Below are 142292 nucleotides of genomic sequence, written 5' to 3' on the forward strand. Positions count from 1 at the left end.
TTATATACACTACATCTTATATATTCTCAACACTATTTTTTTAGGCCCTAACCTGGCCACCTTCACCCCCTACAGCTAAACTTGGGCCCCTGGCTCTCCCTGCCACTAATTCATGAACAATGTTTTAATAATATTGGTTCATGCAGATATCTTTTAAATCAGTTTTGAGAAGGAAATAAAAACATATTTGTATTTTGTTTTCCTATGTAATTAACATTGAAGTGAAAGTTGATCAGTTGTGTCCGACTCTTTGTGACCCCATGGACTATTCAGTCCATGGAGTTCTCCAAGCAGGAATACTGGAGTGAGTAGCCTTTCCCTTCTCCAGGGGATCTTCCTAACCCAGGGATCGAACCCAGGTCTCCCGCTTTGCAGGTGGATTCTTTACCAGCTGAGCCACAAGGGAAACCCTAATTAACATTGCTTATGCTTAGTCACTTCAGTCGTGTCTGACTCTCTGAGACCCCATGGACCATGGCCCACCAGGCTCCTCTGTCCATGGGATTCTCCAGGCAAGAATCCTAGAGTGGGTTGCCATTTGTCGCTCTATTTCTTTGTGGGGACTCCAGTTACAATTCCTCTTCAGCCTGATCAAGCAAGTCTGATAGCAATTTGTTTTCTTAGGCTTTTTTTCCCCTCTGTCTTTGTTTGTGGGGCTTTTTGATTTTTAAAGGTTATTTTTCTGCATATAGAATTATTTTTTAAATAACAGAATTATTGAGACATCAATCATATTCCATATGATTAACCCATTTAAATTGTACAGTTCAATGGTTTTTAGCAGTATATTCACAGAGTTGTGCAGTCATCACCACAATCAATTTTAGAAATTTTCATCATTTGAGAGAGAAACCCTGTACCCTTTGCAGTCACTCTTCATCCTCTCAGTGATTCTACCAGCCCCAGGCAACAGCTCATCTCCTTTCTGTCTTTATGGATTTGCCTCTTCTGGACATTTTATGTAAATGGAATTATGCAATGTGTGGTATTTTTTGTGACTGGCTTCTTTCACTTAAGATATTGCTTTCAAGGTTTGTCCATGTCATAGCATATACCAGTACTTCATTTCTTTATACTGTTGAATGATATTCCATTGTTTGACTATACTACATTTTGTTTATCCAATCATTAATTAGTAGACATTTGAGATGTTTCCACTTTTTGGCTATTATAAATAATACTGCTATAAACATTTGTGGACAAGTTTTTATGTGGTCATATTTTTTTCTCTTGGCTGTATACATAGGAGTGGAATTGCCTGGTCATGTGTTAACTCTATGTTTAACCTTGTGAAGAATTGCCAGACTGTTTTCCAAAGTGGCTGTACCATTTTCCATCTCCACCAGCAATGTATAAGGGCTCCCATTTCTCCATATCCTCACCAAGACAATTATTACCTATCTTTTTGATTATAGCAATATTTGTTTTATAAATGGTATTTCTTCATATTCTGTGATACATATAGATATTTTAGATTTTGAAATATATTAAATATTCTTTTACTGATTTTTTTGCTTAATGAATTCTGAGCTTAAATACTGATATTAATACACATTTCAGTGTTAAGCCAAAAGGGACCCCAAATTTTCATTTTTTCTCTGATTATTATTGCTATTTTTAATTGAAATATAGTTGACTTACCACATTATATTAGTTTCAGGTGTAGAACACCATGATTCAATATTTTCATAGATTATACTCCCTTTTGTATTTATTACAAAATAATGGCTTTAATTCCCAGTACTGTACAGTATATCCTTGTTGCCTATCTATTTTATGCATAGCAGTTTGTATTTCTTAATCCCATTCCCCTATATTGGCCCCTGCTCTGATTATTGCAGTAAATAACTGCATTTTCTCATAAAACCTCACATGGAAAATTATCTTCAGAAATAGAACTAGATCAAACTTTTCATTTGCTTGTATATTCCTTCTACAGAAAAGAGAGAGAGCTGTTTAACTTGTTCCTTCTTTGTACTGGCTGCTAGAAACCTTAAAACGAGAGTTTTTCTCAATCTTGAATTCTTGCAAAACTTTTATTTTCATCTTTTGTCTTACGAGTGTTGTTTTTATACCTCTAAATTTAGTAAAAACTAACTCACTTTTTTTAAAGTGGTAAAGAAGTTACAAAGAAGTAAATAAATAATTATTTACTAAATATCCTTGACCTGCACAGCAATTACAAGGCAGTAGTTAGAATAAATATTCCCTCCCCATTCTATAAATGATGAAAGTGACTCAATGAAAAGTGATCTACTCAAAGTAAAAGCTTAGAAGTGGCAAAACTTCTAACTTCTGATACCAGAACACAGATCTGAGAGAGTCTCCCATTTCAGTTCTTTATATTATCCCACGAACATCTCATCACTCTGGTTAAGACAGAGACTTAAAAAAAAGATAATTTGTCACATATGAAAGTATTTCAACATAGCTCTTGCAGAGCTAACACTTAAATGTGATAGAGTCCCCATGATAATATGTTCAACTAATACAACCATCACAATGATTGAGATAATTTTAAATGTTCCTCAATCTAATCCCTATAATAGCCTACCTTCCTCTGCATGATATTAATAGAAACAAGCTTGTTAATTCTTCAGTGATGATCTGTAATATTCAGAGTATTAATTTGCTGCTAATGATATGAAAGATAATATAAAACATAAAAATCTAGTATTTGTTTACTAATATAGGTCATAGTGGGCTTCCCAGGTGGCTCAGATGGTAAAGAATCTGTCTGCAATGCAGGAGACCCTGGTTCAATCCCTGGGTTGGGAAGATCCCCTGGAGAAGGAAATGGCAACCCACTCCAGTATTCTTGCCTGGGAAATCCCATGGACAGAGGAGCCTGGCAGGCTATAGTCCATGGGGTCACAAAGAATTGGGCACGACTGAGTGACTAACACATCAGTTCAGTTTCAGTTCAGTTGCTCAGTCATGACCCCATGAAACGCAGCATGCCAGGCCTCTCTGTCCATCACAAACTCCCAGAGTTTACTCAAACTCATGTCCATTGAGTCGGTGATGCCATCCAACCATCTCATCCTCTGTTGTCCCCTTCTCCTCCAGCCTTTAATCTTTCCCAGAATTGGAAATGAGTCAGTTCTTGGCATCGGGTGGCCAAAGTATAGGAGTTTCAGCTTCAGCATCAGTCCTTCCAATGAATATTCAGGACTGATTTCCTCTAGGATGAACTGGTTGGATCTCCTTGCTGTCAATATATAATATTTGTAGTTAGCTTAAGAACGGGGAAATATTTCCAAAAACTCCAATGTGGAATAATTAATAGGAAGTTGCTTTATATTTCACTGCATTGCATTTTAAAGTCATATAAAAGAATTATTTGGCTGTATGAAATTTATGCATTCTTCCTTAAAAAAAAGAAAGTGAACGTCTATAGAGATCGTTATAGAAATGTATTTGGTATTCAATACTGGCAATTCTGAATAGAAAGAATTTAGGTTTTAGGATATCAGGTGAGAACAACATAAGCTAGAAACTATAATTGCCATTGGATGATTTCTGGAAATTTAAAGGCTAACAGTTTCGTTTATTATTAAGTTGGGAGAATAAATTATATTTATGTTGCAGACCTATGTGACAGTTGCAAAAATAGTCTAAACATGAATAAGAGAATTCAATATATTTTCTAAATGCCTTAAAAGAACCTTTTTTCCTATCTTTATTCAATCTCCACTGCTTGAATATTGTGGACAATTGCAAAGTTTGCTCCAAAAAACTAGGCCATCACTATGAATTAATAAACATCCCAAAATGACATATATCACCCACCATATACTAAGTGGCAAGTCCTTGCAGTAGTTGAATAAGCATTCATTTTCTAGAATGGTAAGAAGCCTTTGAAGTTGCATAGTTTGCCTCATTTAATTTACAGGTGTGGAAAATAAAGACTAGGTGAGGAGACTTTCTCAAGTTCTCATAATTTTACAGCAGAAGGGGACTGTGGCTTCCCTGGTGGCTCAGTTGGTAGAGTCTGCCTGCAGTGCAGGAGACCTGGGTTGGATCCCTGGGTCGGGAAGATCCCCTGGAGAAGGAAATGGCAACCCACTCTATTCTTGCCTGGAGAATTCCAGGGACAGAAGAGCCTGGTGGGCTACAGTCCGTAGGGTCACAAAGAAAATAAAGATGAGGTGAAGAGACTTTCCCAAGTTCTCATAAATTTACAGCAGAAGGGGACTATAGCCAAGCTGACTCCTGATTGGAGACTATTTCCACAATACCATGATGCTTCAAGTCAAAGTTGAAAATGCTTTGGGTTTGTAGCTTTACTTAAACCTTGGGTTTTAAAAAATGAGCATGATATAGCCTAAAATAGCACACAGTTTTGATGAACTCACATATTTAAGCTAACAGCCAACTATAAACCAATTATAATAACAATATTAGTATCAGAGTAGATAAAGGATATATTATTAAAATCAAGTGTAAGATAACAGCATTCAGGTTTCCTAGGATATTTTATGAATCACAAACACTGCTACTACATATTTTAGGGTCACTAAAATTACTTTCTAAAATATTTTTTGTAACTAGACTAAATTACTAAGAAAATTTCTTTTAGGCAGACAAAAGAACACACTACTGGAAGAGGAGCTTAAAGAGGTTTAATAGCTCTTTCTCATCTACCTCATTTCTTGAAAAATGTGTTGAACAGTAACTTCACAGTTTGAATATTACAAATGAAAAAAGGGAAGACATAGAGAACTCCATCCAGTTTTGGAATCATGGATTGAGTTTTGGAAGATGATTTGATCTTGTAATCTTTTTTTCTGGGCCTCTCTTGGCATTTACCATCTTCTGATTAGCAGGATTAGATCTCCCTATTTTCACTGGATCCTCTTTCATTCTATGCAGATTCACTGGTTGTCCTTTAGAAGACTGGGGTGAGTCAGAGAGCTGAGACATTTTAGCTAGGTACATACGATGTTCATCCTTCACCTTGCGGTAAGCCTTTGATTCTCGTTCCAGTCTAAGTGCACACTCTCTCACTTGACTTTCAAGCCTCCTTTTTTCTTTTTCTAGCTGTTTAAGTAATGTACTTAATGATTCCACTGACATCCGTTCATAGACACGAATAGAAGATAGTCTATCTGAAGGATTTCCACGGATTTTTTCCACTTTCTCTCTGAGACTAGCAATTTGCTTTTGTAGGTGATCATTCAGTTCAAGTTGTGCCTCATAACGGGCTTTCCATTCACTGCCTTCATAGTTAGAATTGAGTTTGTCTTCCAGTTCCACTATCTTTTGTCTTAATTCAAGTATTGAGATTTGCACTAAGTCTTTCATATGGATTTCTTCCAGTAACTCCAGTTTAAGGCAGTCAGTGCTCATACCTTCGAATCTGTCACCTCCTCTGTCCCCCATAGTGTCAGCTCAAGAGCTCTCCCACACGGTTCCCTTCAGCAGAGCTTACAGCAGAAGACTTGAAGGGACACTTGGAAGTTGGGGAGGACAAAGTGTTGTCATGAGCTGTTGCTATGGTGAAATGATTCTTAGAATCCTAGGTTGAATTTCTTTCCCTCAGCACTTTGAATATGTCATAAGATTGCCTTCTTGTCTCCACTGTTTCTGATTAGAAATCAGCTATTAATTTTATTGTGGTTTCTTTATATAAGGAATATAATTTTCTTCTCGCTGTTTTTGGGCTTCTCTCTTTGGCTTTGGCTTTCAGTAGTTTTTCTATGACCTCTCTAGCTGTAAATATCTTTGACTTTGTGCTACTTGGAATTCATTGAGCTTCTTGAATGTGTAATCTTTGAAATCTGAGAAGTTTTCATCCAATGTTTCTTCAAATACTTTTTATGTTCCTTTTTTTCTCCACTCCTCTTCTGGAACTTCCATTATGCATGAGTGGTGTTCGATGGTATCTCAGTGGCCTTTGAGGTTCTTCAATTTTCTTCATTCTTTTTACTTTCTGTTCGTTAGATTGCTGTTGTTGTTTAGTTACTAAGTTGTGTCCGACTCTTTTGCGAATCTTTTGTGACCCCATGGAGACACAGGTTTGATCCCTGGGTCAGGAAGATCCCCTGGAGGAGGACATAACAACCCACTCCACTCTTCTTGCCTGGGAAATCCCATGGACAGAGGAGCATGGCAGGGTACAGTCCATGGGGTCCCAAAGAGTTGGACATGACTGAACAACTAAACAACAACAGTGACAGCAATTTGAAGTCTTTATGTACTAAATCTATCACCTAGGCCCTCTTAGAGACAATTTATATAAGCTTCCTTTTTTTTTTTTTTTCCGTGTAAGGGCTGCCCCTTGTTTAATTGTTTTTTAATTTTAATTTTTTGTTTTTGTTTAGTGATGTGCTTGGACTAATTATGTAGTGTCTATTTCCCCTGTAGTGTGTGAGAACTGCCATCTGTGCTCAGTTGTTTTTTAGAAATTCTTGTTCTTATTTTTAATTTCTTCTTTCCCTTGTTCTCATTTTTAAGCCTAGATACCTAGAGTTAACCCTTAGGTTACCATAGTTTAGTGGTCAGCCAACTATTGGTCCAAGATCTTGTTTAAACACTTTGAGCCAGTAAGATTGTATATTTGTCAGGTCATGTTGATTGAGCATGTTGTCCAATCTTCTATATGCTTAACTGTTTTTTATTTGCCTTTATGCCAATTACTGGGGGAGATGTGTATGAATCTCCCAATCTGATTGTGAATTTTTAAAATTTCTTCTTTTAGTTCTGTTACTTTTTATATATTTTCTGACTCTGTTATTTAGGGTACATATAAATTTAAGATTGCTATCATCTCCTATTGAATCAAATCTTCTGTCATTATGGAAAGTCCCTGTTTATAATGCCAGCTCCCTTAAACTCTATTCTGTCTGATATTCACATAGTTATCCTGATTTGTTGTTTGGATGATATTGTTTTGTTATTTATTTTTGACCATTTTGAATCATGTCATTTAAAATGTGTTTCTTACAAATAAAATGAAATGTGTTTCTTGCAAGCAGCGTGTGGCTGACTCTTTCATAAATTGAACTATATTTTTAATTGGAATATTAATCCAATTACTATAATTATTGACACATTAAAGTTTATATCTGCCATCCTTCTGTTTCTTTCCTGTCTGTCATATCTATTGTTTCCTTTTTTTCCTTTTCTTATCTACTTTTGGATTTATTAAGTTTCTTTTAAATAAGCTTTTAATTTCGGAATAATTTTAGATTCACAGAAAAGTGGCAAAGTAATACAGAAAGTTTCCATACACCCTTCACTCAGTTTCAAATTCCTGTAATGCTATCATTTATTGAAATTTTTAAAATAACATTGTTAACTAAACTTCAGATGTTGTTCTTATTTCACTAGTTTTTCCATTCATGTTCTTTATCTGCTTCAGGATCCTATCATCACTACCACATTGCATTTAGTTATCCTGTCTTCTTAATCTCCTCTAATTGGTGACAGTTTCTCAGTCTTTGTTTTTCATAACCTTAACAATTTTGAGCAGAATTTGTCATATACTAAGTAAAATATCCTTCAGTTTGGGTTTCTTTAATGTTTTTCTCATGATTAGATTGGGATATTGGGCTTTGGGAAAGAATACCTCAGAGATGAAATGCCTTTCTAATCACATCATATCAAAGGGTACATGTTATCAACATGACTTATCATTGGTCACATTAACCTTGACTAAGGTGGCGCCTGTCAGGTTACTCCACAGTAAAGTTACTATTTTTTCCCCTTCCCATGCTCTATTATTTTAAAGTGAGTCACTAAGCATGATGTGTTTTTTATTATTCTAGTTTCCATCTTTTCAAAGAAGGCAATGGCACCCCACTCCAGTACTCTTGCCTGGAAAATCCCATGGACGGAGGAGCCTGGTGGGCCACAGTCCATGGGGTCGCTAGGAGTCGGACACGACTGAGCGACTTCACTTTCACTTTTCACTTTCATGCATTGGAGAAGGAAATGGCAACCCACTCCAGTGTTCTTGCCTGGAGAATCCCAGGGACGGGGGAGCCTGGTGGGCTGCCGTCTATGGGGTTGCACAGAGTCAGACACGACTGATGTGACGCAGCAGCAGCAGCAGTAATACATTCTTTTTCTTTCTTTTTTTTCTTTTTTCTTTTATTTTTTAACTTTACAATATTGTATTGGTTTTGCCATATATCAACATGAATCCGCCACAGGATGGGGAACACATGTATACATTCTTTTTCTTAACCATTAAATATTTTTCTTCCAGTTTTATTGAGATATAATGAATACATAGCACTGTATAAGTTTAAAGTGCACAGCATAATGATTTGACATACGTACATCATGAAATGATTATCACAATAAATTTATTGAACATCAATTATCTCATATAGATACAAAATTACAGAATTAGAAAAACACTTTTTTGTGTGTATGATAAGAACTCTGAGGATTCACTGTTAACTAACTTTTGTACATACAGCAATGCTAATTATATTTACCATGTTGACATTACATCCCTAGTGCTTATTTATCTTACAGCTGACAGCTTGTACTTTTTGACTGCCTTTATCCAATTCCTTCTTTCCCCACCCCTTGCCTCTGGTAACCACAAATTTGACTTCTTTTTTCTATGAGTTTGTTTTTGAAGCATAATCGGCCTACTACACTATGTTACTGCCTGTTACACAACATAGTGATTCGCTATTTTGGTACATTTCAAAATGATCACCAAGATAAGTCTAGTTATTGATATGATATGTCACCATACAAGATATTAGTTATTGACTGTATTCCTCACACTGTACATTTCATACCATGACGTTTATTTTGCAGATGGAAGTTTGTACCTCTTAATTTCCATCACCTATTTCTTTTCTCCTCCCATCCCTCTCCCCTCTGGTAACAACTTGTTTGTTCTCTGCATCTATTACTGTTTCTGTTTTGGTATGTTTGTTTATGTATTTTGTTTTTTTAATATTTGACAGATAAGTGAAATTATACAATATTTGTCTTTGTCTGACATTTCCCTTAGCATAATACTCTCTTGTTGTTGTTTAGTTGCTACATCGTGTACAACTCTTTTGCAACCCCATGGATTGCAGCCCACCAGGATCCTCTGTCCATGGGGTTTCCCAGGCCAGAATACTGAAACGGGCTGCCATTTCCGCCTCCAGGGGATCTTGCTGACACAGGGATTGAACCTGCGACTCTTGCATTGGCAGGCAGGTTCTTTACCACTGAGCCAGCAAGGAAGCCCATGATACCCTCTAGGTCCATCCATACTGTTGTAAATGGCAAGGTTTAATTCTTTTCTTGGCTGAGTTACACTCCATTGTGTGTATATACACCCCACATCTTCTGTATCCATTCATCTATCAATGCACAATTAGGCTGCTTCTGTGTCTTGGCTATTTTAAATAATGCCACAATAAACATAAGGTGCGTACATCTTTCCTAATTAATGTTTTGTCTTCATCAGATAAATACCCAGAAGTGGAATTACTGGATTGTATGATAGTTCTACTTTTAATTTTTTGAGGAATCTCCATACTACTTTCTATAATGGCTTCACCAATTTACATTTCCATCAACAGTGCAAAAGGGTTCCCTTTTCTCCATGACCTTGTCAACACTTGTTACTTGTTGTCTTTTTTGATAAAAGCCATTCTGACAGGTGTGAGGTGTAATTTCTTTGTGATTTTGATTAGCATTTCCCCAATGATTAGTGACGACTTCCCAGGTGGCTCAGTGGTAAAGACTCTGCCTGCCAATGCAGGAGACACAGGTTCGATCCCTAGGTCAGGAAATGGCAACCCATTCCAGTATTCTTGCCTCGGAAATCCCACGGACAGAGGAGCCTGGCGGGCTATAGTCCACGGGGTCACAAAGAGTTGGACATGACTGAAGTGACTGAGTACCCATACACACATGGTGACTGGTGATATTGAGTGTCTTTTCATGTGCTTGCTGGCCATGTGTATGTCTTCTTTGGAAAAATGTTTACTCAGATCCTCTACCTATTTTTCAATCAGGTTGTTTGTTTTTTTTGATGTTGAGTTAGTACATTAACTCTTTGTATGTTTTGGATATTAACCCCTTATCTGATGTATCGTTTGAAAATATCTTCTTCCATTCAGTAGGTGGCCTTTGCTGCTTGATAGTTTCCTTCACTCTGCAAAGATCTTTTAGTTTGATGTAGTCCCATTTGTTTATTTTTGCTTTTGTTTCCCTTGCCTGAGGAAATATATACACACAAAAAAATTACTAAGACTGATGTCAAAGAGCTTACTGCTTTTTTTAAAAGAAGTTTTATGGTTTCAGGTCTTACATTTAAGTGTTAAACTGTTTTGAATTTATTTTTTCATATGATGTGAGAAAGTAGTCCAGTTTGATTCCTTACCACGTAGCTGTCCAGTTTTCCCAATACCAGTTACTGAAGAGGTTGTTTTTTTCCCTATTGTATATTCTTGCCTCCAGTATTGTAGATTAATTGCCCATGTAAGTGTGGGTTCATTTCTGGGCACTGTATTCTATTCCACTGATATTCATGTCTGATTTGTACTAGTATCATACTGCTTTGATGGCTGTAACTGTTGTATAGTTTGAAATCAGGGACCGTCATACCGCCAGTTTTGTTATTCTTTCTTGAAGTTGTTTTGTCTATCCAGGGTAATTTTTGTTTCCATAAACATTTTAGAATTATTTGTTCTGCTTCTGTGAAAAATGTCATTGGTATTTGATAGGGATTACATTGAATCTGTAGGTTGCCTTGGGTAATATGATCATTTTGACAATATTAATTCTTCCAATCTATGAGCACAGTACATCTTTCCATTCATTTGAGTCCTCTTCAGTTTCTTTCATCAGTACCTTATACTTTTCCAAGTACAGTTCTTTTACCTCTTTAGGTAGGTAAAAGATATCGCAGATATCTTCTTCTTTTTGATGTAACTGTAAATGGAATTGTTTTATTAATTTCTCTTTCTGATTATTTGTTGTTAGTGTATAGAAATGTCTCAGATTTCTGTGCATTAATTTTGTATCTTGCAACTTTATTAAGTTCATCATGAATTCTAGTAGTTTATTGGTAGCATCTTTAGGATTTCTATGTATAGTATCATGTCATCTGAAGATAGTGACAGTTTTAGTTCTTCTTTCCCAATTTAGGCTCCTTTTATTTCTTTTTCTTGTTTGCTATGGCTAGGCCTTCCAATATTATGTTGAATAAAAGTGATGAAAATGGACATCCTTGTCTTGTTCCTGATCTTAGAGGAAATGCTTTCAGCTTTTCACTGTTGAGTATAATGTTAGCTGTGGGTTGGTCATATATAGCCTTTATTATGCTGAGGTATGTTCTCTCTTCTTTGTTGAGCGTTTTTTTTGTTTGTTTTTAAACTGATTATATTTTATTTTTTTCTGTGCTGGGTCTTTGTTGCTGCACACGCTTTTCTCTAATTCTGGACAGCAGGGCCTACTCTCTAGCTGAAGTGTGCAAATTTCTCAGCGCAGTAGTTTCTCTTATTGTGGAGCAGGGCCTGTAGAGCACTCAGGCTTCAGCAGTTACAGCACATGGGCTCAGTAGTTGTGGCTCCCAAGCTGTAGAGCACAGCTTCAATAGTTGTGGGACACAGCCTTAGTTGCTCACGGCATGTAGGATTGTCCCAGATCAGGGATCGAACCTGTGTCTCCTGCACTGGCAGGTGGATTCTTTACCACTGAGCCACCAGGGAGCCCAAGAGAGCTGTTTATTTTTTATTTTTATTTTTTTAAATCATAAATTGATGTTTAATTTTGTTGAAAGCTTTTTCTATATCAAGATGATCATATGATTTTTTTCTTTTAATTTGTTAATACGGTGTATCACATTAATTGATTTATGGATATTAAACCATCCTTGCAGTCCTGGAATAAATTTCAGAATATTTGCATCTATGTTCATCAGTTATATTGGCTTGCAATTTTGTTTTTGTGACACCTTTGGTTTTGGTGTCATATATACATATGAAAAATTTAAATTACTGATTTCTTAAGTTCAAATGCATTTTAACTCCTGCATTTTTACTCCCTCCTCCTGCACCATTTAACATTTTTAATGTCATATCTTACATGTTTGTTGTTTTGTGTATTCCTCAATTATTTGCTGTAGATATAGATGATTTTATTACCTTTGTTTAATACCTTCCTAATACCTTTATACACGGTTGATTTTCTACCTTTAACTATATATTTGCCTTTACCAATGAAATTTTTCCATTCATAATTTTCATGTTTCTAGTGTGGTCTTTTCTTTTTCCTGTAGAAGTCCCTTTAACTTTTCTTATAAAGCTGGTTTGATGATTCTGAACTCTTACATTTGCTTCTCTGACAAATTTTTGATCTCTCCAGCAAGTCTGAATGAAAGCCTTGCCAGGTAGGGTATTCTTGGTTGTAGGCTTTTCCCCTCCATCACTTTAAATATAACATGCCACTCCCTTCTTGCCTGCAGAGTTTCTACTGAAAAGTCAGTCGATAGCCTTGTGAGAGTTCCCTTGTATATAATTTGTGCTTTTTCCTTGCTGTTTTTAATATTCCTTATCTTTAATTTTTTGCCATTTTAATTATACTCTAATTATACTATAGTCTTCTTTGGTTTGATCCTGTTTGGGACTCTCTATGCTTACTGTATTGGGATGTCTCTTTTCTTTCCCAAGTTAAGGAAATTTTTAGTTTATTATGCCTTCGAATATGTTTTCTGCCCCTTTCTTTCTCTCTTCTCTTTTTGGGACCCTTATAATGCAAATAGTAGTATGCTTGATGTTGTCCCAGAAGTCTCTTAAACTGCCCTCATTTCTTTTTATTCTTTATTCTTTTTTCTGTTCAGCATCCATGATTTCCACTACTCTGTCTTCCAGTTTAGTGATCCATACCTCTGTATCATCTAATCTACCATGGATTCCTCCTCCTAGTGTATATTTTATTTCAGTTATTGTATTCTTCATCTCTGTCTCTTCTTTATATTTTATAACACATTGTCAAAATTTCTAACTTCTCATTCTGTTCATCCAATCTTTTCTTGAATTTTTTAACATCTTTACAATAATTGCTTGAACTCTTTATTGGGTAGATTGCTTATTCCACCACTTAGTTCTTCTGGGGTTTTATCTTGTTCTTTCATTTGGAAAATATTCCCCTGTTGCCTCATTTTGCCTAAGTTGCTGTTTTTATTTCTGTGTATTTGGTAGTTTGTTTATGCTTCCAGACCTTGGATAAGTGACCTTTTGTAGAAGGCGTCCTATGTGTTCTAACAGCACAATCCTCTCTGTTCACCAGAGCTATATGCTCTAGGAATGCCTCTTATATGGGCTGCATGGGTCCTTCTGTTGGGCTGAGCTATACTATTATGCATGGTCTGGTAGATGTGTCTGCCCCCACTCTGGTTAGTTACTGCTGTGCCTGGTGCAAAGGCTTGCTAGCCTTGGGTGGGTGGCATCAGGTCATGAGGTGGCTTTCTGCAGGGCCGCAAGTGTCCTGGATCTAGTGTCAGCCCACTTGTGTGTGGGACCAGATTCCAGAGCAACTGTCTGAGAGGCCCAAGTTGTCCCAGAGCTGGTGTTCAGGCCTTCTGTGGTGGGGCTAGTTCCTGACATGGCAGGCTGCATGGTTGTGGTAGTCTTGAGGCTGATGGCTGATCCTTGGTGGGTGAGATCAGGTCTTAGGTCGAGTGTTGGCCTACTGGTGGGCAAAGCTGGTCCTGGGGTCTCTGGCTGCAAGGCCCAGGTGCCCTGGAGCTGGCATCAGTACAATGGTGGGCAAGACTGAAGCCAGTGTCCTAGGACTAGTGTTAGCTCACTGGAGGGTAGAGTTGGTCCCAGGGTTTCTGGCTGCAGGGTCCTAATGGTCCCAGAGTTGTTTGACCTGCTGGTGGGTGGGGCTAGGCCCAGGAGGTCCTGGAGCTGATGCCTGCCCACTAGTGGGTGAGGCTTGTCCCAAGGCTAGTGCTGGCCCAGTGGTAGGCTGAACTGAATCACAAGTTCTCTGGTTGCAGGGCCCTGGATGTCTCAGGGCTTAGGCTGGTGCACTGGTGTGCAGGGCTGTGTCTGGGTCCTCTGGTGGATGGGACCCTGTCCTGTGGCAGCTGTGGGTTCAGGAGGTCTTAAGCCAGCAGGCCTGCTTGTGGGTGTGGCTATGTCCCTGCCAAGCTAGTTGCTTGGCCTGAGTTGTCCTAGCACTGGGTGCTGACAGGCTGGTAACAAGCTGGAGCGAGGATCCCCAAATGGGTCTTGCCTGCACTAGAGTCCTTATGATAGAATGAGCTCCCCTAAATAGCTTCCATCAATGTCTGTGTCCCCAGGGTGAGCTGCAGCTGCCCCCTGCCTTTTCAGGAGGTGCTCCAAGATCAGCAGGTAGGTCCCACTCAGGCTTCTTTCAAATTACTTCTGCCCTGGGTCCCAGAATCGATGAAATATTGTTTGTGCCCTTTATGAATGAATAGAATCTCTTACTTCCCACAGCCCTCTGGCTCTACTGAAATTAAATTCTGCTTTTCTTCAAAGCAAGATGTTCTGGGGATTGCCTTCTCAGTGCAGGACCCTTGGACTGGGGAGTCCGATGTGGGGCTCAGATCCTTCACTCCTTTAGGAGAACCTCTGCAATTCTTATTATCCTCTATGCTGCATCTCTGCCCCTCCTACCCATCTCATTGTGGTTTCTTTATAGCTTTAGTTTTAGAAGATCTTTTCTGTGAGTCTCCAGGTCTTTCTCATCAATAGTTGCTCTGTGAATAGTTGTCATTTTTGTGTGGGAGGAGGTGAACTTGGGGTTTTCCTACTCTGTCATCTTGGCCACTCTCCTAACAACACTTTCTTTTATTACTCTTTTAGTTGTTAACCTAGAAAATTACAACATGCATTCTTGACTAAAGCCTGCCTGCAATTAGTACTTTTACCACTGCTTAGTGTAAGCACCTTTCAACATTTTAAGTCACTTCATTCCCTTTTAAGTTGAGTTATTGTCATGTGCAGTTAATGTCATAAATTTTAATTCACTTAAATTCACTTTAATTTTTTTAAAACCTAGACATTTTTTAAAAAATTTGAAACAATCTCAAACATACAGAACAGTTTCAACTACACTACAAAAACTTTTTTCCCTGAACCTTTTATGTGTAAGTCACTGATATGATTTCAAAATATTTCCATGTGTATTTCAAAGAAAGCAAAGACCATTCTCTTACAAAACTAAATATAACAATCAAATCAGAAAATTAACATTGATATATCATTAATATCCAGTATTCAAATCCCATTGAAGTTGCTGATTTTGCCAATAATATCCTTTATAGCCAAAGAATACAATTCAGAACAAAACATGGCAGTTTTTGGTCATGTCTATTTAGTGTTCGTCAACCTGAAATGGTTCCTCTCTTTCCTTGACTTTCATGACCTTGACATTTGAGGATTATTATTTTGTAAATGTCCTGGTTATTTCATAAAATGTCCCACAACCTGGGTTTATCTCATATTTCCTCATGATCATATTAATTTATAATTTTTTGGCAGGAATATCACTGAAGTGATGCTTTGATCTTTCATTACATTAAGGTGTATCTTCTGGGCTATACACATCTATTTAGCCCCAGTTGCTAATCAAACTACTTATTCATTCATTCAGATCAATATGGACTCACAATTTCTCACTTTATTCAGTGGGTTTTAATCTAATACTATCATTATTTACTGTAATTTTTAAGTTTAGCCAGTGGGAGCCCTTTTAGGGAACTTCTGTGTCCTACTGATGTTTCCCCATCTTTCTTTGAGCAATTCTTTACTTTTAGGGACAAAAACACATTTCGAGCTGCTTATTCTCAGTCCATAGTTTACACCGGGCTTCACTGTTGATGTTGTAAACAAGGGATTTATTTTTTGCTCTGGCAAGCGCTCAAGGTAGGGATGGATCATCTTAATTAGATTAGAGATTGAGACTGACCTTCAGTCTTTATTAGGGTTGATCGGTTTCCCATTCCCTTTTACCCCTGCTAACTGCTAAGTCACTTCATTCGTGTCCGACTCTGTGCGACCCCATAGACAGCAGCCCACCAGGCTCCCCCGTCCCTGGGATTCTCCAGGCAAGAACACTGGAGTGGGTTGCCATTTCCTTCTCCAATGCATGAAAGTGAAAAGTGAAAGTGAAGTCGCTCAGTCGTGTCTGACTCCTAGCGACCCCATGGACTGCAGCCCACCAGGCTCCTCCGTCCATGGGATTTTCCAGGCAAGAGTACTGGAGTGGGTTGCCATTGCCTTCTCGGCTTTTACCCCTAGGTAATGGCTATTTGGGGGAATCAGCTGAAATTCTGTGGTGTTTATCAGGGCTCCTCCTCCTTCATGGGCACTCAACTCCAGTCTTAGCCCTCCCCTCTCCACTCCCCTCTTTTACCCCTCTCTTGTCCACGATGTCTCTGAAATCTCTGCTCGGCTTCTCAGACTCCCAACCACTATTTTCTGCACTGTTTTCTGCTTGGCTTATTAGCTTCTCAGTTGACAGCTTTCACACTGGCAAATGTCCTAAAAGCAAAAATGCAGCCAGATGTCTGGCTCATTTCTCTCTATCTAGATTCTCCAGAATCTCGCACTCTCAATTCCTTGCTGCCTTGCTGGCCCTTCGAAATGACCAAAAAATGTTTTTTCCCGTGTTGATCAGCTTTTGTAGTTGTTCTCAGTTAGATGGTTAGTCTGAAGCAAGTTGTTTCACCACTGACAGAAGCAGAAATTGCATTAAACTTATAAGAGATCACTCTGGCTATTGTTAAGGGGGGCAAGAATGGAAATAAGGACACTAGTTAGGAGGCTTGATAAGATGATGGCTTGGACACGTGTGAAAATAGAGGTGTAAGAGAATGGACGTAGATTGAGAGATAAGAGTGAAAAGAAGTAGAGAGAACTATGGGAGACTAGTGTCTTTATCTTGCAAAGTGCAGGGAGGGAGGGAAATACCTCTGGTTTGGTCAAATAAGAAATACATGTTTAAACATATTATTTAAAGTAAAAAAGATAATCATTAGCAGAAATAATAATAATGTGAAAATTATATTGCAAAGATGGATGGGAAGTGGGAGCGGTGGAAGTGAACTTAATCTTCGTCTTTCATTGCGTTATGTAATAGGTAATGTCAAAAAAGAAATATAGAGAAGGGGCCAAATGTGAAGAATTTTTAGGAGATAAGATGTGCAGGGCTTGGTGCTTGATTTAATTTAGTGAATAAGGGAGGAGGGGAGGCAAAGGTGATCTGTAGATTTCTTGTCTTGAGTGATTGGATGCATGTGGCATTACAACTGAGGTAAGGAAAATGGAGGAGTATCTAGTTTCAGAGATGATAAACTCAGTTTTAGTTGTATGTGGTACATTGTGGTTGAGAATGTATAGTTAGGTACACACACACACACACACACACGTGGTCGAAGTTCCTTACCACAGTAAAGTTAAAAAGAGAATTAACTGTAAAACTATAGCAAAAAAAAAAAAAAAAAAATCTGACCACTTGGAAATTTAAAATGACTTGTCTAAGAACACTTGGATTAAAGTGGAAATGAAACAAATTGCAAAATGTTTATAAATACATGATATTTAAAGCAAACAAAGAAAAGAACCCATGCTACTATTAAAGATAAGCATCTTTGCTTTGTAGACTGCTTTATATCTCTGCTATAGACTGAATGTTTGTGTCCCCCACAAATGCATATGTTGGAACCTAACCCCCAAGGTGATGATGTTAGGAGATGGGGTCTTTGGGAGGTGCTTAAGTCATTGGGTGGTGCCATCATGAATAAGATTAGTGCCCTAGAGAATTCCTTGGTGGTCCACTGGTTAGGACTGCTTTCACTGCTGTGGCTGGGGTTCAATCCCTGTTCCATCCCTGGTTGGGGAACTAAGATTCTGAAAGCCATGTGGCACAAACAAACAAACACAAGTATTGGTACCCTTATGAAAGACACTCCAGAGAGCTCCCTTGCCCCTTCCACCATGTGAGAATGCAGTGAAAAGATGTTAACTGTCTAGGAGGCAGGTTCCCACCAGACACTGGATATACTGCCTCCCTGTCTTGGATTTCCCAACCTCCAGAACTGTCAGAAATAAGTGTTGGTTGTTTAAAAGTCCCTCAGTTAAAAAAAAAAAAAAAAGTCCCTCAGTTTATGATATTTTGTTATAGCAACACCGATGGACCTAGACAACCTCATTGATAACTACAGCTGGATTTCTGTACACAGAATGGGCCAAGGAGATGAGCCTTACCCCTTCTGTGATGCTAAGTGAGGACCGCGTTTGTCTGATAGTGCCACACATTTCATTCTGTCTTGCATTCATTTATAACCCTCAGCAATAACTCCCTCTCCCAATAACCTTGATGTAAATTGGCTTCATACTCTAACAGAACTTGGGAATGTTGATATGCTCAACTATAGCATCCCAATGTTTCCATAGTAACTAATGCACAACCAGGGAGAAAAGATGGAAAATAAATGAGAATAGCATTTTAACAAAATAAGTGAGGGCGAAGAGCCTTTAGACATGTGATTACCTCTGATTTAGGAATATGAAGATATTCATCTCCTTAATAATGGGGTTATAAAAGTTGTTACAATGAAACATGTCAGTAGCCATTTATATTCCATTTTTCTCTATAATCATCACCGTTGAAAGCATTTAAATGCCTTTTTTCCCAATAATGCTGTAGAAAGTGAGTTAGAAGGACATAGTTGCTGTTCTTCCGTGAGCGTGCAATCAGGATGAGATAGATTAGGCCAATGTTCATAGTCCAGCCTGCCAGACAGAGCTTTGCCCCTGTGAATATTGGGAGGAGTGTGTACTCAAAGCAGTTTATTCAAGCCTGTGGAATTTGTTTGCTTTGATGCAAGGCTTCGCTAGCAACTCAACACTCTCCTGGTTAAAGATTGCCAGTATAGTTGCTGCCCCTCTTCCTCTCTTCCTTTCTTATTCTACCAGTTGACTTTTCCCATTCTTCTCTAACATCCTTATTCTTCCCTTTCCAAATGCATTCTATGCACCATCTTGACCAATTCCAAAACAATCTGTTCACTTTGCCTCTTGCCCAGTTGTAATGTTCTCAATGTGTGTATATATGTAGGTAGATACGTTGAATATTCAACCCTGAATATTCATTGGAAGAACTGATGCTAAAGCTGAAACTCTAATACTTTGGCCACCTGATGCGAAGAGCCAACTCATTGGAAAAGACCCTGGTGCTGGGAAAGATTGAAGGCAGGAGGAGAAGGGGACTACAGAGGATGAGATGGTTGGATGGTATCACTGACTCAATGGACATGAGTTTGAGCAAGCTCCAGGAGATGGTGAAGGACAGGGAAGCCTGGTGTGCTGCAGTCCATAGGGTCACAAAGAGTCGGACACGACTGAGCGACTAAACAACAAGGTAGATACATGTTCCCTATAATATCTCCAATAAACTGATAATTTCCTAAAATATGAAGCAGTCTGTTTTAGTGTTAAACCAGTTGGTAAGATCTGAATTGTGTCCCTCCAACTCATCTGAATTGTGTCCCTCCAACTCAATTCACATATTTTTTAAATGTATTATTTATTTATTTTTGGCTGTGCTGGGTCTTCATTCCTGCACAGACTTTCTCTAGTTGTAGTGAGTGGGAGCTACTCTCTAGTTGCAGTGTTTGGGCTTCTCATTGCCGTGGCCTCTCTTTTCAGCTCCCGGGCTTTACAGCACAGGCTCAGCAGTTGTAGCATGTGGGTTTAGTAGCCCCATGTGGAATCTTACCAGACCAGGGATTGAACCCATATGCCCTGCACTGGCAGACAAATTTTTAACCACCGAACCACCAGAGAAGTCCCTCAGTTCACATATTGAAGCCCTAACCTTCACTGTGACTATATTTGGAGACACGGCCTCTAAGGAGGTAATAAAGGTTAAGTGAGGTCATAAGGGTGGGACTGTAGTCTAATAGGACTAGCATCCTTATAAAAAGAGGAAGAAAGACCAGATCTCTCCCTGCCCCTGCACCCCCTTTCTTTCTCTTTCTGCATGCCAGAGAGGAAAAGACCACGTAAGCACACAGCAAGAACACAGCTGTCTGCAAGTCAGGAAGAGAGGTCTCACCAGGAACCTAATCAAGCTGGCACCTTGATCTGGGACTTCTAGCCTCTAGAATTGTAAGAAAATAAATCTCTGTGTTTAAACAACCCGTCTATATATTTTGTTACGGCAGACCAAGCAGACGAACATACCAGAATGACATATACAACCAATTAAACTGTTATCATGTAGGAACAGACTTTGTAAGATTGAAGAGATATCTTTCTAAATTTTAGAATAGCAGAGATCAAATTTCTAGAGATAAATATAGTAACTAATGGGATATTATTCAACCCAGAACAGAAACACAGAGTGTAGAAGGGCAGAAGTAGACTGAACCTGTCCAGGTCATTAGATAGCCTGGTTTAGCTGATTCAGCTTGGCCTGATTTCTTCCCCATTTAGAAGAGAAGTTAAGAAGCACACTCCAGTATTCATTTTTTTTTAACACACTCATATCACCTTTTGAAAATTAGTCTTCAGTTTACCTTCTATGCAAAAGATTTCAAGGGTTAAAAGCAAGATGTGATAGGAGCTGCCAGTGGGGAAGAGGTTCCTCAGTGGGAATGAAAGTCAATTTCCTGGAGTTTCCAGGGGAAGATACATCAGAATAGTAAAGACTATTTATCTTGGATGGCCAGAGATCTGGTAGACATTCTTAAGTCCAGAAGAATCTTAGAAGTCAGATTAAAAAAAGGAGTATATCTTCATACTAGAGGCTCAGTTTGGACAAGGGATGTTTCTATTTTGTTTCGTTTTTGACTTGTGACATTTGGTTTTGCAGTCCCTGGATAATGTGGAAATTTTCAGGAAATGAAGTTCTCAATAAAGCATTCTCTCTTCCCAAGGGGTTTGGTCTCTATCATTATTATATCCTAATTAAAACAAGGCAGAGACTATTTATTCCTGGATAGAATGGCCTTCTCTTGTCATCTATAACCAACACAGAGTGCTAAAAGCTCCTGGCCAATCAATTACATATCATTAAAATGTAATTAAAATTTTGTCACTGCGTTTTTTCAGACCTCTAAATATCCTTAAAATTAATGCTTTAGTGACGTAGATGAACATTATAGTTTACTATAGACAATTTTCTTCTGCCTATATCAGGGCAATTTAAAGAAAAATCATATCAACAGGGAACATATCTTTGCAGACATTAATTTCTTTTTAGTTTTTTTCTCAGTGTGGGATTCAGTCTAACAGGTTGTCTGAATATATACATAATACTTCAGTTCTGAATATAAGAGATGGGATAATTTTATATCCATTTGTGGCTGGGTAGAGGTTTGGCTTGAAATCCAAGTACTGTAGTTTTGTACAGTATATTGATGTAAAAATTAATTAAAATTTCTGTATAGGTAATATATGCACATGGAGCAAAATTCCAAAGCAGTAAGAGAGTGTATACTGAAAATTCTCTCCCACCTTTATACAAGTTCTCCAGTTTCTACCCCTGGAGGCAAGCACTGTTACCGGTCTCTTGTGTTTCCTGTTATAGATCTTCCACAGTGCATTGATGGTGGAACAGATCTTTCCCCTTCTCTAGCTGGCACTCAGTACCTGGCAACATGAAAATGCTGTGCTTTGAGGTGGAAAGTGATGCTCTAAGTAGTAGCATGGAACAGTGACTGCCCGTGTTCCTTCTCACATCCATCCTGGAAACCATATACCCAAAGCAGATCACATTTGTCCAAACCACTTCTAACTGGACATTAACACTAACACAGATGCACTTATCAGAAATACACAGCAACAGAAACAGCTAACAGATCCATTAAATATTTACTTATGTATGTGAACAAGTAGATGCTTTTGCTAGCTGTCAAGCGGCTTCTGTTTTTATGCAGTGTGGACTCAGTCAGAGATTGTTCACTCTTTTCCAAGGAGATGGAGAAGGTGTCATCAGAGAGGGGCTGTGTAGATGACAGAGGGAGACCTTGCCTCGAAGGTGCAGGAAAGGCATCCCAGCACGAGTTGTGGTCTGCGGGAAATCTTGAGATTGGAGTTTGGGATAAAAGAAAGAAGGAAATGTTGAATGGTGATTTGTGAAGAGCTGAGAAGATGGATTGAACTGGCTGGACGAGGCAGTGTAGTGAGAGTGAAGAAATATGGGATGAACGGCCATTTGCCTTTGTTTGTAGTGAAGTTTTATATAAGGATCTATGGGCAGAGGTCAGTCAGTCCCTCTATACTTACTATGCCCTCCATGTTCCTAGCACTGCCATCGTTCAGTCCAGAATTTTTCTCTCACAGAGGCATCAAAGAATAGATTGTAGAATAGTATGGTAGTTTCTCCCCAGTACGTTCTTGCACTGGTTATTTCTATTAACATTGTAGAGGTTAATTCTATTTCCTCAGCAGCCATAACTTCCCTTAATAATTTGTTATGGATCCATCACCCACACATCTATGTAAAACAGTTTCTCATCGTCAGCACTCTTGGCGCTCTGGGTGGAATAATCCTGCGAGGAGGCACTGTCCCTTGTGTCGTAAGATGTTTGGCAGTGTCCCAGGCCTTGGCCCACTTGATGTCAGTAGCACCCCACCCCCACTTGTGACAACCAAAAATGTCTTGACATTGACAAATGTCCCCTGGGGCAAAATCATCACCAGTGGGGACCCAATAATATAAAGCCTCATGAACTTAATATCATTTCTTGTTGTTCTGTAAAAACCCCCTTTTAAAAATGACCATTTATAAATGTTTATCAAAGTGATACATTTCATGTGGACAAAAACGAAGTAGTGCCAAAGGACTTCCTTATAAGAAAACGCAACTGTCTCCTGCCACACTCCTCCCCACCTGTGGTCCCATCCTCTGAGGGTTACCACTTTAACTGTTTCTGGTTTGAGTTTTTCTAATGCTCCTGTTGTATCCATCGACCTGTTTATTCATTCACTCAAACCACATATTTATTGAACACTGCAATAGTGCTGGTATAACAACATACCGCAGACTGGGAGGCTTAATCAGCAGAAATTTGTTCTCTCACAGTTCTGGAGCCTGGAGGTCCAAGATCAAGGTTCCGGAAAGTTTGGTTTCCTCTGAGGGCCATTTGGGAAAGATACGTTCCAGGCCTCTCTCCTGGGCTTAAAAATGGCCACCCTCTTGCTGCCTCTTCATGTGACTGTTCCTCTTCTTATAACGACACCAGTCATCTTGGATTAGGACTCTTCCAACAGCCTTGTTTTAATGTGATCACATCTTTAAAGACCTTATTTCCAAATACTGTTGTTGTTCAGTCACTAAGTCATGTCTGACTCTTTGTAAAGACTCCATGGAACTGCAGCACGCCAGGCCTCCCTGTCCATCACCAACTTCCGGAGCTTGCTCAAACTCATGTCCATCGAGTTGGTGATGTCATCCAACCATCTCATCCTCTGTCTCCCCCTCCTCCTGCCTTCAATCTTTCCCAGCACCAGGGTCTTTTCCAATGAGTCAGCTCTTCGCATCAGGTGGCCAAAGTATTGGAGCTTCAGAATTTCAGTCCTTAAATATGGTTACATTCTGAAATAGTGGAATTTGGGAGTCCAGCATGTAAATTTGGGGAGCATACAATTGAGTCCATACCAAGCACCTTCTGTGTGCCAGTCACTGTTCTCAGCACCTGGGATAGAGCAGTGAACAAAACACAAAAATCCCTGCTCTTATTGACTTTACATTTTGGTGGCAGAGAGCAACAATAAACAAGATAATTAAGATATACAGTATGTTAAACGACAGTAATTGTGGTGGAGAAAAATAAAGCAGGAAAAGGAGCTAGGGAGCTCTTAGAGGCAGAGTCTGCAATTTCAAATAGTGCAGGCAGGGAAAATCTCTCTGAGAAGGGGACATTTGAGTAAGGACCTGAAGGAAGTAATAGATTAGGCCATGCAAGTATCTGAAGAATACCCCCTCCAGTATTCTTGCCTGGGAAATCCCATGGACAAGAGGAGCCTGGCAGGCTACAGTCCATGGGGTTGCAAAGAGTCGGACACAACTGAGCGACTGAATAAACAACAAATGCAAATATCTAGGGAAAGAGCAGACAGAAGAGCTGGTACAAAAGGGTCCTGCAGGAGGACATGTCCCGTTTGCTCAAGGAATGGCAAAGAGGGCTGACACAGCACCAGCAAGGGAGTGTAGCAGGAGATGCAGGGCTTGGGGAGTGCTGAGACAGATGGCTGGGTGAGGTCTAGCATGCCTGTGTAATGACTGGCTTTTGTTCCAAGTGAGATGGTAAGTTAGAAAAACCTTTTCCCTCCCCATGTTTCTCCTTTATTTGTCACATGACTGCCACACTCACAACATTTCTGACACCAGTTGTGTGCATGTGGGTTTCACTGCAACGAGCCATTGGCTGGGAGTCCTATCCTTGAACTCAAGACCACGCTTTCTACCCGGAGAGAGCATCAGGTCCCACAGGTTAAGGGCTCAGTCCCACAAAACTGCTGCCCTCCCCCGCCAAATTCAGATGGCGAGTCCAGGTTGCCACCTCTCCTTCTGTCTGATGGGCTGTAAATCTGAGGTTTCTATGACCCTCTCCTTGGGTTCAATTAATTTGCTAGAGCGGCTCACAGAACTGTTCTAGCAGTTACAACTCATGTTCCCTATGTTTACCAGTTTATTATACAAGTATGTGATAAAGGATACAGATCACATAGGCATGATTGATTACTAACTCCATTTTCAGCCCTTCTCCTTTCTCAAGAGAATGGGAGGTGATGCCAAAAATCCCAAGTTTCTAATCATGGTGTGGTCTTTCTGGTGACCAGTCTTCCTCCAGGAGCCCCCCAGAGTTGCCTCATTAGAGCAAAAGACATTCCTATCACCCAGGAAATGACAAGGGTTTCAAGGGCTCTGTGTCAGGAACTGGGGTCAAAAGCCAAATATTGAAACCAAAATGTTCCTAGTGCTCTTACCACTCAGGAATTTACACGAGTTTTAGGAAGTCTTTGCCAGAAACTGGGAGACAGAGACCAATAAAAAATTTTCTGTTATTTCACAGATGGGAAGCCATTGGACAAGCTGAGGCTGGCAAGGTCTGAGTTAACTTTTAAAAGAACCTCTTTAGCTGCTGTGTTAATAATAGACTAAAAGGGGACAAGGGTGGAAGCAGAGAGATCAGTAAGGGGGGGGTGTAATCCATTTTCTCTAAATGATATGCCTTTCTTTGATTTACCAGCTCTAGACATCATCTATCTAGTGACTTCCTGGTCTAATAAATGGGAATGTAGCTCACTTATGGGCTTCCCTGGTGGCTCAGATGGTAAAGAATCCGCCTGCAATGCAGGAGACCTGGGTTCGATCCCTGGGTTGGGAAGATCCCCTGGAGGAGGGCATGGCAGCCCACTCCAGTATTCTTTCCTGGAGAATCCCCATGGACAGAGGAGCCTGGCGGGCTACAGTCCATGGGGTTGCAAAGAGCCTGACACAACTGAGTGACTGAGCACACACACAACTCACTTAAATAAACTGCAGCAACCACTTCTCTCTTTTCTCCTGATACATCACTCCTTTTAGTTCCTTTACTTTGTTCCCCTCTCAACTGACAACCATTTTAGTGTGTATCTTTTCTGTTCACAAATCTTTTTTGGTTATCTTTGTGCCTTTATATAAGACACATAAATATTTCTTGTTCCATCATCTATAGATAGTATCTCTTGATTCTATACTTTCTAAAATTAGAATATTAGTGCCTCTATGCATTCTTCCACCTCCCCTAAATGTGTCTACTTTCCAGTTTCTGTATGCTATGCTTTAAAACTATTTGTTAACATTTATCTTACACTTTGTAATTATAATTGTTTCCTGTGGTTGTCTCTAGATTGGATTCCAAAGGTTGAAAAGCAATAAAGATAGTGTTTGTATTATTATGATTGTATACTTTTCAGTGTAAAGCTAAGAAATGGGCCTTGATTATATTTTCATGTTACAACTTCCATCAATTATTCTACATCACTCCATGTTCTAGTTGGTCATCATTATTGGAAAATGACATTTTTAAACAGTTTTGTATTTGAATTTTTGATTGCCCCCCATTTTTTTTTTTTTTTTTTTGCTGTGAGTTGACTAAACATGTGCTGTCTTTCAGTTCAGTTCAGTTCAGTCACTCAGTCGTGTCCGACTCTTTGCGACCCCATGAATCGCAGCACGCCAGGCCTCCCTGTCCATCACCAACTCCCGGAGTTCACTCAGACTCACATCCATTGAGCTGGTGATGCCATCCAGCCATCTCATCCTCTGTCATCCCCTTCTCCTCCTGCCCCCAATCCCTCCCAGCATCAGAGTCTTTTCCAATGAGTCAACTCTTCACATGAGGTGGCCAAAGTACTGGAGTTTCAGCTTTAGCATCATTCCTTCCAAAGAAATCCCAGGGCTGATCTCCTTTAGAATGGACTGGTTGGATCTCCTTGCAGTCCAAGGGACTCTCAAGAGTCTTCTCCAACACCACACTTCAAAAGCATCAATTCTTCGGCGCTCAGCTTTCTTCACAGTCCAACTCTCACATCCATACATGACCACAGGAAAAACCATAGCCTTGACTAGACGGACCTTTGTTGGCAAAGTAATGTCTCTGCTTTTCAATATGTTATCTAGTTTGGTGCTGTCTTTACCATATCTCTATTCTCCAGCTTTCTCATTTTGTCTAGTACTCAGAATAAATTCTATTCATCTAGAAGCCCACTTTCTGTGTTAATTCTATCTGATTCTTCACATTTGATCCATGACTTCTTGTACAGATTTTATTTTTCTTGGATTTCTTCATTGCCTCTTTTTGGATTATTTCTTGCCTTCTATGCTTTTATTGTATCCTAAATTTCCCTAGCTCTTAACCATATTATCTCTTTTTCCAACTTCCCTTTTCCCTGGATGCCTCTTTTTCTGTTATCTATGGTGCTTTTCTGGATTCACTGGTTCCAAATCAGCGTGTGTTCAGTCAATATCCTTTCCTCCAATTTCTGTCTTCCAAACATTTGTAAAATACAGTATCATCTGAGTCCTTCTTCTCTTCTTTGTTATGAGCTTATGCCTTTTCAACCCCTTTATTATAATTCTAATAGTGTCTTAGGAGAGAGTGGATATAAATGCATGTGGCCTTTCTGCCATATTGAATGAAAGATATACAGCCTTATAATATAAATATTTCTTTTAAAGTTCTAAAATTAATAACACTTTTTGTAACTAATTCAGACATGAAAGACCTGTATAAAGTAAAACTTAAAAGTTTGTTCACCGCTCTCACTTGCCAGAGATAACTACTCTTCAGTAAATATCCTTCCACACTTTAAAAACTATACATATGATATATAAAGTCATACACATACAAAATGAGATTTTTATTTTACAAAGTTTGTATTTTAGAAAAGTTTAGATACTTGGTTTTTAAACTTAATATATATTGAGCATACTTGCTTGTCAGCTGATGCTTACTTTTTTAATGTAAAAATCTTTATTGAAATATATACACCTACAGAAAGATGATAGTCTTCTCTTTCCTGTGTATACAGTTAATGAACTTTTGGTTGCTGCTAACTATTTCATTGACAAGCAATGTTATAGTGAATGTCTTTGTACATATATCTTTGAACACTTGTGCTAGTATTTCTTAGTAGAAGTAGGATTGTTGGGTCAATGGTTATGCAATATGAAAATATTAAGAGATACTACTGAACAGCCCTACTGAGAGATTTTTCCAATTTACTCTTCTATCAGCAGTATTTGAGAGGGAACACCCTTCTGAGGCAAGCTGTCCTTAAAAGATTGGAAACTCTGTGGTGCATGGTTGAGAATTGGACTCTGCCCTGTTTCATGTTTATCTTTAATGACTTCACATGAGCTACTCTGTTCTCCCTTAGAATACTTGAAGTTCTTTAGAGCCTGGGATCATGTTGTTTAGTTCTTGGATATTTCCCATAGTGCTTGGTATAGGCTGAGCAAACTGTGGGTGCTTGCCACAGTTTAATGATTGACCATAAACCAGTTTATAGTTTTGGGCTAACACAATCCCTTGAGGTCAGCTCGTGGAATGAGAGGGCTGGGCAGAGCGGGAGGCTAGGGCTGTGCTGGGTTTGTATCATATGCTCTCACTTAGACATCAAGTTTAGACCATAATCTAGGGACCTAAACTGTGAACACCTAGCACAATCCTTGGCTCAGAGGAGGTCCTTAATAAATGGTCTCCATTGATGTGATTATGACTCCCGTTTAGTGAAAGGGGGGTCAGCAGTAAAGAATCAGCCTGCCAATCCAGAAGACGTGGATTTGATCCCTGGGTTGGGAAGATCCCCTAGAGAAGGGAATGGCTACCCACTCCAGTATTCTTGCCTGGGAAATCCCCCAGGCAGAGGAGCCTGGTGGGCTACAGTCCACAGGGTCACAAAGAGTGGGACACGAGTGAGCAACTAAATAACAACAAGAAGTCTTAGGATTAATGTTGAGGGCTCCGGCACAGCATCTAAAATCATTCTGGGTGGAGTCAAAGCTCCACAGTCTAGAGATGAAATAAAATTCACAACTGGCAAGAGCAGACAGGCATCAGAGGCAGGAGCAGAGACTGGGTTTGAGCAGTTTAGTTGCACTGTCATAGGATCTTCCTGGCACCCAGGCAGTTTTTACTGGACTTTTTGTATTGTATTTGTTATACAAATATTACCTATTTGTAAAATGTTTCATTTTCACATGGTGGCATCCTAAAGGTGCTTCTCAGTCTCTGACAGGAGCCAACAATCCCAACACAGTGATGTGAACACAGAAGGTATATAATGACAGAGATACCAGTGGTCTCTTACTTATTGAAACACATAATATTCAGGCAATATTGAGGATTCACTGGAGATGATGGTGCTACAGAACAGCCACTCTACTAGACCAAGATTATAGCCCAAGCTTTTCCCAAGCAGAAGCAAGGTTCCCTGGGGACTGGGAAGCCAAGGGGCCAGTTAGATAAGGATTAATTCCAAGTGACAGATTTAGAGGGTCTGTAAACACACAGCACATGGATGACAAGGGTTCCACAAAGTGAAGAATGGGTCTGTTTCTTCTTACAGTTCTACCCCAGTCATCAGTGCAGATAAAGGAGGGAGGTGAGAAACGGCAGTTACCTACAGATATCATTAGAACATACATCATTGATTGTGTTTCTCCTATATGCCAGACATTTAGCACACATCATCTCCCATTCCCTTTATAACTCTACGAAGTAGGCATTAGCTCTGTTTTACAGCCGAGGAAATTGACTCAGAAACGAGAAATTACTTGACATAATTTACACGAGCTCCTGAGTAGCGAAGTCAGGATTTGAACCTAAGTCGTCTGGCTATAAAAGCTTTGGCGCTTTCTACTATGCATACCATCTTGCCTCTTCTGACTCACGGAGAGCAGCCCAGCCCCCAGGGAATAGCTATTGCTTAAGAACACTAAGTTGGTCCCTGTGGACAGGATGCCTGTGGTTCTTTCCTTTGTTCATCAATTCATTCTACAAATATATGTTTATTTATAGCCAGAAAGTAAGGAGAAGAGAGCAGGCCAGATGGGTGAGCTGGAAAGGGATACTTGTGTGGGTCGGAGGGCAAGGTGGCCTGAAAGGGTTGAGGCTAAAGTAAACAGACAAAAAAACAAAAATGGGGCCAACAAGAGCTTAAATGCAGGATGGGGACTAAGTTTGGGGATCTGTTTTGGATACAGTACTGAAGGGGTCTCTGGGTGTTTACAGGAGCAACACTAAGAGGCAAGTTGCAACTCCATGGCAGCACTCAGGATCTGAGGCCGTTGACACCTCCACACCACGAACACACGCAGGAACTGTCAATATGGAGACAGGTATTTTTAAAAAAGCACACCAGAATGTGTGTGACCACACAATGGAGGCCTACGCCTTTATTCCATGCCGGTTTGAGTGCTCACCACGTGACTGCAACTCCCCTTCAAAGCAGCCAACACCCCTTTGGATGCATAAAGTCTAGAGGTTTGTGGAAAAGAGAAAAAGAGAAAACAATCTTCATTTATAGTCACAGTGTAGTTAAGGATGTGTATTAAGACCTTGGGGATAATATGAAATGATGTAATGACATAGAAGGAATTGGTATGGAGGGTTTGTCCATATCCATTTTCCTTATTTTTCTTTCAGAGGTGAGCACAAATGATAACAGATTGTAGTAAAGCAAGCCTGACCTACACAATCACTTAATAATCCCAGAGGGGAATGTGACCCAGAGCAGGGAGGGGCAGAGCTCAGGAATGTGTTGCTGTGACTCATTCCAGGACTCCCAGGGCTTCACCTACACCTGAGACGTTTGGGTGCTGTGGAGGTTTATTTTTGTCCACTCCCCAGTTGGGAGGATGACAGCTGGGGTGACTGTGAGACTCCTAAGGGCCTCTGGTATACACAGGCTTGGGAACCCAGGGGCCTGCTGGGCTGTTCCTCTCCTTTCCATACCAAATGAATGCAATACCAGCAGCCTCCAGGATTTAAAGGGGAGAACTGGAGGTGATGATACTGATCATACAGTTTATAAAAACTACACCGATGATTATAATCAGCATGAGTGCTGGGGAACAATAAAAGATGTATAAAGATGTACTTTCTCCTACAAATGAATTATAACAAATCTCTCATAAGAGAATTACCTAGTAATTTTTTTATCCTTTAAAATTTTTGATTGAAGGGTACCATGAATGTGTCAAATGTAACTATCATTAGGTAGAATTTTGCTTCATATCTTGTGGGACCCAAATCCCATAAAAGGAGAAATAGTTCTTGACCTGGCACGTGGTCCTTCAACTAACACAAAAAAAACTGCCTTGGGAAGAGCTTCGGCAGTCTCTTTTGTATTCATTGCAAATACCTTCACCCCAGAGAAACTCTGTTCAAGCTTAGGAAAACAGCTGACAGTCTGGGCACTCTCCCCGATGGTGTGACAGGTAAGGAAAGACCACCTTCCACCCTCTCTCATATTTCCCCTTATATTTGGAAGCCAAGTGCCACACTAGCAGAAACAGACCCAGTATCTTTTAAAGTCTGTTGTAGAATATTGATGCCGTAATTCTCAATTGTTTTCCCTACTCCAATCTTATGCTAAAGGATGCGACTCACTCAGATCAGTAGCAGTGGCTCATTGTGGTAATAACTGCCCTGTCAGAGAGGTGGCAGAAAGATAGAATCAATGTAGTTGGTATGTAGAGTTTCTTCTGCTCCCCTCTGAGCCCCATTCAGCACCTCATTATCATAAGCTCTTCAAATCTAATAGTCATTTACAAGCTTTTGAAGCAATCTTTACTTCATCACCTACCTGAAAGAATTTATGTCCTGTCAGTAGAGTTTCAGCGTCAATTTTTTGTTTACGATACTTCAAAATGATTCTACCTTCTTGGGGACAGTTATCCCTTTCAAGTTCCTTTTTATATCTGTTTGTTTTGTTCCTAAAGCCAGAGATGCAGGCCAGGGTGACTAGTACAGATGTGGGATCCCTACCTCGTGAATAGGACTTGGGAGGCAGAGGACTTATTTTTACGCGGGTGCAGAGTGAAATCCCAAGTCGCGATTGATTTCATGTAAGTACGGCTGGAGAGGCCCAAGGAGGATCCAGTTTGGGGTGAGCACCGGGATCTGTGAGCCAGGGTTCCTTCAGCGTCTCATGGTACGTGTGGGGCGGGGGGGGAGGCAGGTCCCCCGTTCCTCCTAGCCCCATTGACACTAAGCTTCATCCCAGTCCCTGCGGAACTATATTAATAGAAAGCGACACTTCACACATCGGTGCTCAGACCCCAAAGGGAGGCTGGCAAAGGCTTGGCAGGTGGGCACGAAGCCGGGAGATGGGTGGGGGAATGGGGCGGAGGCATCGTCGAGTGGCGTTCTGCGCAGCCAATGGTAGCTCGGGGCAGGGGTGGCAGGGGCGGAGGCGCCGAGGCGGATCAGCCAATAGAGGGCTAGCAACTACTGGAACGACCTGGTGACGTGAGGAGCGTTCCATTTGGCCAGCGGTGGGCGGTTGCCACAGCTGGTTTAGGGCCCCGACCATTGGGGCCCCTTGTCAGGAGGAGGCAGCCTCCAGGCTGGGGAGAAGCCGCTGCCACCTCTGGCAGCCGACGCGGTCCCCTGGGACATTGCACTTCCTGGCTTCGGTTCCCGGCCGAGTTCGGTCTCCGGGGTTCAGGTAACAAGGGGGTGGGTGGGGGTGGGGGTCTCCGGGGCTCTGCCGCGTGGTGGGTTGCAGCCCCCTCGGCTGCACCGGGACGCGCGGAGCCTGCTCTGCCCTTCTCGGTTCGGCGATTGCCGAGCCCCTGGCCGGGGGTGACTACACGTGGCGGGGCGTGTGTGTGTACGAGCGTGCGGAGGTGGCGCGCGTCCCATCCTGCCCGGGGCGGTGGTCGGCGGCGTGGCTGAGGCTGGGCGGGCCTCTCGAGGCCGCGCCCGCCGCCCGTCCGGGACTCGGGCCTCGGGCCCCGAGCCGCTGGGCTGGTCGCTGGTTCTCGACGGATTTTGATCTTTGTTCTCCCAGGCCCGGCTCCCCTTCCTGGTCTCTCCTCCCGCTGGGGCGGTTTATCAGAAGATTGTTGTCCAGGTTAGTTTTACACAAAGGAAGTGTTCTCTGCACCTCCGATGCCCCCTCCCCTTTCCCAAGCCTTCCAGCTTCTTTCCCTGCTCAGCTCCTAGTCTCTCTTTGGACCGTTGCCCTCTCCAGCCCAGTTGGTTATTTCTCATCAGTCAGTCGAGCTGCAGGTTTCCGCCTCTTTCTTGCCAGCGTGAGGCATGCGGTATCGGTAAATAGAGGCCACAGCACCACACCTGAGAGGAGAAGGGTGACAGTGGTGAGAAAGGCTGGGCCTGGGGATTCAGGATGCTAAGTGGAGATGGTACTTCTGAAATGTCCCAGAAAGCACCTTTATGACTTTTCTTAACTGCTGCCACCCGCCCCCACTCCCCCACCCCGTTGGGCCCCTCCTCCTCCCAGCCATATCAGAATCTCTCTGGCTTAAGTCAGCCTTTCACCTACAGGTCTGTGATGTGGTTTCATTAAGATTCCCACAAATGTTAGGCTAGACCGGCAAAGTTGGTTCATTTCCCAGCCTCAGGAAGTTAGGAGGGTTTGATTAGGGGAAATCTGTTTTGAGTAAATACAACCTGGGTTTGTGTACAGTGTCCAAAACCTCCTAGCTCTCCCAAAGGATGACTTGTTCCCTGGTGTGATTCAGATTCCAGTGGCTAATTGAAGAAAGACGGTGAAGAAGTGGAGGAGGGGAGGGAATGGCCCTTAAGGATAGAAATTCCATTATTTTTAGAGTCTTCTTCATGATGATTATACAATAGTATGGTATAGTGGAGAGCGCCCTGGACTGAAAGTCAACAGACCTGTTTTCTTGGCTTAGCTTCATGGCTTTGTGACCCAGAGAAGTGATTTCCCCACTTCAGTCTTCAGTTTACTTATTTCCAAAAAAAGTAATTGGGGCTGTCACCTATAAAACCTCTTCTAGTTCCTAGTTCTGTGATAATCAAATCATCAGTATTATACTGAAAGTAAAGGGATGTATTTAAGATATACTAGCGTCTTTCTCTTTTTGAGAACCTTTAACCTTTTCTTCTTTTAGGGGACAAAAACAGATTGGAAATAAACTCTTCCATTTCTTCACTCTCAACCCTTGAGGCAGTGCTCATCGTTCTGCCTCTGGGAAAGGAAGATTGAACTGCATTTTCTTGTTCTTGCCTCATTTTTTTTTTTCTTTTTGTGTTTTTCTTAGGACTAGAAATTGGACTTCTGATGATGTTTGACCCAGTGGCAGCAATAGCATACAACGTGATTTCAAAGCTGGGCTCAGCTTCTGTTTCTTCCCTCTTATAATCACAAACCCATTTTGGACCAGGAATTCCAATCATGTCTGTGATGGTGGTGAGAAAGAAGGTGACACGGAAATGGGAGAAACTCCCAGGCAGGAACACCTTCTGCTGTGATGGCCGCGTCATGATGGCCCGGCAAAAGGGCATCTTCTATTTGACCCTCTTCCTCATCCTGGGGACATGTACACTCTTCTTCGCCTTCGAGTGAGTTTCCATTGAGTACTGTTGCCTGATTATGGTTACTTTGGACCCAGGGGAAGAACCTTCTTTCTGGGGAGTTTGTGGCTAGTCCTTGGAAGGTTGTCACTGTCCTCTTGAGCAGTGTCTGTAGATCATGTCAACTGAATTCATTGCTTTGTATGTGCCTCCTTAAAAGACCAAGACGTTTCATAACCAATTTTATGGCACTGATTTGGGGCCACCCCTGGAACACTTAGGAAATAAAAGAATTCATCTTCATTACTCACCTCCCCTTTTCAGTGGTCTCCTTAGGTGGTTAGTGACAGATTGCTTCTTCTCCACCCCTCCTGAGCCTAGGAGCACTCCCTGTGGTCGTAACTCCACCCCATGATACTTACCTATTCTGTTATTCTGGGTCCTATTTCCTTAGGGCTCAGCTCTCAGCTCGCTGTTAAATTGAAAAGCCAACTGAATTGGGAACCTGCAGATTGGTTCCATCCTCAGCTGTGCCACAGTCTAGCTGCCTGTGTGGCACGTATGTGCTTATTAAATGTGAGTTGCTCTTTCTTTCAGTCAAAATCACTCAACATAAACAACTCTCTATTCTGTGTGTGCCTGATACCAGCCTTGGAGTTATTTTTTTCTGTGATGTAACAGCCAGTACTAGAGGCAGTTTAAAATCTGTGTCGGTCACTGCTCTAGGGAGGTGACCAGTTGACTACTGTGGCATGACTCCTGGGTATGCTGAGAATGTGGTACATTCCAGGGATGAGAGCAATGCTAATTGGTTTGGGGATTATTATGAGGAAGGCCTTGAAGGAGCCAAGAGATGTGTTTGTAGACCGTGAGCCATACCTAATATGAACCTGCTACAGTTCATGCACTCCAGTGACCTGGAAATGGAACTCCCCTCAGGGGGTGTGGCCATGGGATGAAGGAGGGGGCTTCTTGGCTTGCCTTTGTGGATAATTAAAATGAACTCTGATCTTTGGGGGCTCATTTTTGTCTTTCTTCTGTAATGGCTTCAGGCTTTCCCAGTGCATCAAGAGTGATTTTTGGGGGGCTGGTTTGCCAGACTTTGGGATAAGTGCAAATGGCTTGAGTAACAGCAGGGGAAGGAGAGGGATGTAGTTTATAACAGGGCCAGGAAAGTAAGGTCAGAGGACTTTTTTGTCAAAGGCACTTTTTTTGCTGCTGCTGCTACCAAGTTGTAAAATATTTGGCAAAATTAGACAGGTTGATCATGGCTTCCTAGCTGCTTTCCAGTCAGAGTTTCATGGCTGAGTGTGTGTGTGTATACTTTGTGTGGTACAAGTGAGCGTGTGCAGGCGGGCAGGCGTAACATAACATTTAAAAAAATATTTCCCCACTTCTTACTCTTGTCTCCAAGTTAGCTTTGTTTCTTCCTTGCTTGTTTATGGACGTGCAGAGCTGAAATCTGCTTTCTGTCATTCTCACTCCTTCCTCTGCTAAATCACTAGCTTTTTTTGCCTCTCTCCCCTCCCCAACTCAGGGTTAAATTTTTGTGGTTGAAACCATTCAAAACAGAGATGAGATTTGTTTCCAGGTCCTGAGTGAGCTGGTAATTCTGGGCCCAGGAACCCTCTGGTTTGACTGGCCAAGGGAACTTGAAATTTGGAGCTACTGGCATTTGGCCCTTTTTGTATCTGGGAGCCAGACAGAGTATGATTTGGATGTGTTCTGTTCGGCCCTGAAGGCCTCTGAAGAAAACTGCCTGTGGGATGAAGCTTATAATTAACCAAGTTACTGTTTGACAGAGGCACATTGGGTTTTCTGGTGAGACGACTTTTCTCCCCGAGTTATTTCTTGTGCCTTGCCCTCAGATATGAAGGGTGAGGTTGTTTGTAAACTGCCCTGGGTTCCAGCTGTGTGTGTGGTAGAGTAAATAGTTTTGAGGGTAGGGCTGGTTGAGGGAATAGGAAAGGGGGAAGGGAGAAGGAAGTAAAAGTGTTAGCTGAGAAGTGGAATGGGGAAGTTTCCATCTGACCAAAGGGGAGAGGGCCCCGTCAATGAATCCTTCTTACTAAGAATGGTGGAATCTGTGTTTGTGAGCATGTATGTATGTCTGCATATATGTGTGCACATGCATGCATCTGTCTGTCAAATGCAGACACGTGGGCACTCTAGGTGGCAGCCGCCTTGACCCTAGCCACTGACAGGCTGTACAGAGGATACCAGCCTGCCTCTGAGGAATGAAGTCTCTTTCTGGTGGACCTTTTTCTTTGGGGGTCTATAATTTACTATCTACCACACGGTGGAGGATAGGGTTTGGGGGCAGAATATGGGCTCCTTTGCTAGTATGAGAACTTACAGAGACCTTAGGAAATCACCTGGTTTAGTCCCCTGCCTTCAGGCAGTTGAGGGTGTCTGAACCAGCAGTGACAAAGGACTGTCTCTTTTCATGTTTAAATTGTATAGGAGCATAGACTGTACATTCTCCGGCTGCTGCATTTTGGCCTTGAGGAAGAAAGTTCAGATCTTGAGGCACATCTGGACCTGCATTTTAGTAACAGAGTCCTGCTTGCAGCAGGTGTGCAGGAATGAGTGAGAGGTGATTTATAACCCCCTGTGGCACAGCCCTGGGTTGGCCAGATGGCTTGAGAAATCTGGTCAGGCGTGTGGGCGCCCCTTGATGAAAAACATGCAGTGTTAGTGGTGTCAGTGGACATCTTTTTATTTTTGGATTTCACTTTTACATGTTTAGATTTCTCAAAGGAGGGTCCTGTGATTTTTCAGTGAACAGACAGTAGGTTAACTACATAAAATGAGAAGAAGTGGTCCATACAGGTGCTCGTTAGCTCTGTGTTGTTAGAAGCGTTTCCAAAGAAGCTGGGTAGCCATCTCTCAGAGCTGCTGTCATAGAGTGAATTCCTGCCCAGGATGGGAAATAGGGCTAGATTATCACTAAGCCTCTTGCAGCTCTGAGAGTCTGAAATTCTATATAACTCTTGTGTCTGTCTGGAAGATTCTAATACACACATAGAAAAGGAGAGGATAGAAGATTACCAGTAGATAGCTGTATTTTAAATGTAATTGTATCTATTGTATCTATAGTAAATGTATTTGAATTTAGAAGCAGAGTATACATTGTACAGTGCTTAAAAAAAGAATTTCCTTGCAAGTAGAGATTATCATACTAAGTGAAGTAAGTCAGAAAGAGAAAGACAAATACCATATGCTATCCCTTATATATGTGGACTCTAAAATGTGACACAAATGAACCTATCTACAAAACAGAAACAGACTCGGGGACATAGAGAAAAGACTTGTGGTTGCCATGGGGGGTGGGGTTAGGGAAGAAATGGAGTGGGAGGTTGGGGTTAGCAGATGTAAGCTATTATATGTAGAATGGATAAACAACAGGGTCCTACTGTATAGCCCAGGGAACTGTATTCAATACCCTGGAATTAATCATAATGGAAAAGAATGTGTATGTAACTGAATCACTTTGCTGTACAGCAGAAATTAACACAACATTATAAATCAGCTATACTTTAATCAAGTGTATTCTAGTTTAAAAAAAGAGGAATTTCCTAATGTATTCTTAGGATGAGGTATTTAGGAAATGTGAGCTTTAAGCACATGAACCATTCTCCATCCTTTCTGCCCAAACCCTGTCCAGCTTGTGTGATGAACACATAGCCAACAGCTGGGCTAGGAATGTCAGGACACTATAGCAGACTGACACTGACAACCTGTGAACTGTCCAACTACTGAAAGGCTATTGTGGTATTTAGTCAAATTCAACTTTCTGATAAAGCTTGGGGAAAAGACCAAGTGCACTGTGTTCTGAAAGTGGCTTCCTAGCTTTCTCTTTTAACTGTGTGACCAGATCACTACTGGGGTCAAGGTCTCTTGTGGCATGAATGATTGTGTGACTCTTGACCCCTGAAGTAGGAAGGCGTTTACTGCTGTGATCAGTGCTTATGCCTCACTGTGCCGTATCTAGCGGATATCGTATCAAGGCATTATCAAACCCTGTTGGACTGACCCTCCTGGGTGCTTCTGATGTACAGAGGAGTCATTGAATTGGATGAACTGAAAAAAGCTTTGTAGCGCTGCTTAATAATTGTCCCACTTCTAGCCTATTCAGACTCTACCTCTTTTTCAAGTCCCTTCTTGACTCTTCCTTCGTGAAATTTTTCTAGTAATTTCTGCATTCATAGGACTAATTGTACATACCAGTCATTTAACACATAATTACATGACATTTTTAATGTTCTTTAATTCTGTGGATATTACAGTTTGAGTTCTTTCAGGGTCAGGGACTATCCTCTGCATGTGTGTGGCCCCCACAATGCCTTCTACTTGGCCTTAAGCAGAGTATGTAATCAATAAATGTAGCTGAATTGATACATTCTGGATGCACTTAAGATGTAGCAGTCTTGACTCACAGAATCATAGAATGATAGATCTGAAAGGGGCCTTGGAGACCATGCCCATCCTTTTGCGGGTGACAAAACCAGGTCTACAGAAATGGATTTCAGCAAGGTCAGTCAGCCAGCCAGTGCCTTTATACGACACTGCCTTTCATCTCATTGTTACCTTTTGAATACGGAATCCTGAAGACATGCAGATTACTCAAGCTATGCATAGTGCCAAATGCTGGACTGGCATATTCTGGAGTCTTGCTAGCTAGTGTTTGTGTTGCCTTAGTGGATTCTGGGTTACCTTGGCCTCCTTAACTCATGCTCCTAGTGGCTCAGATGGTAAAGCGTCTGCCCGCAATGCTGGAGACCCAGGTTTGATCCCTGGGTTGGGAAGATCCCCTGGGGAAGGAAATGGCAACCCACTCCAGTATTCTTGCCTGGGGGATCCCATGGGCAGAGGACCCTGGTAGCCTACAGTCCATGGGGTCGCAAAGAGTCGGACGTGACTGAGCGATTTCACTCACTAGAAAACGAAGACATGTTTGTGCAAAACTGACTGTATTCTAGCATGGCATTCTGGTAGCCTTGCAGGAACAAGGAACCTCTTCCTTTAAATGTGAACTTAGAGAGTAAGCTTTTGAGTTACAAGGGATCATCACCCCTGTTGCTGCTCCTAGTCCCTGCTTCCAAGATGAGGACAGCTCTGAGAAAAATTAGGTAATGTGTGCTCCTTACCATGTTAGTGGGTGATGGTGATGAAAGGGGCACCGTGTCCCCATGTCAGACAGAAGGGAAAAGGCAGTCTGATAACAAAGTTACCGGGTTTGAGGAGACACAGGGCTAGGTAGACCAAGGCCAAACTCTGACATGGAGGGGTATCCCTGTCTATAGGACAAAGTCCAGGTCCCTGAATTCCTTAGGTGAGATTAGGAAGAAGAAAAAATGACTTTATCATGATCTCTAATCAAGAGAGTATTCTCTGAAGAATTGCCCTGTGGAGGTTCAGTCTTGTGCAGATAAGCACAAGCCCTATTCTGTGACTCTGCCAACCAAAGACAGTTTTAGAAAGGCATAGTTGCCTCTTTGATATCAATCTCTTACAGTACTTAGCTAAACTCAACTTCCTGATAAAGCACGTCCCCTGGAGAAGGATTGGGCTATGTCTCCTGAACAATGTGTTTCCCTTTACCAATTATTTATGCTTCTGTCATTCAGAATTCATCTGTGTATTTTCAGCCTTTACTACCTTTTGTGGTGGTGAGGTAGGTTCACACCGTCAGTCTCCACTGAACGTATCTCCCATCTTTTGAGAATGTCTTAGTTGAGTATAATGATCGTCTGCTTTGGGAAAAGTGAACACAAAGGACAGGGGTGTCCCAAGCATGCTGACAATAGTTGAGATGCTTATTGAGGGAAAGGAGTCTTAAATCTTCCTCCTCAGAGATGCCAGAGCTGGTATTGTGTTTAACAACAAAAAAGACACTTTATGCCTCCTCTTGCGGTAGCAAGAGGCTAATGAATTCAGGGTAATGAGGAAGATGTGTCTGGAATGGAAAGGAAGAGGCAAGAAAGAACTCATGATGATGATCAGATAAGGCCAGTTAAAGGAGGGCTTCAGAATACTGGCCTGAGGAGGTAGAGTCTTAATATAATAGATAGCAGGGAACTGTTCTAAGTTCTTGATCAGGAACATATTATAGTTGAAATTTGTTACTTGTTATTTTTGAAATTGGTTATATTTGTAACAGTTGAAATGTGAAATGTATTGTTACAACTGAAATTTGGGAACTACTTAACAGGTTTGCTTCTATAGAGATTTTGGCCTTCCTCAGTGAGAGGATGGCTCATTGCCTCAGAATTGAAAATGTCCTTGTTTGTTTAATTTTCCTATTGCTGCTGGAGCAAAACAGGGTTATACATTTTCAAAACTCTGACCTTCACATAGCAGTAAATCTTGAAGCTGATATTAAATTATGTTTTTAGTGTCCATGGAAACTTTGTCCCTCATGCAAACTCTGAATGTCATCAGCAAGAATGTTGAACTGGTCCTATGGGTGGTTCTACATGTTTACTATGCTCTAGAGATAGGATCAGAGAAGACAATGGCACCCCACTCCAGCACTCTTGCCTGGAAAATCCCATGGACAGAGGAGCCTGGTGGGCTGCAGTTCATGAGGTCGCTAAGAGTCGGACACGACTGAGCGACTTCACTTTCACTTTTCACTTTCATGCATTGGAGAAGGAAATGGCAACCCACTCCATTGTTCTTGCCTGGAGAATCCCAGGGACGGGGGAGCCTGTTGGGCTGCCGTCTATGGGGTGGCACAGAGTCGGACACGACTGAAGTGACTTAGCAGCAGCAGCAGCAGAGATAGGACGTATGTATAAGGACAGATGGCGGTCCCTGTCAGGGAGGACTTACAGCAGAGGCTTATTTCTGTTATGTGGGCTCAAGGGCCATTGTGGAGCTCTAATCCTTGGCCCTTCCTGCTGTGCCAAGCTTCCTTAAAGCCACCCTTAATGACTGCTATGGGAGCAGTTTCAAACAGCCCCCAGATTCCCAAGAGAGCTCTTCTCTGACCACTTACAGTCCTTAGAGTCTGACTCACCATCCGTACACTTGATTATTGGTCTTATCTTATTTAGCTGTTTCATATGTTAGTTATGTTTCTCCAACAAAATTAAGTTCCATTTCTCTTGTTCTTCATTTGTGAGACCCATAAATACTTGTTGGCTGATTGTGCTGATAAAAGAACAACAGCAGAAAACATAGCAAGAAAGCTAGTAGGGAGACAGAATCAGAGCACAGAACACTAGTGCACACTGCTGGTCTGAGGCAGCCCTGTCGTGGGAACTGTCTGGTTTCTTACCACTTCCACTCATGAATCTCTTTTGAAGTTTTTTGTGTGAATTGAAGTCTATGTCATTATGATTGTCCTTCCAATGAACTCTGGTGTGCTAGAGATGGGGGATGGGATATGGCACACCAGCCCAGCCTGGCACTGCTGGTTACTGCTGGTCAGTACCATCATGTGGCCCATGAGACATGTGGGAGTCCTGTCATGTAGTCCAGCTGTGGAAGCCTGAAGCTGATCAAGAGGTTGAAAGAAGATGGCTTAAAGTGATGATGTCTCTGCAGGTGGCAGAAATGGAGATTTGGTGGGGACATAGTTGCATTTATAAAATTCACAAGGGAGAAAAGTCACTTCTAACTGCCTGGTATTCTGAAGACAAAGGAGAGTTCTGTTTCAAGAAGTGTATGGATATCATTATTCATATCAATATAGATAGAAAGTACCACAGGGTTTCAAAGATAGTTTATATTTGTGGATGATAGATCCAGTCTTTCTCTAGGACAAATTAGTGATGTTTGAGGATACTCCTGACTTTTGAGGTTGATACTGGGAATTACCACCAAATCTTTGCATAGCTTCTTCTTATTTAAGAGAAATTGCTAGCTTACTGCAATTATGAGGCTAACCCAGGTGGATATTAAAGGCAGACAGATGGGTTGTAGTTTGCAGTGGTCTTAGCCTCTGGCTTTCTTATTTCCTCTTATTCTGGGTAGAAAGGCCTCCTGGTCCCACATCTGCCTTCCCAGCCACACCCACTCACTAGTGACAACTGGCTGCCAGTAGCCTTGTCTCCGAAGAACAATACAATGGGCCTGTTGTGTACTTGTTGACACACAGAGTGGATTGTTTTAGCAGGTGCAGAAGATATTCTGTGTGGAGATTACAGAGACCTTTATCCTTGATGGTGAAGCGTAATTCAAATCTAAGTTGTCCTTTGTCCGGTCAACAAGCAGGTGTTGAAATGAGACTTTAGTTAAGCTCAGTCCTTCAGGGCGTGGGGGCATCATTAATGTGTATGTTTGTGTTCTACTCTCTCTGTATCTTTTCCCTCGAATAAAACAGTTTTAAACTCCCTTTGGTGGCCAATCAGATGGCTCTGATTTTTCTAAGGCTTTTCATTGGCAATGATACACCCAGGGCAGTCTGAATTCTGGAGATGTCACTTCTTTGTTTTCAAGAGTGATTTTAGGGATGGGCAGTGATGAGGAAGATGGCTATTTTCTGCCAGTGTGGTAATTTCATTTGGCTTGTCTCAGAGATGGAGCCTTGTGTTTCTCCTATGTCCTTTTGGGTCCCTGATGAGTGCAGGTGACTTTTCTGAATTCATTTCTTGATTATCTGTACCAGTGAAGGGGAGCAGTGGAAAAGAGGGTAATCCGCAAGCTCGTGCTATGCAAGGACCTTCATTACCCTGAACTCAGTTAGCCAGACCCTACCCTTGGATTTTAGGAGAAGGAAGAAAATCATACAAAAGCAAGCTGAGAGCAAGGATTTTGTTAAAAAACAAACAAGCAGGCAAGCAAACAAAAAGCCGCAGAAATCATTTGCAAATTCACTCCTTATGTTCACCTTCATGGCAAATTGCTCAGCCAAGCAGTACGGTTGGTTCCCACGCGCCATGCAGTTGAGTGTGTGGCAGGGAGGCAGGAGAAGGATCTCATGGGGATTGTTCCAAACATGCAGCGAAGGTACAGCCTGGGGTTAAAGGTCTGCTCCGAGTGGACAGCGGCATGCTTAATCCCCATGCTGATGAGGTAAGCCTTTTTCCTAGCTTATTCTCTTCACTCTCCCTCTGGTCCTTGTTCATCTACTTATAGTCAGCTTCCAAGACAAGATTTCTGTGTTGAAGGAGGAAATATGCATCAGGAGAAGGAGAATAAAAAATAGGTCAGTGATAACTCTCATCACATATTCCCATTTATTTGGTTTGATGTTCAGTTCAACTGGACAAGTATTTGTTGATAGCTTCTTTGTTCCCATACTTGTATTAGGCTCAGGGAGATAGAGATCCATGATGATAATGCTAATAGCTGACATTTACTTAGCATTTACTATGTGTCAAGGGCAGTTCTAAGCATTTTATTTATATTCATGCATTTGAGCCACACAACCGCCCTATGAAATACTACTATTATCATCTTCATTTCATAGATAAGGAGACAGAAGTTAACTCAGTTACCGCAACTATGAGCTGGTAGAGCTCAAACCCAGGCGTTCCCACTCCTAAAAGGCAAAGTTCTTGCTCTTCGGAAGTTTAACTGGGGGAGATGAAGTCAACGTAGCGAAAAACAGTGCAGTTTAGGATAGGCCTTTGGAAGAGGCAAGACCTCACTAAATCCCAGATTCTTTAGCTATCACAGATGTAGTGTGAGAAGTAGATGCTACAGTGCGTCTGAAGAGCCAAGTGCATATGGTGTGTCCTCAATAAATTGTGGTTGTAATGGTGACAGTGATGGCATTGATGCATTGATGGCTTTGGATCTGAAAGGCCAGTAGAGCTGGGATATCCAGAGAGGGAGAGGAATGGCCTTCCAGGTGAGTTAAGGGAACAGAGGGAAGAAATATGATATTGAGAAGGGGTGCTAAAGAGATACAGTTTTCTTATTTACTTGCTTATGGTCACTGGTCACCTACTGGCTGAGCTAATTGAGGAAGGTAGAGGAGTAAGTGGATGTTGCAGAGTCAGGCAGCATCTCTGAAGCTTTTCAGTGGCCTTTGGACACACTGGACACACCCACCTGTTTGACACTGGGACTCTGCTTCATAGCTGGTCCTCATCTTTTCTTCCCTCTCCTTGGGCTCAGGCCCAATGTCAGATGAGTGAGTACGAAAAACTCTAGACATTCCCAGAGTGAAAGCAACCTGTGGTGCTTACAATCCAGGCTCAGTTACGTCCCAGACCTTAACAGGTATGAGCCTTTGCTGAAGTGCATAGGAAATGTGGCTCCCAGCAGGCTGATGGAAGGGACTGGGCTTGGGGGTATTGGAGGTCCCTTAGACTGTCTCCTGTATATTATAGGTAGCATCAATCAGTGATGTATTTGTTGAGCTCCTAGTATGTGCAGAACCATGTGTTAGGAGGTTTTGGTAATTTGAGAAAAGCAAAAAATATGTCCCTGCCCTTGAAGTACTGTGATTTTGTTGTGGAGACCAGAGTGACACACTGGTAGTAATTCGAGGTCGGTACTGTGTAGGAGTAACCAAGTGTTCAATTGTCTGCTTTCTGCAGATGCCGCTACCTGGCTGTTCAGCTGTCTCCTGCCATCCCTGTGTTTGCTGCCATGCTGTTCCTTTTCTCCATGGCTACCCTGCTGAGGACCAGCTTCAGTGATCCTGGAGTGATCCCTCGGGCCCTACCAGATGAAGCAGCTTTCATAGAAATGGAGATAGGTGGGTTTTCTGACCAGCTGGCAAGATGCTGTACAATGAGTGGCTTTGATTGGTAAGGGAGTGGAATCATAATTATAGTTGCAGATTAATACTCACTTCCAGCCTTTTCCCCCAGGGATCCTGAATCTGAGATTGTTACCACTCAGTAAAGAATGTGAACTTCATTCTTCCCTCTTTTGGGTTGCATTTCAGGAAAGATTTCTTACCAAGGTCCTGCTACACTGTTTCCAAGAGGATTTTTTTTAAATTAAGAAAATAAAAACTTTTGGAGGGTCATCAATTCATTTGATTTTTTTAAATGAAAACTATAAACCTCTTCATAAAAATATTTTTATATGCATCACACATATACAATTTTTTAATATTTATTTTTATTTATTTTATTTGGCTGCACTGGGTCTTAGTTGTGGCACATGGGATTTTTGTTGGGGCGTGCAAGATCTTTTTAGTTTTCAGCATGTAGGATCTAGTTCCCTGACCAGGAATTGAACCTGGGCCCCCTGCATTGGGAGCTCAGAGTCTTAACTGCTGGACCACCAGGGAAGTCCCTGGATATAATTTCAGGACTTCATAGGTCTTCTGAAGCACTTGCATGGGTTTCTAACTAAGAATTCCTGCTTTAGGGAAACACAGGATGAAAGGGGACACTTATGGTACCAGGAACCATTGAGAATTCTAGGAATGGTAAAGGAAGTAGTTACAAGCTCATCACAGTGCAGTCTGCAGCTCAGGGTGGGGCTCTTTGGGACAGAGATGAACTGCTGTACTAACCAGGAGCCAGCCAGGGTGCCCTCATGAATTGAAGCAGAACATTCCAGAACTCGAGGAGGGGATATCCTAGGAGCTCACACTGCAAAAGAAGGCTCTGATGCCAGTACTCCGAGAGACTGGGAGCCCACCGGATCCAATAGCAGTCGGTGCCTGCCTAAGTTATTCTCAAGTCTGATACTCAAGCAGCTAGAGTCAGCATCCAAGTCATGTAGAGTAGAAGAAAGGGACCCAGGACTTCTAAGACTAAAGCTGTGCCAGTGGAGCACCGACCCGTGGTTAGCCTTTAGTTTCTTCAGGTGCTTTGTTATTGTTGCTTGTTTGTTGGGATTTTATTAATAATAATATTATTTTATTTAATTAGAAAGATACAAACATGTTAGAGTTCTAATAGGTATTATATTGCATTTGTATCTTATTTTTGAGAGAATCTATATTTGTATAAATATTATATGCCTCTCCAAGAGGATAGTATATTTTTCTGTATTTTCAGACTGAATTTTGTACCCTTTGATACAATTTTTATCATTTTTAATATAATTTCTGTACTTCTCATCCTGAGTTTATTCCTAATGTTTATATGCGTGCTGCTGTCAAGGAAATGTTTTCTCCCAGTTCTAGTTGGTTTCTTTTTCCCCCCAGTTTTATTGAGATATAATTGACATGTGACATTGTGTAAGTTTAAGATGTACAGTGTTTTTATTTGATATTCTTGCTTTGAAAGCTTCCAGCTTTTGTATTTCTTTTGTTTATTTAACTGTGGTTATCTTGCTTCCTAGTGGATTTCTTTTCAAAAATTTCTGTTTAGTTGTGCTAAGGGGACACATGTTTGTGCACATCTGAGCTCAGACTACTTAGGGACGCAGTGAGGGTGGGAGTTGTGGGAAGGAAGCAGAGGTGGGGCTTGTTGCCACAGCTGGAGTTGGGGAAGACCTGGGCTAGTTAGCAGCAAGATAGGAAGGGACAGCTGTGAGTGTAGTCTTTGCTCTCTCTGGGTTATTCTTTCATCATCCTCTTTCCATTCACATATGGAGAAACTGAAGGTCAAGGCAGTGCTTTGACGTGATCTTTCCTCTCACAGCAGACGGTTAGCAAGGTTAGCTCTGTTTTGCCAGATTGCTGGGCCCAGGGCCCAGTCTTGAGCTGTCAGGTTGTTACCTCTGCATTTAGCACGTTTCTCTCAATAGTAGAGTGTATTCTTGAGTTCATACATATGTTTATGTTAACAAGTTTTTGTCAACTTGCATTTGGCCCTGTACTAGGCATGCTGTGGGTGGGGTCTGGGTAGGGGAGAGAAGACGACATGTGGCTCCCTTGCATAGTAGCCCGCCTCATGGGGAGGGTGAGCCATGCACTGTCTCCCAGGTGCCTTCATGCAAAGCACATGCAGAAGAAGGTTAAGGTGACGTGCTGGTACTTATTATCATCCTCTAATGAATAGCTCTCCCCATTCTTTTAAGACTTATGTCACACTGTTATTGTTTGATTTCACAGCATCCACCCCACTCTGCAAAAAAAGGAAAAAAGTTCCATATGGCAGATATTTTTAAAATCAAAGTGAATTGAAAAAAATCTGTTTTTAGAATTATCCTGCACAGCAAGGGTGCAATGAGGCAAGCACTCTCACATGCTACAGATGGGCGGGCATTAAATTGATACAATCTGTCTGGGAGGCAGTTTGGCAATAAGTGACATGGGCTTTAAGGGTTCTTACACTTTGACTCAGTCATTTCACTTCTCTCAGGATTAGCTAAAGGAAATAAATCTGGGATGTACTCAAATAATCGTAGAAGGATTTTTAATGCATCATTTTTTTCTTTTTCCTAGCTATTTTAATGACAGCAACTTAATATATTACTGCCCAGACTTCAACATGTTTTCCTTTTTTTCTTTATGATTTAGCAATAAATTTTAACACATAAACATATTCTTGAGGAAAAGGAGGAGATTGTGATTAGGGTGGAGATCAAAGGGAACAAGCTTTATCTTTAATGTTTTAAGTTTTTGCATACAACATCATTTAAATAGCAAAATTCCAGAGACAGCTTAAATGCCCGATAACATGGATTGGTTAAAATAATTGCAGTACATGCATATGATACAATATAGATAATGATGTTTTCAGAAAAAAACAATTAACAACTGTGGAAAAAAAATGCCTGTTGTATAATGTTAAGTGAAAAATACAAAGTATAAAATTGTATCTATAATATAATCTCAAATTTAAAAAATTATGAATGTTTGTTTATCTGTTGAATAGAGGGAAATACACCAAAATGCATAAATATCCCTGAGTTGAGAGATTGTCAGTGGTTTTTCTTATCTCCTATTCGTATTTTCTGTTTTTTCAAATTTTTTTGCAATAAGCATGTATCACTTATTTTTAAATGATTGTTTTTCTGATTCTAAATATTGCCATTTTTTTCATGCATATATTTACTTTTGCAAGATAAAATCCTTTATACCTGTTTCTTTTTAGCATACATTTTCATTTTTCAGTATGTTGTGAACATTTTCCTGTATCATTTAAAATGCACGCATCATTTAAAATGGCTACATAATATTTCACCCCATGTGTGTATCATAATTTACTTAACCGATCTCCTACTATGATATTGAGGTTATTTTCAGTCTTTCACTATTAAAAGGGACTTCTGTGACAAATATCCTGCTTTAACATCTTTTGTACATCTCTTTGTAATTTGGTAAGTTCCTAGAAGTTGAATTGCTGGGTCAAAAGTATACACATTTAAAATTTTGGTAGTCACTGCCATATTGCTTACTGGTACCTCCTCCCCATCCTTGCCAACACTGGGTATTTTTCTTTCTAATATTTGTTAATATAGAAAGTGGAAATGGTAACTTTGTGTTAATTTTTTATTTCTTTGGTTATAGGTAAAGTTGGATGTTTTCATTTCATGTATTTTTTAGCCATTTTTATTTCTTCTTATATGAATGTTTTTCTTTGTTATCAGCCAAAAAGCTTGAAGAAACACTTTTTTACGTGTAAACAAAATAATTGAATGGCGCTCAGTGGAGTTTTGGAAAGATACCCTTGTGATGTTGAGAGTCTAGTCTGGAGATGATAGTGGGCCTAGGGAACCTTTGATTATTCTCATTGCTCTTGGAGAGGTGGTATTAACTGTCTTTACTGATCTACAGAAGCTACCAATGGTGCGGTGCCCCAAGGCCAGCGACCACCCCCTCGTATCAAGAATTTCCAGATAAACAACCAGATTGTGAAACTGAAATACTGTTATACATGCAAGATCTTCCGGCCTCCCCGGGCCTCTCATTGCAGCATCTGTGACAACTGTGTGGGTGAGTGAAACTAAAGGGGCTTTGCCTGGGGGAAAGGCTGACTTGAAGAGGATCAGAGTGATTTTTCTCAGGAAAAATCAGTGGGGATGGGAAAATAGATTTAGATAGAAAATGAGCTAGATTTAGTTAAGAAATTTTAGATAGGAAACAAGCTTCTGAACAGTTGTAAATCAACTGTACTTCTGTAGATCAGATCATAATTTAAATATCCTCTAGTCTAAAAATTAAAAAAAAAAAACCTCTTGTAAATGAAGAGATGAACTTTACCTGTTTTTCAAATCTGAATTTTCCTCTGCTGAATCTGTTTCAAGTGGAAGCCACCTTGCAAAGGGGGAGGAGAATCCTAGTCCACTGGAGGGCAGCATCGAGGAAGGAAGGGCTAAATAAGAAGTGGTGTTCCCAAGAAGAAAAAAGTTGCTAGCACTTATTGAATTTCTCATATATATTAGGCACTGTGCTAAGTGCTTTCTCTTTCTCTCATTTAAGACTTATAAAAACACCATAAGATATATATTATTCCCATTGTACAGATGAGGAAATAGGTGAAGCACCTTTGTGTAGGTTCGTATGAAGCTGGAAAGGGTCTAATTCCAAAATCCTCATTTGTTCTTTCTCTGCTTCTGCTTCAAGTGTGGCAGGTGTATGTGTACATAATACAGGGGTCCGTGCTTCTATTTGCATATATATGTGACTTAGTTGTAATCACTGCCTAGTGTATGCTGAGCCCTGGAAAAGATCAAAAACAGACAGTAAATACGTCTGTTGAAAGGCAGATGTATGCTGTTCCTTATATTATCAATAGGCATTCTTCCAGCATTCTTTGTATATGCCATGGAGTATGCCTGAGTACATTGCTTTCCTCTTATTAGCCAATTCTTTTTAGTTTAAGGGTGGGAAGATGTATCTTACTTTAAATGGTAAAAGCTATATGTAGATAGGATTTTTATAAATTGAAACATTTTAAGTGAACCAGGAAACGTGATATTTCAAGAAAGTCTGATGTGACGGTTTTCAGAAAGAATTTCCTCTCCTTATTAATATTCTTAAAGATAAAGAACTCATGCAAGTTGATTTTTTAAAGAAGAAGCCCTAATATTTCAGTAGAAATATGGACAGCAGATAAAACAGGAAATGCATTTACTTAGTTAACATGAAAAAAATGTTCATCTCTACTCAACATCAAAGAAAAAAATTAAACCAAGATCTTTTTAAATCTAGGAATTCAGCAAGGAAAACTTGATAATGCTTCATCCTATACTAGTGAGAGTATACATTGGAATGAACTTTTTGGAAGGCAACCTAGTAAGATTCATGCCTTGGAACATGTATACTCTATGATGCCACTAACTTGCTTTCTAGGGATCTATCCCAAGAAAGTAATTAGGGATATGGTAAAAGATTTAGGTATGCACATATTTACCTCCAGATTATTATAATAATGAAAAATTGGAAAGAACCTTATTGTTCACCAGTAGATAGATGGTCAAATAAATTGTGGGACATTCATGCAGTAGACTTCTGTCTATGGGAAAAGCTCATCCTAGAGAGTGGAATGAAATAAAATAGAAGATAGGCTACATTTATAGTGCAATCTCAGTTACCCATTGAAAAAAATAAAAGTATGTATAAAGAATTATGCATGGAAGTACTCCAGAATGCTTATTGTCTATTATCTATAGGTTGTGGGGTTATAAGGGATTTTGTTTCCCTCATTAGAAAAAAAATTTCAAGTTTTCTACAATGAGCATGTACTGGTTGTATTATTAGAAAAAAGTGTGATTTTAATATAATAAAAATATATCTGTATAAATATATATTTTCCAATGTTTTTTATATGGTGGGTTTGTTTAAAGTAAGGCTATCTTCATTCCTTTTTCTGAAAAGATATTGCAGCCCTTTAACTAGGAGATGCACCATTCTTAACACTTATATTTTTGACTGGTACACAGCTCATTGTGCTTTAAAAATGATGTATTTTATTCTTTGTGGGTTTTTTTGATTCATTAAAATAATACACATTCATTATAGAAAAGATGGAAAGTACAGGTATAAATAAAACTTAATACCAAGCTCATTCTCCATTTTGTTGTATTTCCTTCTAGTCTTTCTCTTGTTTGTAAAATTGGATCATACATGATAGAGTTTTTAGTCCTGCCTTTGTATATGTACTTAATGTGTATATAACTTAATGTTATATCCTGAGCATTTTTCTACATCTTTAATAAATGTTTTTTTAATATATTATTGTTATTATTTTGACCTCACTGCATGGCCTGTGGGATCTTAGTTCCCCGACTAGGGACCGAACCCACATCCCTGCATTGGAAGGCAGTGTCTTTACCACTGGACTGCCAGGGAAGTCCCAGAATATGTTACTTTAATGACTGCATAATCTATCATATGACTATATTCTAGTTTATTTAGGCAATCTGCTATCAGTATATATTATTCACAGTCCTATTTCATTCATTATTATAACACATTAATCAAAATTATTAAGTTTAGGGATGTGGTGAAATTGGAACCTTCATACTTTTCTGGTGGGAATTGTAAAATGGTGCTGCCACTGTGAATACTACTTTGGCAGTTCTTCAAAAAGTTAAAATTATATGGCTCAGCAATTCCACTCCTGGATATATACCTGTATTAGTGTGCTTGGGCTGCCATAACAGAATACCACAGACTGAGTAACTTAAATAACAGAAATTAATTCCATCATAGTGCTGGGTGTTAGTGGTCCAAAATCACAGAGCCAACTGGGTGGATTTCTGGTGAGGATTGCAGGTGGCCACCTTCTGGCTGTGTCCTCATCTGGCCTTTTCTCTGTGCTCGCATACTTCTGGTGTCACTTCCTTTTCTTATAAGGCTACCAGTCGTATTGGATTAGGGCCCCACCCTTATGATCTCATTTAACTTTAGTTATTTCCTTAGAGGACATATCTCCAAATATAGTCATATTGGGGCTTAGGGCTTCAACATATAAATTTTAGGGAGGAGGGAGATGACACAATTCTGTCCATAGCAATACCAAAAAGAACTGAAAAACAGAAACTCAAACATGTTTGTACATCAGTGTTCACAATAGCCAAAAGATGGAGGCAATCCAAGTGTCCCTCAACAAATGAACAGATAAGCAAAAATGTGGTATAGCTATACAATGGAATATTTTTCAGTCATAAGGAGGAATGAAGTGCTGATACATGCTACAACATGGATGAGTCTTGAAAACATGCTGGGTGAGAGAAGTCAGACGCAAAAGGCCATATATTGTATGATTCCACTTAAGTGAGATATCTAGAATAAGCAAATTCATAGAGATAGAAAGAAGATTAGAGGTTACCAGGGGCTGGGAGAAGGGGAAAATGGAAAGTTACTCCTTAATGAGTACAGAGTTTCTGTTTAGGAGTGATGAAAATTTTTGGAAATAAGTATTTGTGATGGTTGTACAACACTGTAAATGTAATTAATGCCAGTGAATTTTACACTTAAAATTGGTTAAAATGGAAAATTGTATGTTTTATATATTTTACCACAATAAAAAGTTTAATGAAAAAGTATTGACCCTAAATTTCTGTGCCCTTCTCTATTTCCTTGTAAAAAATTACTGAAAATGGATTTATTCTGCCAAAGGGATGTGAACATTATTAAGGCTCTTGATACATGTGCCCAAATTGCTTTCCAGAAAGGTTCTCTCAATTTGTAGTTCCACAAACAGTATATTATACATTTTACCCTGTTCTCACTAGCATTGAATATTATTTTATATAACCTTATTTTGATAGGCAGAAACTTTCTTATTGTTGTATTAGTATTGCACTGGCTTATTAATGAATCAGAAGACTAAATATATGTTTATGTGGTATTATTAACTGTTTTGCTTTTTGACTATTTTCTTGAAGGAGTATTTGTATTTAATAATTGATTTATAAGGACTTTTAATACACTAAGTTTCAAAATTCAAATATATTCCTGTTGGGTTTTATTCCTCTTTAATTTTCCTGATAGTATTTTTAACATATAGGAAATATTTTTTAAAGTGTATGAAGTCAAATAATTTCTTTGTCATCTGTGTTTTTTTCCATTACTTTTATGCTTAGAAAACCCTTCTCCATTCAGGAGACAAATGTTCACCTAGTATTTTTGGTTATTTTAAGGTTTCACTTTGTTTTTACATTTAACTCTTTAATTCAGCCGGAATTACTTTTGATAAATAGTGTGAGGAAAAAAGATTGAACCTTATTTTCAGTCAAGTAACCAATTGTTTATGGAATGATACTGCCTTTCACCACTGGTTTTGTAGCACTGCTTTTCCCAGACATCTATTCTATTTCTGGGCTATTTCCATTCCATTAAGCTATGCCACACCGTTGAAGGTGTATAATTTTTTACTAACTGGAGTTTAAGAAAAACCACACTACTCATTTTTCAAAATTTCCTTGGCTATTTATACCGATTTATTCTTCCTGCACTTAGTAGACTCACGTACCAAGACTTTTCTTTGGAAAAACAAGCTCTGTGCTGTTAACTGACGGTGAGACAGATCACTTAACCCCTCAGTATCCCAGTTTCCTTATCTGTAAAATGGAGAAAAGAACATCTTCTTTTGCCTAATTTCCAGGGTGATTGTGGGGATCGAAGGAGATGGCTGTGAAAACATTGCAAAAAGTAAAAACCAGTATTTTTTACAGTTGCAGTACACAAGGATCCTAGGGGTCTGGGAATTAGGTATGAAGTGGATGGTAGGGTTGTGCTTCATCTTGGAGACTTTGGTGCTGGACTCTCTCTTTCTCCCACAGAACGCTTCGACCATCACTGCCCCTGGGTGGGGAATTGTGTTGGAAAGAGGAACTACCGCTACTTCTACCTCTTCATCCTGTCTCTCTCCCTCCTCACGATCTATGTCTTCGCCTTCAACATCGTCTATGTGGCCCTCAGTGAGTATACAGGGCAGTGTCTGTTGGTGGAAGGGTGGGTGAGGGGAGAAGACTTGAAGACAGCTTAGGGGAGTGGTTCCATATCCTGGGGGGACTTTCCCATTGCAAAGGCACCTTAGGACCAGTTAGAAGTGAGCACCACTGTCTGCTCCTGAGCAGAGCTCCAAACCTCAGGATTTACTGAGCATGTCGGCCTTCTCAGTGGCCCTCTGCTGGGGATCAGGACCATAATTACTGGTTTGTCCCTAGAGCACCTGGCATGTCCCAGGTGATCTCAAAGGTTGGGGATGTACTTTTGGTGTATGTGTCCTCTCTTCTGCCTCATAAGACCTGCTTGGTGCGAGGTGGTAGAAGGGGTTATACCAGAGAAATGTTTTTAGTGGCTCATGGTCTGCTTCAGAAGATAGAAAACACACACTTGTGCACGTGCACACACCCCCACACATCCAGCAACCCAAGAACAGACAGGATGTGGAGTTACAGGAGTGGTCTTCCTCAGGGTAGCTCCCTGGGAAGAGATGAGTTCTGAGCTGGGTTTTGAACAGTGGAGAGATATAGATTGGGGAAAACAGAGGATTTTTCTGGGATATCTGGTTTCTTTCACCTATGAATGCATTTTCCCCCTCCATGCCCATAGCTGGAGGTTAGGGAGAAGGGAGGGGAGCCAGATGCTGGGCTTGTGGCTGACTCTCTAGTCGTGTTGGGTCCTGCATTGGAAAGGTGAACCCTTTAGTCAAGAAAGCACCAGCTTGCAGGTGAGTCCCTTACCTGAATGAGGGCTTATATCTTGCCAGCTTGTAACAAGGATAGGGAGGGAAGAAGGTGAGTAGGCACTAGAGTATGAGGGTATTTTTTACTGAAGTTACTAATCTTTCTTTCTACTCCTCCTCCCAATTTCACAGAATCCTTGAAAATTGGCTTCCTGGAGACATTGAAAGAAACTCCTGGAACATATCCTCCCCTGGCAGTAGGTCCCTGTGCAGCCCTCTTAAACTACTTTTCAGCGTGCTTTCTGTCTGCAGTTCTCCACCATCTCATTTTTCAGACGTCAGAGAGTGCCAATGTCTAAAATTGAAAAATGTAGTCTTAGTGGTGGCAACCAGAATGGAAAATGGCTGGGGCTTAAAGGGAGGTCTTTTTTCACCCTTGTCTCCACTGCTTCCCTCCCAAGTCCTTCTGATCCCAGGCTCAGCTGTGCCTTCTCTAGTGGGCTGTACTTTGCTCTCAATAGACCTCTTGTGTCACTAGAAGTCCCACCTTCCTGTTACAGCTAAGGCTTATTTTGTACAGCAGTTACATTTCTGAGAAGGAGATTCAATTGGGATTTCTAGAATTCACATTCTGGTTTTTTTCCCATCAATTTTTTTGTTTATAGAGTTTGTTTTCCAGTGGCAGAGATGACCATCATTGTTTTGCTTTGGACCCCTCCTAAATGTCCCTTTCAAAGAGCCAATGATGAATAAACAGACAAACGTCTAAATACACTAAATCTGTTAGAGAGCTCCTTGTAGTGTATAAACAGGAGTCTGTTACTTTTCGTGAGGGATAGAGCCAGTGAGTTTAGAATTCATCCATTGTTATAAATGGATATATATTTGTGATGTATGTTCCAAGGGCTAAAGATGGTGTTATTGGTGCCATGAGCATCGGCCAAGGCATTAAGTCCCCTGGTGTGGCTTCTTCAACATTCCTTAACAGCACCTCACTGTTCTAGAAGTACTCATTTGCTTCTTCACGCTCTGGTCCGTCGTGGGACTGACTGGATTCCACACTTTCCTTGTGGCTCTCAACCAGACAACCAATGAAGACGTGAGTCAGCTTTTCCTCTCCTCATCACATATGCTTGTACCAAAAGCCTATTCTCTAATTACCTGCTAGAGAACTGTCTCCAGGGCCTGGGAGGTTGAGGCAGGCAGAAGCCAGGTGTGGGAGATGGTTAAACCAGGTGTGTAGAAGAACAAGCAGACTGCTTTGTTTGGAGCTGAATGCCTATAGGGAATGAGGAAGAAGAGGTTGAATGGTTGGGTGGGCACAAGGTCTTCAAACGTTCATACATCCTTAAAAGTTAACTAACTGGATTTGGAATGGAGAGGGATAGTTGCATTGAATTACATCCTTGCTTTTAAAAAGTTACTGATTAATCCATATTTACTGTAGAAAATCAGAAACTACAGATAAACAAAAAATAGCTAATAAGTCCCTGTAATTTTACCTCCTGCTGCTGCTAAGTTGCTTCAGTCGTGTCTGACTCTGTGCGACCCCATAGACGGCAGCCCAACAGGCTCCTCTGTCCCTGGGATTCTCCAGGCAAGAACACTGGAGTGGGTTGCCATTTCCTTCTCCAATGCATGAAAGTGAAAAGTGAAAGTGAAGTTGCTCAGTCGTGTCCGACTCTTAGCGACCCCATGGACTGCAGCCTACCAGGCTCTTCTGTCCATGGGATTTTCCAGGCAAGAGTACTGGAGTGGGGTGCCATTGCCTTCTCCTAATTTTACCTCCTAGGCCTCACCATTGTTATGGTATGGTCTATAGTCTTCTAGACTTGTCTAGACTTGTTCCCATGTTTGTTTATGTGAGTATATTATGTTTTTTTCCAGTCTGGATTTTTTTTTCTTTTTTTAAATAAATTTATTTATTTTAATTGGAGGCTAATTACTTTACAATATTGTAGTGGTTTTGCCATACATTGACATGAATATTATGTATTTTTAAATGGAAATAATATATAACACACAGGTATCTACATTTTCAACTCTATTGTGAATATTTTTCCATGGCTATGCATATATTTTTTTTCTATTGTGGTAAAAGACATATAGCATAAAATGCACCATCTTAAACCATTTTTAAGTGTACAATTAATTGGCATTAGTACATTGACATTGTTGTGCAACCATTGCCACCATCCATCTCTAGAACTTTTCCATCTTCCCATTCTCTATGTAGTTCTTCAACATAATGTTTAATGTAAGCCTTGGCTTTTGTCTTGCAGATCAAAGGCTCATGGACAGGGAAGAATCGTGTCCAGAATCCCTATAGCCATGGAAACATTGTGAAGAACTGCTGTGAAGTGCTGTGTGGCCCCTTGCCCCCCAGGTACTCAAAGGACTGGAAGGTTCTGGAACTCTTGGGACAAGCAGTTAGACCCAATCCTGTCACCTGGTCTGATGGGTTCTTCTGAACATGGCCTCTTGGTGTCAAAAGAAGGCTTCGATTGTCCCTGGGTGCCATATTTACATGAACCGTAGACCACAGGCTGGTTGTTTTGAAGGGATGACCTTTCATTCTTATTTCATCTGTTTATTCCTTTGTTAATGTGGTATTCCATGATTTGTGGAAGAAAAAAGTGAATGGAAGGCAGGAGGTGCGTGCTTGGATCAGGCTAGACTGCCAAAGGGCAGATTTGTGTTTTCCAGCACACACAGCAAGCAGATGTGGGTGGATGTACAGGTGGATGTGAAGTGTTTTGTTAACTCTGCTATCTCCTTCAGTGTGCTGGATCGAAGGGGTATTTTGCCACTGGAGGAAAGTGGAAGTCGACCCCCCAGTACTCAAGAGGCGAGTACCAGCCTTTTGCCTCAGGGCCCAGTAAGTGTTCCTGACTTTTTTTAAAGCTTTTAGACTTTAAGACTGATTCAGTGATAGAGGGTATAGGCTAAATTTATACCTTAGCGATATAATTAGGCAATTTTGTGTCCAATCACTCCAGCTTCCCTGTGTCTGCTTCTGTGCTGACATTTTCTTAAGATCTTTGTGCCCTTGACATAGATTAAGATCTAGTCATTTCTCCAACATTTTGTGCCAGCCAATGTGCTAAGGATACACCAATGAACAAGGCATCCAATGTCCCTGCTCTTACGGACCTCATTGTGTAGTGGGGATGAGAGACAATAAAACAGGCTGTTAGTTGGTACAGTGACAAGTGTCTTGATGAGGGAAGAATAAAATGCTATAGGAGCAATGGTAGTGGTCAGGAGAGTGGGTTGGAGTTAGTGGTGTGGTTACCTTAATAGAAGGGGGCTTCTCTGAAATATGCAGGTGTTACGGAAACTCTCCCAGCTATACTGCTCAGATATGTTTTAATAAAGTATGTTCCTAAGAAGTTATTAGTTGAACTTTCTTCTTAAATAATAGCTCTATTGAAATATGATTCAGATACCATAAAATCTCAGTTAAAAATGTAGGATTCACTGGTTTGTAATATATTCACAGAATTGTGCTATCATCACAACAATCAATTTTAAAACATTTTCATTGCCCTTCCCCCCCCCAAAAAAAAACCCTGTACCCATTAGCAGTCACTGTCCCTTTCCCCCCAGTTCCCTCAGCCCCATCCCTAGGCAACTGTTAATCTGTTTTCTTTTACTGTAGACTTCTTTCTTCAGTACATTTCATGTGAATGCAGTCGTATTATATGTGGTCTTTTGAGACTGGCTTCTTTCATTTAGGATTGTATTTTCAAGGTTCATCCATGTTGTAGCTTGTGGCGGTACTTTTTTCCCTTATATGGTTGGATAATATTCCATTATATGGATAGACCACATTTTATTTATACGTTCATCAATTGATAGACATTTAGATTGTTTCCACCTTTTGGTTATTATGAATAATGCGGAAATGAACATGTGTATGCAAGTTTTTACATGGACTTATGTTTTCATTTCTCTTGGCTATATACATGAAATTACTGGGTCATATAATAATTTTATGTTTAACCTTTTGAGGAATGGCTGTACTGTTTTCCAAAGTAGCTGTACCATTTTTTCACCCCCACCAGTTGCATATGAGGGTTCCCGTTTCTCCATATCTTGGGCAACACTTGTTATTATCATCCACCATTTTGATTCTAGCCATCCTTGTGTATGTACAGCCATATATCGTGGTAGTTTTGATTTGCATTTCCCTGATGCATTGATATTGAACATCTTTTCATTAGTTTATTGGCCAGTTGTGTATCTTCTTCTTTGGAGAAGTGTCTATTCAGATCCTTTGTCCATTTTTAAATTGGATTGTTTGGGATTTTTTTTTTAAATTTTTGAGTTGTAAGAGTTTTTTGTTCTGTATGTAAGTCCCTTATCAGAGATTTGATTTGCAAAGATTCTCCAATTTTGTATATTGTCTTTTCACGTTCTTGTTGGTGTCCTTTCAAGCACAAAAGATTTCAGTTTTGTGTGGTCTAGTTTATCTATTTTGGTTGTTTTTGCTTGTGCTTTCACTGTCAGATCTAAGAAACCATTGCCTAATCCAAGGTCGTGAAGATTTATACTCTGTTTTCTTCTAAGAGTTTTATAGTTTTAGCTCTTACATTTATGTCTCTGATCCATTTTGAGTTAAATTTTGTATATTGTATGAAGTAGAGGGTTCAAATTCTTTATTTTGCATGTGGATATCCAGTTGTCTTGGCACAGTTTATTGAAAATTATCCTTACTCTGTTGAATTGTTGTGGTACCCTTGTCAAAAATCAGTTGATCATAAATGTGAGAATCTGTTTCTGGACTTTCAGTCCTATTCCACTGATCAATAAGTTTATTCCTATGCCAGTATCACACTATCTGGGTTACTGTAGCATTGTAGTAAGTTTTGAGATTGTGAAGTGTGAGTCCTCCAAATTTATTCTTTATTCAGTTGTTTTAGTTGTGGTACTTCTAATTTCCATATGACTCCTAGAATCAACTTAATAAATTTCTGCAGATGTACCAGCTGAAATTTTGATGGGGATTGTATTGAATCTGTAGATTAATTTGGAGAATATTATCCTCCTAACATGATTAAGTCTTCTGAGCCAATAATATGGTCTGTAATCTCATTTATGTAGGTCTTTTAAAATTTCTTTCAACAATGTTCTGTAGTTTTCAGAGTATAAGTTTTATATTTCTTTTGTTACCCTTATTCATAAGTATTTTATTCTTTTTGATGTTATTATAATATAAATGGGCTTCCCTGGTGGCTCAGGTCATAAAGAATCCACGTGCTGTGCGGGAGACCTGGGTTTGATCCCTGGGTTTGGAAGATCCCCTGGAGAAGGGAATGGCTACCCACTCCAGTATTCTTTCCTGGAGAATTCCATGGACAGAGGAGCCTGGCGGGCTACAGTCCATGGAGTCCCGAAGAGTTGGACACGACTGAGAGACTTTCACTTTCACATAATATAAACGGAATTATTTTGGAGACTTCCCTGACTGTATCATTCAGGAGATATTTTCAAAGCAGATATACCATCTGAAAATTTAGCCACCCTACCCTCTTTGGTTTAGAATCACTGTTCTAGTGAGCCACGTATTAGGGCCCAAAGAAGATTGAGAGCCACTGTGCCAGACCTTGTGAGACATGTATGTTATAATATTCTGTTGTGAAAGAGGGAAGGTGATCTGTGTAATTATTTGTGGTCCCATTTATTAGTATCATGAATAATAATGGAAACATCTGTCCACAACAGACAGTTAAGAGTAGAACTCAAACTTCAATTGCCTTCTGTTGAGAAGAGAATAGTCTAGTTTTGGTTCTGAGTTTCAGGCTGGTGGGAGCATATCTCTAGCCATGAGTGTGGTTAATGGGTTCAGAGGATGAGTTCAGTGTGTATGGATTATCTCCATTTGGATTCTGTATTGACTTTGATATCTTTTCCTTCTCAGGCTCCAATAGACCATCTAAGCAATGAGATGCCGGAGGACACCAGCACTCCTGAAGAGATGCCACCCCCAGAGCCCCCAGAGCCCCCACAGGAGGTGACGGAAGCTGAGAAGTAGCCTATGTATGGAAGAGACTTTCGTTGTGTTTGATTAGGGCTGTGAGAGATTTAAGGGGAGAAGGTAAACCTGAGACAGAGAGAGAGTAAGCTGTTCCTCTCACTGTTTTTCTTTGGTCTTTATTCACCCTGTTGTAAACTGACATTTTCTTGCTGCAAGCTTTTTTAATTTCTGGACTCTAAGCAGTCACAGAAGATGTCAGTCACCTCTGGTAACTGGACAAATGGGTCTCTTGGGCCCTGGCGCTGGTTTTCCATGGCCTCAGCCACGGAGTCTCTTTGGACTCCCCTCTCTTCCCTCCAGATCCCAGCTCTCTTGCTTGGGGTCACTGGCCCAATCCTGGGGTAAAGGTCCTTGAGACTGGCTCAAATCCCCTCAAGTTGCTGCATGTCACGAGTCCAGAGGCAGTCACAGAGACTGCTGGCCAGGGCATTCTACCTGGATTCTTGAGGCCTTCAGAATGGAGGATGATGGAGAGTAGGGTTGGAGGATTCTCACGGCTCCAAAGTGCCAACATTGCCAGCAAATCCTTTCAGGAACGGGGCAGGTAGCTTCCAGTTGTTGTATTTATTCGTGTAGCTTCTCCTTTGTCCCCTGTCCACTCTCTTAACACCTAAGCCCCACTCTTTTCCCGTGAGATATATGTAAGTAGTTGCAGTATAGATAACAATTTACATTTCTTGTAGACTACCCAGAAACTTTTTACTACCTGTGCCATTCTCAATAAGAACTTACGAGATGCCAATGGCATGGCCCCTCACACTCTCTGTCTCATCTCTCCTCCTCTCTCACTAGCCCCTTTTAATTTGTTTTCCTTTTGACTCTTGTTCCCGTTGGGAGCAGGAACGGCAGTAATAAAAGTGTGCACTTTGGTGGTTCCTTTTCCTCAGAGGAAGCCCGAGTGCTCACTTAAACACTACCCCCTCAGACTCCCTGTGTGAGGCCTGTAGAGGCCCTGTATGCACAAATGGGGAAACCAAGGCACAGAGAGGCTCTCCTCTCCTCTCCTCTCCCCCTGTATCCCCTCAAAACAGAAAAAGAATAATAGAAAAAGAGGATAACAAGTACTTCCATTAGGCCTCGGCTGAGTGAGGAGGGAAAGCCCCGCACTGCTGCCCTCCTGGGTAACCCACTCCAAGGCCTTGGCCCATCTCGGGCTTGGTAACCACACCAGGGGCTTCCTCCAGGCCCCACTCTTCCAGCACTTCCACCGGCAGAGTCCCAGAGTCGCTTCACCCTGGGGGTGGGTTGTGGCCCCCAGTCAGCTCTGCTCAGGACCTGCTCTATTTCAGGGAAGAAAATTTATGTATTATATGTGGCTATATTTCCTAGAGCACCTGTGTTTTTCTCTTTCTAAGCCAGGGTCCTGTCTGGATGACTTCTGGGGAGGGGGGGAGTGTAAACCAGAACTTTTAATCTATTTGAAGGTGATTAAACTGTGTCTAATGCAAACTGCCTGCCTCCTCCTTCCCCTTCCACTTCAGGAACCACTGTGGGGTGTTTCTTTGTGTGGTGGCGGGGGGGTGGGGGTGGGGGTTGAAGGGGTTGCTTGTCACTACTGCCCATACTCCCCTTTTCCAGGGGACCTTGGGTTGGAGAGATTGCTCCCAAATTATCCACTGATCTATATTACACTCTGGGTTGAAGTTTACCTTATTCTGAACTATGAAAAAAAAAGCCTTTCAAGGCCATGGACAGTGTTGGAAAGCTTGGGAGGGTCAAGGGTTATATTAAAGTAAGAGAAAAAGTTCTTTATTAGGATATTGTTTTTATGCAGATGGATGGTTTTAATTGCAGATGAGTCTTGGTTATTAAAGCAGGCTCATCAGCCTCCTGCCCCCGGAAATATTTTGTTAGTGATCTTTTACGAGTGATGGTATATATTTCTTTTTAAATGGTCTCTAATCAAAATTCCTTACCAATTCCTGTTTCGCTCTCCCCAATTAATCAAAAGTAATGAAACTTGGCTGCTCACAGATTTTTCTCTGTCTTCCTATTTTCCTTGTAGTAGGGTTTGACGTTAGCAGTCCTTGGAGAGACAGAGAGACTGGGACTGTGACCGACTCTGATTCCTGTCCTATCTGCCTCTGCTTTCCCATTCTTTTTCTGGCTCTCTCGGTTTTGTCCTTGTAGTTAGATTTTAGTCAGTTCAAAATAAAGCCAAGCCTGGAAAGTTGGGAAGATAACTAGATTTTTTTCAGTTAACTTGCCACTCAGATGAAACAGTTTTTAGTCAGTTCTCAGCCCGTCTTGTCTCAGCCCATGTCCTCTCTCCTCCTTCAATTTACCTCAGCAATCTTCTGTTGACCCTTGGGTGCATTAGATAAGCTGTCTTTTCCTGAGGTGAAGGGTCAAAATGGAAACCCCTTATCACTAGTGTGAAATGATTTTTTTAAAGCTTCTGGTTTTCCCTACTCCCTGCCCTTGTTCTTTTCCTTTATAAATCTTCTATTTTTAAGACCTTGGCCTGAAGATCTGTCCATTCATACCATGCACCAGCTGGGACTGTTCCTAGTCTGAGTTCTGATCAGAGTGGAGATTGATGAATTGGTCCTTCCCAGGGGAATAGGCTTTAAATTGTTTACTCTTTTCAATGGCTGACATTCTTTCCACCTCTCCCCTTCCTCCCCATTCCTTAAGTTTCCTATGTTCCCCACTTCCCCAGGCCAGGATGGTTGGCATGAATCCCAAACCTCTGGGGGCTGGTGGAATTTGACTCTTTGGGGCCTTTTTATTTTTCATGTCCCTTTGGCCCTGGGGTCCCCTTTGCCCTAGATGAGAACACCATCTCCCCCTTTGCTTTTTTCACCAGTGGCAGCAGTGGGTTCTAAATCTATAGCAGCTAAACTCCATTCTTCCTGTCCTGACCTTCCTGCCTTTACCCATAAGTCCCTTTTTCCTGCTGAATGAATCTCGTTACCTTGTTGAGGGAAAAATAATTATTTTGTTTTTAAATCTGTTTTCTAACTTAAATGCAATTTAATATGTAAATCTCAGCACTTTTGTGTGAGCCTACAAATGTGTGTGTGTGTGTTGTGTGTGTATGGTGGGATTTTCACTCTCTGGTGTTGTTTTCCCCCCCCCCCCTCTGGTGTTTCTTAATAAAGAAATCCTTCTTTCCGGGGGGAAGCCAGTTAATGAAGGAGACTTGAATAGTTGTAGAAATAGAAGGATGTCTGTTTCTTTGTGCTTCTGCCTCATTTCTTTACTTGTGCCTAGTGTGAATGACCAGACCCCTCCACCACCTTTTGACCCCCTCCCTTTTAGAGAGCCCTCAGCCTAGTGGGGCAGAGAGAGGGACCTGTACTGTGTCTGGTGCCCCTCTGGGACCACTTGGATTGGCTCAAGCGGTAACCTAGCAACCTAGCTCCCCTCCCTCTCCCCAAGGCCTGGCCCTGTTAGTCCTTTTCTTCCAGCTCAATTCACTTTATACCTCTGAAGCTTGGGGCTGGGCTAGGGAAAATCACCAAGGGATCACAGTAAATGTTTTTTTTTTTTTTTTTTTTAATAATTTTCTCTCGTGCCTTGGTGCTACTATAGAAGACCAGTGCTTCCAATGATTCAAAAAGCATTTGTGTCACTTTTGAGAACACATTCTAGGAATTGCTTGCTGTTCTTTGGCAATATGCTTTAGAAATAGTTTCAAAGGCTACAACTGCAAATATCATTAGTTTTAAAGGATGCAAGGCCTACTCCTTAAAAAGGGAGTCATTGTGGATTTCATGTTTTGGATAAATATGAAAGGGAAATGGGAACTAGAAATCTTCTGTAAACCATCAGATGCCCTATAGAACATCAGTATAGGTAGAAAAACCTAGTACAACTATCTGGGCCTAATCGTTATACAAATAAACACAAAACATATTTTTATAGTTTTAATATTATACACTGAGTTTCCAGTAATGCAGCAATTGTGTAAATTGAGTAAAGATGGTCCTTTATTTTATTCAGAAATTTACCAAGAGTTGTGACTTTTGAAAATCAGATCACCAACAGGAGTGCCGTTCATGGTTTTTAAGTCTCCAATGTTTAGTCTTCCTTTGTAGCATTTGCATTTGCAGTGAATCTGCATGTATAGTGGAAGCATTGGACTCTTAGATCTTTTAGTATAGTCTTATAAAGGCATTCGCATCTGAAGTATAGTTCTCTGATTCTAAATGACTTTTCTTTTGTTTCTTCTTTGTACTATAGTTAGTGTATTATATTGCTATTCTGGAAATTATGTGTATAAGCAGTTTATATTAACTATGAAATGCATTTCAGGCCAAGGGTATATTATAAAATATTATATATACCAAGGGAGGGTTGAGAACCCCTGGACTAGATTATCTCAAAGGTCCCTTTCTACCTCTAAATAGTTGGAAGACTTAGAAAATCAACAATGCCCCTCATCTCCTTATACCTTTAGTGTGCTTTTTAAATTTTAAAAGTAACACATGTTGAAATTTTGAAAATACAGGAATGTAAGAGGATTGAAAAAAATCACTCATAAAATTATCACCAAATATATTAATCACTGTTAATGTTTTTTATTTCTTTCTGGTCTTTCTTCTTGTGCATATATATATATATATATACATATTTTTGAACATGACTGGAATTCAACTATCAATATAGTTTTGTAATCCAGCTTTTTTTACTTAGTATTTTTCATACCATTATAAATTATTTGAAAATGTTTTTTAATGACTCCATGATATATATAATCTTTCCCCTATTGTCAGACATTTTTTAGGCATCTCCAGTTTTTCCTTATTATAAATATTGCTATGATGAACTTCCTTATATATGGGCATATCTGTGATTATTTTTTTAGGATAAATTCCTAAAGGTGGAATTACTGAGTTTAATGGCTCTTGATGTGTGCTATGCTAAGTCACTTTAGTCGTGTGACCCCATGGACTGTAGCCCGCCAGGCTTCTCTGTCCATGGGATTTTCCAGGCAAGAATACTGGAGTGAGTTGCCACTTCCTCCTCCAATGGCTTTTGATAAATATGGCCAAATTACTTTACAGAAAGGCTGACCCAGTTTGTCCTACCACCTCTGTATCAGAGAGCCTCCTTCAACACACCTTATTTAAACACTCGATCATCTGATAGCTAGTTATTAACTGATATCTCCATGCCTTCATTTCCTAATTCCGTTAATTATGAGGTAAAACATTTTCTGCACCTCCCATCTGCCTTATGTTTCTTGCCATTTTTATTCTGTGAATTGGCTAAGTCCTTTGTTTATCTTTCTTCTGGCATTAGGGGTTTTTCTTGTTGTTTAGTCACTAAGTTGTGTCCGACTTTTTGTGACTCTTTGAATTGTAGCCCACCAGGTTCCTCTGCCCATGGGATTCTCCAGGCAAGAGTACTGGACTGGGTTGTCATTAATAAATGGAAGCTTGGAGCTCATCCTCCACCATAGGCCAGGAAGTAAGGGAGCCTTGAGTTAGAAGTGTCTTTACAACTCTGGAGCACAGCATAGATTTACCACCCTAACATTCCATGTCTCTTCACTTTCTTCAAGCCCCCCTCCCACTACCTTTTCTGCCAGCCACTGCTGGTCGTCAGCTATCACCATTCCAACTTGCCTGCATGGGTGGTAGTTTTGTGCCCCAACTAGAGACATGGTTGTCATAAAACCTGGCCTCTGTCCATGACATTCCTAAAAGGAAAACACCAATCATGTAGTTCATATTGCTTGTGCTCACTTTTGTGAGCCCTCTCTGTCTCTTATCAGAAAGTACCACGACTTATCTAAGGTCACATGGACAGTTACTGGTAAAGCCAAGACCAGAACCCAGGTGTCCTCAGTCCCAGTCCAGAGAGTTTTCCAGCATAACCCCCTACCCCTCAGTCGAGCAGGTATAGACAGAGAAAGCGGTTTGAATAATTCCAAGTGCCACTGAAATGAAATGAGCCTTTCCTTTATTTAACATTCAATAAATACTTGTTGAAAACTGACCACTGCTGCTGCTAAGTCGCTTCAGTCATGTCTGAATCTGTGCGACCCCAGAGACGGCAGCCCACCAGGCTCCCCTGTCCCTGGGATTCTCCAGGCAAGAACACTGGAGTGGGTTGCCATTTCCTTCTCCAATGCATGAAAGTGAAAGTGAAGTTGCTCTGTCGTGTCCGACTCTTGGTGACCCCATGGACTGCAGCCCACCAGGCTCCTCTGTCCATGGGATTTTCCAGGCAAGAGTACTGGAGTGGGTTGCTATTGCCTTCTCCGGAAAACTGACCACATTCTAGGGCTAACTTTAGGCGAAATTGCATTGTTGACCCCGTTCTCTTGAGAGTTGAGAAGCAGCGATGATTTTAGGATTTTATTTTATTTTATTTTATTTTGCCATTTTGGATGAATTTTACCAATGATGTCTCCATTTTAGGCAGGCAGAGGGCTGACTATATATAGTCGAGCTGGTCTGGGGGTAGTTGTTGGGTTTTTGTTTTAAACTTAAATCTCTTAAATCTCTCTTCAGACACCTGCGCTTAGGTTGAACTGATGGTGGGGTTTCTTTAGCACAGAAAGTCAGGAAGTTGCCTAGCCGGGTTCCCACAGTCAAATTGTCTGTCCCTTTGTGAGGGCCATTGCCCTGGGCCCTTTCTGACGCTATCCCTGGCAGCTCCCGGAGGCAGTGGTATACAAATGCTATATTGGTAACTGTGAAGTTATAGGAAAAGGTGAAGTCTACATATCAAGTGCTATAGAATTGCGTTTATTTAGGGCTTTCCTGGAGGAGGAGTGTCGGCTGGGTCTACAGGGGAGGCAGTTCCTTCCCACTTGATTGTGTTGTTTGTTGGCCAAGCAACATAGAATGTGGCTGACGTTGTGTGAGAAGTGAAGGTAGCCTTTATTGTGAAGGAGGGGTGGGAGAGCCACTTCTTTTCCCCAGCTGGGAAACCTCATACCTCATCCTGAATTTCCTGCCTGGGAGGCTGCGGGGGAAGGCGGTGAACCTCACGGAGACTACCGTGATCAGGGCCCATTTTTCCCTTTACAGACCTCTGTTAGCTTGGTTTTAATGCCCGTTGTCTCCCATGGCTCCACCGAGGCCTCCACTTCTGTGAAAAAACCCTTCTGGGCAGGGTTTCTATGAGTCAGAAACAGCAGCTGGGGCCAGTGTCAGACCACCTTGCTCTAGGGTCTGGGCAGGGACAAAAGAGGGAATTTGTGGAGGCAAGAGCTGTTGTGGGGGTGGGGGGTAGCTGATCAGGACCTACCTTGGGAAAGAGAGGTGGCGAATGACAGGGGAGATGGTTTAGGAGGAAGGTGCTGATACCACCGACTGCTTGCCCTAACTGCTTCAGCCTCTAATCCTGACTTGATGCTCTTTCTTTTTGAATCTGGCTTTTATCCACTTCTTTCTGGCAGCACATGGACGTCCAAGGGAGTTGCCTAAAATAAGGCTGGTACCCAGGGCTGATCATCTTCCTATGGGCTGGGCACAGCAAGGGCTGTCCTGGGCTTCCCAGGTGGACTTTCTCCCATCACCAGCCTCTCCACACACCAGAGCTGGAACCCCCTACCCTGAATGCTAGCACCCTCTGGAAGCTTCGAGATAGCTTGTCTCTGAGCTACAGCAGTTAGCCTGCAGACAAGCACATGTCAGCATGGCCTTTGTGCCCATTCTTGAGCTCAGTACCTTTAAGGTTACAAAAAATGTAAAACTCCACGATTTATTGTCACTATGTGCCAGGAACTTTATACACTATCTCATTTCTTTCTCTGCCAACCCCAAGAGGTAGGTATTATTAGCTGATTATCCTTTTTTGTTAAATTTAATTTTTATTTATTTTAAATTATTTTAAAATTGAGATTTAATTAACATAGCGTTGTGTGAGTTTAAGGTGTATAAAGTGTTCACTGGATATATTTATCACAATATAGATCATTATTTTATAGACAAGAAATGTATGTGTATGTAATTACCTCAAATTGTATAACTAGCTAGTAAGTGGTGGAGCCAGGATTTGAAGACACTTTAGTAACTCCAAAGCCTTTGCTCTGGGTCACTGCACTAACTAGGGGGTCCAAGGAGAGATGGGCCTTAAAGGGAGTGAAAAGGAGGTCACAGGATGGTGACATGATATCATTCATTGTGCATGAATTTTGTGCTCAACGCTATGCCAAGTATTTTGCATACACTACTTCAGTCAATCTACCTAACAGCCCCATCATGGGGGCTAGTACTATTATCCCCACTGTACTGATGTGGAAAGTAAGGTTCAAGGAGGTTTAACGATTTGTCCGGGATGATCCAGCTAATGAGTAAGAGACCCAATACTTGAAGTCAGGTTGGCCAGAGCTGCTAACTGCTAGTACTCTCCTTTCTGCCCTAGAGGAGCTTCCACTGGCTGGAAGAACCCCATTGCCCTCTTGGCCTAGGCCTCCCCCACCTTCCAAGGGGAGCTAGAGGCTTGGCCTTTGACATCCTGGGCTGGGGGTATCTGCTCTCCAGCTGTGAAGATTCTGCCTCCTAGACACCAGCCCTTGGTTTGCTGGGCCCGGGGCTCCACTTGACATCTTCTAGATGTCCCTGGGGCTGGACAGGAGCTTCCAGCAGCCCTTCCTGGACAAGGGGCTGCAGGCTGTGGGCTGCAGACCTACAGAAGCGCACTGCCTTTCTCCCCCTGGCCTGTAGTCTACATTTCCTCATTGCCCTTCTTCACAGCCCACTCCCTAAATCTGATGATCATTGGAGCCCTTGCACAACTACTTACTTTCAGCCTATATTCGGCTTACAGACCAAACTGAAGCCCAGTAGCTGTGAGACACGTTCCCATCCCCTGCTCCAGGGCGGGGCAAGATTTCAAAACATCGTGTTCTGAGTCATTCCTCTTTTTCTGAAGTTTTCCTTTCCCCAGCTGGGAGTTAATAGGGGGTTTGAAAATTGTAGGACTCTCCTCTGATAGGCTCCCCTTGGTGTATGTGGATTTTAAGTACTTTGGGTCTTATTCACCCCGACTCCCCATCTTTCCAAAAGCCTGCATAGAAAAGCAGCAGGAGAACGACTTTGCTGCCACCCTAAACTGGAGGCTTAGGCCTGTTAGTTCCATTGTTTTCAAACATTAAAACTTTGGTCCTTTTTTATAGATACAAAAATCATTGTTTTGAAATTCAAATAAGACAAGAATGTATTAGGTGAATACTCCTCTTGCTCACTCCCCTAATCCCACCCACCCTCCTCACAAGATCACCACTGGTTAACCATTTGGTGCAGATTTGTCTGGTCTTTATTCTTGTGTATATTTCCTTTTCATAAATAAAAATGGAATCACTCTATAAATAAGGTTTATTACTCACTTTCCCCCCATGATATTGCTCAGACTTCTTTTACAAGAACGTTTGTACGTTATTTGTATAATTTTAACATTTCAAGTGAAACAATAAAAAATCACAAAGATTTTTCCTGTGTCATTAAATATTTTTCTACAACACTGTGTTTAATGACATTGTATGAATGAACCATAATGTATCTAACTAATTCCCCATTTGCATTGTTTCCCATTTTTTACACACAGCTGGCCTGAATATCTTTGTCCATATATCTGTGCGCACTCATGTGGCTCTTTGTACAGATGGAATCCTAGGAAGGGAATGGCTGGGTCAAAGGACGTCAGAGGCACATCACAGAGGGATAGACTGCCCTCTGGAGGGCTGGCCAGGCTTTGAAAGCTTATTGGGTTTCCCACTCAACCTGTTGCCTCTGTAAATTGGGAAGATGACGGAAGATATCCCCTCAGAGGGAGGGGATAGCATGAGGATGCATGCAAAGCCCGTGTTGGCGCTTTTGAAATGACAGCAACTATTCAGCACCCCTCGGGTGGTGAGGCCATTTGGGCTGCCCAGACACTCACGGTAGTTGGATGACTGTGGCTGGGAACAAAGCATGGAAGCGGAGTGGCCTCATCCTCACGCTGGTGGGAGCTCACATTCCAGTTTGCTGTCCCTAAAGCAGTTCATGTTGGAGAAACAAAGCCAAGGGTCCTAGTCTGCAGTCCACCTCCCAGGAGACAGTGGAGCTTCACTGGGTACATGGTGGGAGCCGAGAAGAGGTGACCTTGGAGAAAAGGCCATGATGACTGCAAGTCTCCCCCTCTTGGACCTGGACAGCCCCCAGGACAGGCTCCTCAGTCACTGGGGGTGGGGAATGAGTAGTTCTAAGGAGAGAGCTATTGCCCCCCACCCTCAGACCTGAGCACGGCTGGTGGCCACAGGAGCCTGGGCTCTGAGAAGGGTTGGTTAGCCATCAGCAGGATCAAGGGCACAAGCATCTTTTGGGTAAGGGACAGATGGCCCTGACAGTGAAGGAAATTCTGCTGAGTCTAGTTTTGAAGGAGACTGATCTGTTCCATCCCCCCACACCCTGCCCCTTACCTCCCTGCCTCCTCCATAGCAAAGACAGGAGACAGTAATTTAGTTCTACCAGTTTATTGCTACCAACCCATGACCCTCCACCCTCATGCACACATGCTCAGTCATGTAACCCCATGGACTGCAGCCTGCCAGGCTCCTCTGTCCATGGACTTTTCCAGGCAAGAATACTGGAGTGGGTTGCCATTTCCTTCTCCAGGGGATCTTCCCAACCCAGGGACCAAATCCGTGTCTCCTGCATTGGTAGGCAGATTCTTTACCACTGAGCCACCTTGGAAGCACCCCCCCTCATATTTACACTGAAACCGTCCCCCCAAGATGGCTTCTACCAGAGTTTCTGGTTCTGGGTCCAAGTGTGTCTGCGAAGCAGGCAGTCCAAGACATGGTGGGCAGTGTTTGCCCTCAGGCCAGTTGGGCCCTGGGAAAGAGTTACTCTGGGAATTCTGGGCACAAACTTGGTACTGGGGTCAAGGGAGGCCCCCTACCAACACTCTGTCCCTTCTGGAGCTCAAGGTCTATCAAAACCTTTAGCAGAGTAAAGGTGGAGTAGCAGACTCCACAATGTTAAGCTTTGCGCTTTCTTTGCTTTTAAGGACCCACGTGAGAGGCCAGGTCTGGGCCTGGACCTCTGAGGGGCCAGTCTGTCCTTGGAAGCCAGGTCTGGCTCAGCCTTGGGAAAGTGTCATTTGAGGGGCTCGGAGGGTGCTTATTGAGGTGTGGGCATTGACTTAAGCTGGGGCGGTTACAGCTTGGCTTGAGTTATATGGGAAGGTATGGAACGGATGAGCAGGAGCCATTTCATTTGGGAGCCCAAAGCCCCTCCAGCCCCCTCAGTAAACCCCACTGGTGTCCTGGGCCATAGTAACAGGACAGCAGATATTTAACCATCACAGAATGTCAGAGTTAGCAAGGCCCTCAGAAACTATACATTCTTATCCTGACCCCATCCTAGACCGAGACTGAAGAAAGCACTCGGTTGAAGTGGCACAATGATTTAGTGGCTAAACCTGTAAGAAAATTAAGGTGAAGGAAAGTAGGAAAGACACACGTGGCTTTCTTCAAACCTTTGAGAATCTGGATTCATCTGTGATCAGTTAGAGTCCTTTGCAATGGTCACCTTTCCCAGGGTGTTGAGAGATTGGATCTGAACCACTGACTTGGCCCCCTTTTCAGGATCATCACGACAAAGGAAGATGGTGTGGAGGCAAGGAGGGTTTGGAGGCCTTGGTGGCCTCTTGGTACCCCCCTTGCCTTGGCCGCAGCTGGAATAGCTGTGCTGTCAGTAGCTGGTGGAGGGAGGCGGCCAGGCTTGTGTGGCCTGTCATGCACTCCAGTTGCATCTGTAAGGCCTGGCCGGCCTCTGCTGCCCTAGGGGCCCCTGGGGGAGCAGGGCCGGGATCAGTGCCAGTCCTCCGGCCTAGGGCCACCACAGGAGGCCAGGTCCATCCCCGCTCTGGCCTCAAGGGGCCCCAGACAGGGAGAGGCCATGCAGTTGCTCCTCAGTGCCCGCGAGCTCTGCCTCATCACGCCCGCTCTCAGAGCCCTCGAAGCAGCCAGAGTCACGTGGGATGTCCACCTTGGGGTCTGCCACTGTGCTCACCGCTGGCTCCTGGCCACTCTCCGTGCCCTCTTCCGCCTCCTCGCTGCCAGCTGCCAGAGGCCAGGGAGGAAGAGGAATTTGGGGGGGCTCAGGCTTTAGCGGTGAGGGGGCTTCAGAAATCCTAGGGGCTCCTTGTGGGTGGAGGGACCCTGGGAAGCCCACTGGAGGCTGTCTCTCCCTCTGGGGGCCCACCACTACCCTCCCCCTGCCCCGAGTACTGTCCAGGCCAGCTCTCCTGTCCAGGAGTGCAAACACCTTCAGCACTGAGCTAGTAGCCAGGAAGCCTGCTCTTGCATCCTGGCACCATCATTACCCAACACTGAGGCCTAAAGTCTGTGCCTCACCTCCTCTGGCCTCAAGTCTCTCCCTTTGATCTCACAGGATGTTGTAGAGGTTGAGAAAACTCTCCTAAAACCCCTTCTCCTCACAAGCTCTGCCCAGAGATGGGAATTCAAGTGTAGAAAGCGCCTGCCCACTGCAGAGGGGCGCCAGGGCAGGACTGGGGCAGGCCTCCCTGCCCCACCCCCCCACCCCCCCACTCCTAAGCCCACTCACTGTCGTAGTCCAGCAGCAGCTCGGCGGCCGTGAGCAGCTTGGCCCGATGCTGCGGGTCCATGATGTTCAGCTCATTGAGGTGTGTTTCCCGTAGCTCTTTGAAGTCCTCCAGTGTCTGGTAGCCGTTGAGCAGCAGAGTGGACGTGTGCTCCTGTGGGCAGAAGCAGGCTACTTGCCAGCCACCCCCACGACGACCCAGCTCTCCACCCAGAACTGACTTGCCCTGGCCCCCATCCCTTGGTCCTAGACATGCGCGCAGGCCCCCAACTCAAACCTCAAGGCCGATGCGCTCCAGCAGCTCATGCAGAGTCTTGGGCTTGGGCCTCTTGCCCTTGCTCTGTCGGCGGCTGGGGCGAGCAGGCCCCACAGCCTCCTCGGGCAGCACATCCACGTAGATGAACTTGAAAGAGCCCATCCTGCCATTGAGCAGGCCCAGCCATGTGCCCACGGGCGGCTTTTCAACGATCTGGATCACGTCTCCTTTCTGTGGGAGGAGAGGAGAGTAGAACGGATGGAGGATGAGGGGGCCCCTTGGCCTCTTGTGGACACCACCTTACCCTGGCTCAGTGCAGCCTCCTGTATGGGTACAGCCTGCCAGGCTCAGCAGACCTTACCTGCAGTTTCAGTGAGTCACGGTCATAGGGGCTGGGAGTGAAGTCAGTGTGGACTCGTGCCCGGCCACAGAAGGGGCCCGTGTATTGCGGTGCAGTCGATTCCTCCCCAAGGTTTCCAGAACCTGGGCTGGGGCTGCAGAGTTCACTGCCTGCAGGAAATGGGGCGGGGAGGAAGGTCATCTTTGTCCCCAGGACAGCTGGGGCAGTGCCCAGCTGGTACCTTTCAGGGGGTCTGGCTAGAAATCCCAAGGGAAGAAAACTGAGCTCCTAGAAGTCTCACACTGCAGAAGTGATTCTGAACCAACCTCTCCGCCACCCTGACGAGCATAGCTTCAGGGGCCCCAGGCATGAAAATAGTTGATCATAAGAGGATCAAAGACTGGGCAAATTGGGAGGGTCTCTAGAAACCAACTGGGCCAACACCCAATGAGCAGATGAGGAAAACTGAGACCAGACAGGCTAAGTGAACTGCCCAAGGCATCTCACCTTATAATTGGCAGCCCTGGGTCTGTTAGACTCCAGGATTCCTGACTCCCACTCCAGGGCTCCTGGAAGTCACCTTCCAACAAGAAGCCATACCGTGCATCAATATTTTTCTTTGTCTACTTAATAAGACTCAGTGTCTAGCTACATCACATGGAAACTCAGATTCTGAGAAGGGCAGGATGAAGGGCAGAAGTGACTTTTAGTTGGGGTAAGGAGGTGTCTTTGGAGCAAGAGAAACATCAGAGAATTTGGAACTAATCATAAGGGTGAGAAAGGCAGTGCCCCTGTAGGTCTGCAGCCCACAGCTTGCAGAACCTCATTCAGGCAGGGCTGCTGAAAGCTCCTGTCCAGCCCCAGGGACATCTAGACGATGCCAAGTGGAGCCCCGGGCCCAGCAAACCAAGGGCTCGTGTCCAGGAGGTGGAGTCTTCACAGCAGGAGAGCCAATACCCTGACCCCCAGCCTGGGATGTCAGAGGCCCAGGGAGCCCATAGCCTCTAGCTTCCCTTGGAAGGTGGAGGAGGCCTAGACCAAGAGGGCAATGAGGTTCTTCCAGTCAGCGGAGGCTCCTGGAGGGCAGAACTAAATTCAAGACTGGGTCACTTTGCGCAAGTCACTCAATTTGCCTGAGCCTCAGTTTTCACATCAACGAAGTGGGGATAATAATATTACCGCCCCATGAGATTGTTAGGAAGATTTCATTTCAAGAGACTGGGAAAGGTCCCAGCAGATTAACAGGAAAGATTCATTTCTTTTACCACCCCCTCCCAGACAGTCACCCTGTATGGTGTTCACCCTGTCCTTTCCTCCAGGGTCAGCACGTGTGCCCCCACCTCCCACACTCACCTGTGGAGGCCTGGCGGCTGAGAGCTGGGAGCTCCCGCTCCTCCTGCTCAGAAAAAGCCAGCGCCATCTTCTCAGGGCCGGGGCTGTCCAGGCTGCAGTCTGGAGACGTCGGGGACGCTGAGCCCTCCTCCAGAGTATCTCCCTGGAGGGGAGGAGAGGCAGGAAGCCCTGAGTAGCATCAGTTGAGGTGCCCATGGGGCCGGCCCGGGTGCAGAGGAAGTGAGCCGGGCCTCCCGGGAGAGCTGGGGCCTGGCTGCCACCCCAGCCATGCCTCTTGCAAGGCTGCAGGGCACCCTCTGGGCCCTAGTTTCCTCTTCTGTGAAGTGGGACTGAGAGTGCTTGCCCTGCCGGTGGAATGAGGCTCCCTTGGTACCATGTGAATGTGCTGTGTCAGCCTGAAGTGCCCATGTACACACGCAAAGTCTTGGTGCTGGAGTCTGAACTCAGACGTGTTAGTAGCGCATAGCCAGGCAGGTCACAGTGCTGAAGAGACTACTTTTAACTATGTTCCTATGTGCCACACAGAGGATTTCCGTTCATCCTCACTTGAGGACAGGTGCTTGATCCTCCCAAGCTCACAGGTGAGAAGTCATGGAGGAACGTTCTCAAGGCCACGCAGGAACTCACAGCCCTGTCAGCCTGACTCCACAGCTGCCGGGCCTCCCCAGTTGTAGTCCCCACTCCCACTGGGCCTCCTCCTCAGTGCAGTTGTAACTCTTTCACTAGTTGACTGCTGCTACTGCTAAGTCACTCAGTTGTGTCCGACTCTGTGCGACCCCATAGACCGCAGCCCACCAGGCTCCCCCGTCCCTGGGATTCTCCAGGCAAGAACACTGGAGTGGGTTGCCATTTCCTTCTCCAGTGCACAAAAGTGAAAAGTGAAAGTGAAGTCACTCAGTCATGTCCGACCCTCAGAGATTCCATGGACTGCAGCCTACCAGGCTCCTCCGTCCATGGGATTTTCCAGGCAAGAGTATTGGAGTGGGGTGCCATTGCCTTCTCCGCTAGTTGACTGAGTGGGAATAAAAACCCTGAGTTGTAGGGGTTGCCAGCTTCTGTGTTGTAGATACTTCCCACAATGGCCAACCGATCTACCGCCTAAATGAGCAGCGTGCATGCATTCACAGTTGTGTTAAACTCTTTGTGACCCCATGGACTAGCCCACCAGGCTCCTCTGTCCATGGGATAGCCCAGGCAGGAATACTGGAGTGGGTTGCCATGCCCTTCTCCAGGGGTTCTTCCTGACCCAGGGATCAAACCCGCATCTCCTATGGCTCCTGCATCGGCAGGCACCACCACGGAAGCCAGCATGAGCGGCAGCATTGGCTATTTGCACCCCCCAGCCACTGGGACAAGGGCACAGAGCACAGTGAAAGGCAGGACAAGAGTTAGGAAATGAATTTTGAAGACTGACTTTACTCTTTTTCTTCTTAAAATAATTGATTTAATTCTAAGTTGATATAAATTAATTTTCAATAATGCTTGTATCTCACACCTGGCTCATGAAATTACTGAAGATTTGAGCAACTGCTGTCTTGAGCTGGCGGAGTCTGCTAGCGGGAGCTAACTCCAGCACACTGCTGCCAGGGCACCTCCTCCGAGAGCCAGGAGCAAACCAGACGCCTGGTGTGACTTTAGCTACTTGGATGTGCCTGCCCCACAGCTGTCTGTCTTGCCCTCCCTCCCTGGGCCAAGGCCAGCCTTTTTTTTTGTTTTTTTTTTAACTTTTTATTTTTTATTGGAATATAGCCAATGAACAATGTTGTGATCATTTCAGGTGGACAGCGAAGGGACTCAGCCATACGTGTATGTACTCTGCCCCAAACCCCGTCCCCACGGCCAGCCTTCTCGATTTTCTTTCTTCAGGCTTCTTTGAATCAAGCCTTCCCAATCCCAGTGGCTCTTTTCAAGTAAAACTTCGTGATGGATGAATATGCCCCAGGCTATCTCATCTCCTCAGGCCTGTGTCCCGAGGAAGCTTGTTTCCCAGACCTTCATCCCTCCTCAGACCCCACTCCTGCTCCCTTCCTGCCACATGCTTGACTGGGGGAGCTCCCTTCCCACGGTGACCTTCCTGCTTGTATGGGGCCAGGCAGTGTGCCCGGGCAGTGGCTCTCCTGAAGGCCATGCTCACCTACTACTAGACCGCTGCTTTTCCTTGTGGCACCCTCCCCAACCCGCGGTGAACCTGAGTCCCAGGCCTCACCATCTCCTCCGACAGGGCCTTCACCATCTTCTTGCCCGTCTTCCTGTTCATGGTTCGGGAAATCACTGCCCTCCACTTCTTCCCCAGCTTCTTGCCGCTCTTCTCGGCATCCTCTGGGGTCGGCACACTTGACTCATCTTCTGGAATCTGTGACAAGAAATGTGGAGATTCGGGAACCCAGGTCTGGGTTCAGGACTTGGGAGCAGAAGGAGGCCTTGGGGTCCAGGTAGACCCTGGAGGGGTGGGAAGGAGAGGTCCCCATCCTCATTTTAGCCTCAGACCTATTCTTGGCCCTATTCATTCATACTTAAATTAGCAATTTGCAAACGAAAAGAATGCAGGTGAAGCTTTAGGGCCCAGAATTTTGGTAGGTGCAGAGGTAGGCCCGTCGTGTTTAAAAAGGCTTTGCTTCCACAATCCTAAAATCCTCTTTCCCCTACTTCCCTCCCTCCCCTCCACTCCCCAATCCAGGGCCCGCAGCCAGATCCCCCAAGGAGGCTCTGGAACTCACATTATCATCCAGATTAAATTCCTTCTCGCTCACCACAGGGGAGCTGGGTTTGGATTTGGCAAAATCTTTGAAGCTGCTGGAGCGCTGAAGGGAGAGCTGGGAGAAGCAGAGGTGTTACCAGGAGTTAAATTGTGTTGCATTACAATTGTGGTCAGTAAGGAGCACAGAGCTGTTCTTGCTCCCTGCACATGCGTTTAACCCAGGGCTGGGCCCAGAGCTGAGAGGTGACGCTGCAAGTCCTCATCCTGTCTTCAGCAGCGAGCGGTCCCCTGAAGCAGGCTCCTCACCTCAGGAGCCTCAACCCGGTCAAGCCACAGGCTGAGCCCACTGTTCCACCAGAACCTTGGTTCTGGTCCCCAGAACCCTGTAGTAAAAGACTAAATGTGTCTGAGGAAACGCGTGTCTACTACTGGAGACCTACCTCATGTACAACAGCATCAGCTCTTCATATAGTAGAGCAAACCCTCCAAAACCCTGCAGCCCGGCCTCCAGGCTCTCTCTTCCCCAGGCGTGGTTTCCTGTGACTGATCGTGGGAAACACACTGGGGCTTTCAGCCTGACACATCGATATCCCAAGAAGAGAGAGGGCCGTGACACATAGGTGTCCCATGCAAGGGCCAGTAAGACTGGCATTATGCGTTCAGGAAAGCCATGGTACAGACTGAATGAGTAAAGGTTTAGGACACCAATGATTGGTTCTAACATAATAAAAGAACACTGCCATTTTCTGTCTTCATCTCTGCTTTTAATCTCAGCTGCTAATGAGCTGGCTACTCTACACACTTGCCAGTGTTCAGATTTGTTGTTGTTTAGTCACTAAGTCCTGTCCAATTCATTGTGACCCCCATGGGACCCCTATGGACTGTAGCCCACCAGGCTCCTCTGTCCTTGGCTCAACCTATTGTTTGTGCTGTGAATGAAAACTCTTGCCCATCTCCGCTGTATCAGCAAGCAAAGCATGCCACGGCCATCCAACCATCAGTCACCCCATGGTGAGCCTGAAGGCACCAGGATGGAGACTGGCGGCTGGCTGCCAGGCCCTTAGCCACTTCAACCACCCCTGATGATGCTCCCTGAAGGGACGCAGGATGGGAAAGAACAATACTGGCCCTTATCTTTGCATAGCAAAGGAATGACTTCGATAGCAGACTCTTGCCATCTTCCCATAACACAGAGAAGTGCTACATTTATTTACTTGGGTTGTCTAGTTTCCTTTAACTAACGGTAACCTTTTGATATTCTGACTACCTGGTCTTTGTTACAAAACTCCTTTGTATTCTGGCTCCTCCCTTACCTCTTGGGAGCTGTCCCTCGGAGCTATCTGAGAGGCTTCCCCCATCCCCCACCCCCCAAGTCCTCAGCAAGTCCACTCAATAAACCATAATTCTCAACTTTTAGGTTATGCATTTATTTTCAGTCGACAGCACTGATAAGCCTGTTTTCAGGAAATGAGCTTTCTTAACTGCACACGCATGCACATGGCAAGATAGCAGGAGAAAGTGGGGCCAGGTAAGGAGAGCTGACTTGAGACACAAGAAGGGGAGGCTGAACCCGAATCAAGTCAAGACCAGAGGTGCACACAGGAACCAGGGTTCACAGATGGCCAGACAGATAGAGTGGGGTCGGCTGCAGACACCAGAGATAAGGGCTTGAGGAACCGAAGCCCCAAACCTGCACAAAGTTGAAAGTTTCACATCCTCTTTCCTACAAAAGGGGGGTCCAGTGACAATCCCCCAGGGCAGGGGCAGCATCACACTCCCCCCCATACACACAATTGGTCCCCCGCTCCCAGGGACTACAGTGGAGCACTTCAGTTCCCTTGGTCTTGACCAAGAGCAAGTCAGTGATCAGGGGCAGTGGCCACACCTTCTGAGAGGTCACAGCAAGCTAGCGGACCAGAAACCAGGTCAGCGGCCAGGTCAAGCAGATACCACCACCATTAAGGCCTCCTGGGTGAGGTGCCTGCATCCTTAGGGAGAAAGCCCCTTGCATGTGATGCTGGGGAGCTGGGAAAGGGACCTGAGTGGTACAGGGCGGTGGTGGGGTGACTGCTCCTATTCCCATGCATCTCCTCCATCCTCCTTCCCTGGTTTTCCCTACCCACTATTTTTTCCTCTTTTTCTCCTTCGTTCTCCCCTTCTCTTCTCCACCTTCCATTCATTTCCCCCCTCTTGTATAGCTAGTATGCAGCTGCCTGGATAACTTCTTCCTCTTATTGCCTGGAAAAGAGGGAACAGAGAGAGGGTGGGCACCAGGCTGGTCCGGGCCCAAGGAGGGTAGGCTGGGCGCCTATATTTAGGCTGATCAGGCCTATTGTGGCTTTCCCTTCACCAAGCCCGAGTCTGGTCTGCAGACCAGGAGGCTGAGAGTCGCCCCTGAAGCCCCAGGGACCAGTGAGCCTGGAAAGCCCGCAGCAGGGAAGGCGTGGGGCCGGAAGTGGGCTTTGTTGAGGAAGAGTAAACTGACCACTAGGCTGCCCTCTAATTGCAGTTCTTTCCTTTTCCTGTCATTAATCTGCCGTCGTCGGGGTTTGGGGGTGGCTGGGAGGGCGGCTTTTTGGCTCCTGGGACCTCTGTCCCAGCTTTAGCTCGAAATGGGAGAAAACAATCTAAAAGGCCCATGAGGACTGTGCTGGAACGTGGGCCTGGCCGGGTGCTCCTCAACCCTGGCCTGCGTACACAGAAAGGACTAGAAAATTTCTTTGGGGGACTAAGGATAAGGGTCTTTTGCCCCACCCACCTCTAAACTCAGGAGCACCCCAAATATCCTCAATGCCTTTCAGTAAGTCTGAAGTGATCCCCTACCCAGGTATGAGTGGAAATCCTTGAGTCCTTTTGGATTTTCTGCCTGGCCTCCCTTTAGGGTGAGGCCCTCCTGGGGGCCCTGGGAGGGAGGTGGTACCATACACTGTAAGCCCCATTTTCACGTCTAAGGGGAGTATGCGGGCCTCTCGGAAAGAACTACTGTTTGGGCGTCACACATTGCTGAGTGTGACCTTCGGTAAGTTTCTTTATCTTCCCCAAACCTCAGTCTCTTTATTTGGCGTCAGCTGGCAAGAGTTCACATCTTGCTTCTGCCATGGAGCAGCTGTGTAAAGCTGGGTGAATTTCTCAACTTCTCTGGGCTCCTGTTTCCTCATGGGTGAAATGAAGAGCACAGCACCCATCTCACTGGGTTGTTGTGAGGCGGAGAGGGGTGAGCACGGGACACGGCAGCCCCTCGCAGCTCCTACCCCTCGCCTTCCCTACAATCAACCGTAGCTTTTCCCATCATTCAGAACCCAGTTTAACTGGAAACAACTCAAACACTCATCAGCTGTAGACAGGACCTGTGAACTGTGGCAGAGTCACATGAGGGGATAGCACACGGCAGTGAACTTTGTGCAACTCTCCCCAGCAATATGGTGATGCTCACAGCTACACTGTTGGGCAGAAGGGATCTGCCACCAGGGTATACTGTATGGTTCCCTGTACAGAAAGTTCAAAACTAATCCATGCAGTTGGAAGTCAGGAGAATGGCTGGTTACCTTCGGGGGAGAAGGGGCATGCAGTGACTGGCAGAGGCATGAGGGAAACTTCTGGAGTGTTGGAAGTGTTCTGTGTGATTCAGGGGCTGCCTACATGGGGATGCTCACTTTACAGAAATCCACTGAGTGTTACATTTGTGATGTACACGCTTCTTTGTATGGATATTATACTTCAATAAAAAGGATTTTCAAATCTAGTTTTAAAGGCGCCACCCCCCTGCAGGAAGCTTCCCCCATCACCCCCTCAGAGGCTCACCCTGCTGGGCCTGGCGTCTTCTTCCCTGCTTTCTAAGTAAGCACAGCTTTCCAGCGTCCGCCCCAACCCCATCCCAGGTGTCTCTGCTGCTATGCTGTCTGCTCCTTCAGCATACCGGTTGCATACTGAGCACCCTCTGGGCTCTGGACGCTGGCCTGTGCATGTGTGGGAATCCAGTAACGAGAGGTCGAGTACCTTCCCTGTGCCCTGTGCCTTGCCAAGCACTGTGTATGTGTTCACTCACTTCAGCCTCCCTGCAGCCCCGTCTTACACCCACTCTTTCCAGCTGGGGACACTGAAACTGGGAGAAATGAAGCATCCTAGATGGAGTGACGCAGTAGGTGGAGGCCAGCATCAAGCCCATGTCCGCGATTCTGGAAGCTTCTGCTTGTTACTGTGCTCAGAGCTCACGAAGTTGCCCCTTTTTCAGAAGTAGATGAAGGGTAATGGCGACTGCAGGTGGGATTTGGAAGAAGCTACCAGGAGAGCAGGTGGGAATATGGAGGGAGAAGGGCTCTGGAGGGCTTCGTGGAGGAAGAGGCACGTTTGAGCTGGGCTGTCCTGGGGATCCAGGATTGCTCCAGGTGAAGCTGGGAAGGGTTTGATCAAAAGTGATGATGGAATGGTGGGTATACCAGTGTTTGGGGTGAATGGTGGAGCAGAAAAGGCCATGGAAGGCCCTTGCCAGCCACGGTGTTCACCTGTGGGCAATGAGGAGCCATGGAAAATATGAAGTGCATGCTAGTGGTGGGGGTGGGGGGTGGCACACCAAGGTGTGCTGTAGGAAGGGAGCCAGCAAAAGTAATGTGCCAAGATTGGAGAAGAGAGGGGCAGGGAGAGACTGGAAGGAGTGGACAAGTGACCCCTCAGATGGGAGCCTTGAGTTCTCTCCATTTTCCCTGGTGGCAGGTCTGGGATGTAGTGAAGAGTAGGTGTGTGATGGGGTAGGACTATCCTTAGGGGAGGCAGGTCCGAGGACAAACTCCTGCCCACTGCCTATACTCCAACAGATCAGAGAGAGTGCAAAGAGATGCTTTGATGGAGGCAAGAGCCTCCGAAAGGCAGCCAAGGGGTATTGCCTCCCCCAACCTCCCTCCCCCCTCAACCTGGGCATCTCCTCAGTCCTTCATGACACACACATCCTGACCCCACCACCCTAGAAGGCTTGTTCCTGACTCTGCTTGGGGCTCCTTGGAAGGTCACTCAGTCCATAGCCATCTGGGCCTGCCCTGCAGAGCCCTTCTGCTGATAGGTTGAGTCTTTTATGTGCATCAGACTTCTCCAGTGGTTTTGAGGTCAGTAGGGAGATGAGAGTAGAGGGGGAAGGGGTTAAGACTCTGGACACTGACAGATCTTGGCTTCACTCCCTGCTTGGCAGCTTCCTAGCTGTGTGTCCTTGAGTAAATCACTTCACCTCTCTGCGCCTTGGCCATAAAGTAAAAACAACACTGGCCCCCACCTCACAAGGCTGTTGTGAAGCACCAACGAGCTAAGAGATGAGTGCACAGCATAGCACCCAGCATCTGGTGAGCTACGAGGTCTTGTTTTCTCCACTTTAAGGCTTGTTTTTGGCAGTGGGCTCTCTGCCCCCACCCACGGCTTCAGCGTGCACCCCTTCATGTGCACAGGCACACATGTGATAGCACACTCGCATGTACTGTTGCAGGTGATCCATACAACCTGCTGAGGTGGGGAGGTCAGGACCTATCCCTCTTTGTCAAGGTTCCCAGCACATCCTCCACTTACTTCACATAGCCTTTGTACTATTCCCTCCACCACGTTGCCTTGGCCTCTGAGGGGTAGGGACGTGCCCAAGTCACAGAGCTGGAGCTGTGCTGCTGCCTCCCAGCCTGGGGACGCTGCTGTGTCTGCCTTCTGGAAAGCTGGCTTGTCTAAGAGTGTTTCCAGGGGATGCGGCTGGGAGGGTGGCTCTGGGGGCTGGCCCAGGCTCTGATGGGCTGAGGCAGGGTTTGCCAGGCCGATGTTGCCCTAGAGGACATGGCCCTCAGAGGGCTGCAACAGCCTGGACTCTCATGGGAGAGGCCTGTGGGGAATCCCAGAAATCCACCAAACCCAGAATCTGGATGATGGAAGTGGGGAGAGAAAACGGGATTTCTGGCTCCTGTGGGCCTCCAGGCCCCTCCACCTGAGACGGCACAGGCTGCTGGTGTGGAAGTGTCAGCTCTTTTTCAGACTCTTTTCTCCGCTCAGCTCCCCTGTAGTTTGAGGCCCAGCAGTGTCTTGGGCGGTCTCTGTTTCCCACCCCCGTCAGCCGAAGAGCAAGGGGAAGTGGACCCACTCGCTGAGGAGGGCCAGCCAATGGCAAGTCTGCCAGGTTAGTCTGCCGGGGCTGGCGCTGTGTGGGGCTTGGACAGGGGTGACAGAGCCTGTGTGAAGAGTGGTGAATCTCTTTCCCACCCGCCCACCTCCACTGCAACCTCAGCGAAGCGGCTGGGGTGGGGGAGAATACAGCCGGAAGTGGCAGCCACCCCAGGACTTGAGGGGGAGCAGGATATACACCCCAGTGCCCTGAGGCTCGGCTTCTCAGCTGGTTCGGTCTGTGCCTGGGAGCCGCTCCTCTGACAAAGGGGCTCCCCCACGGAGCACCTGGGCTAGGCTCCAGGGGAAAGCAGCAGGGCACCATGGGGGCCTGGAGGCCCCTGACCTTGGCCTGTGGCTATGCCTGGCCTCTCCGACCTGCTCAGGCCTAGTTGGGATGGTCCTAGGATCCTGCTGGGTGTGTGGGATGTACCTGCTGATGGATGGGGAGAATCTGACAATTGAGTCCAAGATTGAAGTCTAGAAATCCTCAAATTCAACTAGAGAAACCTAAATGTGGCAGAGCCTTCAAGGAATCTTCTAGGCTGGCCTCAAAACTCCAGGAAGATGAGCAGCTGCTTTTCTTCCTGGCCTTTAAAATATGCCTGCTCCCCACCCACGGAATTTTTCCCCCTCAGCCCTCACTCCCACGCCTCATCTCAGCAGCTTCATTTCTTATTCTTCACAAATAATTTCTCCCCAGCTGGGAAGAACCTGCACGCCCCCTTTGGAGGCCCTTTCCCTGAATCTGGAAATCTGGGCTGCGTCTTCAGGTGGCCCCCTCTTCTGTGGGCCCCCGGGAGCTACAACAAAGCTGAATGAAGATGGCCAAGCTCAGGCTAGGGCCAAAGGGCGGGGGCTCTGGGAGCATCATGGCTCCTGGCTGGGCAGCCCAGTGGAGCCCTGTGAGTGAGATGGCTCCTGAGAGGCAGGCTCGCGAGGGACCGCTGTAGGGGAGAGACTAAATAGTCTTAGGTTCAACTTGAGAATTGTATTCTATAATTCTTAAATTCTAGTCTAGGATTCTAGTCCCAATTTTAAGTCTCTTACCCTGGTAGTGTTGAATCCTGCAACTCAAGGCTTCCGAGAGTGTATTCTATAACTCTGTTTCTCTACAATTTGGGAAGTCTCTCCTGGACTTCTGTTACTAGTCCCATGCCCTTGGGAGAATGGCCCTCACCTACAGACCCAACAGAAGGTCTTTGGCTCTTCCCACTTCTGTGAGTTCTGGAGAGGATGGGCTGAGAGAGCAGAGGGAAGGAAGCAACAAGTTCCCAAAGATGCTCCTCACCTTTTTCTTCTGAGTAGGCTCCTTCTCGCTGGCGTTGGAGGGCTTACGGCGCAACATGGTCCTCTATCCTGATGATACTCTGTGCTTGCTCTCCTAGGTGTCGAGATGTGGAGGCCTCTTGCTCAGCCTCGCCAGTACCGTCCAGGGGGCACGGCATGGACTGAGCCTGTGGCTGCCACTCTGACTGCTGCACTGGCAGCTTGGGGGTGCGGGCCATGGACACCCGGCGGCAGCGGCATACAGGAAGCCCCGTCACGTGACCTACTCTTACAGCAATCGCAGCCCCTGCCGGCCCCTGGGGAGGAAGGAAGTCCCAGCTTCAGTCTCCAGAGATTCTGATGCAGACAGCTTTTGGGTTGAACAAGCAGAGAAAAGTCCCTACCCTGCCATCTCATGGCAATCCTTGCCAATCCTTCAGCCAATCGACCTAATGTTATATAGCCTACTCAAGCCTTTAATCTCACTGACCAGAATCCAGATACTGGAAGTGGGACCATCTCTCTGCTGGTGTTGGGCCAATGCTCCCAGTCACCTTGTATCACCAAGATCATCACTGCTATCACTACCTCTACCATCACCCTAGAGTCATCATTCCTATCTACAGCCATCACCTTACAGATCAGCCCTGAAGTCATCCCCACTGCCGTCAGCACATCTACAGCCATTATTGCTAGAACAACCACAGCCATCACCCCTAGAGTCGTCATCACTGCCTCTGTGACTGTCACAACTGTTATCCTTTCAGCTGTTACCCTTACATTACAACCAGTCATCCCCATGACACTCTTCCCCATACGACCATCAGCTCTACCACCATGAGCACTTTCCTGCAGCCAACACCTTCGGGTTCTCATCCCTGCCGTCAACACACCTGGGTCATCTGTCTGTATCTGCCTCCCAACTGCCACTGTCATCCATGCTACCACCCTTCCAGACACCATCACTAGAGCCAGTCATGCCCAGTGATGCCCTCACCCCTACAACCATAACTCCTAGAGCCATATACCCTCCGTCATCATTACCCTGCAGCTGTCATCCCCACCACCACCGGCATACCTCCAGCCATCCTCACAGAGCAGTCACACCCAGAGTCAACATCCCTTGGCCATCACACTTATATTTATCACCACCACAGTCATCATCACACACAAAAAAATGCAATTGCAAGTCAGTCCACACCACCAGCAAACATCCCTTTCGGCAGGCATTTCTCGAACATCTGTATGCTAAGTTTAGAATGTTCACTTTCTGGGTCTTTGGTGGCAGACATTTCAATAACATTAAAAACAATCTTATCACAAAAGTGATTCATTTGTATCATATACAATTTAGAAAAGAAGGATAAACAAAGAGAAGAAAGTTCAAATATCCCTTTCTGTTCTCTCTGTCTCTCTCTCTCTCTCTCTCTCTCTCTGCAGTACAATTTGCACAGAAAGCAGATTAGTGGTTTGGGGCGTTGGGGAAGGAAGGGAGCGATCAGGAGGGACCCAAGGATGCTTTGGGGGGTGATGGATAGTTTACACTCTCGGTCGTGGAGATGGTTCATCATTATATACAAATGTAAAAACTCAACAAACCGTATACTTTTCAAAAGTGCAAATTATTGTACTTCAATTGTATCTAAATAAAGTTGTTTTTAAATTTTCAAAAGTTCAAGTCCCACTTCACACAGTGCATTGGTATCTGCTTGTCAAGCTGACCACAGTATCAAGATTTTCTGGCGCTATGCACGCTCTGCTAGAGGTGATTTGTAATGGCCGCCGAGAAGCCCAGGCATAATGCACCACGATTATTTCACCAGGCCTCTACAGATGCATTTACGTTGGCTTGATATTTTGACTCTTCATCGTACATCCTTAAAGGAAATATTCATAGCTACATTTTATTTATTTATTTATTTTTTTCCCCTTAGGATACATTTCCAGAAGGGGAATCCTTGGGGGAAAAGATGTGCACCTTTCAAGGCTTTCCATTACGCGGCACTTGTGAAATTCGAGGTTGTTCCCAAGATGTTCTGTTGACTTCCTCCCCCTACTCTCCAGCCTGCCCTATGCCCTCCCACCATCCATCGGTGGGGGTGAGCTCAGGAAAGCCTAGGTCCTTTCCCCTCAAGCTGAAAGCATACTTTTTTGGCTCCGTCCTACTCAGCCTGCCCGGTAGACTCGCAAAAAGACCAGCGCTGCCAGCTCGCACCCCTTCCTCTATCCTCCACGGGGCCTGCGCTTTCCAGCCCCAAAGTCCTTTCCAGACCGACCCCGGGCCACGGGAACTGCCGAGCCACGGTGCGCGGTGTGGGGGACCTGGCGGGCCTTGGGGGACAGGGTACGGCGATCAGGGGCGCCAGGCGCGGGACACGCGGCTGCGGGGCTTGGGGCATATGGGTCTCGGGCGGCCGGAGCAGAGCAGCCGGGGAGGAGCCGCTGGCCCAACCTTCCCGGCCCTCGCCGCGAGCGCGCGTCCCGGGCCCGCGCAGGATGTGCCGGCTTCCTGTTTGCTCAGCCCCGGCCGCGAGCCGAGCTCACACACTAACCGCAGTCTTCAAAGGCAGCCACCTCAGCCCGGCGCTAGGCGCCGCGACCGCCTCGTCGAGGCCGGGAGAAGGCAGAGGAGTGGGGGAGGGGGTGAAGGGACCTCGAGAGAAGTACAGCGGGGCGACTCGCCCGCGGGACAGAAGGGAGCGGGGGTTTTCGGCCCTTCCCCTCTGGCTTCTTTTCAGATCTCTCTCTCCTGGTCCGCTGTGTCCACTCAGGGGGTCCTGGGCTCCCTTCTCCGCACTTGCCTTCTCGGAACGTTAGTCCCAGCAGACTGCCCTGGCCCCGGTCCCATTAGGTCAGGCCCCAGCTGGCTAATGGGCCCTAAACACGTTTTTAATAGGTGTTGCCTTCCGGGCAACACATTTGTATTTTATAGTTTCTGTTCCAGGTACACAAAGCCCTCAGTTGAAAAAGCGATCCAGGTCAGTAGTTCAGAGAACAAGGCCACCTCCAACTTGATAATGGGCTGGCAAACAGGACCCAGGATAGAGCTCTCTGCCCAGAGCCTTGTGCCAGGTATTCTGAGGAGATGTGAGATAATAGCTGTCAGGGTCCCTTGCACCTGGGAGCTTCCATCTTAGGTAGGAGTGGCAAGCTTACATCTGCCCAGCACTGTTCTTTGCCAAGCACGACAGGAGGGACTTCAGAAACGTTTAATGCCACCACAGGCCCTGCCATCCCCAACCAGGGGAAGCAGTTTAAATTGGGGTCATTATGGCAAAGATATGTAGAGTATAATAGGTGGGGCAGGAGTATTGTGGTGTGTGTGTATGTGTTGTGGGGTAGGGGGAGTATTCCACAAGTAGCGAGATCTTCAGAGAACCTTCAGAGGGCAGATCCTGGGCTTCCATAGACACAAAGGTCACTGTAGACTGCATTCACATAGAGCAGCCCCTGACTTGCACCTCATCCCAAGAGATTCTAATTAGCTAGATGATCACGGGTGGAATATCTGTGGCTGATGCGACCCAGACTTGTATGAACGCATCCGTCACTCTGCAAATGGGTACAAGCCTGCTGTGAGAGAGTAAGAGTTTAGATAAGCGCTATCTAAATTTGGAAAACTTCCCAAATGATTCTGATTCTCACCTCTCCCTGACACCCACACACATCCAGTTGAAAATAAGAACACTATGTGGCAGGCAGTGGGCTCTACAACAACCCTATAAAGCAGGCACTGCTGTTATCCTCATTTCCAGGGAGGAAGCCAAGACTCAGAGGGGTTCAGCAGACTGTGTAGGCCAACACAGCTAAGAAGTAACAGAGCTAACTTAAACACAGGCTTGGTCTGGGTTCAAGGCCCGTGCTATTCGCCCCTAGGTTCAAGTGCCTCTGATATCGAGTTTCTGAACAAGAAGGTGAGAGAACTGCCACCCTATCCTGGTTGGGGTACCACAGGGCTACCTTGAAACAAAGCAGGGGTGAAGAGGATGCGGAGGGCATCTGGGAGGGGCGTCACATACACAATAGCTGGAGAGTTAGGGTTGATTAAATGCAGGCGATCTGCCGGGGCATCCTTGTCAACCTAAGGAGTATTCACATCTGTAATACCTGGCTTAGAGGGTTGGGATGGGGAAGCAAACCAACTTCAAACAGTTGTTGTATAGATGAAAGGGCAGTATTCTAGGTGGCCAGGAATGATGGGGAAGAGATAAATGGAAGATTTGGGTTCATTTCATGGAAGACATTTTTTGATATTCAGTTGGTACTAGCTCAGCCCTGGTAAATAGTGATCTTCCTGTCTCTAGAAACATTCAAGTGGAGACCACACACTCCCTTGGAAATACCTGGGCATTTCCAAGGTAAAGTCCATCTTGGTAGCCAGAGCCGTTGTCACACTTCATGATGGTCATTTTAGGCGGGGTCAAGGGCAAGGACAGCAGAAGTGCAAGTGAGAGGAGGGCAGAAGAGAGCCAAGAGCCTGGGCAGGAAGCCACCATCCCCGCACATATAGACAGCACATGGGGAGCTCGCAGCTCTGGGAAGGCCGGGGAGCCCCTGGCAGCAGGGGCTGATGGGAGGGAAAGACAGTCATCTCTGAATCTCTGAACTCATGATAAGGTCTGGGTTTAAAAACAAAAAAACACCTGCAGGCAGCTGTGGCAATTACCATCAGAGGAAGAGGCTGGGCTCTGTGACCTTGGGCAAGTGACTCTGGGCCATGAGCTCTAATGAAGAGAATGACAATGATAATGTGGGCCTTGCGCGGGGGTTGGAGGGAAGGAGTGTGGGGGTGTGTGTGTGTGTGTGTGTGTATGCCTCTGTGTGTGTGTGTGTGTGTGTAAGTATAACCAGCGTTACTCAGATGACACGTATAGAGAAAGCGCTCTTGGCTCAGTGTCCAGTGCTTGGAAAGCTTGGTCCCTGCTGGGTGACTCCATCTCAATTCCCTCCAGGCTCCACCCAGAGTTTCTCTTCCAGCCTTGGCACATCTTATCTGGACCCCAGCTAAAATCTCCACTTCGTGACCTAGTGGCCCATATCCTGCGTGTCTCCACCTTGTCAAGGGCAGGGTCTTTCAGCCCAAGCAATTCTAAAACACAGGAGGTATGACAAGCAAGAAGTCCTAGGACTACTCAGGACCAATGGGAGGGAAATCAGCTTTTCAGCTTCAGGGTCTTGCCATGGACCACTGGGACTTTCTCAACCACCAGCCTACCTCACTTGAACTGCTTGCTCAGTTCCTGTTTCACAAAGAAACTAGGAAGTGAAGAGATGGGCCGGCGACGGGGCAAGGGTTGGCTGGGCGGAGCAGGGCTGGGGAGTGCCTCCCACTAACTGCTGAGAGAACCTTGAGGGACAAGATGGACTGAGAGGAAACGGTTGTTATTGAATCTTTCATATTTCTATTTTTTGGCACCAAGAGGGTCCAATCACTGATTGAGGAAGTACCCAGTGAGTTGGTAACGTTCACTGCTGACGTGGTTTAGCTGGGTGAAGGGTGGCTAGCCCCGCCCCTTCTGTGGTTCTAGCCCATGAACAGCTGGAGCAGCTGGTGGGCAAGTGAGAGAGGACTAAGTCATAATTTTGAAAATGAACCGTTTAGTCTCTGTTTACATATAGAGGTATGTCATCTTACCCACGTTCTTTTGTATTCCAGAAAGGATATAAAGGGTCAAAAATGGAGGTCAATCCCATCATCACTACAGCCGTCACAGCTCTGTGACCTCAAAGAGGTCTCCGTGTGCCTCAGTTTGCTCATTAGCACCAGAAGGGGAGTAACTGAGGCCCACCCTGGGAGTCAGAGGGGAGCTAGCTCAGAGCTGAGTCAGGAGTACTGGGGGCTTCATCTGAGCTCCTACCCCAAAGAACAGTGTCACCTTGGGTAAGTCCCTTCTTTTTTTCTGGACTGCTGTTGCAGTTTCCCCATCTGGATACTGAAAAGGTCAAACCTGCTTTTTATTTGGTCCTGGAGCTATTAGTCAGGACTGGCTATGGCATTTGTGGGGCCTTGTGCAAAGTGAAAGGCTGGGTTGTTCAGTTGCTAAGTTGAGTCTGACTCTCTGCGACCTCATGGACTGCAGCATGCCAGGCTTCCTTGTCCTTCATTCTCTTCCCAGAGTTTGCTCGAAGTCATGTCCACTGAGTCGGTGATGCCATCCAACCATCCCCTTGTTAAAAAAAAAAATCTTAAAGATTTCAAGATGATGACATCAGAATATCACATCAAGTTTGGGGCCTTTCTAAGCACAAGGCCTCAGGCAACTGCACAGGTCAATCAGTCAGAATGTGGCCCTGCAATTGCTTCCAATACAACTGTATGGGAAACCCCTTCGGCTGCTTTTCTCTTAATTGAAGTATGGTTGATTGACAACATAGCATCAGTTTCTGGTGAATTGGCACTCTGCTTTGCCCTGTGGCATTTCTGAGGAGCCCTGGGCTCCAGGGAGCATAGCTGGGAAAACACAGAGACTTGTTCAAAAGCCTGTCTGGTTTTGACAATTTATATGTAAAAGTTGAGCCCAAACCTTTTCCTTACCTCCCTCCAAAGGTGGGCAGATGATGGCGTTTTCATCTGTGAGGCTTCCTGGCTTACAGGGCGCTGTCACATCCGGATCTCATGGGCCTCTCATCATAACCTCATGAGTAAGGTGGGCCAGGGAGTTAACAGCAGGGATAACTGAAGACCAGAGAGGTGTGGTGACTTGAGCAAGGCCACACAGCTGGTACAAGAACTCTAGAATCCTAACTCCTAGGAAAAGGGAGTTTTCCACATGGCCCGCTCCACAGTGGCGATTGGCAGGTGAGGAGGGGTTTGGCAAGCTCTATTCTCCAAGGACCAGAGCCCAAGGGGACATTTATTTATCTTTGGTTCCTAATGATATCTCAAGCGCCCTGGGTTAGCCCTGCTGTGTGCCCTGAACGTCTCCCTGCCTGATCCAGAGGGAAGCCCTTGAAGCAAGATGCTCTGCAGGCCGGGCATCTGAGGCCCAGGAAGGGAGGTGGTGAGGGGCTGTGGCCCCCTCTGCAGCTAGGATTCTGGGGCCAGGGTTCTGAACCCCAAAATGGTGGGCTGGAATAGGCAGTTAAGTTGTGGGGAGATGAGGCAAAGCCCTGGGTCTTGCGCGAAAGGGAGGAAAGGGGTGTGAGCTGCCCTAGGTAGGGTGAAAGCCTTGTGAGGGGGTCTTGGCCAGGCACTAGGGCCCCCTGCTGCCCAGGAGCCCCAGGAGCAAGTGTCAGGGGTCAAAGGTAAAGGCCAGGGCGGGCAGGCCCTGGGGAAGCAGGATGGTGTGAAGAACGTGAGCTAAGTCCCAACTCACCAGCCGTGTGATCCTGGTTGAACCTGTTTTCTCATCTGTCAAACAGTGAGAACCAGAACTTTTTTCCCTTTTTAAGGGAATGGGTTCTGGAGTCCTTTGCTTGGTTTAAATCCTGCTTTTTTCATTTCCTTGACAAGTGACCTTGACAACTTGGTTAATCTCTATGAACCTAGCTTCCGTTCTCTCATTTTAAAATGGAAACAATATAAGTACCTTCTCAGAGACTGTGGGGATGAAATGGGAAAATGTGATAATGTATGGTACACTTAAAAATTTAAGAGAGTAGAACGGAAACGTGGACCCAGAGCCAGCCTAGCGGCGCAGCTATGGGTGCTCCAAGTGGAAAGATCAATGGGCCGCGAACGGAGCTGAAGAAGAAGCTGTTCAAGCGACGACAAGTGTTGAACCGGGAGTGGCGACTGAAGCATTGGGTGGTCGGAGCTGTGATAGACGAAGGACTGATTACGCGGCACCACCTCAAGAAGCGGGCGTCCAGTGCACGTGCCAACATTACTCTGTCTGGGAAGATGTGCAGGAAACTCCTCCAGCAGATCCGACTTGCCCAGAAAGAGAAAGCAGCCATGGAAGTGGAAGCCCCTCCCAAGCCAACCAGGACTAGTGACCCACAGCCCAGATCAAAAAAGAAGACAAAAGCCCCCCAGGATGTAGATATGGAGGACCTTGAAGATAAGAGCTAAATTTGAATCTCACACCCTTTCCACCAGAAGATTCTCAAGCTGGAGCCAAGAGGACTCGATGGTTATTTCAGATGATTTTGGAGAAAGCATTGCTCCTTTTAATTTTCCCCGTATACCTCTTCCCTAATGGCCTACTGACCTGCCCTGGAGGGATGTATTGAGAAAAAGAGAGTAGAAAAGAAAAATTGGAGAGGGAGTCCTAAGCAGTCAACTGCATTTGTAATAAAGCCCCCTCGTTCTCAAAAAAAAAAAAAAATTTAAGAGAGTAGATCTCACGTTTAATGTTCTTAGCACAATAAAATTAAAAAAATGTAAAACACAGTGCCTGGTACATGGTTAACACTCAGTGGATGATAGGTTTGATGACCATGATGGTGGTGGCGGCGACTCATTATGACTACCTGTCTTTGTGGGGTGAGCTTGTGAGGGATCAAATGACTCAGCAAACAGGGGCCCACCATGGGGTGCTACAGGCTCTCAGTGAGGATGGCTCAGAGCTGGGGACTTTGGGTGCAAGCATTGGTGGTGATAACTGTCACAGGTCACTCTCACACTTGGTGGTGCCGCCCGGGGGACCCCTAAGCCAGGTGCCCTTGCTCAGCACTCTGCCCCCGAGTTCTCCTTTTCTCCTCCCCTGACTGTGCTCCCTTGGTGCTGGCCCCAACTTTCCGGGACCACCTTTGACAAGTCCCCCAGCATGGGCTCCCCTGGTCCTGTCCACAAAGCTACAACCTTTACCACAGGAGGTGGTTGGCTGGGCGTGGCATGCATGAGAATCCACGTACGCGCACGCATGCTCACTTGCACCTTCTCAAGCACATGTGCTCCCCAACTGAGCTTCTGGGAGCCTCACATCCCCGCCCCCACCTCACCTCCTCCCCTTCCTCCCCCACCACAAAAGCCACAGGTAACAGCAGTCCCCGGCTGCACAGCAGACAATGCAAAACCCAGAGGCAGGCTTCATTGCCAGGCTGTTTCAAGCTTTTAGCAGGATGTGAGCCCAGGTGGCTAACGGTTCGGCTGGCCAGGGACAGCCCTTCCCTATCCTCCCCACTGCCCCAGCCGCTGGTTCGGCGAACCTGGAAAGGGCTGGCAGGTAGGCTATGGCATTCTGCATGATACCAAGGGGCAAAAGATCTGGACTGCTGATCCATTTTGGCCCCACCATGTTCCCACCAAGCACAGTGTGTCCTTGGGCAGGTCTTACCCCATCGGGAACTCAGTTCTCCTATCTGTAAAATGGGGAGACCAGATTTCACCCACACAGGTTAATGACCACCCGAGGATGCTGGAGGATTTTTCAGCATGGTCCCAGTGGCTGTGCTTTGGAAAGCTCACTGGGTGACCCACGTGCTGGGAAGTCTGGGGTAGTGATTGGGTAGAGTTGCTCAGGTTGTTCCCAACTTCGAGTAGGGCCATATTCCAGAGTCCCCTCCTACCCCTGGCCAGATTCCTATGGCTTAACTCCCTATGCTGTCAGTAGTAGGCATGGGTTTAGGAGTGATGGGCTTACACATGGGTGGGTAGGGGGGCTGGTCTGTCTGACCCTGGAGTGGCAGTAACACAGCCAAAGGCCTCATCTGCCATCCCTTCCTCTCCCTCCAGGGGTGCAGCAGCCTGGAGGCAGCAACTGTTCCTTCAGCCTGTGGACTGCACCCAGGAGGCCACTGTAGGGTCAGGGCCAGGGCAGGAGGCCAGTGGCAGCCTCAAGGGTGTGGGAATACCCACAAGTCAGGAACCAGTGTAGGTCAGGCTGTATCCAGCAGGTGTGACAGAGTGGGGCTCTCACAGGGCCTTGGAGCTCCTGGGAGGTAGGGTGCTGTCTTGTATTGATCTTTTGAAGTGGGGGAGGAGGTGGGTCTGCCAAGTCAGTGGCTGGTCTGCCAGACTCATAGGAGGAAAGGGGACCACCTGGCTCTTGTATCCAGGGGCTAGGGGTTGGGAGCTGAGGGTGACATGCCCCAGCCTGAGGGTGGGAGTGTAGGGTGGAGAGGGGGTCGGGGGAGGTGCTGACAGTGACCAAGAAGCCGCACACCCCTAGGGCTTGGTTCCGGAGGAGGAGGGTGAGGGTGGTGGTTTCCAGGCAATGGGTGGGCGGGGGCTCTTGGGCATGGGTGTTGTGGGGTGAGGGGAGTTGAGTGAGAGGGTCAGAAGGGGAGTCTCAGACACTAGACACTCCAGCCTAGGATAGCGAGAGCAGAGACTGTCACCAGAGGGGCCAAGGAGGCGGTGGGCGCTGCCCTGGCGGTCAGGGGCTCTGTGTGCCACTGTAGCCAGGAGAACTCCTCCTGAAGCTGGCGTCGCTGCAGCTCCGGGCCCACCTTCTCACGGATGATTTGGTAGTAGCGGTTCAGGTACTGGAGCTGCAAGACATAGGAGGAGTGAGGGCCTCGCAGGCCAAGGTGTGGGAGCTTGGTGCCAGCTCGGCCCAGGTCCCCAGCCATCCTCAGGTGAGCAGGGGAGGGATGCCCCAGTGTGAGCCTATAGGTGCCACTCGTGTGGACCCTCCCAAAGTGAGGGAAGAGGCAGAGGGTCTTAGGGTAGGGGGAGCAGAGGCGAGAGAGGGCCAGGGCCAGGGAGAAGGCAGTCAGTGGCTCGAGGGCTGGAGCTAGACAGCGCCAAGGGGTGCCCGCTCACCTGCTCAGGGGACAGCAGGCTGACATCAATGAGGTTGCGATCGTAGGGCACCAAGGACACCACTTCAAAGGTCAGGTAGGTCCCTGGGTACTGGGGGACCCACAGGTAAAGGAGGAAAGCAGGAAGTGAGCGAGGCTAGATGGAGAGAGAGAACACTCCGCCCAGAAGCCCGGGGCACAGGGAACTGGCCTTGTCAAGCCTGAGCCTCCACAGTGCCCTTGGCCACCCCTGTGTCCACCACTTAGCCACCTGCCTTTGGTGCTTCCCTCATGATTCCTGAAGTTTACTTAGGCCTATGTTTCTCAGATGTAGAGATCTAATTTCCATCTCTACATCTCTCTATCTGTCTATCCATATCTCTGTTTCTATCAATTGATGTATCTATGGAGACAAGCATAAAGAAGAAATAGCCCATAATTCCCATCTCCCAGAGAGCTCTTGCATGTATGTACTTAGAAAATTCAAACTACAAAAAGAGACTCAATAAAAATGGAAAGATTCCTCCTCGCCTGGTTTCTTTCCTGAAAACGTTTTTGGCATATATAATATATATACACATATATTCTAAAAAAAATTCAAGCATAATGGATCCTACTATACACTTTCCTGCACCTTCCCCCACTCTGTCCCCCCCATAGTAAACTTAGGAGAGTGCTCCATATTAGCACAGGAACGTCTACCTCCTTTTTTTTTTTTTCTTGTGGAGTTTTAAGTTAAATGTCTTTATTTATTTATTTATTTTCTGGTTCTGTTGTTGTTGTTGTTGTTTTTTCTTTTAAAATTTTATTTTTAAACTTTACATAATTGTATTAGTTTACCTCCTTCTTTTTAAGGGCCCATAGTATGTGGATGATAATTTATTTAACCAATGATGGATATTTCGGCTGTTTCCATTTTTTAAACTATTACTGTGAATGCAACAATCAACATCATCATATAAACATCTTTATACAGAAGTGACATTTTGGGACTATAGCCAGAAGGTACACATCTGGCAGTGGGATGGCTGAGACAAAAAGTACAGGTATTTTTAGTATAAATTTTGATATATATTATCAAGCTGCCTTCCTGAAAGGTGGTAGGTATTTGTACCCACCCAAGCAACGCATGAGAGTGTCTTTTTCCCCACAAACTCACAAGCACTGGGTACCATCAAAGTCTTTTGCTTTTGTCAATCAGGTGGTCCTCCATTGTTACTTTGATTTGTATCTTTTTAACAATAAAGTTGAGCATCTTTTCGAATTTATGGAACATCTGTGTGGATTTTAGTTAATTGCCTCTTTATGTCTTTTAACCATTTTCTTCTGTCTTCCCTATTTTGGTCTTACTAATTTTTTTTTTAAGTCGCGGTTGTGTCCGACTCTTAGTCCATGGAATTCTCCAGGACAGAATACTGGAGTGGGTAGCCTTTCCCTTTTCCAGGGGATTTTCCCAACCCAGGGATCTAACCCAGGTCTCCCGCATTGCAGGTGGATTTTTTACCAGCTGAGCCACAAGGGAAGCCTGGTCTTACTGATTTTTAAAAGCTTGTGGTAAATGAAGGGCATACCCCCTTTTTCAGATATATGGGCTATACCTGTCATACATCTTTTGACTTCATTTTGGCATTGTTCCCATATAGATGTTCTTTGTTGAACTGAGTCAGAGTTATAAAGGCCCTTTTCTGCCCTGGGATTATAAATGAATTCATATAGGTTTTCTTCTAGATCTTTTATGGTTTCACCTTTAAACCTTGATCCATTTGCAATTTTTTTTAGAGTAACAAGGAGGTTCTTCAGTTTAATTCCCCCAACCAAATGATTAGCCATTTGTCTCCCCTGCCCAGTGATCAAACAATCTCTCTTCCTGACTGTTTTGAGGCAACAGCTTTATAGTAAACTAAATTCCCATCTTGTTTATGGAAAATTAGAGGGTCAGTTTCTGGACTAACTCTTCTGTCCCACTGTTCCATCTGTCTTTCCCATCTCTATTGTCTTACTGTTTTAGTGATGGCAGCTTTGTAGTGTGGGCTAGTATCTGCAAGAGCTAGTTTTCCTTATTGTTCTTTTCCAGAATTATCCTAGCTACTGAGCTATCTTTGTATGTTTATCTTTACAAATAAACTTTACCATCATTTTGTGAAGTTACAAAAGCATCCAGTTAACGTTGAAATTGCAGTTGTCTTGAATTTGTAGATTAATTTAGGGAGAAATGACATCTTCATAATATTGAGGCTTATTTCCAGAGAGCACTGTTTACTTAAATCTTTTTTTATGTCCCTCAGTAGAGATTTTCTGCACGTAAGTCTTTTAAAGTTTATATCTAGGCATTTTATCTTCTTGGTTGTTGTTATACAGAATCTTTATACCTAACAAGCTCCCCTGGTGCTTATTATGGGCATGGAGAACCAATGATTTAGGGCAGGGCTAGTGATTCATTTGGCTCAGAGTGAGACCTGGGCATTGGCTTGAAAAAAAACTCCAGATGATTCAAATATTCTAATGTGCAAACAGGTTTGAGAAACTGATTAATGGAATTATTCTGGTGCTAAGGAAGACTCTTAAAGAAATTCATGCCCATACATTGAGTTCTCCTTTGACCTTCCTCACCCCCGATGCAGCCTAAAGTCCCTGCCACACTGTCTACCCCTCCAGCCTGTCTTTACCTTGGTCTTTGCTTCTACCACAAGGGCCACATCTTCCAGACGGATCCCAAATTCTCCATCCAGATAGTAGCCAGGTTCTGGGAGACAGAAGAGCCATTAAGTAGGGGGAAGACCCAAGCCCAGGTTTACTGTACTGAATGAGGAGTGGCAGTCCTACTCTTGTTAGATGTTAGAAGGGGCTTGGTGTTATGGTGGGACACACTATTTGGGACTGGGGAGGTGGGTGAGGGAGTACAGCAGTGGGGTCTGAGCAGGCCTGTGTGGGGCTGTGCTCCCTGAAGGCTGGCATTTGCTAGAATGAAGTCGTGGAGGAGCCCGAGAACCGTACCAATGGAAGTGAACATGCCCTTGGCCATGGCAATATTGCTGGACTGGAATCCCACTGGCCCTGGAAAGGGAGAGAGGGAGAGGCAAGGCCAGTGTCAGCTCTCCTGCACTCACCAGCATGGCATCCAGCAGGTTCCATGGCATCTAGCAGGTTCTGGGGAAGAGCAGGTAACTGGGTACCCCCAGCAGCATGCATCCACCACATCCTCGTCTACCAGTGATTGGTATGGACCGGGTTGGCTCTGGCTTTTATTTCTCTGGGGTCTAGGCCACTCAGCCACTGTGTCTTGACCTGCCTCTCTTCTTTCTGGAGCTATCCTGGATGTCAGTTGGAGTGGCCGACTGCCAGCATTTCTCACTTACCCTGTGGAGTCCCAACTTCCCACCAGCTGGGTCCCCTGGCCTGGGTCACTGCCCCTCCATGGGTCCCAGTCCTTTCCATACCTGTGAAATACTCCACCTCTCTCATAAGAGGGGGGACTGCAGGGGAGTGCCAAAGAGATACCTACACTCGTGCACACATAGGAAGTTGCCAATGCCATGGCCTGTCCCGTGACCATAATTGAGCCCAACATCCCACAAGGCTTTGCGGGCAAAGGCCTCCACCATTCGCCCTGGAAGAGAGACGACCTCCAGTCAATTGGCTGGACACCATAGTATTGGCTTTGCCCCTTCTGGCTAACTTTTCCCAGACTAACCACCAGGATGGTGCATGAGGAGAGGGGCCCGAGAGGCAGGTAGGCATCCCCTGTCTCCAGTCTATTCTATGTTGTACCCATTACCCAGACCTCCCCATGTCTCAAGACAACTGCTTCCTCTCAGAATCCTCCCATGACTGCTGCAGCACACTGGCCGCCCCCGCCTCTGAGCTCAAGGCCTGGCTCTCCACTAACCCTCTGTGTGATCTTGCGCAAGTGGCTTTCTCTCTCTGGGCTGGACTGGATCTATACAGTGGAGGGGATGATGATGTAAACCCTGCCCCACTGGCCTCCCATGGTCTGGCTGCAGTGGAATCAGGGCCTGAGGCTCTGGGTCCAGCCTGGTTTCCAAAACCCACCTGAGGTAGCAGCTGGGAAGACGAGTCTGGACAGGTCGATATTTCCTATCAACACGCGGGTGTACGCCTCCTGATGGAGAGAAGGCGACAAAATATGCACAAAGCCCAAGTAGCTAGAAACTCATATGTGGGCCCAGGCCAGGGTAGGGGGATACGGGGGGACCCATGCATGCTTGTATGTGGGCACACGGGTTCCGGAAGACGGCCAGAGGAAGCTGAGGGGCACCTGCCCAAAGCTGGGGCTTGGTCCACGTGGTTCCCTTTGGCTGGTCTAGGTCGGGGGAGAGCTGAGGCTGCGACAGTAAGGGTTTAGAAGGCAAACTCCCTGGGCTAGAATCCTAACATGGCCACTCACAAACTTGACCTTGATCAAGTGTTTTGAGCTTCTTCGTGCCTCAGTTTTGTGGTCTGTAATGGGATGATCATAGCACCAGCTCAGAAGGTCGTTGGGAGGAGCGGGTAGACTTGTGCACGTAGGGTGCTCTCGACAAAGTAAATGGGTCAAATAGAGGCCAGTGCCCCTCATTGCCCTTATTATGATCACCCTTGAGTCTTCTTAGAGCCTTATGATTAAATTGAGGCCTGACAACGGGCAGGTCAGTCTTGCTCTGTTTGGGCTGTTACCTTGTGGAAAGAGGGAGGGAGGCATCTTCTCCCAGTCACTCCCTGTGGTGATGTGGTGAGGCCCCTTCACCACACACATACACACACATACCCCCCACACACAGGGCTTGTCATCTTGAGCATGACAGCCTGGGGCACTGGATCTACCCGCTAAACTGAGCTCCTGGAGGTCTGACCAGTGTTTGTTTTCTCTGTCTCTGTTTCAGGTGCAATGTCTGAGCCACAGTCCACATGCTGAATGCACAAATGTGGTCCCAGAGGTGCACAGACCGTGTCCCCACACCTACCCCCAGCGGACCAGCCCTCATTGTTTCCTGAACAGTGAAGTCCCTTTCGCCAGTCCCTTTCCACCTCTGAGACTGTGTTGGTGCCGGTTTTTACCCCTGGAATGGAATGCCGGTCTTCTTCCTTTCTGCTCAGCACAGGGCTAGGCTCACAGACTGCACTAAATAAATATTTGTTCATTGAGTTTCTGAAATGGGATGATGACAAGCTTGGGCTGAGGCCCTGCCAGGGGCCTGAAGTATCTCTGGGGAAGTAGTCTGGGGCACTGGATTTCCTGGTACTAATCCGCTGTGTGACCTACGGTGAACTACTTAACCTCCCTGGGCTTCAGTTTCAGACTCTATATAATCAAACGGCTCTTGCAGGAGTGGTTGCTTGGGTGTCCCTTGGGTGAGTGTGGGCAGGGAAATATGGTCTGATGCCTACCTTTTGGAAAGCTGAGGGGGTGCCCCAGTGGACTGTCCTGGTGACGTCTGTTGTCCCATCCCTGTGGAGAAGGACAATCATCAGGTCCAGCTCAGGTGAACACTTTGGGGTAAGGATCGTGGCCATGTTCTTCTGGAGTGTTCACCACTGGGGTTTGAGTGGCAGGACTGGGATGGGGGTGGGGAAGGAGGCCAAGGGAAGAAGATGGCAGCCATGATGCAGTTCCCATCCTCAGCATGTGCGTCTGAAGGAGCTCTGCAAAGTTCTCAGGAATCCTGAGTCCCCACATACATCCTCCACCCCAATCCCACCCATTTTGACCAAAAGTTTCCTTGGGCCAGTCTGGCTCTAAAAGAAAGGCTCCCTCCAGGCTTCCTGTGAGGCAGGAAGGGATTGTCGCACTCTTACAGATGGGGAAACTGAGAGATCATAACACTCTCACACATTCATACATTTATTTACTATTAACAGAATAAGGGATGCAGAACAAACCTCATTATCCCCGTTTCATAGGCGAGGCAACTAAGGCCACGAGGCCCTCTCCCTCACTGGCCTCACGGAGGCCGGGCCTGGCTCAAGCAGTGGCTTTATACAGTTCTCTCCATTGTAAACATGAATCTGCCCCAGGGATTTGCTCAGTGAACTGAAGCTGCCAGAAGGCAAACAATCTGACTGCCAACCACCACCTGCAGTCGTTACCCCAGAATGGCCCCTGTGGCTACCCCCTGCCCCCAGGGAAGTGGGGAATGGTCCCAGGGCCTTTGGGACTCCAGCTTGGGAGCAGGTCACAGGATGTGGCTGACTTCTTCAGAAGGAGAGAAGAGGAAGTGAGGTGACTGTTTCCCTGGCCTCACCCTGCTTGAGCACGCCCCGATCCAGCAACACACCGAAAATTCACTTCCCCTTTGCACATCAGCCATCTCAAGTCTGCACTGTACCATACTGGTGACTGCAAAGGCTGCTAGGCTGAACACCTGCCAGGCTGGCTCCCAGTGAAGGGCCTTTGTCATTAGCACATTCACCACAGGATAGATGATGGGAAACGATTCCTGGCTCCTGCATCAGTTCAGCACATCCCTTCCTTTCCCCCAAGTTTCCCAGAGTCCGACTGCTTCCTAGATGAGAAGGGAAAATCTTCCAGCCCATTTCAACTCAGCTCCTGTGTGAATGACTGGTCATACATTTGGAAGGAATGGGCTTAGCTTATTCTTATAGTTATCATGGGCTTCCCTGGTAGCTCAGCTGAAAAAGAATCTGCCTGCCATGCAGGAGACCTGGGTTCGATTCCTGAGTTGGGAAGATCCCCTGGAGGAGGGCATGGCAGCCCACTCCAGTAGTCCATAATGGGGCTTCCCAGGTGGTGCTAGTGTTAAAGAACCCATCTGTCAATGCAGGAGACATAAGAGATGTGAGTTCGATCCCTGGGTCAGGAAGATCCTCTGGAGGAGGATAGGCAGCCCACGCCAGTATTCTTGCCTGCAGAATCCCACGGACAGGGGAGACTGGTGGGTTACAATCCATGTGGTCGCAAAGAGTCAGACATGACTGAATCGACTTAGCACGCATGGCTATCATGTCTAGGTGTTCAGCTTGTGCACTGTACAAAAGTAACACATCTTAAAAAATGCCATTCGCCGAATGGGAATATACTAATTTCAGTGAGAGCACACAAGTAGACATGCAGATTGTGGAGTCCTGGAGCAGGGGACAGTGCCCTCCCACATAACCCTATCTGTGGTCATGCACATACTCAGAACACACACACGTCTACTCACAAACATCCCATGCTGATGGGAGTGCCTTGTCCCCGCTGTGCTGCTGGTTGTCCTCTGATGCTGCATCACTCACCTGCCTACTTCTCCTGAAGGTCTGATCCTGCCCCCACTCCACATGATGCGGTCACCTCACCAAGCACGCAGTGAGGGGCAGGGTGGGGGTATGCACTGTGCTGTCACGGCATTCAGGTTGTGTCCAGGGTATTTGGGTGAGAATACGGGCATACTGTTTGCACAGTCAAGCAGGGCAGTTCGGACTGTGTAATAATGTTCGGGCTTAAAAAAACCTTTTACTTTCACAAGGGGAGTCTTTTCCTGATTCTTACAGGGTGGCATCTGTGGGCAGCCCCATTTTTGGCCTCTGTCGGTTGCCCACCGGGCAGGGATTCCCACGTGTGAAAATGGACAGGCTACTTAAGCAATTCAATCCAGGCCTCTCCTTTCTCAGATGCAGGATCCACGCCCAGGAAGGGAAACCTTTGGCCAGCTCTTGTCTGAGCTGACACAGCCGGGCCAGGGTGGGGGCGGGGTGGAGTACATACCAGTATTGTCCTCCAGAATCCACCAGGTATATCTCGTCTGAGGACAGCTTTCGGTGCAGCTCTTTGGTGGGGCTGGGAAGGGCAGAGATGCTGAGAAAGGAGCAGCCTAACACTGAGCCAGGTAGGGAGGGGTCCTGAGTGAAAGCAGAGGAACCCCTTCCTCCCTGTGGGTTGGCTTTTCAGCTAACTCCTTTGGGGACGTCATCGTCTCTCAAAGGGCCCTGGAAGACTAATGAGCTTCTGCTGCTAATGTCCTCAGCGCACATCTGTGTATCCTACATCTCCCCAGGCCAGGCCCTGGTCCCCAAGGAGGGACAAAGGAAAGAACCCTGAATGTGGGAGATGAGAAGGCCTTAGCGAGCACCCGGTCCAGCCATCTTTTAGATCAGGAGGCCCCTCGGGAGAGCCATGAGGGAACTGGGCCTGGACCCAGATGCTCAGTCTAGGGCTTTCTCTAACTTCCTGCTGCCTCTGGGAGCAGAGGGCCCCAAGAAGCCAGGGCACAGGAAGGGAGGGAACTCAAGGGTGCGGCTGGAGAGCAGCAGTTGGTAGAGCTGAGGAGTTCCTACCCTGCTCCTCTCTAGTAGGGAGAGGGGGCTGGGCCAAGGCAGCCAAAGGCTTGGGGCCACCAGGAGAAGGAAGTCTGGGATAGGCTAGGCCAACCACTGGAGGGTCTCTGCCCTCTTCCAGTTTTGCCCTTGCCAGCCGGAGGCATCTGGTGAGCATGACCACTCCCCTTCCCCAATTTCACCAGGCTGGCTGCAGGTGTTTGTTTTCTATGGAGCCAAACATCTGCCCAGCCTATATACGGGGCCCACCTTAGTTGGTTCAGGGAGAGTGAATGGGCCCTTCTTCTTCACATGCTTGTGAGCTTTAAGAATTAAGTAACTCACAGGAAGCAAAGGAAAAACATCCAGCAGCAGTCCCACCATCTGCCTTCCAGATCCTTCTGCCCTAAGTGCTCATAAAGTGCCAGCCTCCTGGGCAGTGAAATTACTCAAGTCTTTTAATTCAAAGGAGACTCCCAACACCTGACTGGGCTCTATTCCCCACCCCCAGCTCCCACAGTGCTAAACACCTTAAAGCTTAAATGTGGACTCAAGTCCTCCAGAGGGCCCCAGAAAATTCTTCCTCCTGACGTACCTGTAGTGGGCCAGGGCGGCATTCAGGCCACTTGCAGAGATGGTTTCAAAACTGGATCCAGAGAAGAACTCTTCCTCTCTGGAAAGGACAAGGCAGGAATGGTCAATGAATGGGCTCAGGGACTAGGCTGGGCCCAGGAGAGCCAGCAAAGGCAAGTGAAAAGTCATGTTCTCCTCTACCTCGGCCAGGCTCCATTTGGCTTTCCCAGTCCCACCTCCTGTCCTTTCCCGAGCCCTGACCTGTCACTTATAGACCACTCAGTGTCAGAGAAGGAGAGACTGCAGACACCAATTATTCCTCCTCCACCTCCATTTTACAGATGGGGAAACCAAGGCTTTGTGTCCCAAACTGAGTTCCTAGTAAAGCAAGTGTGAAGAAATCTAGCTCCCTGTATCTGAAAACTCCCCCAGCTCAGGAGCAGCATTTTGGGCTAAGTATGCCCTCAGGGAATCTCCCTCCTCAGCCTGACATTCTCAAGTGGTCCAAGGTCCTACCGGCCTGAGCTGGCCTCCCCTCAGAGGCCTGTGCCTGAAGCAGACACTAGGGGGTGCTGTTGGGTTGTGGCCCTTCTAGGTGTCCAGCTCTCAGCAGAGTTGGGGAATGTCATCCAATACCCCTGCCCAGCTTCCTGACCACTCAAGAACCTGTCACTCCTTATTCCAGAGAGCCCTCAAATACAAGGAGGGTCTTCCTGCCCCAGTAAGTAAGGAGACCAGACTCCCCTCCCTGCCCCCACTCCCACACTTAGACAGTCAGCCGAAAAGGATGGCTGTGGTCATTCACCCTCGGAACTTCTCCAGTTGTTCTGCCCCCGAGAACTCATCCACGGTGCCTTGGGGCACATTCTTCTCCAGCCAGACCAAGTAGCGGATCACAGCCACAGCATCCCGCACCTGGAGCAGGGCAAGCAGAAAGGCAGACGGAGGAACGGTCTCAGCTGGGGCTCCAGAATGCAGGAGGTGGGGTGACTGCTCTGGGAGCTGAGCTTTAAAAACGTGAGGGTTTAACTGCTTTGTGATACTATTAAGGGGTTCTTATTCACGTCTATATACATGATCAGAGTATGGTCATGTTTTGAAAAGAGTTCTTGTCAGAAATACTGAAATGTTGCTAGAAGAAACAATGTGATAGATGGCATTTGCTTTAAAATCATCCAGCAGCAGAGGATGGGGAGTGGAGGTAATGACTGTGGGGTTGTAGAGGAAATGAGAGTGGCCTTGAGTTGATGATTATCAAAGCTGGATGATAGTGACGGGGATCACTAAGCTATTTCCTCTACTTTTGTACATGCTTAACATTTTCCACAAGAAAAGTTTTAAAAAATGAAGCAGCATATCCCAGTTTTAACAGGAATATCCAAAGGGGCAAGCCATCCTCTCCCCAGGGTGAAGAAATTATAATAGCTGACACATTTAAGACTTGGAATGTGCCAGGTGGCGGTATTAAAAGCTATATATATATTTAATATATATAAGTACATAACTGTATTTATCCGAGAAGGCAATGGCACCCCACTCCAGTACTCTTGCCTGGAAAATCCCATGGACGGAGGAGCCTGGTGGGCTGCAATCCATGGGGTCACTAAGAGTCAGACACGGCTTCACTTTCACTTTTGACTTTCATGCATTGGAGAAGGAAACGGCAACCCACTCCAGTGTTCTTGCCTGGAGAATCCCAGGGACGGGGGAGCCTGGCGGGTTGCCGTCTATGGGGTCGCACAGAGTCGGACACGACTGAAGAGACTTAGCAGCAGCAGCAGCAACTGTATTTAGACAAATGCTATGCTAAGTCTCTTCAGTCGTGTCCGACTCTGTGCGACCCCGTAGACGGCAACCCGCCAGGCTCCCCCGTCCCTGGGATTCTCCAGGCAAAAACACTGGAGTGGGTTGCCGTTTCCTTCTCCAATGCATGAAAGTGAAAAGAGAAAGTGAAGTCGCTCAGTCGTGTCCGACTCGTAGCGACCCCATGGACTGCAGCCTACCAGGCTCCTCCATCCATGGGATTTTCCAGGCAAGAGTACTGGAGTGCGGTGCCATTGCCTTCTCCAATTTATACACATAGAACTCTATAATTATTATATAAGTATCATATATTTACATAATTATTATATATTTATAGGTATATTTTGCACATATACATAGATGTATATAAATGCATGTATGTATACTGTATATATTTAGAGCTTCTGAGGTGGTGCAGTGGTAAAGAACCTGCCTGCCAATGTAGGAGACGCAAGAGATGCAGGTTCAATCCTTGGGTTGGGAAGATACCCTGGAGGAGGAAATGATAACCTACTCCAGTGCTCTTGCCTGGTGGGCTACAGTTTAAGGGGTCACAAAGAGTCAGACACAACTGAGTGATTAAGCACGCACATGTTGTATATATTTATATTATGTATTACAATTAATATATTTAAACATATTATTATTTATACTATATAATGTAGATATATATGTCTTTAATTATCATAACAATCCTTTGCTGCTATGATAGTTACATAGTTACAGCTATGATCCTCATTTCATAGAGGAGGTAACTAGGCCCAGAGAGGTGAAGTGACTTACCTAAGGTCACACAGCTAGGAGGTAGCTAGAGGAACTAGGATTTGAACTCAGACACTATAGCTCTGGGGCTCAGGTTCTAAACCACCGAACCAAGCTGTGAGTGAGGGGGTGGAGCATAAGTGGGTGTCCAGGAGTTTGGTGTCCACTTCTGTGTTTCACTAAGGACCTTCTTGAGGCTCCTTGCACATGGTCTCCTTTCTAACCCATCAGACTGGGAGCTCCCCAGAGGCCTGTGTGTCTGCCTGCCCATGGACTTACGTGACTGGCCCTGAGGAGGGTTTGCTCCTTGCTGTTTTTCACCGCCTTGGTTACCATCACTGGGGAGTAGGTGTCTTCTAGGAGCTTCTCCTGTGAGGAGCAGAGAGGAGATGGTCTGGGAGGCCTGTCTAGGGCATGGTGGGGTTTGAAAAGGATTGGCAGGAAATCCTGGCTTAGATGAGAGTTGCCATTTCCTGGAGTGGCAGTGCCCTTCCTGTGTGTGCTTTCTGACTATGCAGGGCTTTCCTAGTCTTCTCTGTCCAGCCTAACCTTCCCTCTCTCCCTCCCTCCCTTGCTTCCTCCTCCCTCCCTGGTCCTGGATCCCCACAGTGCTCTGGGATGGATGCGAGCCTGGCCCTTGCCAGTTGTGGGCTGTTCGGACAGTCTACTTCCTGCACATCTCGTATCATAACAGCTGCCACTTACTGAGAGCCTGCCCTGCTGCAGGCACTGGGCTTTATATGCACTGTCTCCTTTTAAGCTCCTCAGAGCAATTCTTTTGAGGTTGTGACTCTTAGTGCCACTTTACAGGTGAGGAAGCAGAGGCCTGGACTGACAAAGTCACTCATCCAAGGTCCTGGCACAGTCAGTTCTCCGTTTCTCATTTGGTGACCTCAGAGCCTCTGCTTCCCCAGCCTTTGTGACAATGTCTAGGCTCTCTGTGGACAATGTCCTGCTGCTGTTTCTCCTGTCTCTTTCCAGGGAGGCCTAGAAGGGGACTCACTGCACCACTGCTGACTGACCAACTGCCAGAATGGCCAAGGGGCTGTCCCCCCTTCCCTGTTAGATTGAGACTTATCGGGGCTCTTGGTGGGGGTAAGGGGGATGGTGCCTGGCATGAGCCGGGGCCTGGCAAACCCACCTTGGGTATCACTTCATAGAGCCCATATGAGGTATAGCTGGTCCCGATCCAGACCTTCACGTCTCCTGAGGCGTAAGCCTGGACACTGTCACGGACTTGGCCATAGTCTTCGACTTGTACACACAGGGGACCCGTGCAGCTAGAGTTCAGGTACTGCAAGGTCTCAGAGCTGAAGCGACTCTTGTTTGCAAATAACCTGGGTGGATAGGGAAGACTAGGAGGGTCCAGAAGTCTCTAAGGGCAATGCAAAAGACCAGAGGCCCTGTATTCCTGGAGGTCAGAGGTGGCCCGTACCAGGCAACTGTGCAGACCAGATTTGGAGTATGTGGGAACAGAGGTCAAGGGGGTCAGGAAAAGGTGATCAGAGGCTTCATAGAGGGTCCTGCAGGGGCAGGCACCCCACTTCTGGGAAGGCTGCAGGTCGGGGCTGTGAGGGGTTGGAGGAAGTCACTAACCGCAAGCGAAGGACAAGTCCTACCTGATGGAGGAGTCAGTGAGCAGTGTGTAGGAATAGAAGAAGGGATTATAAGGGATGTCACTGCCACGCAGGTTGAAGAGCCCTGGGGAAGAGAATGGATGGGGCCTACCTGAAGCTGACCCGCCTGAGGCAATTGCAAATGGCGCCTTTTGCCCTCTAGCTTGCTTTGGCGCCCAAAGATCCCCAGCAGCATGCCTACTCGCATCTTCTACCCCTGAATGTTTCTAAGTCTTTCTGGAGAGGGGCAGGTCTTTGAAGCACTAATGAGCTCTAGGGACTCTTTCTCCCAGGAAAAGCAGATACCCAGCCAGTAGTCTGCGCAGGGTGTCAGTGGGCTTCCAGCCCAGAGCTGGGGTCGAGTGAGAAGCGCTGAGCCATGCTGGGACAGTTGGGCTGCATGGGGTGCTAAAGCTGGGTGTGTGAGCACCCTGGACTCATGGCCAGGCGGTAAGAGATGTTTGCTGGGCCTCCTCCCCTTCATGAGACAGAAATCTCTACTGCTTTGGGCACCTGGTCCTCCAGTGGCCGGCGGGCTGGCCCCAGATCACATGGGGCTTCCTGGTTTCCTTACTGGGTAGGCATAAGCTACTGCCCTCACCTCAGTTCCTACAGGTCAAGGCCAAGGAGCTCTCAGAACCCACAGGTACATGGTCATTGCTGCAGGGCCAAGGAAGCTTAGGGGTTCCAGGGCAAGCCAGGCCCTCCCTGTACCCACAGATCTATACTCACAGGCTGTCTCATCCAGTGCGGACAGAAGGACAGCAGTTGGGGCCTTATGATGCTTCTGCATCTGGCTGCGGATGCCAGCTACTTTCTCCTGCCAGGTGCTCCCTGGAAATGAAAGAGCCCAAAGAAAGCATGAGTGACCTACCTTCTCTTTGCCACTCTTCCTGAGAGGGCTCCCTTAGGGCAATCGTTTCCCATTCCTTTAAAAAGCAATAGAACCCTTTCTTTAACCAGACTCTTACTTGTGTAGTCAGTAAGGATATGGGGCTCTTGATCCAGACTGTTTGGGTTCAAATTCCAGCTCTGTGATTACTTGCTGGGTGACCTTGGGAAAACTACTGAACTGCTCTGTGCCCTATTTTGCAGATCTGTAAAATGGAGATGGATTATAATAATAGTGTCTACCTCAATAGAGTTGTTGTGAGGGTCAAATTAACTAAGATTTGTAATATATGTAGAATGGTGTCTTGCTGTGTAGAAAGCCTAGTATAACTTTCTGAATAATAAATAGGCATGCAGAAGAGAGATCAGCAGAGCAGCCTGAGGTGAAGGGCAAACAGATAGGGCTTGGCCATGTTTAATCCTCTTCTCTGTGGTAACCCCAGCACTTACTAAAGCCACTTGGGTCTGAGCTAAACACTCTGTGTACATTGTTTTAATCCTTACTTGGCCCATTTTACAGATAAGGAAGTTGAGGCTTTAGAGAGGTAAAGTGATTTATCTATGGTTTTTCAAAACTGGCAAGGGGTGGAACTTAGACTTGACCCCAGATCTGTTTGACTACATGGCTTGCACTCTTACTGATACAGACATTGGATGACCTTGCTAACTGCGTTAGTCTCCACCTTGTCCTTAAACTCTATGTCACAGAGCTGTCCTTTCGGAGACGCTTGTATACTGGTTCTAAGACTTTGATTTTCATCTTTTTTTCTTGCTCCCTGCAATCCCTCTAAAGAGTCTGCCCCTCTGCAGGGCCAGGAATTTGCTGGCGGAAGATCATAAGCATGAAGGGTTCTAGCTGGGCTTGGAGATTAGCATAAATAACACAATTCAATTTAAAAAATCTTTATGCAAACAGGTAAAACTATTCAACAAGAACCAAAGCTTTGGGTGTAATACTGTTTTTTTAAGGTTGATTCTATTTTACTGTGGTAAAATACACATACCATGAAATGTATCATTTTAACCATTTTAAAGTGCACAACTCAGTGCCTTTAAGAACATTCATGAGATTGTGCAACCACCAGCACTAATTCCAGAACATTCTCATCATCCCAAAAGGAAACTCTGCCCTCCAGCTGTCCCTCTCATTCGTTTCTCCCCCCAGCTCCAGCAACCACTGATCTGCTTTCTGTCTCCACGGACTTGCCTATGCTGGATATTTTACACAGATGGAATCATACAACATGGGGCTTTCGCTGGCTTCTTTCACTTAGAATGATGTTTTCAAGGTTCATGGATGTGATACATTTTTGAGACGACAAATGAAAGCCAACTTCAATGGCTCGATACACAGAGGTATCTTTGAGTAACTACTTTTCGTGTTCTTTACTTCATCCCCTTTAAAACCTGTGAGTGACTGGAGAGAAAGTCTCTCTTATAAGCTTAGAAAGACTCTGTTCTTGGGCTTCCAGGCCCAATTCTGGCTCCGCGTGGCCTTTCCTTAAAGGCTAGCAGCCTGCAATGGCTCAGTTTCCTTTCACTTGTGGGAAGTGATGAAACGCCTGTGAATTCTTTCCCAGCCCCTGGAAGGTTTTCCCTCTTTATCCCCTCCTCGTCCTGATGGAACTGCAGCCTTCCTTATCTGAATGGGATGAGTTTTATTTATGATGGAACTGTCTTGGATAGCAAGTTTCTTTAAAAACTGTGTCAAGCAGCAGAAATATTCTGCAAGTTACATCAGAATGGATAAAGAAAATTGGACCCAACTGTGACTTGTTTCATCAGACCCAATATTTTGAAATTTCTCTCCTGTTTTCCAGATTCCTTTCCAAACAAGAAGTATGCATAGACCTGTGTATGGAAATGGGCCTCTCAGATTGCCCAATGTTCCCAGGAATCCAAGTCAAGGGCTTGTATCAGTATTCCTAGGAAGGTAGGGAGTGGTGGTGGTCAAGATACTGATTCATAATCAGCAGCCTGGGTCCGGTCAGGAGCTTAGTTACTACTTACAAGAATCATAGAGCATACTGTTCTCTTATGACATATTTAGATGGTGTCAAGATTTTTGATGTTAAAACTTTAGGGGGTCAGTTAACTTTCTTTTGTGGTTTGGCCAAAACTTGAATCTTAATCTGTGCCACAGATTGATCTTGAGTTTAGTTTATGCTTCCTTTGTCCACACCAGCCCATCTGACCCCAGCCATCTTACATCTGAATTCCTCATCACAGGAGGGCCAGAAGTCAACGTCGAATGATTCAATACAAAGCAGTCTTCAGCACCAGAGAAGAAACTCATGTTTTTTCTCTCTACAAAGGGGTAGGGATTTTTTCATCATTCTCTGACTCCCTTGTTTCCTCCCTTCCTGTTCCCTCCTGCTTTAAATTGTAACACTCTTTATTCCAGCATTTTCTAAGTATGGTCTGAGGACCCTCTGATTCAGATTCTCTGAGGAGAGGGGGCCTAGAAACCTGCATTAAACGTGCACATGATACCATTGCTTTGGAACCTTTTAGGATGAATTTTCCAGCCAAAGGAGCAGCACTGCGGGTCGGTGCTGCTTCAAGCTGGGAAAGAGGACCAGCGTAGGAAATTACCTGTGAATGCCTCCTGCAGGGCATAAATGGGCTCGCTTGGCACTGGAGGCCTCTCTGACCCCCACACCAGGTCCACAAGGTTGACGGTGATGGACACCAGCTCTCTGTCAGAGTCTTGTAGGGCCTTGTCATAACTCTCCCAGGAGTCTACAGAGACAGGAAGGAGTTTAGACTTTAGGAAAAATTGTGACTAGGGCAAAGTTAGCTCTTGTCCCCTCTGTCTCTCATTCCACTCCTGCAGCCTGGCTGCCAGAGCCTGTCCAAGCAGTCTGAACCTTCTGAGCTCTGCCCTTTCACCTTCTTCCTTCACTTTTCAAAGCTCAGTTGCCCTGAGCCCACCCCAATGCTGTCCACAGTCAGCTGGCTAAGCTTATCTTTTTAAGTGTCAATGGCTGTGGGGCCCTCTTTTCAGTCCTGTCTGCATGCCACAGCCCAAAGGAATGGCAAGGTTCAGGCCACTGGAAAGGCTGGCAGAGAAACCAGGTCTCAAGTGGGAGCCTTCCAGTACATATTCATGAGGATGCCACCTTTGGGGGCAGGCTGGCCAGTGGTGGGGGCACCAGGGCTCAAGAAGCCATGTTTCTAGAGGGGAGAAGACGGGACTGTGCTGCTGCTTCTTTTTATTTATTTTTTGGCCATGCCACACAGCACACAGGATCTTAGTTCCCAGAACAGGGATTGAACCCATGCCCCTTGCAGTGGAAGTGCAGAGTCTTAACCACTGAATTACCAGAGAAGTCCCAGGGACTGTGCTTCTTTACTCAGAAACCCTTCCAACTCCTCCAACCCTTCCAAGCTGCCTTCCAGAAGAGGGCTCTCAAGTGATTCTAGTGCCCCAATCAGTAGAGTTCCAGGGTACAGAGGATGGTTCTAGGTTGAAGACCATCTTAGCCTACTCATTGATTAGGTCTTAACAACTCCCTGAATCTTCTAGTTTGGGTCTCTGCACTCCTGACTTTTAAAAAACTCTATTTATTCTTTTAAATGTATTTTCATTACACAATCCCGGAATACAGCCTTGTTGCAAAATACTCTGCAACCACAAATTCAAACACTCTATTTTTAGAGTCCCCCTGCACCTCCTTCTGCCAGGATGGGTTTCTTTACATCCCGAGGGCCTGAGTCTCCCTCGATGGTATGGACACACACGGGAACTGAGGGAAGAACGTACTGATGGAGAAGAGGAAGGGGTCGACGCCCACACGTGCTCCAACAGGAATCTCGGTGAGGAGCCAGGTGACGATGGGAGTGGTGCCAACTGAGAGAAAGACAAGGAGGGACACTGAGGTTACCACAGCCCTCCAGCCAGGCTTCTGTCTGTGACACTCCTGTCAGGTCTGTCCTCCATGATATCTGTCTCAAAGGTTAGGGATGGCTCCAAATTTCCCGAGCTCTTCACAGCAGCCCAGAATGGCCTTGCAGGCACGCCCTCACCTGTAGCTTCCCCAGCGGAGTCTCTCACCTTCCTTATGAAGCTCCCAGTTGCAGTCCATCTGCCGCTCAGCCTGGGTCCAGTAGCGGCTGTCGGTCCAGAGAGAGGCTTTCTCCATGGTCACCACCGCGACTCCTGGGGCAGAACAGAGACTCTTGGATGGGAGGCGGACAGCGCAGAGCATGGCTTTAGTTAGCACATGCGTGATGCGGTGCAGTCTCTGACAGTGTCACAAGGGGCCTCTGGAAAGAGTTTCTCTCTTCCCTTGGAAGGAAGTGAGCCAGGAGATGTTAAAGAGAGTGTTGGGGGGAAGACTGATGTGGACACTAACCCAGGAGCTTTGCTGAGGACAGGCAGAGAAGCCAACCCTGCTGACTTTAGCAAAGAGAAGAAGGGCCAGTGATAGGCAAGCCAGGCAGCTAGAAGCCCAGGGGAGGGATGTTTAAGCATCAGCAAGGGAAGCTTAGATTTCACTCAAAGAGCCAGGATCAGGGTGAGAGGCCCATTCCGAGACCGCTACCCCGGAAAGGGTCTCTGTGTTTGTGTCTCATTGGACCACGTGAGGCGATGTGTCCATAAAGGGACCAGCAAATGGAGCCCAGGGAGCGTGTGAGGCTGGGCCTGGCTATGGCCGAGGCTGTGAGCACAGGAAAGAAGTCAGGAGGGCCATTTGCCTCATGCAGAACTGTGGCTGGTGGGCTTTAAGATGTGCCCTGGTGACCCCTTTAGGAGTGATGGAGGGGAGACAGAGAGTAGCAGGGGCCTCTGGACACTAAGTCCTGGGGTCCTGGCTGCTAAGAATTAGTCACACTAGGGCCTCTCTGGCCACTCTTGGTCTCCCAACAGAAGCAATGAGGGGCAGGTAATAGCTGTTACCTGCAGACCCTGTAAAGCCTGTAATCCATGCACGCCTCTGGTCATATTCACCAATGTACTCGCTCTAGGAAATCAACAACACTGTCATTAGTCTCCTTCATGGAGTCACACCCGACCTGGAAGGCCCCCAACCACATCAGTTGTTTCTGTCTGCTGCTGCTGCTAAGTCGCTTCAGTTGTGTCCGACTCTGTGCCACCCCATAGACGGCAGCCCACCAGGCTCCCCCGTCCTTGGGATTCTCCAGACAAGAACACTGGAGTGGGTTGCCATTTCCTTCTCCAATGCATGAAAGTGAAAAGTGAAAATGAAGTTGCTCAGTCGTGTCCGACTCTTCGCGATCCCATGGACTGCAGCCTACCAGGCTTCTCCGTCCATGGGATTTTCCAGGCAAGAGTACTGGAGTGGGGTGCCATTGCCTTCTCTGTGTTTCTGTCTAGTCAGAATCAATCAGTCCTACAAGCCTGAGCACAATGGATACCTCTTTCAGGAAGCCCTCTGGAACTCCCCCAGCTCTCAGGATCTTCCCTTCCTTTGAACAACTGTATTTCTTGGCATCGAAACCCCACAATCCTGCACTGGATTGTTTTGCCACTAAGTTTTGTCTCCCCAGCCAGGATGCAAATGCTCTACAGTTGGGATCATGCCTTTTTGTTCTACTGGGTTCTCCCCTGCAGTTGTCCCCCTCCCCAGTCTAGCACAGTATAATGGGTATATCATAAATAACTTCTGCAGAGAGCTTTATACATTATTGTATTTTGGTCCCCATAATTCTTGAAGACAGATCTCATTATTCCCATTTTGCAGTAGAGAAAACTGAGGCTCTGAGAAGTTCAGATCCTTACCCAAGCTTCTTAGCCCTTCTCAGCAGGTAGGGAAACTAATTCAAGGAGTGGTATTGACACTAAAAATGCCTTCTCTTCCAACTGGGTTGGTGCTGGCAGGGTGAATGGGGTGGAGGCTGAGCCAGGGTGGGCAAGAGTGGGATGGGTGGGCAGCTCTGGTTCAGACCAGCATCTTCCCTGACTACTCCCCCTCTTTCAGCCTGTACCTCATACTTTTGGACTTGTGATCATTTCAGCACTCCATCCATCAGCTCATGGGAACGGCTGAGCCAGAAGGTAGCTCAGGGTTCCTCTAATTCAATTTCCAGCCTATATGCTAACCTCCTAGGGCAGGGGTATCCTAAACATTCATTCTGGATCCACCATCTAGGAACTGATCAAAATTGTTCTGAAGTTGTTTATAGTTTCTTGGCCTGAGGTCAAGGAAATTGGGCAATGTCTTCTGTCCTATGTAAAGGAATACATTCTTTCAGTTGCCCTAAAACACCCATGTCCAGCTTCCCCACTTCCTTTCCTTTGCCTGTCAAACCCTTTCTCTGTCTTCCATCTTCTGAGTCTCAACAGTCCTGTTTGTGGCCTGGGTAGCAGAGAGGGTGGGGGTGGGGGGAGGAGTCATCCCTCACCATGTGGGCATCCGTGTCGGGGACGATGTAGGCAGACAGATTCTGGGTGTACATCTGCTGGCGGAGGGCTGTGAGCTGCGCTGTGGTATTGACCGCAGTAACTGGAAGGTACTGACAGGTGACAGGAAGACACCAAGACACACACACACACACACACACACACACACGCACACACACACACACGCGCACACACACACACACACACATTGCTTTGAGAAAATGATGGATGCAGGGGCCTCCAGCCTCCCTTTAGGTAGGGGTTGGGGGTGCATAGGCTGGGGCAGCCTGGACAGAGATGGGGCAGCAGCGGATGTTATGGATTATTCTAGATTAAGGTGCCTGGATGGAGATGTTTATGAGTTTGGACAGGGACTTTCTGTGACAGTGATGAGACCTGAGGTGGGAAGGGGCGGGTAAGAACTGTAGGGGTCTGAGCCCTGGCACTGGGCCAGGCCAGGGGATGGTCCCTCTTTGGATACCAGTTGAGCAAATAAACATACAGGATGTTCACCCAGTCACATCTGAATTTCAGGTCAACAGTGAATCATGTTTTAGTATAAGGAAGTCCCATGTACTATTTGGGCATATTTACATTAAAAACACGATTCACTATCTGCAAATCAAATGTAATTGGGCTGTCCTGTATTTCACCTGGCAGCCCTACCTTGTTAAAGGTTATATTATTTTAAAAATAAAAAGTGTGGGTTTTTGTTTGGCTTTGCCTTCCACTCAAGGACACACCCGTGTTGGCTGTAATGTAAAAGCGCCCACCGACCTGCCCGTCCCAGGGGTCACATACGGTGGGCACAGCACGCACACGTGTCCCATGTGTCTTGAGACTGTAGTGACCTGCTGGCAGGCCCGAGAGCCCTCACGTCTGGGCTGCTCCTGCCCGGGCAGCTCTTGCTCACTCTCATCTAGCTGTGGAAGAATTGCTCTGGTCTCCAAGTAGGAGCTGACGACCGTTCAGCTCCAATGTGCTGGGCCTTCTCACCAGTCTTCACACCCGAGGCCTCCCTTTCTTGACCTTCCGGGGGCTCTTCTAGCCCTCGGTCTTCCACCCTCCTCCCAGTTCCTCCAGAACTGTTGTTTTCTTTCCTCCCCTCCTCCTCCTGGCCTCTGCCTAGCCTTTAGGCTAGCTAGGGGCCTCCCGCCTCCTTACCGCCCCTCCTCCCACCCCCTCCCTCTCCCAGGGGCTGCCCAGGCCCAAGCCAGGAGGGAAGGCGATAACCTGCCGTGGGAATGGCTGAGAGGGCGGGATGGAGGCGGATGTCAGACACCTGAGAATGTGCCGCCCGCCCCGGGGGAGGTTAATCAGAAACTGTGGCCCCGGAGTCCGGAAATCGGGAGGAAGGCTGGCAGAGGGCGAGGCTAGCAGCTGGGCCCGTGGGGGATGGGCAGGAAGGTGGGAGCGGTGGGGCGGGGCGAAGGGAGGGCCTCACCGGAGGGCTGCTGGAACAGTTTCTCACATCTTCTCTCTGGTCCAGTGACTTTGGGTGGCCCCAGGCATAAGCTAGAAACCGGAGAAAAATCCAGGGTCACTCAGAGACCAGATAGGTCCTAGACAGCACGGGGACATGTTCCCCCAGCCCCCCTCTGAACCCCGGCAGAGCCGCCATCCTTTGTAGCACTGAGATGCTGTCCAACTCTACTTGAGGATAAAAATAATCACATTTCATAGGAAATCAGGCTGAATTGCATGGCACCCTGGGTCACAATCAAAGAAACCTGTTTCATCGACAAATGATTACTTTTGGATGGGTTTTAGTGCTCATTAAATCAATTTTTCCCTTCTAATCTAATTGGGTCTTTTCAGGGTCTACCGAACTGGAAAAGTTGTGTGTAAATTAAATTTTTGTAATCAGATTTTCCCTTAAATGCTCTAGAGGATCTCGCTAAATAATCACCCCACCTTCGTTTTACCCTTCTATAAATCTAATTATATATATATTGGGTTTACTTAAATTCAAGGCCCACTTATACCATTTCTTACACTCCAAATCACTGCGGCTCATTCCAGGCCACAGAAGACAAGCAATCCCAGGCTGACATCGTCCCCTGGTGGGGTAAGGTGGGTTAGCATTTAAAGAGCTCCTACTATGTGCTAGACACTGAACTCTGCTACCTATCTATATAGTATTAGATTACAGCCCCATCTGCCGTAACAGAGAAACCCAAACGAACTTTTTGGCCAACTCTATATATCATCTGACACTTGCAACAACCCTGTGAGTTGGGTATTATTGTCTGCTTTCTACAGAGGAGAAAGTCGAAGCCTAGATATGTTTAGTTACTCACCCAAGTTTTGCCACAGTGAGTCTGTGGCAGAGCAGGAATTTGAACCTGGGCCATCTGAGTACAAAAGAGCCAACCATGGAACCATGGAAGGCTGGTGTCCCAGAAGGGACAGAATGTATGGAGACCTAGTTTCCATTTGAGGCTCTGCCACGGGCTTCCCTTGTAGCTTAGTCGGTAAAGAATCTGCCTGCAGTTCAGGAAACCCAGGTTCAATCCCTGGGTTGGGAAGATCCCCTGGAGAAGGAAATAGCAACCCACTCCAGTATCCTTGCCTGGAAAATTTCATGGACAGAGGAGCCTGGTGGGCTGTAGTCTGTGGGGTTGCAAAGAATCGGGCACAACTGAGTGACTAACACTTCCTTATTTACTTACTTGAGGCTCTGCCACAAATTTGGTGTGTCCCAAGAAGAGTCACCCAGTATTCATGGAGCAAACATTTCCTAAGTGCCTGCTGTGTGCCAGGTCCTGGGCTAGCTCCTGCAGGCTCTGGGCCTTCACGCTCTGAAAGTCCAGTAGTCTCTGATAGGCCTTCCTTCCAGCCCCCCATGTTTTGGGGGAATCCTTTCTGAGTACAGAAGTACAGCTGGGTTCTAACACTGTGAATGCCACGCCTGGCTGTCTCTCTCAGTCACACAAACTCAAGGAGGAGATGAGACCCACCCTGTTGATTTCAGAAAGTGAATACTTGTTTCCATAGGAACTGCTGCTGCTGCTGCTAAGTCACGTTAGTCGTGTCCAACTCTGTGCGACCCCATAGAAGGCAGCCCAACAGGCTCCTCTGTCCCTGGGATTCTCCAGGGAAGAACACTGGAGTGGGTTGCCATTTCCTTCTCCAATGCAGGAAAGTGAAAAGTGAAAGTGAAGTCGCTCAGATGTGCCCAACTCTTAGCGACACCATGGACTGTGGCCTACCAGGCTCCTCCGTCCATGGGATTCTCCAGGCAAGAGTACTGGAGTGGGGAACAGATCCATAGGAACAGATCTGGCAAAATGGTGGGGCTAAAACACCTACATAAGAAAGACACAGCCAACCTGTGTCCCTCCAGACACCCCAATTACTGTTCTCTGAGGCCTGGGCTGTGGCTCACAAGGGCCAGCTCTGCAGCCTGTGGTCCCTGGCACAGGGCCTGGCACTGGGGAGGTGTCAGGAGCTGGGTACTGAATGAACAGGGACCTGCTGCCACAGAGCAAAGGGAAGGAGGCCTCCCTAAGGTCAGCATGGAGTGGGTGTGGAGGATGTTGAGCTGGGCACTTGACTGTGAACAAAGAGATCAAGCAGGACACCATAATGGTGACAAAGACCAAACTGTAGTTAAGCTCCTCCAAGCCCTCTTCTCCATTAGGCCTGGAGTTCCACCTCTGTCCTGTCCTTACTGAGCCTGCATGCCCAGCCTTAGCAAGAATCCTGGTAAGTCACTTTAGAGAGAATCACTCACCTTTTGTATCTTATCAGCCTTGAAATCTGATCAAATTCCTCATCTCCCACCCTTGATATCTCATCACCCCGCCTTCAGCAAGAATCCTATGAAGTCAATTTAGTAAAAATCGCTTCACCCTTGGTAGTTTTACATCCACTGACCCTCTCACTCTGCTCAAGAAGTTCTCATCCATCTTTACTGTTTTCAGAGTTGAGCCCTTTGTCCCCTATTGCAGTAGAGGGTTTCTTTGCTAGCTCAGTGGGTAAAGAATCTGCCTGCAATTCAGGAGACCTGGGTTTGATCCCTGGGTCAGGGAGATCCCCTGGAGAAGAAAATGACAACCCACTGCAGTATTCCTGCTGGGAGAATTCCACGGACAGAGGAGCCTGGTGGGCTACAATCCATGGGGTCGTAGAGAGTCAGACAGGACTAAGCGATTAACAATTTAGGGCATCCCTGGTGGCTCAGACAGTAAAGAATCCACCTGCAATCCGCCTGGGTTGGGAAGACCCCTGGAGAAAGAAACGGCTACCCACTCCAGTATTCTTGCTAGGGTCGCAAAGAGCTGGACACGACTGAGTGACTAACTTAGCTTACTGCGATAAAGTAAAAGTGAAGTTGCTCAGTCGTGTCCTACTCTTTGCGACCCCATGGACTGTAGCCTACCAGGCTCCTCTGTCCATGGGATTTTCTAGGCAAGAATACTAGAGTGGGTTGCCATTTCTTTCTCCAGGAGATCTTCCCGACCCAGGGATTGAACCCAGGTCTCCCACATTGTAGGCAGACGCTTTACTGTCTGAGCCACCAGGAAAGTCTGGTAGTTGGACTATAAGTCCAGTAGTCTTATTGCAATAGTTTTGAATAAAATCTTCCTTACTCTTTTACCAAGTGCCAGAATCATTTTTTCTTTAACAGGTGGGAATGGAAAGGGGCCAAACCAGACTTGAGATGGGTCTTGAGGGTCCCCAGGACTGTCCTGGGGTTCCTCTTGCTCAAGACAGAGAGAGGAATCAAGAAAAGAGAGACAACCTGGGCCCAGCCTTCATGCCAACCCTTTCTGAGCCCAGTGCGGGGAGGCCAGGGTGCACATACCACAGAGGAGGACAAGCCAGGGGTGGCCACCCCAGCGAGCCCAGGCCATGGGGTCTTCAGATGCCGGTGCTGGGTGGATGTAGGGTTAAGGGAGAGTGGACAAGGCTGTTTCCTTGGCCTCTTCCTCCAGGTCTTTCCAGGGCAGCAGCAGCCAGAGGGTGGGGGCTGGCAATGGGGAGGAGGCGTCCAGCTGGTGGATGGAGAGTCTTCTTCTGGTCTTTCGTTTATGAGGATTCCAGGAGTTGGGCTGGGTGGAGAAGACTCAACTGCCCCAGGCAGCCTCTGCTGGCTCCCAGTCATCCAGAATAGGGTATGAGCCCGCCCCGGGCAGAGTCCAAAGATCTGAGACAGAGGAGCGGCAGCTGGTCTCAATCAGCTTGCTTCTCCCAGCCCCCTCTTCAGCAGCCAGCCTCGGCCATTCCCGAATTCTGTCCCCCTCCCTCCTGCAAGCTGTTTCCCATTAGCTCCCCCACCCAGGCTCTGGCTACGGCCCCACTTTTGCTTCGAGATGGAGATGGATGTTTATCCTTCCGCCTCTTCTGAGTTGGCCTGACTTAGAAAAAGCCAGTGTCCTCTCTCCCCAGTGCTTGTGAAGCACCACAGCACCCTCAGGGAAGTTAGTTACGGCCGGAGACTGACTTTCCTGAACTGAGGGCTGAATCACCTCAGGAAAGCCCCTTCTGCAAAAGTGGCAGTAGCCGCTGGCTGAGGGGAAGATTCCCTTCTCTTGGGATGACCGGGATGGTGGAGTCCATTCAGCTGCTAGTCCCATTTGCACCCGAGGGAACGGAGTCCTGTTCGGGGGGATCAGGGGATGACATTGAAGAGGGAACACCCAGAAAGAGGAGTTTGGGACCTGTCGAAGGAAGGGAGTCTAAATGAGTGAGGGGGTTCAGGAAACTCCACCTCCAGGAATAAAAGTAGAGGCAGAGCCCAGGGCCTCAGAGGACAGACCAGGACTGGAGCTGAGGTTATGCCCAAGACCAGAGGACTGGGGAAATGCCCCCTCAAAGGCCTTTCCCTCTCCTGTGCACTGTATTTGCCATCCTCAACTGCAAGCAGGTAGACTTCATGGGTCACCCAGGGGAGGGGCCCTGAAGACAGTCTTCTAGGACAAGCAGCCCTGCCTGGACCAATGGCCTAGGAGCCAGACTGCCAGGGCTACCATCCCAGCTCTGTCACCCACTAGCCTCGTAGTGCTTTAGTCACTACGTCATGTCTGACTCTTGTGACCCCGAGGACTATAGCCCACCAGGCTCCTCTGTCCTTGGGATTTCCCAGGCAAGAATACTGGAGTGGGTTGCCATTTCCTTCTCTAGGTGATCTTCTCAACCCAGGGATCAAACCCCTGTCTCTTGCATCGCAAGTGGATTCTTTACTGCTGAGCCACCAGGGAAGGCTTTACCACTAGCCTCATGGTCTTGGGCAAATGATGCCACTTCTCTGAGCCCACAGTTTCATCACCTGTGAACTGGGTAATAGTTGTAGTATCTTCCTAGGGATATGATGAGGACAAAATGCATTCATGATTGTGAAGCTCTCAGAATGTGCATTGCCACAAGGAGTAAATGCTGTCTAAGTGTTTGTTAAATCAAACGTATAACTAGAACTCAAACCATTCTCATCTGTACCTGGTGCTTTCTGCCCTTGGCATCTAGTACTGCTGAAATGGCAGTTAATGTTTTAGCCAAGATCAGCTGGAAAAAATAACCTGAGCAGACATCCCTCCCCCATCTTCTGGACTCTGCCCTGGGATGGTCCCAAGGCTGCACACAGGACTCAGCCCTCTGATTTTGTCCCCACTGTCCCTGTCTTGGCCCTGGTGGTAAAGATGACCTCATCTCCCTTCACCCTCAGCTCCTCCCTTATCTCAAAAGCAATGGGGATGTGAACCCACATTGGCAATAGGCCTGATGTGGAAAAGAGTAACTCAGGGTGGAGAGGGTGAATGGCCAAGAGTCTTTGTATCAGTGTTGTTCGGATGATCCATTGCTCACTGGAGTCTGGCCGTGACAGTGCAGGCAGCCAAGTCCTCAGAGTCCAGCTGAAAGGCCAAATTCTGAAATGGGAGAAGGTGTTCTTCAGGGTCCTTCCTGTCCGTATCTCTTTTTTGGCACCCTGATCCCAAAAAAGGGTTGGGATTGCCACTCTGCCTTTTGACATGGATATGCCTGATCTGGGCACCCAGGATGGCCTGACTTCATCAGAACGTACCTTCATAAATTGCATCTTCTCCCACTGGGTGAAAATAGATGTCCTGAGTCACTGTCTCGATCACTACTACAGCCCATCTCATGTGTGTGACTGAGAAAAATGCATGTAAAGTGACTAGCATGCCAGGAGGTCTAGCACCAGGGTGACAAGCAGTCCTGCTGTGGGACTGTCTGGAAGAGTGGAATCCAAGGATGGCCCAAGAGCAAAGGGAGAGCCAGCAGGACAGAGCTGCAGAGAGCATCCTGGCAGCCTCGCGCAGTACCAGTGAGGTGAGCGTTGGCAGGAGAGGCGTGGAAACAGCACCGCAGGCAGTGGTCATGGGGGTCAGGGCCAGATTGGTGGTGCTGACATAAACAACAGCTCGAGAGAGCACAGGCAGGTGGCACCATGACCTGGAGCAGCCTGTGGCAGCTGGAAAGTCAGAGACCCAAAGGGTGCGCACTTGGAGCATTGTGAAACAGCATGCTGGGGATGTCCCAAGATACTGAGGATGAAGCCTGAAAGGGGACCTGTGGTCCTGCGGTTCTGCAGGTGGGAGGGGACTTTGGATCTAACTTCTGATGTGACCTCTGAGGCGAGAGACCAGCCCCCCTTGCCATGTGGGTGGAGCCCATGTCTGCTGCTTCCCAAGCCCCTTTCCACTCTTCCATCATGGTAGTCCACCATCTTGCAAAACAGGGTGGTCCTCACCTGCAGAAAAGGAGGCAGGCTGGAGAAAAGAAGTGGTGTGGCCCAGGTCCAAGCTGATCAGTGGCAGAACTGGGACTCAAATCTGGATTTGGGGGCTTCAAAGCCCCTGCTCCCTCCATTAGACCTTACTGTCACCCCCATCTGAAATTCCTCTATGGCTCCCACTGTCCTCAGGATAGAAGTCAATCTCTCCAGCTGAGCAGTCAAGGCCTTCCTCCCTGATATGTCCCATCATCCATCTCTTTTTTCCCAAATTCTCTCCAACCATCAGAGTCTAGTTCAAAGGTCACCTTGTCCAGCAGTCCTGACCCCTATCTCAAATTCATCCCTCCACTGTGGAGGCTCCCAAAGCATTTCATTTGAGCTTCTATATTAAAAGCTTTCATTGACCTTTGCTTTCTTGACTCTCTCTTCCTAGGTCACCATCCCTGAGGGCAAGAACCTGCTTTTATAAACCACTGTATGCACCAAGTCATCCAAGACAGAGCCCAGCAAAGAGTGGGCTCAAAACGAGCCTGGTGAATTGAACTCACCCCAGCTCACCAAGGTTCTTGTCAATTCCACTTTAGGATCCTTTTCGTGGTCCTTGGGCACTCTCCCAACCAGCCCGAGCCCTTTACTTGTCTGTCCTCTGCCTCTGTCCTCTCCAGTCACAGTGCCCTTCCAGTAGTGCCTCTTACTCACAGTGCTCTCTCTGCCACAGGACCTTTGCTCTGCCTTCAATGCTCTTCCTGCCTCTCTTGCCCTGTGAATTTCTTCTCCTTCAGGTCTCGTCTCATGTCCCTTCATCTGGGAAGCTTTCCTTAACCCCCTGGCTAGGTCGAATCTCCCACTGGTCTTCTTGCTGCCATTGTCATGGTTCCTGCCGCCTGCTTCCTAGCACCTCCCCAGCCGTGGAGATGACCATGGCAACCAGCTCCTGGCTGCCTTTCCCCCACATGTCTGCCTTTACTATGGGTGACATCAAGGTTCCGGTCCATGATCTACTTCATGTCCTAGTTTTTCAAGTTCAGAGCCCTTTCTCCTCCACTCCTCTTCAACACCCCGCCCCGCCCCCCCAAGGCAGCATTCTCTGGCCTCATCATTTCTTGGGATCACCATCCTCTGATATGAACTCTGGCCTCCCATTTTCTGACCACATCCTCTTACCCTTCTGGCAAGAGTCCTCCTTCCCTCACTTCTATTACACCTGCTTTTCAATGTCACCAAAACTTCCTGTCACCAAACTTCCTTATGCTCTTCCTCTCCATTTATCAGCATCCCCTGGTCTCTCTTCCCTCCTTAGGTTCAAATGATGGAACCCATCACTGCAGCCTTTTTCCCGGCACATTTAACTCTCCTGTCCCTTCCTCCTTCCACCACATCCATCCTGCCAGTCTCCACGCTCAAGCAAAGTGTGCTTCTATTGCAGGGCCTTTGCATACACTGTTCCACTAATAGGCATGCTCTTTTTTTCAAATATCAACATGGCTCACTCTGCTTCATTCAGACTTCCATTCACATGTCACCTCTGCAAAGAGGCTTTCCTTAATCTCATTATCTAAACAGTACCTCTGTCATTCTGTATCCCCTTATTCTGCTTTATCTTCAGAGGGTTTCCCTGACATTATATTTTGTATCTGTTTATTGTTGTCCATCTCTCTTACTAGTATGCAAGCTCCACGAGAGCAGGGACCCTGCTTATTTTGTTCACTGCTGTATCCCAGAGCCCAGAACACTGCCTAGCACTTAGTAAGCACTCAGATATTTGTTTAATGACTGAGTGAACCCCAGGGCTTTTGAACCATGTGTCTTCTCCACAGGAGAAAATATCACAACTCTATTGGTTGGAGCCACTCCAAATGCATGGTGTCCAACCTCAGCAGGTCTCAATGCTTCCTGGCAATCCTTTTACTTGTCCTGCCTTAGCTCCCTTTCTTGTTCCCATATCTAGAAGTAGAAAAGTGTACATTTTTCACTTTAATAGATTCTGCCAAACTGCCTTCCAAGAACAGCTGTACCAGTTCACACTCCTACCAACAGGGTATGAAAATAACTGTTTCTACAATCTCATCAACACTGGATCTCACCAATGTTTTATTTTTTATTTTGATGTGAGCCATTTTTAAAGACTTTTTTGAATTTGTTACAATATTGCTTCTGTTTTATATTTGTTTATATTTCTGTTTATATTTTATATTTTGTTTTATATTTTGGCACCAAGTAATGCAGGATCTTAGCTTCCCAACCAGGGGTCAAACCCACACCCCCTGCATTGGAAAGTGAAGTCTTAACCACTGGGCTGCTGTTACCAGAGTCCAAGCTCTCTGCTCACTGCAGGATAAGCCAATAAATCTGAGAGACCAGGGGTTGAGGCAAGGAATACAACTTTATTTGGAAAGCCAGCGTCTCAAAAGAACCATCTTGTTGGGGCCTGGATGCCAAGTTCTTTTATGAATCAGAGGTGGAGGGAGGTGAGGAAACAAAGTAAAAAGACCATTCAATCCTCTAGGAGATATCCTTCAAATAAAATCTCCTAGAATGGCAAGCCTCAGGCAGGAGGATGTGTTACTTTCACTTCCTTACAGCCACTTCATGGGTAGTGTGAAACGGAGTATCTCCTATTATATCAACAAAGATGCCATATCTATCTGCGATTCAGGCCTCCCCAAATGTGAATTTCTGAGCCATGCCAGTAAACAGCAGACGAGGGGCGCAGTGCCATTTGCCACACAAAGAATGAAAGAATGTCACAGCCCTTCACAGGTGGGTGGGTTTAGGTTATCTCCCTGAGGCAGGTCATTATGTATGCCTATAATAACAAAAGCGGCAAAATAAGGGTTACTTACAGTCACAGAAGCAGATCCAGTGTGAATTCAAAATTAACCTTTGCAGTTACACTGCCAGGGAAGTCCCTCATCAATGTTTTAGAATTTTGTCAGTTTGATGGGTGAAAATTAGCCTCACATTCTTTTATTTACGCTTACCTGATTGCTAGTAAAGGTTAATTATATTTTTATATGTTTTATATGCTTTTATTTGCCCTTTACTTTTTTCATTCTGAGTACCAAGGAAAGCCTTGGCTCATTTTCCTATTGGGTGGTTTGTCTTTTTCTTATTGATTAGAAACATAAATCTTTGGGACTTACCTGGTGGTTCAGTGGTTAAGACTCCAAGCTTCCACTGCAGGGGGCATGGATTCAGTGTCTGGTGAGGGAACTAAGATCTCACATGCTGCATGACATGGCTAAAAAAGAGATCTTTATATACTTTGAATATTTTTCCATTATCTGTTTGACATATGACAAATATTTATAAACCACAAATATTTTCTTCCTTTTAGCTTTGTCTGTTTTTGATTTAAAAGACTTAAATTTTTTATGTAGTCAGATAATCTATCAAGAGATTATTTTATAATTTCTAGAATTTGTGACTTACTTGAAAATGAAATGTTATCTCATATTTTCTTCAGAGTTTTAGATTATTTTTTATGAGTGCATGTGTGCGTATAGCTCATTATTTCATCTGGAATTTATGTTTGGTGGAGGGATTGGGGGCAGGAGGAAAAGGGGACGACAGAGAATGAGATGGCTGGATGGCATCACCGATTTGATGGACGTGAGTTTGAGTGAACTCCGGGAGTTGGTGATGGACAGGGAGGCCTGGCGTGCTGCGATTCATGGGGTCGCAAAGACTCAGACACGACTGAGCGACTGAACTGAACTGACCTGATGGTAAGAGGTACAAATCCAATAGTACTGTGGCTTTCCCCTCCCCCCAGTTTGAGAACCAATTGTCGCAACACCATTTATTGACTATACGTGTGTGCGTGCTCAGTCACTTCAGTCATGTCTGACTCTTTGTGACCCCACGGACTGTAGCCTGACATGTTCCTCTGTCCATGGGATTCTCCAGGCAAGAATACTGGAGTGGGTTGCCATGCCTTCCTCCAGGGGATCTTCCTGACCCAGGGATCGAACCTGGGTCTCCTGAATGGCAGGCAGATTCTTTGTCATCTGAGCCACCAGGGAAGCCCATTGACTAGTTTACCTTTCCTCACTGATGTGCAATGCCTTTTTAGTGTGTATTGTATTCTCATATATACCTGAGACTGAACTAGACTGTTTTCTTCCATTGATCTGTTTGTTACTGTGCCATTACACTCTTTAAAAAAATTTTTTTTAATTTATTTTTGGCTGCCTTGGGTCTTTGTTGCTGCATGTGAGATTTCCCTAGTTGAGCCTAGCAGGGGCTACTCATCACTGTGGTGCATGAGCTTCCCATTGGGGTGACTTCTCTTGTGGCGGAGCACAGGCTCGAGTTCAAGGACTCAGTAGTTGTGGCACATGGGCTTAGTTGCCTGTTGACACGTGGCATTTTCCCAGACCAGAGATGGAACCCATGTCTCCTGCCTTGGCAGGCGGATTCTTAACCACTGGACCACCAGGGAAGTCGCACACTCTCTTAATTAGTAGAATCTGTGTTGCGTTTTGAGAGCCGGTAGTGCAAGCCTTCCCCCTCCCAGCCCTTTTCAAATACTTTTGTCATAATGACATATTTTCTGCTCTACATGATCTCAAGATCAGCTCCTCAAGTCCCTTAAAAATCTATGTCATGATTCAAGTTGAGATTGCCTTAAATGTATGGGTTAATCTGGGGGAAGTATCTGTCTTTCTAAGATGACTTCTTTTTATTCTGGAACATTTCATGTCTTTTTATTGATTCAGGTATTTTATGCCCTTTGGTTATGTTTTCAATCCTGATCCTCCTCCACTGTGGCCCGATTTTAGCCCCTACCACTCCACTCCAGCTGCTCTTGTTAGAGTCAGCCCTGAGCTTTGGAGATTTGGGTGTTCCCCCACGGAGACTGGGGGACTGTGTCTACTCCCTTTGAAGCTGAACAGGTTTTTGTGACAATTTTGGCCAATAGCATGTGATGAAAGTGACACCATGTGGCTTCTGAGGAGAGGTCAGAAAAGGCTATATGGCTCATGCCCTGTTTGCTGGAACATTTTTTTAATGGAGGTGAAATTCACATAATATATAATTAATCATTTTAAAGTGAGCAATTCAGTGACATTTAGTACATTTACAGGGTTGTGCAACCACCACCTTTATCTAGTTCAAAACATTTCCACCACTCCAAGATGAAACCCCACACCCTTTAAACAGTTACACCCATTCTTCCCTCTCATCTTCCCATGCTTGACAACCACTAATCTACTTTCTCTCTCTGTAGATTTACCTATTCTGGAAATTTCAAATAAATGGAATCATACATTATGTGATCTTTTGTATCTGGCTTCGTTCACTTAGCATAATGTCTTCCAGGTTCATGCAAGTTGGATCAATAGCTTGTATCAGTACTTCATTCTTTTTATGGTTGAGTAATATTTCATTGTATAGATACATCACACTTTGCTCATCCATTCATCCATAGATCCAATCCAAATTTGGGTTATTTCCACGTTTTGGCCATTGTGAAGAGTTCTGCCAGGAAAACTCATGTACAAGTTTTTGTTTAACACCTGTTTTTAATTCTTCTGCGCCTATGCCTAGGAGTGATTTGAATTGCTGTGTCATATGGTAATTATGTTTAACTTTTCAAGGAATCACCAAAGTATTTTTCACACCTTTTTACCTTCCTACTAGCAATGCATGAGAGTTTCAGTTTCTCCACAGCCTTGTCAGCACTTGTTATTTTCCATTTTTAAAATTAGAGACATGCTGATGGGAGTGTGAAGTGGTAGCTCATGGTTCTGATTCACATTTTCCTAATGACTGATAATGCTGAGCATGTCTTCAAGTGTCTTTTGGCTATTTGTATATCTTCTTGTAGAAATGCCTATTCAAGTATCTTATTCATTTCAAAATTGGTTTGTTGACTTGTAAGAGTTTTTATATATTCTGGACACTAAACCCTTATCAGATTCGTGGTTTGCAAATATTTTCTCCCATTCTGTAGGTTACCGTTTCACTTTCTTGATATGCCCTTTGATAAACAAAAGTTTTACATTGTGATGAAATTCAGTTAATCTATTTTTTCTTCTGTTGCTTGTGCTTTTGGTGTCACAGCTAAAAATCCATTGTCAAATCTGGGAGGTCATGAAGATTTACCTCTATGTTTTGTTCTAAGGGTTTTATAATTATTTCTTTTATATTTATGTCATTGATTCATTTTGAGTTAATTTTTATGTAATAGCCTTGGTATCCTTATTGAAAATGTATTGGTCATAGATATGTGTTTATTTCTGGACTCTCAATTTATTTTATTGGCTTGTATGTGTGTATTTATGCCAGTATCACACTGCTTAGTTCCTCTAGCTTTCTAGTAAGTTTAGAAAATGGGAAATGTGAGTATTTCAACTTTATTCTTTCTCAAGTTTGTTTTAGCTCTCAAGGCCCCTTATGATTCTACAGGAATTCGAGGCTCAGCTTTCCCAGTTCTGCAAAATAGGCCATTAGAACTTTTTAAAATTCATTTTTATTAGAATATAGTTGCTTTACAATGTTGTGTTGGTTTCTTCTGTACAGCAAAGTGAATCAGCTATACATATACATATATCCCCTTTTTTTGTGATTTCCTTCCTGTTTCGGTCTCCACAGAGCTTTGAGTAGAGTTCCTGTGCTGTACAGTAGGTTTTATATGTAGTAGGTCACGAAGAGTCAGACACAACTGGGCGACTGAGCAACAACAAGAAGTGTGTATATGTCAATCCCAACCTCCCAGTTCATCCCACCCCGTCTTTCCCTCTTGGTGTTCATATGTTTGTTCTCTATGTGTCTCTATTTATGAAAAGGCCACTGGAATTTTGACAGGAATCGTGTTGATCACTTTGGGCAGTATTGCCATTTAACAGTATTAAGTCTTCTAATCCGGGAACACAGAATACCATTCCATGTATTTAGGTGTTCTTTAATTCTGGTAAGCAATGTTTTGTACTTTTCAGTATACATGTCTTTCACTTCATTGGCTATATTTACTGATATATATTTTATCTTTTGCATGCTATTATAATTGGAATTATTTTCTTAAGTTCTTCTTGGATTGTTTGTTTCTGGCATATACAAATGCAGAAGCCTCACTTTGGAAGCCTTCAGCTGCCAGGTCAGCAGCCCACCTATATATAGCCTGAGACCTCCACACTGTGAGAAAGCTCAAGGTAGCCCATGCAGACATGTGGTTTGGAGGGGCCTTGAGACCACATGGAGAAAGAGAGCTGCTCGGCTAGGCCTCAGCTGCTCCACCGCCTCTGTTACCCAGTGTTCTAGCTCCAGTCATTTTAACTGCGATTGTGTGAGAGACCCTGAGCCTGACTGCTCAGTGCCCCAAATTCCCAATGTGTGCAAACTACAAAAGCGAGTAGGATAGATAATACAGTGATTTTTGTTGTTTTAAGCCATTAAGTTTTAGAGTGACTTTCTTAAAAAACAAACAAACAAACAAAAAAAAAAAAACAGCAATAACCAGAATAGCCTTCTAATGACAAAATTTGAAAGACCATTTTAAGGGCGCTGACCTCTCTGTGGTAGTTGATCTAGTAGAAATGTCTCCTCCTTTAAACGTTCCCTTTCTTTGATGTCCTTGACCATTTTTCCTGGTTTTCCATGGTTACTTCTTAGTCCTTAGTCCTATAAAGCAGTGCCTACACTGCTTTATATTCTCCACCTTAAATTTTGATGCCTTGCCCTCAGCCATCTTCTTTTCTCTTGTATCTCACTCTCCCTGGACAATCTCACTGATCTACCAAGGGGATGCCAGTCCACACCTCTTTTCTGAACTCAAGACTCATAAAACCAATTGCCCCTGGACCATTTCCCCTTGGATCTCTCACGCTCACCATTTCCAAAATGGATCTCTTCATTTCTCCTGTACCCCAACAGGTTTTTCATCCAACATCTCCAAGTTCCCAACTCTGTGACTGGCATCCCTAGCCACCCAGTTGCCACAGCCAGAACATTGACAACCACTTCAGACCCTTCCCTCCCCTCTGCCCTCAGAGTCAGTCAGGAACCATATTTTGTCAATTCCCCCTCTTAATACTTTTGAAGATCTTTGTGGTTGTCTTCCGAAGCATCTGCAGTCTCCGCTGATCAGCACAGACGCACATACAATCTTCCATAATCTGAACGGACATACCCAAGCCCCAGCTACTGTGGTCCATGAGCTTGGAGCTGTTTCCTTCAGCCAAGAAAGTGAGCTGCTAGAGCAGCTCCAAAGTCTTACCCACCGACCATGGGTATGGAGGCCAGTTTGAGGAGAAGACAGTAGAGGCAGGCAAACCAGTTAGGATTGGTGGCAATTGCTCCATCTCTGCCATTCCCTGGCTCTGTGACCTTAGGCAAGACATTCACTTCTCTGAGTCTCACTTTCTTCTGTAAAATGGAGATAACAATTATTTTTAAAAATTATTTATTTATTTGGTTGTGCCAGGTCTTAGTTGCGGCATGTAGGAGCTTTGATCTTGGTTGCAGCATGTGGGATCTTTAGTTACGGCATGTGAGGAGATCATAATTTTACCTTTTTACAAGGTTGTGGCCAGGATTCATTAAGATAATGCATATGCAACATTTAGTACAGTGCCCTGCACACAGCAAAGGCTCAGGATCAATAAATGGCTGTGGAACCTTCAAGAAGGAGGCGTAGATCAGCTCGCTTTCTTTGCTGATGACAGCAGCTCCAAACTCGTGGACCATGACAGCTGTGGCTTGGGAACGTTGTCGGATCCGAATAGGAAAGACTAAATGCGTGTTCGTATTGATTAGGGTTGAGGGCAAATGTTGCAGAAGACATTAGCATTGTGCTCCTGAGCTCAGGGTGGCAGCTAGGGGCTGGAGAGACTGAACCTGCCCAAGTGGAGCCTGCATGCCTGGGGCTAGACAGCAGAGGGCAGCAGAGGTTGATTGTATCACAGTTCCCTGGGTTGGAGTTGGGGTGAGGAAGAGAAACCTGAAAGAGTACTCGGGATCCTGATTTCAAACTGGGCTGGGGAAGCTGTTCAGAGAAGAGACATGCTCTCGGGATCACTCTCCCTTAGGCTCTGGAATGAAGATGATTCATGAAGTAGAGCAGCTTTCAAGGGGCCGAAAAACTTGAATTTAGGGGTGGAACTTAAGTGAGTAAGTTGGGATGTTCTCAAAGTATATTAAAGAAATGCATCTATCCTAGTCTTGTGTCCATTTGGGCCTTCTCACTTTTCTTGGAGTCCCACTGGTCTTTCTAAGGGCAGAATTATCAACTGGGGACCCTAGAGGGTGGAGACACCCTTATGTGTGTTCGGTGATGAATTTGTAGTAGGGATGTAGGTAGGGACCACGTTCCTAAAGTAGGGATGAAAGAAACCTCAGGCTCATAAAAAGGGAGACCAAAACCCAGAGAGAGGAAATGACTTGCCCAACGTCACATAGCTAAGATTCAATGTCAAAGGCAATCCTCACCGAGACCCTACAAGGTACTGCCACACACCTTATACACATGACCTCACTTAATCCTCACAGTAACCTTATGAGGCCGAATCAGATATTTTCCTATCACAGGAAACTGAAGCTCAGAAAGGCTAAGCCATTTGCCCGGGGTGCAGCCAGGACATAAACCCAGGCTGTTTCCTAGGGCTGTTTTATAAACTACCTTGTTCTGCTACTCGCCTAGACCAAGGGTTAGGTCTCCAGACTCCCAAATCAGGGCTTTTCATCACTATTCTACATTGTCTTGGATGGAAATCCAATTTTAGTAAGTCAAATCCTGGTCTTAAGTATAATAACAAGGCAGTTTGCTTCTTTAAGTGGATTTTCAGTTAATTCTTTTGTAAGGTAAATGCCCCCATTGAAAAAATCTCCTCTCATCCATAATTTACCTTCTCTGTGATGTCCCTATATTACGTGAACTGTCTGGGGAATGTGTATTTGGTATGATTCCTACAGAACATTAATGTCAATACGTGTTCTGCTTTAAGTGGCGTCTTTGTCAGCCTGTCTGGCTTTCCTGGTTCACCTTCCTATATCAGACTGTCAGTGTAGGTCCAGGAACAGTGAAAGAAAGTTAGTGAAAGCAGTGAGATTTTGGGACGATGATCATCTATTTTGTTTTACTTGTACTATTGCTTGTTGTTGGCGGAGCAGCCATTCTTATGCTTATTCAGTATCTGTCTGCATGGAGGCATGCAGAAACACATTCATTCATTCATTCAATACTTGCTGACCCCCTACTCTGTGCTAAGCACTATGCTAGATCCTGGGGATACCATGCTGAGCAAAGTGAACACTGTCCCTGCCTTCATTGAATTTTGTATAGATGCACAATACGTACCCCTCTCACTGGGACTGGGCATCGCCCGCCTTCTCCATCCCCACTGCCTCAGCTTGAGCTCTTGCCATCTGTCTCTTCCTTGGGTCCCTGCAGCTGGCCTGCCATCTCTGCCTCCTCCCAACCCCCACCCCAGCCTGCACAGAGCAGACAGCAGCAGACGGACTCCACCTTTGCAAACATCCCTTTCAACATGTCACATCCTTCCCTGCTCAACCTGCTCAAAATCTTTCAATGACTCCCCGTTTCCTGTCAAATGGGATCCAAATTCCTTCACCATCTGGCCAGAGTCCAGAAATTCCGCAAGCCCATCCTGCTCTATCCCCCCCCTCTCTTATTTCCCACCTGTCCCTCTGCTCTAGGGGGTCTTCTTACTGCCCCTATACACTGCTGCCTCATTCCGAGGCCCTACTGCACTTCCATTTCTGACAATCCCATCCATCCTTCAGAGGTACCACGGCCTGCAGGATGCTTGCCCTAAAACATCCCACCCTTTTCTGCTTCCCTTCTCTGTGATCCTGGGTCCAGGTCCTGGATGGTGTGAGAATCAGACAAGAGCCATCATGGGCAAATGCTTTGCATTGCTAATGTGAGGCTGTCTTCATGTGACTTCTCACAGCTACCATTTATTTAACATGTATTCTCTGCCAGACAGTGGGGCTCAGTGGTTTGCAGGCATCATCTCACTGAATTCTCTATGAAACAGATAATATTTATTAAACCCATCATTCAGATAAAGAAACTGAGGCTCAGAGAGGTTAGCGATCTAGCCCAAGATTGCACTTAAAGATTGGTCCAGCTGGGGAGCCTGTGCTCTTTCAGGAGATGGTCCATTGGACTGAGCCAGATTGAATCTCAACTCTGTTCTTTTTAGCTCCCTGTGGTTCAACACGAGATGGCCTTGAGGGTATTTTACACTTGGCTTTTAAAAAGTTCTATTGATATTTCCACTGCTCCTGACTCTCTGTTTCTATTTTATTGTTATTTTATTGCTGTAAGCCACCTGAAATCTTTGGGAAACAAGGTGTAATTCAATTTGATGCAAATAGGACACATTTCTTCTGTTTCCACTCCCAGCATCCAGGGGAGAGGCGGGTACCAGTACTGTGGGTGAGCATCATCTCACTCTGGGCTCTCTGGGGCCTTGAGGAAAAGGCAATACAAGTCAAAAGCCAAAGGTCAGTTCCTTCTGTGAGATAAAGGGTGCAGAGTCGGTGCCAGGTCCTCTAGCAAAATGCTACGCTGTGGCACGGACTCTACTTCCTTCCCTGGTTTTATTTTTAAGGAACCATCAGGTGGTGGTGGATGATTCATGCTTTACTTACTCTTCTTGTTTATTTCCCTTCCTCGACCTTCAGATTTTTTTCCTTTTAATGTTTGTTCCGGGTTTTGACAAAGCGCTGAGGTACTTGACTTGCGTTGGTAACTTTTTTCCTCCTTAATGTCTTCTCAGGAATAAAAATGAAAGGAAGTGACAGTATTCCAAAACTATCTTTTATTCCATCAGTGGATAGATTGCACCTGCTACTCCTAAGGTCACTCTATGATTGTTTCCTTTTACAGTAAAACCTCATTAGAAGACACTCCATAAGTACCAAGTGCGGGTGGCTTGGGCCTTACCTGGCCTTACTTTGCTCACTCTCAGCAGCAAGATTTATGTGAATAAATGGGCTCCATGCACTGAGTTTCCATACTTCAAGGCAACAAACTTTGTTACTCCTTTGGCAGCATCATTTGTGTACAAATGATTGATGCTGGGGAATCTTTTCATTCAGGCAAGTCTCCTAAGAGCTCGATTAGGTTACAATTTGTTAGCCTACTTGGAGTGATCGTGAATTATTCAAAGCAATAAAGCTTTGTTTCTTTACGAGTAACCTACAATACAAATGATTCACTAATTTGAAGGGCTAACTCCAATTAGTTTGAGTAAGTGAAGTTGGACTGCATTCAATAGCAATTTATTGATTTCTTTAATCATAGAAATCGCTCTCACTAGGCAAGAACACTTTTTAACAGCCCCAGCACTGTGGGAAGGCAGGGTCCCCCTGAGACAAAGATGTGCTGGCCACTCACCTGTCCTTGAGTTGCAATGTTAGTAACAGGGATCCCTTTCAACTGATACATCCATATACTTGTTTTTTACTTTTTAATGATTTTATTTATTTATGGTTGTGCAGGGTCTTCATGCTGCGTGGGCTTTTCTCTAGTTGCAGCAAGCAGGGGCTACTCTGTAGTGGTGGTGCATTGGCTTCTCACCACAGTGGCTCCTCTTGCTCCAGAGCACGGGCTCTGGTACCCACAGACCTCAGTAGTTGCGGCTCCGGGCTGTAGAGCAGCGGCCCAGTGGCTGTAATGCGTGGGCTTAGCAGCTCTGCCACAGGGGGGTCTTCTCAGAATGGGGATGGAACTCGCATCCCCTGCTTTGGCAGGGGGCGACTGTTTATCACTGAGCCTCCAGGAAAGCCCTTGGGCATATTTTAGATTTTAGTTTTCCACGCTCCTATCTGGTGAGAGAGGCCTGGGAGCTGGGAGTCCTCAGCCACAGTCTTGGCTCCGCCATTAAAAGCTCTGGGTCCTGCGGCGAGCGTCTGTTCCTCCTTCAGTCTTGTCTGACTCTTTGCAACCCTGAGGACTGTAGCCTGCCAGGGTCCTCTGTCCATGGGATTTCTCAGGCAAGACTACTGGAGTGGGTTGTCATGTCCTTCTCCCATATATTTGTTTTAAAACAATATTTATGTATTTGACTGTGTCGGGTCTTAGTTGTAGTGCACCGGATCTTATTTTTATTATTTTGATCTTTTAATTTATTTTTTTTTACAGTTGTGCTGGGTATTTGTTGCTGTGTGGGATTTTCTCTAGTTGTGGAGAGCAGGGGCTACTCTCTAGTTGCGGTGCAGCTTTCTCACTGTGGTGGCTTCTCTTGTGGAGCACAGGCTTTAGGGCTCTCACGTTTAGCTGCCCCACAGCCTGTGGGGTCTTCCCAGACCAGGGCTCGAACCTGTGTCCCCTGCAGTGGAAACATTGAATCTTAACCACTGAACCACCAGGCAAGTTCCACGATGGATCTTTAGTTGTGGCATGCAAGCTCGTAGTTGCGGCATGTGTGGGATCTAGTTCCTGGACCACCAGGGAAGTCCTCACATCCATGTAAAATGTGTCTGAAATTCATGGTCAGTATGTGGTTGGGGTGGAGGATGGGTTCTCTGTGATACTGACCAAGTTGCTTTACCTCTCTAGGTTTGAGTTCCCTCATTCTGTGACAGTATACTTAGCCTGTGAATGTGACTAGGGACAGTCAGTGGCCAGGGTTAGGGCTCAACCCTGTGGGTGAAGAACTAAGCAAAGGGATCTGACTGCTTACTCACTCGCAGCCTGATGCTATACCCCACTGAGCTTAAGATAAAAGACACTACACTAGAGGAGACTAGAATTACAGGACAAAGACATTCAGGAAGGTGGGAAAAGATGCTGGATAACTCTTATTCCCTGCCCAGTACTTAAGCACTTTTTGTGAAGAAGGCAAGAAGGAGAGGGTCACTTTCACAATCATTGGTGTTGGCAAGGCCTACTCAGATTCCAAATAAATATTTGAAATGGGTGCCTTTGCTGTGAATTCCTCCCTGGGAGCCTCTGGCCACGGGGAGCTGCTAGAGCTTGTTTCAGCGAAGCTGTCTTTTCTCTGCCTATAGTCAGGGTGGGGAGGAAGGGAGATGGGCTGGGCCACCTTGGCCATGTTTGACTTACCGAATGACAATAGAATTCCTGCTCAGAATGCTGGGGAAATGGGTTTCTCTGATCTCCTGGGAGGAATTGTAATCATCAAGTTTTGAAAAGCCTAGGGAATCTGTAACTGAAGGCTGCCTTTCTTTGGGGACAGGAAGAGACAGACACGGAGGGTGAGACTGATAAGTTCAAGGGCGTGAAGCACTGTTTCCCTGGCAGGATGCTGGGGCTGGCCTGGAGAAGAGGAGGTGGTGGTAGTGGGGAAATCTACCCTCCTTGATCTAAATGCTCAGAGCCACACTAGGAGGTCATTACCTTTATTATCCCCTCTTTACAGATCAGGAAACTGAGGCACAGAGAGAAACAGAGATCACACAGCTGGTGAGTTACAGAGCTGAAATTTGAACCGAGGACTGACTCCAGAGCCTCCAGCTGTGGTTACTGGCCACCTGGAATAGCAGGGAAACATGGAGAAGAAAGGATGGGCTGGGTTTATGGTAGCATGGCACCTCAAGGGCCCTGAGATGGCCTCCACACCAAAAGGCAGTGCAGTGTCGTGGGGAAGAGCATGCATCAGTGAGCCGACAGTCCCAGTAACTCATCTGGGTTCAAATCTCAGATCTGCTGCTTCCTGGCTTGTGACCTTGAGCAAGTTTCTTGACCTCTCCATACCTCAGCTGCTTTGTCTGTGAGATAGGGATGTAGGGGTAATCATAGAACCCATTTCCTGGGGTTGTTGTGAGGATTAAATGAATCAATACAGGATTGAATGAATCAATGCCTGACATCCCAGTGAGGACCACCTAGCTAGTTAGCACCTTGTGTGGCAATGAAGTGCACAAGGGTTAGGGCTGTGGTTGGTTGGGGGCTCTTTGAACCCTAGTTCCTCCCTGCAACCCACTTTGGGGTTCCTGTGAGATGTAAACCAGGCAGTGCAGAAAGAGAAGGGCGCACAGTGAGTCCTCGATTCCCCACAGCTGTTTTTGCGTAATTACATCAGCCTCCTGCAACTCACCCTAGAATCCACATTCTCCTGTTGACGTCAATCTGGGAGTTCAAACATTAAATGATTGGATCTTTGGCAAGGGATGGGGAACACCCTTTGCTATGCAAAGAATTTTTTAAAGTTAATTTTCGTTGGAGTAGAGTCGATTTACAATGTTGTGTTCGTTTCAGGTGTACAGCGAAGTGAATCTGTTACACAAATACATATATCCACTTGTTTTAGATTCTTTTCCCATATAGGCCATTACACAGTATTGAGTAGAGTTTCTTGTAGCTCAGTGGTAAAGAATCCATCTGCAATGCAGGAGACCCGGTTTCTATCCCTGGAAAAGGGAATGGCAACCCACTCCAATATTCTTGTCTGGGAAATCCCCATGGACAGAGGAACCTGGTGGGCTATAGTCCATGGGGTCGCAAAGAATTGGATATGACTTAGCGACTAAACAACGATAACAACAACCCTGTGCTATGCAGTAGATCCTTATTAGTTATCTGTTTTACATATTGTTGTTGTTTAGTCACTAGGTCGTTTCCGACTCCTGTAGCCCACCAGGCTCCTCTGTCCATGGGATTTCCCAAGCAAGAATACTGGAGTGGGTTGCCATTTCCTTCTCCAGGGGATCTCCCTGACCCAGGGATTGACCTCAAGTCTCCTGCATTGGCAGGCGGATTTTTTTACCACTAAGCCACCAGGAAATCACTATTTAACATGGCAAATAGATGGGGAAACAGTGCAAACAGTGGCAGACTTTATTTTTTTGGGCTCCAAAATCACTGCAGATGGTGATTACAGCCATGAAATTAAAAGACACTTGCTCCTTGGAAGAAAAGTTATGACCAACCTAGACAGCATACTAAAAAGCAGAGACAGTACTTTGCCAACAAAGGTCCATCTATTCAAGGCTATGGTTTTTCCAGTAGTCATGTATGGATGTAAGAGTTGGACTATAAAGAAAGCTGAGTGCTGAAGAATTGATGCTTTTGAATTGTGGTGTTGGAGAAGACTCTTGAGAGCCCCTTGGACTGCAAGGAGATACAACCAGTCCATCCTAAAGAAAATCAGTCCTGAATATTCATTGGAAGGACTGATGTTGAAGCTGAAACTCCAATACTTTGGCCACCTGATGTGAAGAGCTGACTCATTTGAAAAGACCCTGATGGTGGGAATGACTGAAGGCAGGAGGAGAAGGGGACAACAGAGGATGAGATGGTTAGATGGCATCACTGACTCAATGGACATGAGTTTGAGTAAGCTCCGGGAGTTGGTGATGGACAGGGAGGCCTGGCGTGCTGCAGTCCATGGGGTCACAAAAAGACACGACTGAGTGACTGAACTGAGTGTGAATATGTCAATCCCAATCTTCCAATTTATCTCTCCCACCCCTCTTACTCCAAGTAACCATAAGTTTGTTAAGAATTTCATTTTTAATGCAATTGACCTTAGGCTTTGCTAATAGATAGTGACGATGGAGAGAGGCCATGGCCTCAGGTACCACTGGGCCCAGATCCAGAGCCTCAAGAATCCAAGGCCTGCAAGGCGGTAGAGCCCATAGGGATGAATAACTCAGCTTCCAGAGCCAGACCCGCCTGGGGCCAGTCCTCCATCTTTCGAAGACTGTGTGGCCTGGGGCAAGTGACTTCACCTCTCTGGGCATCAGTTTCCCCATCTGGGTTGCTGTAGGATTAACTACCTAAACACATGTAGAGAGCTTAGAGTGGTGCCTGGCACATAGTATGAGTATTGTTGATTTATTTCCCGAGAAACCAGGGAGACAAGTAAGAGAAGAAGGAAGGCAGGCACTCCTCCCCACCCTTTCCCCTTCCCGACTGGCTGGAAGATGCTCTGGTCCAAATGGGACGTTGAAGCCAAAATAGCACAATAAAGGAGAGGAAGCCCTCGGGGGGAGCAGATGGGCTCCCCATTGCCTCCCATGGAATGTGCTGAGTCTTCAGGAACGGTCTTTGGCAGTCACTTCACACAATCACGGAGCAAAGGGAAATGATCAAGTCTGTCACCAGGGTCAGTGCCAATTTATTTAAGAAAGTGGTGAGGCTGAAAAGGAGGATGTAGGGAATGGGAGGCCCCCGACATTCTTGGAAGCAGTTTGCAAAACGGCAGCGATCCCAGGTGAATGGGGAAACCACCCCTCTACACATGCCCTTCCACAGTCCCCAAGGGAGCAACCTTGACCAGAGGCTGGGGTTGGAGGCTGTGAGCCAGGCCTGGGAGGGGAGCTGGTGGCCTGCGTGGGCTGAGTCCAGTTGGGGCTCTCATGCTTTCTTTATTCTATTCAGCAAACTTGTAACAAATGTCCACTGTGTTCCAGGCACTGGGCCAGGAGCCATGGGAGATGCTGGGAAGAATGATACAGGTGAGGTCCTTGCCCTGGGAAAACTCACAAAGGACAGAGGTGATGCTCATTATACCCGGGGAAAGTATCTGAGAAATACTGAGGGGTCAGAGACCAAACAGCCACCCCTTCTCCAGGGAGTTTACCTGGAAAAAAGGGGATGTCTGGAAAGGATAATGCTTAACATGGAATAACCTCCTTTGCTGGAATTAGCGGGGGAGTTATTTCCTGGGGAGTGGAGGGGCCATATCAGACTGTAAACTCATTAAAGAAGAGGCTTATGCTTTTGTCAATCCCTGGACCAGTCATTAGCCTGGCTTTAAACCTAAAGAGACCCATAGGCAGAGCATTTAGAGATGCCATGCTCACTAGGCTAGGCGCTCCCCCATTCTTGAATATCTTAAAACATCTGAGTTGGATTAGTGTAAACACTGATTGAGCATGAATCATAGAAAGGCACATGGATGTCATAAAACCCAGTGGTTCTCAAAGTGTGGCCCTTGGACCAGTAACATCTGCATCATCTGAAAACTTGTTAGAAAGGCAAATTCTTGGCCCCATTCCTTATGTACTGAATCAGAAACTCAGGCGGGGGTCCCAAAAAGCTGTAGTTTGCAAACCCCCTAGGGGATGCTGATGCATATTCAAGTCTAGAGACCAGTACCCTAACCCAGGGGTCTTTAAAAGGGAATCCCTGCTGCTGTGGAGGTTCTGGGGACAACTCTGGGGACGAGAGAAGTAGCCCAATTTTCATCTGCTTTATATGTTGAGCTGTTCTGTCGGGTTTTGTTTAAAGAAAGTACTTCAGACTGAAAAAGTTTGAAAGCCATGACTCCACTTCACCTATCCCGCCTCATCACCTGTACAGATGAGAACACAGAGGCCCAGAAAAGGAGGGTTCTGGGAAGCAGGATGGACTAGCAGTCAGGCCTCCTGACGTTCAGCCCAGGGTGCTTTGCAGCATCTCAGGCAACCCCCTCATGAGAGAGGAAAGAGGAAGACTAGCCTTTGAGCCGTCTGTTAGTGAGATCCTGGGGTCTGTCTGTTTCTCTTTCTAGTTATGCCAGGATAGGCCAGGGGCTTCAGGAATTCTTGCAGGAAGCCCTTCTGGTTCATCTTTCATCCTGTGGCCCAGGCTCGGTAGCCCCAGACTCCCTTGTGGCCAGCCTGACTCTCCCGCCCCCACGCCAACACTCATCTCAAGATGGAACATCACGGGGGGTCTGCCTGAGCTTCCAACCTCTCCCTCTATCCCCCAGCCCACCCTCTCAGGCCCACCTGATGCCTGAGACCCTGTCCAAGTCTGCATTTTCCTGCCTCCATTCCT

General features: G+C 45.7%; 4 protein-coding genes and 1 pseudogene across 6 annotated transcripts; 2 read left to right on the forward strand and 3 right to left on the reverse strand.

The window, feature by feature from the left end:
* Positions 1–4743: 4743 nt before the first annotated feature.
* Positions 4744–5385, reverse strand: LOC113886876 (coiled-coil domain-containing protein 169-like). The gene has a single exon (XM_027533497.1). The coding sequence runs from the start codon at positions 5383–5385 to the stop codon at positions 4744–4746; it is 642 nt and encodes a 213-aa protein (XP_027389298.1).
* Positions 5386–31978: 26593 nt separating this feature from the next.
* ZDHHC9 (zinc finger DHHC-type containing 9) lies at positions 31979–61897 on the forward strand. 2 transcript variants are annotated; one of them, XM_027535283.1, is made up of 11 exons: positions 31979–32180; positions 32526–32588; positions 33763–34063; positions 44515–44675; positions 48606–48764; positions 53561–53698; positions 54601–54649; positions 55405–55507; positions 56691–56794; positions 57190–57286; positions 60332–61897. In XM_027535283.1, exons 3-11 carry the CDS (start codon positions 33897–33899, stop codon positions 60443–60445), a joined length of 1092 nt encoding a protein of 363 aa, XP_027391084.1. In that variant the 5' UTR covers positions 31979–32180; positions 32526–32588; positions 33763–33896; the 3' UTR covers positions 60446–61897. The 2 variants fall into 2 exon arrangements, with proteins under 2 accessions (XP_027391084.1, XP_027391085.1); XM_027535284.1 differs by lacking the exon at positions 32526–32588 and having other exon boundaries at positions 31989–32180; positions 60332–61484.
* Positions 61898–68309: 6412 nt separating this feature from the next.
* Positions 68310–85270, reverse strand: SASH3 (SAM and SH3 domain containing 3). The gene is made up of 8 exons (XM_027535286.1): positions 85022–85270; positions 77630–77725; positions 77119–77265; positions 74913–75054; positions 73581–73729; positions 73241–73450; positions 72967–73117; positions 68310–72461 (listed from the first exon to the last, which is right to left on the reverse strand). The coding sequence occupies exons 1-8, from the start codon at positions 85076–85078 to the stop codon at positions 72271–72273; spliced, it is 1143 nt and encodes a 380-aa protein (XP_027391087.1). The 5' UTR covers positions 85079–85270; the 3' UTR covers positions 68310–72270.
* Positions 85271–92607: 7337 nt separating this feature from the next.
* Positions 92608–93059, forward strand: LOC113887345 (annotated as a pseudogene). Its single transcript, XR_003509712.1, has one exon. The product of XR_003509712.1 is annotated as an uncharacterized protein C11orf98 homolog pseudogene (transcript).
* Positions 93060–93278: 219 nt separating this feature from the next.
* On the reverse strand, positions 93279–121012 carry XPNPEP2 (X-prolyl aminopeptidase 2). Its single transcript, XM_027534438.1, has 21 exons — positions 120701–121012; positions 117335–117405; positions 115893–116003; positions 114427–114490; positions 113581–113685; positions 113290–113376; positions 112119–112265; positions 109365–109466; positions 108636–108717; positions 108158–108353; positions 107296–107385; positions 105257–105366; positions 104474–104551; positions 103331–103402; positions 101014–101074; positions 99679–99748; positions 99131–99235; positions 98623–98682; positions 98295–98371; positions 95651–95740; positions 93279–95376 (listed from the first exon to the last, which is right to left on the reverse strand). The coding sequence occupies exons 1-21, from the start codon at positions 120747–120749 to the stop codon at positions 95182–95184; spliced, it is 2022 nt and encodes a 673-aa protein (XP_027390239.1). The 5' UTR covers positions 120750–121012; the 3' UTR covers positions 93279–95181.
* Between the last annotated feature and the right edge of the window lie 21280 nt (positions 121013–142292).

The sequence above is a fragment of the Bos indicus x Bos taurus genome, chromosome X (genome assembly GCF_003369695.1).
Source record: "Bos indicus x Bos taurus breed Angus x Brahman F1 hybrid chromosome X, Bos_hybrid_MaternalHap_v2.0, whole genome shotgun sequence".
Taxonomy (NCBI): Eukaryota; Metazoa; Chordata; class Mammalia; order Artiodactyla; family Bovidae; genus Bos; species Bos indicus x Bos taurus.

What these genes read in the sequence shown, in the direction of transcription:
- LOC113886876 (XM_027533497.1), bottom strand. Translation starts at nt 5,385, where the DNA reads ATGGGGGACAGAGGAGGTGACAGATTCGAAGGTATGAGCACTGACTGC.
- ZDHHC9 (XM_027535283.1), top strand. Translation starts at nt 33,897, where the DNA reads ATGTCTGTGATGGTGGTGAGAAAGAAGGTGACACGGAAATGGGAGAAA. An exon ending in ACACTCTTCTTCGCCTTCGA is followed by an intron (nt 34,064 to 44,514) that starts GTGAGTTTCCAT and finishes TGCTTTCTGCAG; the next exon opens with ATGCCGCTACCTGGCTGTTC. An exon ending in TTGAAAGAAACTCCTGGAAC is followed by an intron (nt 54,650 to 55,404) that starts ATATCCTCCCCT and finishes ACAGCACCTCAC; the next exon opens with TGTTCTAGAAGTACTCATTT.
- SASH3 (XM_027535286.1), bottom strand. Translation starts at nt 85,078, where the DNA reads ATGTTGCGCCGTAAGCCCTCCAACGCCAGCGAGAAGGAGCCTACTCAG. An exon ending in AGCCTACTCAGAAGAAAAAG is followed by an intron (nt 77,726 to 85,021) that starts GTGAGGAGCATC and finishes TGCTTCTCCCAG; the next exon opens with CTCTCCCTTCAGCGCTCCAG. An exon ending in GTGACTCACTGAAACTGCAG is followed by an intron (nt 73,451 to 73,580) that starts GTAAGGTCTGCT and finishes CTCCTCCCACAG; the next exon opens with AAAGGAGACGTGATCCAGAT.
- XPNPEP2 (XM_027534438.1), bottom strand. Translation starts at nt 120,749, where the DNA reads ATGGCCTGGGCTCGCTGGGGTGGCCACCCCTGGCTTGTCCTCCTCTGT. An exon ending in GATTCTGGAGGACAATACTG is followed by an intron (nt 101,075 to 103,330) that starts GTATGTACTCCA and finishes CCTTCTCCACAG; the next exon opens with GGATGGGACAACAGACGTCA. An exon ending in CTTCCCAGCTGCTACCTCAG is followed by an intron (nt 99,236 to 99,678) that starts GTGGGTTTTGGA and finishes TCTCTCTTCCAG; the next exon opens with GGCGAATGGTGGAGGCCTTT.